At 47.0% G+C, this 139,382-nt stretch overlaps 1 protein-coding gene across 4 annotated transcripts; it reads right to left on the reverse strand.

The window, feature by feature from the left end:
* Nucleotides 1-37,927: 37,927 nt before the first annotated feature.
* Nucleotides 37,928-103,269, reverse strand: Pxylp1 (2-phosphoxylose phosphatase 1). Of its 4 annotated transcripts, none has more exon segments than NM_001007710.1 (6): nt 37,928-40,154; nt 43,525-43,664; nt 53,347-53,473; nt 54,218-54,376; nt 70,658-70,789; nt 103,227-103,269. In NM_001007710.1, coding segments are annotated over 5 exon segments (1,443 nt in total). In that variant the 5' UTR covers nt 70,737-70,789; nt 103,227-103,269; the 3' UTR covers nt 37,928-39,216.
* Between the last annotated feature and the right edge of the window lie 36,113 nt (nt 103,270-139,382).

The raw sequence follows: 139,382 nt of genomic DNA on the forward strand, positions 1-139,382 counted from the left end.
GGAATAATTGATTGGTTATTTCTTCATCTTGAAGGTATTTTTTTAGTCCCTGTCATTGAGTGGCTTGAAGATGAGGTTAAAAATCGAGACCTTTGTGTGTCTCACTGTTCTTCTGAGGACCATGTTCAGTGTGTGAAACACAATGGCTCAAGAAGGTGCAGTCCTCACCCCTCTTCACTGCTGCACTTTTAGTATTTAGAATAGTCAACTACTGAGTGCAGTGCCAGAGTTGGCTGTGATGGCAGCATTGGGAAGGTGTGCCCAGGACACTAAGGACACCTATGTCAGGTTACAAGAATATGGAGAACTGAGCAGGAGTAGATCCTGGAGGAAACAAGGAAGGGAGGGCTGGGAACAGGGCAGGATGACGAGGTAGGAATAGCACTAGATTTAGTGTGCTAGGCTAAGCACCCTCGATCCAGCCCAGGGATGACTGAAAGTCTGAGAGTTGTCACAGCGGAGTATCATGGCCAAATCTTGTTTTGGAGACATCCCTGTACATTCAGGGTTCAGCGGGGCTCACATGGCTGAAGACAGCAGATCGGTTAGGGAGCTAAGGCCAACTCTGTGATCGTGATGTGATACAGAGATTGGCAGGAAGGCCTCGATCCAGGAGACACCGAGACACACACTGCACCTTTTGATAGTTTAATGATTCTAAGGGCTACGCAAAGAGTCCAAGGTGAGTCTTTGATTAAGTAGATGTGGGGCTGATGGCATCATTCATCAGAATAGAGACGTTTTGCCGAATGGATTTTTTTTTCCTTTCTTTTTTTCGGAGCTGAGGACCGAACCCAGGGCCTTGCGCTTTCTAGGCAAGCGCTCTACCACTGAGCTAAATCCCCAACCCCGGATGGATATTTTTAAGCAGCAGTTCGATGGCCTGAGTAGAGTGACTATGCTTAGCATACCCAGCCCTGTCTGGGTTTGACCCCCAATATTCCCCACAAAAGAATGATGAGCTCAGCAAGGGTGGGGTGGGGTCGCACTGGCTAAGCACCCTAACAGACTTGACTTTCATGTGGGTTAACCCCAGAGGATGTCTTTCATCAGGTTATAGACTGGACAGTTTCTGCAGGCAAACAGGTCCTGATCATTTGCAAGGGCAGGAAGAAATCACCTTTGATGATGGATATGTACAAGGTAGTCTGTGAAGGAGATGGAGGTCACCTGGGAGAAAGGGTGTCACTGGGCTGGGATCAGGGATGTCTGAATGTCTGTATATATGAATGAATGAATGAATGAATGAATGAATGAATTGAGACTTTAGTGTGAAGAATTTCCTTATGTAGACAGTTTTCCCTACCATAAAAATTACAAACCCAATGCGTTTCTAGGCTTAAGCCTGAGTTTCCTTCTGTTTCCTTAATTTTAAGTCACCTTCCCTCTTCTGTTCTACAAAGGCTTTGTGATGGTGACATTTTCCTTCAGGCTCCTCTGGTCTTGTATGGTTTCCCTATGCCTGTGTTTTTAAATGACCTAGAACAGGGGTTTTCAACCTGTGGGTCACCAACCCTTTAGCAAACCTCTACCTCTAAAATGACATCATGGTTCATAGCTGCAGCAAAATAGGCTATGAGACAGTGACAAAAATATTCGTACGGTTGGGAACCACAGTGTAAGGAACTGTATTAAAAGGTCACCACATTAGGAAGGCTGAGAACTCCTGATCTAGCTGGATTTGAGGACTAATGGTCAGGTATTTATAGAATTTCACTCGGTTTGATAGTTTTCTCACAGTTCTTTCTGGCCTTGGGAGGGAAACCAAGAGGTGAAGTGACAAGAAAACATATCATGTGACTTATCAAGGTAGGTGTTGTCTGTCTTCTCCTCAGTAGTTACCATTCTCGCCTTGTCTGCACTGTATTCCTTGGAAGGAAGCCACTGGGCACCACCATCTTGAAGGGGCAGAGGTTATGTTCTGCCTCCTCAGGAGGGGATACTCAAGAGTTTTGAATCTCACCCTGCATTTGTTGGAAGAAAGCATCTCATCAGCTTCCTTTTAGACAGTCTTTCAAAGACACAGGCCCGTTGAGCATGGGGCCCGATTCTAAGAGAACTTTAATGGGACTTAACTTTTCTGAATTTATCTAATGGGGCTGGAGAAATGATGACTCAGTGGTTAAATGTATTTACTGGCTACTCTTCTAGAAGACCCAGGTTTAATGCCCAGCAGGCACATAGCAACTCACAGGGATCTGTGATTCCAGTTCCAGGAGACCCAAGCCCCTCTTCTGGCCTCTGTAGGCATCGGGCATTCATGGTCTATGTAGCCAGATCATGACACACAGGTGTGACTCCACTTCTGGTCCAGAGGTTCCCTTGAAGCAAGCATCCTGAGTGGATGTTTTCCAGGATCCCGCCTGGCAAAAACTCATGCTTGAATGTTTCTGCTAACGCCTCCGGGTGTGGAAGGCCTAACCACACAGTCAGGAAGTGCCTTTACCTCCCTCCAAAAGCAGGTACCAGAGGAAATATTTGAGAAGTAGTGATAGAGAGATTTTTTTTTCTAACACAAAGTCCTTCCTTGTTCCCTGAAGAGCGTTCATTTGCGCCCACCAAAAGAAGGCTCAGTGAGAGCAAGCACCACATGAGTACAGAGAGCGGCCAGAGGTCCACACCACAGCAGTGGGAAAGAGGCTTGTTCTTTTAAAAAAACTGGAACTCTGACAAGAATAACTGTCTTGCCAGTCACGAAACACACTACTTGTATTGTTGCATAATTAAATTTTATAATGTTAATTTAAAAAAGTCATTTCACCCTGATAAGATAAGAACCCCCCCCCAAACACACACACACACACTTCAGTTTCCCTCAGTGACTGTGTCTCCCCGCTGCCACAGTCCCTGCCTCTTCACAAATAAACTGTTTTTCTCCCCCACGGTCTTCTCCTTATGGCCTAGACTTTGAAGTCCAATGTCATGTAAACATTAACTTGCTTCCTAAATAAAACCGCAAGGAGCGAGCTGTAATCCAAGCACACAGCTCTCATTTCCCACGAGCTCTGAGGAGTCTGATTTCTCTCCCCGTGTGTCCCAACTTCACAGGATTTATTTGGAAACAGTCTTCCCTTATCTGTGATCCAAGTGTTTGGCAAAGAATGGTTACTAGAGATGATTTATTGTGGCACCACCCAGCATTTCCTTTTAAATGTCGTCAAGTCCCAAACGATTGTTGACTTAAAGAGAAAGCCTGGGAAATAGCCGTACAAATGGTTAAAGGAGACGAGGGGGAAAGAGAGGACAAAAAAGAAAGCACTGGCTGAAGTGTGAGATTCGTATGTGACCTACACTGAACATTAGAACCTTAGGCTTCCTTTAACTTCTGGCATAGCCTCTGCTGTCTAAGGTGGCTCATGTGTCCCTTCTGCTGGTCCTGAGCCAGAGACAACTGTATCCCTAACAGTCATTTGCTTGTTTGTGGGGATCATGAGTCCAAATTCCCCTGGCGAACTCTTCAGCTCACCCTAGCCCGTACCTCATGGGTGCAATCTATGGGAAACGGGTATCAAAGGGGAGCGCTTTCCCTCCTCTGATTTCCTACAGAGATGTTTTCAGACTCTGACATACATCATTTCGATGACCTCTCCCAACGTGGTAGTTTGAAATTATAGTGATTTTTCCTAACATGGGGCCTTTTCTTGTTCTATAAATTGTTCTCCGGGCTGCTGAGGGAGCCATCTTAGTCTTGAGATTTTGACTGTACAAGGGACACTTTTTTATTTTTATTTTTTAGCACTCCCTTCTCCATCCAATGTCCATGCTATTCAAAGAGGACTTGCTGGACCTGAATTGTGTATCTGTATGATCTAAAATACAGTAAAGACTAATATTAAAAGGATATATATACATATATATACATATATAAACACACACACACATATATATATATATATATAATTTCCTTTATCTTTTTTTTCCTCCTGAACAGAGTTATTTTTCCTCGATACATGATTAAATAGGCGGAGCACTTGCCAAATTACCCCGTGGCTAATCTCTCTCAACAGCAGGAAGCCTAGTGAATTTCCTCCATGCACCATTTCTGATGAGCTGACCTTTTCCAAATGCCAAACCTAACAGTTGGAGTCAACTCCATCGCCTCCACTGTCAGCCCCCGTGAATCCCCAAAACACCCGTTTGCTGACCCAAAGCAACTCTAGCTTAGCTAACTTCCTTTGGAAGATCGTCACAGACACAGAACAAGCAGCGGCTAAGGTTAGGAAGAAGCTCGGACTGTATCTTGAAACAGGATCGTTACTGTTTGCAAACACGCACGAGAGACTATGTTCTCTTTCTCATTCTGCCATTCATTTATCATTTTGCAAAGTGATCTTAGGTTGAGTGATTCTGGGTGTTAGCGATAACACACCTGGCTTGTTTGGGAAACAAGATGGCTAGCAACCTGTTTCTCTAAACGGTGCTGTCGCGCTTCCTAGTGGGATCTGTCCTCCGATCCTTTCCCCTTCCTCTCACAAACGCTTATTGAGCACCAGTGTGTCAGACAAGCACCGCTGGACACCCATGAAATGGATAGCGGCAGCTAAACTCTAGGACTCCGTGAAGCTTAGGTTGTTAATTTAAAACCTTTCCTTCTTGCCTGCCGAAAACCTCACTTAGAGAAAGACACTGTTGAGATTCCTGGCAAAGAAAGCCAACAGGGACAGCTTTTGCTGAGCTAGAGGCATGCCACCAACCTTTAGCTGTTGTAGCTCATCTTCTTCTGGGACTGCTGTGCCAACATTCTTCTTTTCTCCAAGGACAGGATCTGGGGGAGTTAGTCTCCCTCCTTAGCATCAATAACCTTAGATAGGAGGGTTTGAATGGACATCGATTGGATGTCCCCCGGGAAAGCCAGAAAAGCTTTCTAGAAAAGTTGAGTGCTCTCTCCCATCTGATGCAGCCGCAGGGTCCCCCCTCTACAGAGCCCCAGCAGAAACCACAAGTGTACAGGAAACTGGGGAAAATCAGATAAAGGCCGGCCATTACGTGACACATGTACAGAAGGGAAACGGTTAAGAATTAACTCAAATTAATTTAAGATTACAGGAGCAAGCGGTGCAACGGTTTAGTTAATAAGAAGCTACTCGCCAAAACTGGGACCCAAGGAGCAAGTGACTGAGCGCTCTCAGGGACATCAGGGAGCAGGTGGCTAGACAAAGAGACCTGTGACAAAGATAAATCCCTGTGGGAACCAGGAGAGCACATTGCATGACGGATGGAGAAGGATTTGTTTTTATGACCATCTACCCACGTGTACATCTGAACACACATTTGTAGATCCATTCGCCAAATACTGAGTAGCGCCGTTACAGAAGGTAGTACTGGAGATACTGAGGCGAGCGGAAATGCAGGCTCTTATGGAGCACACAACTCACCAGCACGCTGAGAGCGCGTTGAGAAGCCCAGTGGACTATAGGAAGCCATTGTGCTAAGAAGGCAGAGCTGAAACCTGGACCTGATGTCCTTGGCTAGCGTCTGCGGAATAAGGTGTCAGCCACTCCCTTACCCTTTCCTACTCTGTAAGTTTCCACCATTTAGATTCTCGGCAGTGTCTTAGCCCGGACCGTCTGCAGTTGCCTATGGATGGGCTTCGTGAATTGCTAATTTCCTCACCGTTTTGACCTCTACAAATTCGCTTCATACCCACTGGTTTCCCAACTCAACATTTACCTAATGTTTTCTGCTGGAAACCCATATATATGAGTCCAGTAAAACTCCCAACCTAACCCTGGGGGATTGGCCTCACCAGTTTAGTTAAGAGTGCTTAGAGAGGAGTCAACGAACAGGGCAAGCAAATCCAAATCGGAGACGGTTAAACACCCAGAGCCTGTGTCAGGATACAGTTAAAAATTCACACAGGAAAAGATGCTGGAGGTGCTGATCCTCTACATGGTGCCCCATTTCATTGTGCGGTATTATTTTACTTAAGACAACAAATATTTATATCTGATAGTTTCTCTGAGTTGAGACTTCGGAAATACCCAGGTGATTCTAACTTCTGCTTCCAAGATGGTGAACCTACATGGTTGCTGACACGAGGCCTTAGGTATTGACCATAGGGGCCTCCTCTCAGGCTCTGAGTAAAAGTTAGTTTTTGTGATCCAAGATAGAACCCTTGATGTGATTATGACGTTCAAGTCACACATTCTCTTCATTAGAAACAAGAAATATGCTGTTAAACATACTTGTCTTAGAACATCTCCCTCTTAGAGTCAAGCAAAACATCAACATCTACCTCCTCATTGGCCAGATCCTCTCGTCTAACCCCTCCCCCCAGTAAAAGAGTTGAATAGTCAGTTCAGCCGTTCTGCCTTCAGCCACATTCTGAATTTAAACTCGTCTTAGGAAATCATAGCGACATCTAAACCCTAACTTCCAAAGCCCATTGAGCTAAATACCAAACCCCTTAAATCCCAGCTTAAACTATGGGTCATGACCCCATTTGTAACTAAATTATTGGTCATCTGGCAATAGCTGAAGGTGTCTGAAGGCACAGCAACCATAGTTCCTGCAAAATCAAACGTGTAAGGAATGCCACATAGTTCTGGCAGGCTTGCCCTGCGTGGCTGGCTTTGGGTGACCACTGAAGCCTTGGTTCCAAACATACGATATGTGTACTTTGCTATAAGTATGCTTCCTTATTTTGTACTGCGTATTTGTGCAAAATGACATTCTCAGCTCTGACAGTGGTAAAACCAGAATTGTACCAACCAGCCCTGAAAAAAGTGACTGTGCCCCCATCCTGCAGTGGGAAATGTGCAGCCAAGATCTGACGCTTTGTGTACAAACAAAAGGACACATCTGTCTTGCTACTGTGCAAATTTACTTTTGTCTTTAATAAATTACATGAGAAAGCAAATAGTCATTTTAAGCAAACTTATGTCAGTAAATGTTTGGTAATGTTTACTTCATAAACCTGTATGCAAACTTGAGATTGACTAAAGATCAGGCATAACAGAAAATTCAAGAAGCCCCGTACAATAAAAAACAAATAAAGGGGGCCTGGGGAGAGATGCAAGTTCAGCAGTTAGGAGTATTTGCAGAGGACCCAGGTTCGACTCCTAGAACCTGTGTGACAGTTCGAAACTGTCTGGAACGCTGGTCCCAGGGGCTCTACCGCCCTCTTCTGGCCTCTGGGAACACCAGGCACACGTGCGATGCACAGATATCTATGCAAAGCACTCATATACATCAAATAGTAAAAAGAAAAAAAATAGAAAGACAATTCAAAGGGAACAGTGAGAGATAAAACTAGCCAGGCATAGGGGCTGGGGATTTAGCTCAGTGGTAGAGCGCTTACCTAGGAAGCGCAAGGCCCTGGGTTCGGTCCCCAGCTCCGAAAAAAAAGAACCAAAAAAAACCAAAAAACAACAACAACAACAACAACAACAACAAAAACTAGTCAGGCATGGTGGTGCACATCTTTAATCCTAGAACGTGGGAGGGAGAGCAGGTGAAAGGAAGGAAGGAAGAAATGGAGGGAGGGGAGGGAGGGAAAAAGTATTCTAATGAGAAAAATCGTGGTGTTAGCCTTTTCAGTGATGCAATTTCAGCCTCATTTAACTTTCCCATTTCCCCCTATTAACTTTCAGGCCCTCTACGTCCTGTAGCTTCCTCTTAGTCCATTTCATTCCCATTTTCTGAACGCTCCCATCTCAATCCTCAAGTTTTTGTTTTGTTTTAGGGTAAAGGTTAGGGGTGCGGGCCGGGGTGGAGGAAGGTATCGGGGAGTGGGGTGGGATGTGATCTGTATGGGCTGACATGCTTTGAAGGAGATTAAGAAAAACAAAAACAAAAACAAAAAAGGTCCGGGTCCCAAATAGGTTGGAGGCTGAGGAATGACACTGAATGAATAGTCTTAGAAAGGAGACTAGCAACCTCCAGAATCCAGGTATTCGCCGGATGGGCAGGGCCACGGGAAAATTATCTTCCACAGGAAAATATGATCGGAAGTCACAGTACTGTTCACACTTGTTCCTACAGCCTGCAGCCATAGCGGAAGCTGCAAGAGAACTGTGACACGTGACAACCTACAGCTCATGCCTGGAGGTTCAAGATTGTCACTTCTTTCAAGAGGGAGACTGGCTGCGGATAAGGAGGAGCTGAAACCACGGTCTGTCTCCTAGGAGACCAGCAAGGAAAATGGCACCCGCCTGAGCAGCCTCAGCCATGTCTGGCCATCCTAACAAAGCCTGGCTTTCTGTGACTCACAAACGACCCCTGGAGGCCGACACCCCGCAAAGGCCCCAGAGGACCCTCCCTTATACTTCAAGTCTTCTCATTCCACATTCAACTAGGAGGAGCGGGGTTGGGGGGTGGGGGCAAAGCTTTCTGGGAAATTCAGCCCTTGTCGAGAGGCTTCTGGGAGTTGTAGTTCCTGTAGGTCCCTGTATGCAAGCATGTTTCTGTTTTTCCAGGTTGAGGCTTCTATTGCTCCCTGGAAAATCCTGGAAAAGGTCATGGTTTCTAGTTCCTGAAGGCATCTGACCTGATGAATTCAAAGCAGAAAACGAACTTTTGATACATGTAATATAATGCTACATTTGTCTTTCAACGGATTACTGTGCCCTGCTTTGCTGTGCTGTGCCCGATTCATGTTCCCTCCTATGTATTTTTAAAATGTCTTTGTATATGATTTTCAGGAAGCCTGATATGCAACATGATGGAGGAATTTTCAGAAACGTTTTCTGTGAGATTTCGTTTTATTGCAAACACTTGTAATTTTTTTGTATGACAAAAAGTCTCTGTGTTGTCAAATCCTTTTAAGTAAAAAAAATTTGGAGAACAAATTAAGACTTTTCACGGGCTGATGATTTTTAACGGCTATACAATATTTATGTTTATTAATGACATCTATGGTTTGTACTGTAGATATGTATTTTATAAATGTTAATTAGAAAATATCAATGAGGATGTACACTAAGGTTACACATAAACTAATATTCTAAAGATTTTATAATTGTCATTATTGAAGCATAATGTCTGTATCATAAGCTCAAAACATCTAATTTTATGACCTTTCCTTATTCTAGGCCAAATTTTTAAAAAGGACAATTAGATAACTATATATATATATATATATATATATATATTTGTTTACTTTGGGTATAACATTTTGTGGCAATCTATGGATTATTTCTTAAAATCTAGGTGAGCTATGAAAATTTTATATAGGTACAAGAGGCTTTAAAAGTAAATCTTATAAGGGTTGGGGATTTAGCTCAGTGGTAGAGCACTTGCCTAGCAAGCTCAAGGCCCTGGGTTCGGTCCTCAGCTCCGAAAAATAGAAAAAAAGTAAATCTTATAAGATTCATATGTAATTAGCTATAACTTTAATAATGTTTATATGCTTTCCTGCCTATTGGTTATGTGTATATGCATGTGTCTGCATGAGTTTATGTGCACTGTGTGTAGGAACACCATAGAGCCAGAAGAGGGCGCCAGATACCGGGAGTTAAGAGCTTCTCTATCCTGGCCATGGTCACTCAGTTTTGGCTCCAGGACAAACTCTCTCTTGTTTCCTTCGATGAGACCTGTGCTCTGCATTGACAATGCAGAATGCCTTCCCAGGCTGGAGTCACATAAAATTGTTTTTGGTCCATGTGTGCTCCCACTAGAGCCTCATTTCTGGGCAGTAACATGACTCAAACACTGTATTCTAAGCAGAGCTGCTCTTTATATAAAGGGAATAAACACTGATCGTATAGAAAATCCTACGGTTATGCTGTAGACAGTGGCAATTAACTAGACCACTTTGTCTTGTCACTGGCCAAACTTCCTGCAAAGTTCTAACTCTAGAATCTGCTCTTGTTGGTTGTGTTTTGTATTTTCTGTGCAATATTTTACAGCTGTTATGTGTTGATATTCTATGGAGAAGGGGGGAGAAGAGGAGGAGGAGAGGCCTCATCACTTTCCATTATAAATTTAGTGCATTTAGCAGATACCACAAGAGACTGAACTTAAAGCTGACCTTTAAAGAGAAAGATAAGAAAAAGCTCTCAGCCTACAGAGGCACAGAAATGGCCCAGAAGCAAAGAACACCGCCAGGTGCACAAAGAACTGGGACTTGTGCCCAGGTAAACCTAGCCCAGTCACCTTTGATTCTAGAACTCCCAGGTGCTTAAATTTGGTTGGAAAAAAAAAAGAGCTTTTGACACTGGTTCCTCTACCTCTCCACCACACACACACACACACACACACACACACACACACACACACACACACACAAGCACACACACAAGCACACACACAAGTGTGATCTGACCAATCTGGCAAAAAAGCAGCTTCCTGGCGATGAGGGGCAATCAAAGCCAAACCCCAAGACGATTCATCAGATTGTCTTTAGAGAACATGGTTCAGAGATAAGGGGCGGATTGTCATAGTCAAAATAGAATTCTTTATGCCAGTCCTTTATATAAAAGTTACTGTATCGGTTATTTTTCTGTTGCTTTTATAAAACACCATGACCAAAGCAACTTGAGGAAAAGAGTTTACTGTGACCCATGGCCCCAGAAGGATTAGAGTCCATGGTGGTGGAAGGAGGCATGGTGGCAAGAGACAGAGACTTGGGGGGCCTCACATCCTGAACCACAAGCAGGAAGCAGAGGACACGAATAGGGAGTTGTAGGAGAACTAGAACTAACCCTTAAAGCCTGCTCCCAGTGACACACCTTCTCCGGTAAGACTGCACCCCAAAACCCTCCCCCAAGCAACTCCACCAACTGGGGACTACGTGCTCCAATGCCTGAGACTGTGGGAGATATTTCTCATTCAAACCACCACAGGAACTAGAGTCAGTATGCTGTAACAGGAGTAGAGATGAGTCCCGCGCACGCTTCCCTTGGCTGCTGGGTTATATCCAGGAACTGCTATGCTGGGAGGAGAAAAAGGCTGAAGCCAGCTGGAGAAGGAGTATCCACAAAATGATCTCGCCAGTTCTGAATACGTCGGAAGACCTTTCGGGAGACGCTGGGACTGAGACAGAACAGAGTAAACGATCTGAGAGACCACATCTCACTACTGTCTAACTGAGCTGTTGTTGGGGCTGCCAGAGCCCAGGCTCTGACAGAGCGGCTATTAACTGAGAGGGTACGAAAAGAAAATAAAGGAATCTTGGGGCTGGAGAGATGGCTCATCAGTTGAGAGCACTTACTGCTCAGCAGAGGACCTACGTTTGGTCTCCAGCACACATACAGTGACTCACAACCACGTGTAACTACAGATCCAGATGGTTTGGTTCACTCTCTGGCCTCCATGGGCATGCAGGTGCGTGCAACACACAGACGACAGTCACTCTCACACATATGCACATAAAATAAATCTTTTTTTATTAAGTAACCTAATGCATACTTACCGGCTTGCTCATCGTGGCTTGCTTAGCTTACTTTCTGATAGAACCCAGGACCACTGTCCCAAGGATGGAACTACCCACCATGAGCTGGGCCCTCCCACTCAATCACTAATTAATAAATGTCCCTATAGCTGGATCCTACAGAGGCATTTTCTCAATTGAGGTTCTCTCCTTTCAGATGACCCTAGCTTGTGTCAAGTTGACATAAAACTAGCCAGCACATTTAGTCCTCAGAAATCCACGCCCACCTCATCCAAACCTTCTAGAATCTAATGTTGATGTTGAAGACCAACGCCCACCACCTCAGGTCAAGACTAGGCCAACTACCAGCTTTCCACCTCGGGTCAAGGCAATGTCAAGTCCCATCCTCCACCCACAGTTCTCTGGGGAAGCAGGAACATTCTTGAAAAACAGCAAATTGTACTGGTCCCAGATAGAGCTCGAATGCATGTCAGATGCTTGCTAGCCAATAGATTCAAAGGTCAATATGCTTAGCTAATACGTTTAAGCTGTAACCTTGCTGATGTAACCTGTGCCTCTAAAAGGTATGAAAACTGCTTGTTATAGTCATTCGGGGTCACCTTCTACTCACTCGCTGCGTGGGACTGATTGAGGGTCGACCCCGACTTGCCAGAAAAATAAACCTCTTATGTTTGCATCAAACTCCATTCTCCTGGTCTCCCAGTAATTAAGACTCGCTTTGAGCCTTACATTGTCAGGATTCAGAGACACCCCCAAATGGCTTTCATGGTCTTGAACAAGGGCTTGAGGAGACACACACAGCTGCAGCAGCAGGGGCTTAAGAGCTGCTTCCATGGGAAGAGCACTCAGGAGCTCCCTACTGCACAAGAAAGGGGCTCTTACCTTATTTTTTATTATGGCAGCTTGCTATTTTTCTAACATGGTGATTTGGTTGAACACAATAAAGTACAGTAGTAACTGATCTCCCCTTCTTCCTGGATGAGTGAGGAGATGATTAAATGTTGATGTCAGCATCCTTGAGCATATTCAGATGAGCTTCTGCTTCTGTTGAAAAGGATGCTGTGTTTGATTGTGGTCCGAAGCTTTGAAGCACTACTTGGCATCTCCTTCCTTGGAGGTCTCACTGTTTAAACATAACAGATTTGATAGCTTGTTGGTAAGGTGAGGGCCAGCTTGTCTCCACTAGGTCATCTTCCTGTGAATCCGGTGGTTATACGGTTTTGTTCTAGGGATATTTCATTTTTTAAATAACGGTTTTAGCTGACATTCATGGAGAGAATGAATCCTTAGAACTGTGCCACTAGTGAAAGGAAATCCTGTCTAGAGTATGTTTCTTTACAAAGCTGTGTCACACCATCCTTTGGGCCCTCTGCTGGAAAAGTAGAATCAAGTCTCAAATAATGCCTTTTAAATTGTATCCTCTAGTATTATAGATATAGGACAGTACTGTATCATACCTCTGTGGATGTAAAATAGCTTGTACCTGCTTTATGATACGTAGTAGTGACCGTGCTTTATCAGAGCTGTTTTTAATGATGTTGCTCAGAATGTTTTCTTTCCAGATGATGATTGAGAAGCTAATTTAAAAAAAGAAAATGGTGCCAGATACCCCAAGAGTAACAGAACTGTGCTGTTTTCTCGGGTTTTGTTTTTTTACTTTTTTTTTTTAATGGAGTGTGCTGGATGTCTCTACAGTTTTGTTCAGATGACTGCAGAACCTGGAAAAGCTGTTGCTGCTGTTGATGCATTACACACTGCTATTATTGGTCTTTTTATATAAATATAAATATATATATATACAGATATATAAAAAAAAAAAGAAAGGGGCTCTTAGGTCATTAACGTATGGGCTTCTGGGATCATTTGCACAACACGGGATTTTCTGTGTGTGAATTTGATGCCATCTAGAGGTGAAGGAACAGATTGACTTTCTTTGCAGATTAATGAATAAAAGGCAGGGGTGAGGGTGGGGGGTGAGAGTGTTCCTGGAATGTCTTTCGGAAGCCACCATATGATAGCCAGGAAATTTGTGTCCCCTCTCGAGAGTCTTAGTCTCATTATCAAAAGACGTTAAGAATGAGCTTGAGAAGGCAAGGCTGATTCCACGACAGACTTCAAATTGGCAGTTAAAGAGACTAGGCCTAAGAACTGGGCAAGTCCAGGCAAGCCAGGCAAGTCAATTACCAGTAGAAAAACCCCAGGCTCCAGCCTTCATGCCCCTAGAGATAGAATAAGATAAAGCTCATCTGCCCAGAATTCTGATGTGCTTTAAACTGAGCCTGCAAGCTCACCTGTTTGTCTCTCTATCTTGGTAATGGGAAACCCCAGCATGCTGGACTTCTGCAGAATAAAATGCTCTTTGCATTTACACACTATTTGAATCTGGGGTATCATTCTTTGGGGAATCATGGACCCTTACAGACTCAAAGGAATGCTTGAGGGCAATTTATTAGAGTTTGAAAAGAAAAACTCCCAGGCAGGCAAGCTTAACCGTTGCAGCTGCCTATTGGAGGAGAATGGAGGGAGAAGGGTAAGAAGTTAGGTCTTTGCGATAAGGCATCGTGGAGATCATTCCAGGCAGGCAGTCACACGGTGGAAGCCAGCATGGAGGTCAGTCACAGGCAAGTAGGCAAACATAGCAGGGTGGAGTTGGGGGAGCTTTAGAGAAAGACCAGGGAAGTTCACAGTACCAGGGAGTTTTACAGGCTCTGGCTAGCATCCAAAAGAAAAAGAGAGAAGAAAAAGGAAAAGTTATGATCCCTGAATCAGGACCCAGATTGGCAGGCAGACCCAGGCAAACCTTAGGGTGGATGGTAGATGGCCTGTACTGGGAGGCGGGAATCCTGGGAAGGAAAAGTACTGTATGAAGGTGAACTCATTCTCTTAGGGGGTAGTCTCTCAGTCAGGACCTTAGCCTGCCCTACTGAGGTAACTTTTGTTTATTTTTAATATCTACATTTTTTCAACATAACAATTTTATTGATTCTCTGGGAGTTTCACATCATGACCTCAAACACACCCACTTCCCAGTCCTTCCACCTCTGCCCCCTGTCGGCTTAGATTTTTAAAACTCTACTTTGATTAGGATTCCTAAATGTTTCAACCTTCCTTCTAGCCCGCCGACCAGAGGTAGCAGGAGAAGATGGTTAAAGGACGAGGGGGATGTGGACCTGTTTAGAAGTAGTTCTTTGGGGCAATTTTAATCTTCATTGTCAAGATACCAGCAGTCCAATCCAAAACATCACACACACGAGTCAGTAGCGGGCAGTCCAGTCCGATCGGCAAACAACAAACACAAATCAGTAGCAGTAGCAGAAGAAACCTTGAGGTTCCGCTGAATCAGCACAAGTCCACAAGAGCAGCAAGAAGCAGCCGGAATATTGAGAGTTCTTTGGCACTTTTCTCTCTACAAAGTCATGACGAATGAAGATCATCAAAGACCAGGTGCAAGAGCATCGTTCACTGTTTGTTGGTTTATACTTATACTTTCTGAACATCACGTGTCCTCTCAAGGGTCCACTCCAGCAAAATATCCCATGCCCTTTCACAAGACAGTTTCCAAAAAAAAAAAAAAAATGTCGGTTCTAGCAAAGCATCTTCTCATAAGACGGCTTCCAGAATAATATCACATGACACAACCAAGTTTCCAAAGAAACCAGAAATGTTCAACTCAGTCCCCAACCCTTACAACCAACCCTCCAAAAAAAAGTAAAAATAAGAATAAGAATAAACAAAACAAATGGAAAAATTAAAAAACAAGTCCAATTTGTGTTATCCATATACTCAGTGAAGTGTGGTCAAACTCTTGACATCCTGCCCCTTAAAGAGAATGGAGTCTTTTCCTTCCCATACCCATGCCTGAAGTCGTTAGTTGTAGAAAGCTACCCTTCAGCGTTTCCATCACACTTTTTAAGAGTTCTCTTTGGAGGCTTCCTGTCTGGGCTGTTCATTTGGGGGGCGGGGTGCCACAGAAGCCTTCCATGTTGCTCCCTCTCTGTGCATCTGTGGTCATCTATATAATAGCAAACGAAGTCTCCTTCTTCTTTACAGTCAGTGGAAGCACAGATCATGGGCCACCATAGGTTTCCAATAACAGCACAGACCACAGACATGACCCCTGCTGCAGTAGGAGCACAGACAAGGCCCTCAGAGGCTGCCTGGACCACAGACACAGGCATGGCCTAATGTGGCAACACAGGCCTCTCAGATCAGTATCGTTCCTGGCAACAACAGGATCCACCACTATGGACATGGCTTCAGGGAGTAGTGCAGACCATGGACATCTGCATGGCTTTTGGTGGTAACATAGGCCACAAACATCAGCACAGACCCTGGCCTCAGCAGGACCACAGACCCAGACATGGCTTTTGGTGGCAGCATGGATCCAGACATCACCATGGCCTCAAATGACAATGCAGGCCACTTACACCAATATGACCTCCAGGAGCATCACAGGAGCACAGACCACAGACACCTGCATTGCCTGTGTTGGTAACATGGGTCACCACCATTAACAGGGCCCCCAGCATGGCTGGGCAGGCACAGGCATAGCTGGCTTTTCATTTCTTTTTTAAATTTTTAATCATATTCTTTCCCCTCCCTCAAATCTCCTCTTCCCTACTGACCCAACTTTATGTTCTTTCTGTCTTAGAACACACACGCACACACACACACACACACACACACACACACACACACACACACACAGAGAGAGAGAGAGAGAGAGAGAGAGAGAGAGAGAGAGAGAGAGAGAGAGAGAGGTGGGGGAGGGGGAGAAAAGTGGACATTTTGTCTTGACCAACTACTTCTGAGCATGCGGCATGTCCTGGAACATGGTTGATAAATCCAATGTCACTCCATCAGAGAAAACTAATCCCCCTCCCCACAGCAGCTATCAGTTACAAATGGCATCTCGGATACAGGTGGTACTTTGTGCACACTCCCCTTTCTCTGGCTTGGGCTTGTACAGGTCTGATGCGGGCTGCACAGTCTCTGTGTATCAGTCCCATTGTGCCTGGAAAAGGCTGTTGCCCTAGAGTTGTCTATTGCCTCTGGGTCTTATAATCGTTCAGGCTCTTTTTCCATGTAGATCCCTACTCCTTGAGTGGAGGAACGCAATGAAGACATCTCAGTCAGGCCTTGGATGAGCTCTTAAAGGAGCAGACAAGGGTATGTGTCCATCTAGGGCAGGGTTCCATTCTTTAGTAATACTTTGCTACATGTACTTCTTCCTAGAGCCTCATACATGGAATGTTGGTACACCCATCAGGTGAGAGTAAGGCCACTACCACAATTTTTGGGCCAAATGGAGGCAAGATTTATTTAAATACTCTCCAGGATGCTGGACACTGACCAGGTTCACACCCAGGATTCCCCAAGAATGGTGTTGAATTGCATTAGTCAGGAGTTTCTAAAGGTAATAGTCATAAGTCTACATCCTTCCCACCTCCTTCCAATCGGGGACAAGCGTATATCCTGATGACTTCCTTCCTATGTGCCTCCTGTCTACGTGTGATCAAGCACATCCTGTGAAGTTGGGGTGACTAACCCCGTATTTACAGAAGTGAAAACCTGGGGCTTGTTATCTCCCATGGGCAACAGCCCCCAGCGTTCCAGGAAGCTATCTGTCCTTGGGCAAGTGGGCCTTACAGGTTAGAGACATTTTTGTTTTATAGATCTTAGTCACAGTAATTAAAACTTAAAACATAACTTTGCCTTCACGGTGTCTCATCAGAATCTTAAGTCTTGACTCGGGTGTGATTCTAGTTATTAGAATGATTCATAGGCCACCTTCAGACATCAGCCTGATTCTGTATCCCTGCCAGTAGCTGGATTTAGTCAGTCTCAGCCTTTGAATTTCTAAGCTTTCCTTTTCAGCCACTGATTTCCCCCACTTGTGGTAATGCTGGGTCCATTGCTCTAAGGCCTTCTCCATCATGCTCTCTGACTTATCTCCTTCCTCAATTCCTTCATGAGCGCCGTAGTTGGGGGAACTGAAGGGTGAGGATCCATCGACCATAACTGTTTCCATGCTGTTGGGAGGCTTAGTCTCTGCCCCAGTGCTACCAAGCATCCTTTATTCTATCCGTTGGTCGGACAGAAAGATCCGGATCCTGTGTGGCAGGAATTGGCTGGAATCTCTACATCACAGTAAGTTCTCTCTGAAACTGCTGTTCCCAACAAGACACAAAAACAATTTGTCCTTGAACGTCAACCAGGTTCCCTCCCCCTTGTCTAGGGTCATCATGCCTAGTAGTACAGTAATCCTTTTAGTTCTTTAGTTTAGCAGTGAGCTCGTGGGGCTGTACAAAACAGTGATGCTTATATATTGACATTGTGCTAAAACCAGAAAAGAAACACAGTGGTGGGATAGATTACAGGGAAAGCAATGAGATGTAGACATTTTCAGTCCCGGTCAGGGGTTCCTACCCCACCTTTGACCATTCAGTTCCCAGATGAAAGACATGCATGACCTTTATAGTTTATAATAAGCGTTAATCAGCACTAGAGCTGGGCAGATATCTACCCTCTATGCTATTAAAATCTATTTCCTATCGATAACTCTGAGTTATTACTACATTTCATCTTGGCTGCTCTTAACTCCAATTGGCCAGCCCCTGGGGCCATGTTTTCTTGACTCCTAACCCATGTTGTCTTTCTTTTCCTCCTCCATGCCTTCTCTCTGTGGTTCTCCTCCAATCCCCTCAGGCCTGAGAGCCCTAAAACCCACCTATGTCTCTTCTGCCTAGCTATTGGCTGTCAGCATCTTTATTCACCAATCAGAAATAACTTCGGGGCAAGGTCACATAGCTCACTTGGGTCTATAAGCAAACTCTCCTGTCTCTGGGGCAACCAGGCCTTGGGGCCCTCTCTTAGCGTTACAAAACACAGCAACAGACTAAACCTCGGCACCGTGAGGTTGTAATCATGGGATATATATTACACCAACATGCCAAAAGGAAAAAGAAAGTAAAGAAAGGCTGCAAGTATGGATAGACTTCTACATAGGGCTCATATTGGCACATTCTTTTGACCTGTTTGAAGAGAACTGTTAAATAACTGAACTGTTTTCAAACGTAAGTTATTTTTGCCTTTAAAATGATATTTAGGGCTCTCTCTTGCTCTTGTTTTTTGCTCTCAATCTTCCCGTCTTCCCCTTTGTCCCTTCTCTCCCCACTGCCCTCCCTTCTTCCCCCCATGTGCTCATGACCGGCCTTTACTCCTCTCCTCCTCTACTCTTCTTCTCTCATTAAACCTCTCCACATTGGGGAAAATGATATTTAGGCTGGGGAGACTCCGGAGGGACAGGGACAGACTTTTAGAAGAAAACTCCTTCAGTTCTTTCAGTCTGTGTAGAGTAGGCCTCTGTCCATCCTGACAGGGCATCAGCAAACATCACAGGATATATCTTTGACAGGGCTCATGCAACCAATGCTCTTTGAGTTGCTATAGCTTATAAATGTCCTTCAGAGCCACGTGATCTGGTATATGTCTGGGGAAGCTATGGGTCTAGGGGTGGCCCCCTAATACTCAGCTGAGGATTCCCCATGCTATGCTTCATTAATAGATGTCAATTGGCTCATTCCCAATTCTTTTGCCTTTTGGACACCTCCTGCCAACACTGGTTCCTATACAAGTTCATCTAGTAAGAAGCCCTGAGTTATTGATTAGAGCACAGAGCAGGGCCCTATTGTTGAAAAACTTGATCATATTGTATCAAGAGTCACCCAAGGTGTGTGAATGATTTTCTGTAGCTGCTTAGGCAGAAACCCACTAGGAATATTTTGAGCAGCTTTGATCTTTAAGGATGGTCATCATTATGGTGATTTGTTATTGTGATTTGTTACCGGATTACAGTCATTTGTTTGTTACTGGAGTTGTTATGGTCAAAGCCTGGACTCTGGGAGCCCCAACAGACTAGGACTCTCCATTCATCCTCAAGAAGCCAATTAAACAGAAAAGTGAAAAGGCGGAAAAAGGAACAGAGTAGTGGGTACACACCTTTAATCCCAGCATCAGTGGCAGAGGCAGGTGGATCTCCGAGTTCTAGTACAGCCTGGTCTACACAGGGGTGGCAGTGGGGCAGAGGGAGGACAGTAAAAGGAGTTATTCGATACAGCCACATGGAGAAGGAAAAAAGGTCCGGTGATCCCTAAACCCATCTTTGGGTTTCCAACAAGAAATTTAGATTTCAATAGAAAGCAAGGTGTAGCCATAACTGAAGAGTCCTAGTGAGGGTGTAGTCCCCAGCTAGACAGGGTGTCAGAACTGTATGACACCTCTTTCAGGAGTCCAGTTTCTCTGGCTAGCAACAGACTTCACTCTTTTCCTATTCTCAGCATGAAACCCCCAAGGGACTTCCAATGTCCTGGGCCCAGAGTGTCAGTAGTCTGTTGGTCATTGAGAGAGGGCCACAAGCATATCTTCAGAATATTTTCATTCCTGCCAGATCTGTTGGAGGTGGCTCTTGACAGAGGGAGTGATCATTTTTCCAGAACTCCACCAAGGGAAGTTCTTTTCAGTACCTAGGATTCCCACAGCTACGGCAAGCATGACCTCATCAGGGTCCTCTTCTGCCTGAGTGCCCCTGGGGATCATTTGATTATCTGTCTGGGGAAGACACACTATTCGTGGGTCTAAGGCTATTAATTGGGCTTGTCCTTGTGTTTGTAGTCACTTCCCCTGAGCTCTTTGGAAAGATACTTAGGTCAGCATCTTTCCGCATTTAAAAGATTAACGAGGGAAGGCAATGGAGTAAACTTAATTTCATCTCTACTTTGACTCTGTTGCAACTATGTTTTAGTCAATTTGACGTAAGCTAGAGTGGTTTTAGAAGAGAAAATCTCAATGGAGAAAATGCTCTTACCATGTTGGCTTGTGAGCAAGTCCAACGTGCATTTCTTTTATCATTATTTATTGAGGCTCACTGTTGGGGGTGCTGTCCCTGAGCTGTGGGTGTTACAAGAAAGCAGGCTGAATAAGACATGAAGAGTAGGCCAGTAAGCAGCCCCCCTCTATGGGCTCTGCATCAGCTGTTGCCTTCAGGTTCCAGTGCAGCTTGAGTTCCTGTCCTGACTCCCTCCAGTGGTGGACTGTTAACTGGACATAGAACCAAAATAAACTCTTTCCTCTCCAAATTGCTTTCGGTCATAATGTTTAACACAGCGATAGAAACTATAACTAAGACACCCCAAAAGCCAAATTTAAAAGTTAACATGTAGTGTCTGAGACCCCACTGTGACCTAGATAGCACTAACTGTCAATTTGACACAGTCTAGAATCACCTGAAAAAGGGAGTCTCCACAGGGTGGTTGTCTTTATTGGGTTTGTCTATAAGGGATTATCTTGATGGTTAATTGATATAAGAGAGAGGGGGCCCAGCCCACTGTGGGTCGTATCAATCCCTAGGCAGGTAGTCTTGGGCTGTGTAAGAAAGCTATGGAAACATGAACCTACAAGTAAGCCAGCAGGGTTTCTCTATGATTCTTGCCTGGGGGTTTCTTCCTCTGACTTTCATCAGCGATGGACTGTGACTTGGAAGTGTAACCTAAATAGACCTTTTCCTCCCCCCTACATTACTTTTGGTAAGACAGTTTATCACAGAAACAGAATGGAAACTAGAACATGTTGCCTCTTTTTGCAGCTTCCTCCTAATGTCTGGAATGGGAACATCGATGAAATTGGTACCTAGCAAAACTTAGAATAGATAACCTTTAATTATAGTAACCAGATATCGCTAAGTGTCTATATTTTTTAACTTGATATTCATTCCTTTCTGTCTCAATGTAAACAATTATTTCTTTAAAAAAGTGAGTAGATTCTGATAGAAACATGGGAATTTGTATCTGAAATGTAGACAAAACACGTTAACAGTACTTAAGACATGTCTTTTTCTTCAGCCAAAGGCAGGATAAAATCTTCCCCCTGCTTCATTTTTTGTTTGTCTCCTTATGTTTCTTTTTTCCTTCTTATATGCCTGTATAAATATGCTAAGACACAGAGGTAAGTCTGTGTCCTGTATTCTGTGTCTTTTGTAAAGACTTAGGCAAGCTAAATAAGAAGCAGTTGTTTGGTTTTTAAGTGATTTTTTTTCACCATTAGTATTAAACTAACCAAAATAAAAACCTTTAAAAACCTGTCAAAAAGAGGATGGCACAGACAAAAAGACGATAAAGATTTCCCACACTCTCACAACTTACACACACACACACACACACACACACACACACACACACACACACACCTCTTAAGTTTCTAGTTAGACATGCCAAAAATAGACCTTTTAGCACACAAGACATTTTTTAAATGCAAAAATGAAGTAACTGCAGATTTTGTGACTCAATTGTTTTCAGGAAATCTAGTGCAGGTTAAGTTTTATCCCTGATGTTTCAAACAGAAAAATGACACGTAAAAAAACAATTCCATGAATACACAGGACACAACTAAACCTGGTGCAGTCGGTAGAAAGAAGAGGATGTAAGAAAGGCCCTAGTGAGACTCAGTGAAGGATCCAGTGATGAAGCTTGTTACAAACACCTGGGTCAGTATCATTCCCTATTTAAGAGATTAAGGGACAGCAGTGAGTAAAGGCCTTGGGTATCCTGTTGAGACATAAGGTAGGACCATGCCCTTCCCTCTGGTAAACACTCAGATGTTATCAGGGTTAATAGGTTTCTTAATGCATTAAAAAAAAATCACGACCCGCGGATCCCAGCCCGAAGCAGCTCTCTGCCCCCAAACCCCGTGGGAGAGAGACCTCACCGCCTGATCAGGTGGGCACTCCTGAGGCTGCAGAGCGGAGGAGACCACCAACACTGCCCACCCCTGCCCACATCCCTGGCCCAAGAGGCAACTGTATAAGGCCTCTGGGTTCCCGTAGGGGAGGGCCCAGGAGCGGTAGGACCCCTGCCTGAGACACCGCCAGAACCTGAAGGAAACAGACCGGATAAACAGTTCTCTGCACCCAAATCCCGTGGGAGGGAGAGCTAAACCTTCAGAGAGGCAGACACGCCTAGGAAACCAGAAGAGACTGCACTCTGTGCACATCCAGACACCAGAGGAAAACACCAAACATCATCTGGAACCCTGGTGCACAGAGGCTCCCGGAAAGAGCTGCACAGATCTTCCTGGTTGCTGCCGCCGCGGAGAGGACTTAGGCAGTACCCCACGAGCAAACTTGAGCCTTGGAACCACAGGTAGGACCAACTTTTCCCCTGCAAGAAACCTGCCTGGTGAACTCAAGACACAGGCCCACAGGAACAGCTGAAGACCTGTAGAGAGGAAAAACTACACGCCCGAAAGCAGAACACTCTGTCCCCATAACTGGCTGAAAGAAAACAGGAAAACAGGTCTACAGCACTCCCGACACACAGGCTTATAGGACAGTCTAGCCAGGGTCAGAAATAGCAGAACAAAGTAACACTAGAGATAATCTGATGGCCAGAGGCAAGCGCAGGAACCCAAGCAACAGAAACCAAGACTACATGGCATCATCGGAGCCCAATTCTCCCACCAAAATAAACATGGAATATCCAAACACACCAGAAAAGCAAGATCTAGTTTCAAAATCGTATTTGATCATGATGCTGGAGGACTTCAAGAAAGACGTGGAGAACTCCCTTAGAGAACAAGTAGAAGCCTACAGAGAGGAATCGCAAAAATTCCTGAAAGAATTCCAGGAAAACATAAATAAACAAGTAGAAACCCATAGAGAGGAGATACAAAAATCCCTGAAAGAATTCCAGGAAAACACAATCAAACAGTTGAAGGAATTAAAAATGGAAATAGAAGCAATCAAGAAAGAACACATGGAAACAACCCTGGACATAGAAAATCAAAAGAAAAGACAAGGAGCTGTAGATACAAGCTTCACCAACAGAATAGAAGAGATGGAAGAGAGAATCTCGGGAGCAGAAGATTCCATAGAAATCATTGACTCAACTGTCAAAGATAATGTAAAGCAGAAAAAGCTACTGGTCCAAAACATACAGGAAATCCAGGACTCAATGAGAAGATCAAACCTAAGGATAATAGGTATAGAAGAGAGTGAAGACTCCCAGCTCAAAGGACCAGTAAATATCTTCAACAAAATCATAGAAGAAAACTTCCCTAACCTAAAAAAAGAGATACCCATAGCCATACAAGAAGCCTACAGAACTCCAAATAGATTGGACCAGAAAAGAAACACCTCCCGTCACATAATAGTCAAAACACCAAACACACAAAATAAAGAAAGAATATTAAAAGCAGTAAGGGAAAAAGGTCAAGTAACATATAAAGGCAGACCTATCAGAATCACACCAGACTTCTCGCCAGAAACTATGAAGGCCAGAAGATCCTGGACAGATGTCATACAGACCCTAAGAGAACACAAATGCCAGCCCAGGTTACTGTATCCTGCAAAACTATCAATTAACATAGATGGAGAAACCAAGATATTCCATGACAAAACCAAATTTACACAATATCTTTCTACAAATCCAGCACTACAAAGGATAATAAATGGTAAAGCCCAACATAAGGAGGCAAGCTATACCCTAGAAGAAGCAAGAAACTAATCGTCCTGGCAACAAAACAAAGAGAAGAAAAGCACACAAACATAACCTCACATCCAAATATGAATATAACAGGAAGCAATAATCACTATTCCTTAATATCTCTCAACATCAATGGCCTCAACTCCCCAATAAAAAGACATAGATTAACAAACTGGATACGCAATGAGGACCCTGCATTCTGCTGCCTACAGGAAACACACCTCAGAGACAAAGACAGACACTACCTCAGAGTGAAAGGCTGGAAAACAACTTTCCAAGCAAATGGTCAGAAGAAGCAAGCTGGAGTAGCCATTCTAATATCAAATAAAATCAATTTTCAATTAAAAGTCATCAAAAAAGATAAGGAAGGACACTTCATATTCATCAAAGGAAAAATCCACCAAGATGAACTCTCAATCCTCATCTTCGATTGGTTTATATACAAGTGTGCAATTTCTAGGCTTGAAAGTAAAATGATGCTATCTGGTGCTGGATAGAGGAGCCTTATTTTTTATTATGGCAGCTTGCTATTTTTCTAACATGGTGATTTGGTTGAACACAATAAAGTACAGTAGTAACTGATCTCCCCTTCTTCCTGGATGAGTGAGGAGATGATTAAATGTTGATGTCAGCATCCTTGAGCATATTCAGATGAGCTTCTGCTTCTGTTGAAAAGGATGCTGTGTTTGATTGTGGTCCGAAGCTTTGAAGCACTACTTGGCATCTCCTTCCTTGGAGGTCTCACTGTTTAAACATAACAGATTTGATAGCTTGTTGGTAAGGTGAGGTCCAGCTTGTCTCCACTAGGTCATCTTCCTGTGAATCCGGTGGTTATACGGTTTTGTTCTAGGGATATTTCATTTTTTTAATAATGGTTTTAGCTGACATTCATGGAGAGAATGAATCCTTAGAACTGTGCCACTAGTGAAAGGAAATCCTGTCTAGAGTATGTTTCTTTACAAAGCTGTGTCACACCATCCTTGGGCCCTCTGCTGGAAAAGTAGAATGAAGTCTCAAATAATGCCTTTTAAATTGTATCCTCTAGTATTATAGATGTAAGACAGTACTGTATCATACCTCTGTGGATGTAAAATAGCTTGTACCTGCTTTATGATACGTAGTAGTGACCGTGCTTTATCAGAGCTGTTTTTAATGATGTTGCTCAGAATGTTTTCTTTCCAGATGATGATTGAGAAGCTAATTTAAAAAAAAATGGTGCCAGGTACCACAAGAGTAACAGAACTGTGCTGTTTTCTCGGGTTTTGTTTTTTTACTTTTTTTTTTAATGGAGTGTGCTGGATGTCTCTACAGTTTTGTTCAGATGACTGCAGAACCTGGAAAAGCTGTTGCTGCTGTTGATGCATTACACACTGCTATTATTGGTCTTTTTATATAAATATAAATATATATATACAAAAAAATCACTGTGACAGGTTTTTCTACCTTGTTGTTCTGGGCAACAGTCAGGTGTGTGTGTGTGTGTGTGTGTGTGTGTGTGTGTGTGTGTGTGTGTGTGTGAGAGAGAGAGAGAGAGAGAGAGAGAGAGAGAGAGAGAGAGAGAACTGAGAACTGATCTTGGGTGTGTTCCTTTGTCAATTTCTATCTTATTTTTTGAGGCAATATCACTTACTGAATGTGGAGCTTCCTGTTTTGCCTAGAGAGCTAGCCAGGGGTAAACTGCTGGGATCCTCCTATCTATGCTCTGGACCCCATTTCTGGGATAAGAGGCATCCACTGCTACATCCTGCTTTCTGTGTCTGCTGGTGACCGGAACCAGGATTGTATGCTTGTGCAGGAAACTTTCTACCCACTGAGCTATTCCCAGCCCAGTTGATGGGGTTTTGAGCAAAGAGCTCACCTCCTACCTTCCAGCTTCCTCCCAGACCCTCTGTTCCTCTTCGCACAGTAAGGACCGTGAATGTGTACTCTTATCACTGGGTCAGACCTCCTATTAACCAATCCGCATGGAGGACAGAGAATGTTGGAGTAGAATACTAACCTCTATTTCTTTAGGATCAAACTAGTTCCAATTCTTGTTTCCTTTTTAATATTTATTTTGTCTTATGTGAATTGGTGTTTTTCCTGCATGTATGTCTGTCTGTCTGAGGGTGTTGGATTCACTGGAGCTGGAGTTACAGACAATTGTGAGCTGCCATGTGGGTGCTGGGAATTGAACCTGGGTCCTCTGGAAGCACAGCCAGTGCTCTAACCCGCTGAGCCAGCCCCACAGTTCCAGTTCTTGAGGAGGCATCAGCAGGGCTGTGGAGAATACATGGGAACTACGTAAGAGGGAAAGACAGGCAGCAGAGGGCCTCCGGAGTAGGTGGAAGGCACTTCTCAGTCCATGTGCAGACTCCTCAAGACCTGAGGGGTTGGGGTGTCACCCCACTCTATTAGTGAGCCAAGAATAGCCTGCTGCATGGTTTAAACACTGGTTTGAGTTCCCAGCTCTTCTGAGCTTCATTCATTCACCTGCTGGAGTTTGAAACAGTTGCTAGTGTTGTCTCTCCATGGCCAGCGATAACCTTACCAGGGCTGGCATACAAGCCCCTACTATAGGCATCTGAGATCATTTCTTCCTACCGAGGTGGAACAAAGGCTCTTAGCTAAGAGACTTCAGAATGGCCCAAGTGTCTAGGTTCAAAGAAGAGACTTTCATGATTGGCTCAGGTCTTTTTTCTAGATTGCCACCCTAGCTAAAAGTGCAATGTGCTAGTTTTCCCTTCCTCCAGGACCTCGTATCCCTGGGAGACACAGCCACTGGCACATTCGATAGAAGAACTGGGCTCTCCCCAACACCAGCCCCCCAATTTGGTCAGAGTGTAAATGAATCTGTTTTCCTTTCCCAAGTTCTGTTTTCCAAGGTTTTGCTTGAAGTGCAGGGAACAAAGGCTCTGTATTTATGGATGTCAGTGCAGAAACAGGCTGAGTGGCTGATGAGGGGTCAGGTAAAGGAAGATGTTGAAAATTACGTTTTCTGCTGGAGGCTCCGGCATGTCTGCAGAACTCTGGCATCAGCAGTCACAGAATTAAAAGTCCGCAGCAAGTCCACGTGCACAATCCATTCACAAAACAGGTACACACTCACCTCAAAGCCATCCGTGCACAGAGTCACAATGATGTCTACACTTACACTTCGGCTCACTGCATCCCCAGAGTTCATGGGTTAGAAACTTAGTCCTTGATAGAGCAGTGTTGAGAGGAGGGGTCTAATTAGAGGCCATTAAAGTCACAAGGATGCTACCTCATGATGGCGTTCGTGCTTTGGGGAGCAGTTAGTTACCTCCAGAGTGGATTGGAGTTATGACTGTGAAGGTGGTACCCCAGTGGTTGGAGGGTAGAGGGGAGGTATGGCAGGGTCTGTCCTTGCTGGTGTCTGGGAAGAGTTCATCAAGGAGATCCAGCAGTGGCCACATGGCTAGCTCCTGATTGAGGGCCTGCTTGGGAGATCACAGACCTTGACAGCTGTTGGACTTACTTAATGATATTCACTAGCATCTCACGCAAAGCAGTCTATCTCGAGAAGGTTCTGAGGAAAATCTCCAAAATGTATTCAAGAGTAGAATGAGAAGATCATGCTTCCCAAGGCCTCCTGCTGACAGACTGCACTGAGACAGGACTTTGAGTTCCAGGAATTACCATCTATGAAGACAGAGACGGGAGCAGCAGACTCCTGTCTGTCCCCAGGCAGATGGTGGGATGGAACCCTTGGAGGAGCATTACTGTATCACTGCCACAGCCACCATGCCATTTGCCAACTCTTTAAAATGACACATGAGGGGTGACCTCTCAGCCCTCACTTTGGGTTTCCAAATGTGTATGACGCTAACCTTTTCATTCATTTCTGAGAAAACACAGTGGTACATCTGAGTTTAAAAAAAAAAATCAAAGTCGGGCTGGAGAGATGGCTCAGTGGTTAAGAGCACTGACTGCTCTTCCAGAGGTTCTGAGTTCAATTCCCAGCAACCACACGGTGGCTCACAACCACCTGTAATGGGATCTGATGCCCTCTTCTGGTGTATCTGAAGACAGCTATAGTGTACTTATCTATAATAAATAAATAAATGTTTAAAATTTAAACATCAAAGTCATCTAGAAAACACTCAGTTGGACAGCTCATTGCAAGGTTTATTTTTGACTTGCCATGGGTCTTAGTTCTCTGCATTCCTTCAAGCTGTTTCCGAGGCTAATTCCCCTCAGCAAAGAGGCCTTTGTTCCCAGGTGGGGCTCTCCTGGCTGTGCTTTCGCCACTCTATCCCCCAGATCTCAAAGAATTGATAGTTTCCTTGATTCCTTCCTTAAGATTTATTTCTGCTGTTTAGTTTTTCAAAACAAAAGTCTTTGGGGAGAAAAAAGAAAAATGTTTCTTTTTATTATCGCAAGGATACATAATTTAAGCAGCATTTAATGCAATGCACAGTTATTTTCTCTGGAGACTTGTGTTAGTATCACATGACTTTGAATGTTGGGAGATGGGGTGTGGTATGTTGGGCTTAGCCGTGTGAGCAAATAAATAAGCAAGCACAATAAAGTGTTACCCACCGCGCACAGAAATGTCCCTGCTCTGCCTGAATGCGTAATAAGCAAGTGCCATAAGCATTTTAATTATCATTTCACTGTAAATATATATAAAATATAAACATATATGAATATAAAATATATATACATATTACATACTATATAATTTATATGAATAATACTGCATGTTGTTTGTTATGTTTGTTCTTTAACAATTTTATATGTGTGTGTAATACATTTGATTAATTTCACTCCCTACTCTTTTTTAAAATCTCCAATCACATTTCTGTTCACTCTTCTTTTCTATGTGTCTTTTCCTATGGTCTGGTCTTTTTGTTTTGCTTTGTGACCACTGAGTTTACCAAGGCCATCTGTGTGACCACGAGTAACGAACTACACAGCGGAATCCGGGGGGCTCAGCAGTGGTAGCCATCTGCAAACAGTGATTCTCCCTTCCCTAGAGTCCATCAACGGACCATGGTTCAGAAGGGAAGGGAGGGACCCTACGAGGCGCTCCAGTCCGTGACTGGCGACTGAAGCCCAGTCCTGTCTGGGTCTAGTTGAGGCCTCCAGAGCTGCTGATGGCAGTGCCTGTCATACACAGAAGACGATGCTTTACCATCTTTCTCCAGAGGTTCTGGTTCTTTTGTTCTTTTCATCTCTTCTTTCGTCCATAGGCGGTGGTAACAATGCCCTCTTTAGGGCCCATCACCTCCCTCCTATGAGCTTTTTGACTGAGTTTACACTAGCAGACTTGAATACAATCAGAGAGCGGTTGGTTATACCCGTAATAGCCTTGCCAGTATTGCACCAGTGGGCACGTCTTACCTGGTGGGCTGATATTGTAGCTTGTCGGGTTCACAGCTGAAGAAGGCAGCTGACATCGTCCCGCATTATGAGAGCTAGCCGGCTCCCCATTCAGTCCCAGTTTGGTTTCTCTCTATCTTCTTCTTCTTCTTCTTTTTTTTTTCTTTTTTTTTTTCTTTGGAGCTGGGGACCAAACCCAGGGCCTTGTGCTTGCTAGGCAAGCACTCTACCACTGAGCTAAATCCCCAACCCCTCTCTCTATCTTCTAATCAGGGTGTCTGGTGTCTTCTGTAATAGGGTCTTATGTAGTTCTGCTGGGAAACTGAGAGCTATGACAAAAGCCCGTGGGTCGTTTGTGGGAAGGGCGTTGTTCGCTTGGTTTTGTTTTGTTTTGTTTTGTTTTGTTTTGTTTTGTTTTGTTTGAGATGGGATCTTTCTGTGCAACCCTGGGTGTCCTGGAACTCATTATGTAGACCAGGCTAGACTCAACTTCACAGAGGTTCTTCTCCCTCTGCCTCACACAACTGGGATTAAAGGCACGCTCTACCATGTCAGCTAAGCCTGTCTTTTGGTTGCCTCTGGAGCCTGCATACCCAACAAGGTGTAAAGAGAGATCCCACACCTAGCCCTGAGATTTTTGTTTCACAACCATGGCTTCTAGGAGCAGTGTTATCTATCCAGCTAAGCAAGACACCTCCCTTCTAACTCTTGTAGATTTCAGTATGGCTTCTTCATGTGCTTTTGTATCAATTAACCCTTCCTCTTCCCATCCTCTACCCATTTCTCCACTCCCAACTTTGCTTAAACCTCCACTTTCAGTATTCTCCTGAAGAGATTCCTTCCCCTGGGCCCTTTCTGGTCTCCAGTTTCTACAGGTCCTCCAAGTTAAACATATATATCTAAAGATTCAAAGCTAGAATCCACATACGAGAAAGAACATTCGGCATTTGTTCTGAGACTGGGTCACCACGATTGGTTTATTTTTTTCTCCAGTTTCATCCCTTTACTTGCAAATTTCATAATTTCAATTTTTTACATCCAAATAAAATTCCATTGTGTATATGTACCATACTTTGGCGATCTATTCTTCTGTTAATGGATATCTAGGCTGATTACATTTTCTAACTACTGTGAATGGAACAGCAATAAGCATTAATGAACAGTATCGTTATAGTATTATAGAGTGTTTATAGTATTATAGAGTGTTTTGGATATATGCACAGGAGTAGTAGAGCTAGATCAAACAGTAGGTTTTAGTTCTTTTGTTTTTGTTTTTTTGAGAAGCCTCATCCCTGACTTCCACAGGGGCTGCACAAATGTACACCCTCACTGAGCATAGGGGTCCCCTGTCCTCGTTTTCTTAACAGCATTGATTGTTGTTTCTTTGTCATAGTAAGTCTGACTGGTGAGACAGAATCTCAACGTGGTTTTAATTTGCACTTTCCTGGTGTCTAATGACGCTGAACACTTTAAGAATGTTGACTAGCCATTTGTCTGTCTTCTTTTGAGAACTCTGTGTTCGTTTCTGTAGCCCAGTTTTTTTATTTCATTATTTTCTTTCTTCCTTTTAATTTTTAAAATTTTGTTTGTTGGTTGAGACATCGCTCTCTCCGCATAGCCGTGGCTGTCCTGGAACTCACTGTGGAGACCAGGCTGGCCTCAGACTCACGGAGCTCTGCCTGCTGGGATCAAAGGTGTGCACCACCATGCTCAGCCGGGCTGTTTGTTTTCTTGGTGTTTGGTTCCTTGATATTAATCCTGTACTGATGTGTGACTGGCAAAGGTTTCCTCGCACTCTGCAGGCTGCCTCCTCACTGGGTTGGTTGTTTCCTTTGTTGTACAAAGTGTTTTAGTTCCACAGAGATCTCCACTCACTCCCTCTGGCATATGGCATATCCCCCCCTTTCTTCCACTAGTTTTTGCTTTTTGTTTTTGTTTTTTTGTTTTTTAAGAGTTTCAGGTCTTATATTGGAGCTGATTTGTGTGCAGGGTGAGAGGTAGGGGTCTAGTCTCATTCTGCATATGGATATCCAGTTTCCCCCACACCATTTAGGGTAAATGCTGTCTTTCTTTCAGGTGGCAATAATTGTGTGGGTTCACATCTGGCTCTTTTGTTATTTCCCAACCTAGCTATCTGGTTTTGTGCCAGTGCCTTGTTACTTTTTTCCTGGAGTGTAACTTGAGAGCCGTTATTGTGATGCCTCCATTACAACAAGAAATCCTTTTTTTGATCAGGACTGGTTTGGCTTCTTGGGCTTCCGTGTGAGTTTTAAGGTTGCTCATTCTATTTCTGTGAGGAATGTCACCCAGATTTTAGTTGAGATTGCAGTGAGCCTCTAAATTGCTTTCGGTAGGATGGTCCTTTCCCCAATATTGAGTCTTTCAATCCATGAGCCTCTTCCCATCTTCAGACGTTTCTTCAACTTCTTCCTTGTTTTAAAGTTCTCGTTGCAGAGGCCCCTTCACCCATCTGTTTATGTTTTCTCTGATTCTATTATTTTTAAGCCATTGTCAATGGGATTGTTCCCTTGACCTCTCATTTTGTGTGTTTGTCACTGGTAAATAAAATCTACTATATTCCTTTTATTTTCCTCTCTTATCTTATTCTGTCTTATTGATTAGGAGTGCAGAGAGTGGGCAGCCTTGTCTGGTTCCTGATTTTAATAGAGTTGCTTCAAGTTTTTCTCCATTTAGGATAATATTAATCACAAGTTTGTTATATGTCGTCATTATTATGTTGAAGCGTGTTTTGCCCATCTCTGTCTCTCTGGGGCTTTTATCATGAAGAGATGTTGGGTTTTATCAAAGGCTCTCTTGTGCCTCTATTCCAGTAACCATGAAGTTTCTATCTTTAAGCCCAATTATAAGAGTCGTTAACATTTATTGATTTGCAGATATAGACTCATTCCAGTACCCATGGAATAAAGGCAAGTTGGTCTTGGTGATGAGCTTTCCATGTGTTTCTGTATTTGGTTTGTGGTGGTTTGAATATGCTTGGCCCATAGGAAGTGGCACTATTAAGAGGTGTGGCATTGTTGAAGGTAGTGTGGCCTTGTTAGAGGAAGTGTGTCCCCTTGGAGGTAGGGCTTTGAGGTCTCATAAAGATGTAGAACTCTTGGCTCTTCCAGTACCAAGTCTGCTGCACATTGCCACGCTTCCCACCATGATGATAATGAACTAAACCTCTGAAACTGTAAGCCAGCCCCAATTAAATGTTTGCCTTTATGAGTTGCCTTGGTCATGGTATCTCATCATAGCAATAAAACCCTAACTAAGAAGCTTGCACGTATTTTGCATTATGTTCTTTGCATGTATTCTCTTCAGGGGTATTTGTCTATAGCTTTTCTTCTATCTTTCTTTTGTCTTTATCTTATTTTAGTATTAGCATAATACTGGCTTTAAAAAGGAAGTTCAAAGTCGGGAGTGGTGGTATATGCCTTTAATCCCGCACTCAAGGAGGCAGAAGCAGATGGATCTCTGTGAGTTCCAGGCCAGCCTGGTCTACAGCCAGGAATATAGGGAGGAACCCAGTCTCGGCCAAAAAAGGGAAGTTTGTAAGTTTTTCTTCTGTTTCTATTTTATGGACAGACTTGAGAAGCATGGTTTATGGTTCTTGCTCTAAGATCTGATAGATGTCTGCTATGAATACATCTTTACCTGAGGGGTTTTCTTGTTGTTGTGAAAATTCCTACTATTGCTTTGATCTCCTTGCAGGTTCAGGTCTGTTGAAATGATGGATCTCATCTTGGTTTAACTGGGGTCAGTCAGATGCAGTTAAAAGTTCATCCATTTCTTTTGTGTTTTCTGACTCGGTAGAATGTAAGTTTTTTAAAGTATGCATTTATAATTTCCTGGATTTTTTTGTGTCTCTGTTCATTTTTAATTTTATTAATTTGGATCTTCTCTTTCTTTTGGCTAATTAATGGATCTTTATTTTGTGAGACTGTACAGTCTATGCTAATGGAAGGCTTCTAGCCAATGGTAGGTATTCAGTAAATGCGAAAGTCTCAAGGCCTCTGCTGCCCCCCATGAGAACTCGGATTTGGACACAGATGTCTGAGTTATTCCCTGACTATTAAAGTCTTGTTCTGACCGTCGGGGTACTGGGAAAGAGGCTTGTCTTTGGTCATTGGTATTCTCTTTCAGAGCAAGTTCCTGAAAGGCTCATAGTCCAGTGTGTCTGTCAAATGGAGAGAGAAGAACTAAAGTCAGAGTCTATGTGGCATGAAGCCAACACACCCTCAGCTTTGGTGAAGGGACTGGGAGAAGGGCATTCACTGTGAGCTCTGTACCCAGTACCCACTCTTCCTTAGTGTGCTGGTTTGAACGAGATTGTCCCCCATAGGCTCGTATGTTTAAACATGCGGTCCCCAGTTGATGGAACTGTTTGGGAAGGATTAAGAGGTGTGGTCTTGTTGGAGGAGTTGAGTCTGGGTTCAGGCTTTGATGTTTCAAAAGCCAGTGTTGAGCTCATCGATTGCCCTCTCTACCTTCTGTTCTTAGTTCAAGATATGCGTTCTCAGCTGTTGTTCTAGCCACCTACTGCTGCCTGCTGCCTCTGCTCTGCCATCCTGGAGTCTTGTACCTCTGAAGCCCTAAGCCCCACAGTAAACCCTTCCTTGTGTAAATTGCCTTGATCACAGCAATAGAAAAGTAATCAGTGCACTTAGAAAGCAGCTTTGTTTGGAACAGCAATGGGCCGAATAAAGCCCCGGCTTTCTTAGAACCAAGGAGACCCCGTTCTGCCCATGTGACGTCAGTAGGCATCTGGGATCCTGATGGCAGATGGGACCCATTTGAAATGATACACGGCTTTACTTGCTTAAGCCATGGTGGCTAGGTTTGGGTTGCATGTAACCTAACAGTGACCCAAATTATTCAGAGGAGTGTTATGAGGTACCCTGCTTAAGAACATGTCCTAGCCAGCCAGTGACACACATTTTTAATCCCCGCAGAGGCAGGTGAATCTCTGAGTTCGAAGCTAGGTTGGTCTACAGAGTGAGTTGCAGGATGGCAAGGGTGATACAGAGAAACTTTTGTTTTGAAAAACAAAAACAAATAAACATGGTCCTTTAACCCAATTCTGCTTCACATCACCTAGGTATTTGAATCATGCCAACTTTTCTATAAAATGTGAACGATATAATACATTTGTTTTAATGTGTAACTCCAGAGTCACTATTTTACTTTGCCTTAGGCTTTTTCAGTTGTTAGCACTGAAAAGCTTGCCAGTGGAAACTCCACTATGACAGGCAAACAAGGACAGTTGGTCAACTTCCTAAAACACAAGCTAACCTACTTTTCTATAAGGCAGACCCAACCCTGAAGACCAAAAGCTTATTTGATACTGCCCCCTAGTGGTTGCACACACTATCGTTCACTACAAAGAAGTTACATTGTTTTCTTTAAAGAAAAATAAACCAGATGGCTGGAATAGTCCCTAACCATTTAGATTTAAATTTGTAACTGCTGTGGCCCCGTTGTTTAATTAATTTCCTGCCATCCAAACATAACCTCTGTAGGACTGCTGCAGAGGCCATAGGGAAAGCCCCTTACCATGGCATCCCAGCCCCTTCCTGGGTACATTGTGGCCAGGGCCCTTGTGTCAATCTAGGTTGGACTCAGGACAGACTATTTAGAAAAGCACATGGAAGACTCATGGAGCCCATGTAGGGAGGCAGGACTCTCGTTTGGCTGACACACCAATGATATCCTTCTGCTGAGGGTGCTGCAGCCCTGAGGAGTTCTGCTCCTCTTGGTGACCCTTTCCTCACTAACGCTCATCTGTCTCAGCTGTTAGCCAGGCCTGAGCAGCCGGCAGGGCCTGATCGAGCCTGTGCATTCAGCTCTTGCACTCTTGTTACTGAGCTAGCTCTTGGGTAGGCGTGAACACAGTCCTAAGACTCAGTTCGGAAGTCCTGAGCAATGGGGATCAGAGGTAGCCTCCCACTAGCCACTACTGAAGCCTCAGACTTTACGCTGTGTATTTGCAGTTACATCCTAACACACCAGGGTGACCCACCAGCCTGGCATGCTGAACCTGTTTTGAGGGGTTTCTGAAGATTCAGAGGCATGTATCCCCACTATTCATGCATCAGTTCTGGAAAGGGGACTTACCTAAGTCTTCTCCCAGTCTAATTCTGCGGAGCCTGTGAAGACCTTCAGTTATGTGCTTAGTAGTTTTCTTGGTAAGCCATTTATTATTGCTAATTATTACTACCAGGTCAGTATCACAGGCCTGTACTCAGGAAACTAAAGCAGGAGGACCTTAAGACTAAGGCCACCTGGGTAAGTTACTGAGACCCTCTCTTAAAGAGGAAAAGGATTATTCATGTAGCTCAGTGGGAGAGTGCTTACCTAGCATGTATGGGTTCAATTCTGGGCACTAGAACAAATTAACAAACTCTAATTCTAACAGCATACAATTAAGTTCTTTAAGTCTGTTGAAAGTGAAGCTGGACAAAGAATGCTCAGCCCAGCGTGGTAATGGCCACTTGTGGTTCCAGCATAGGAAGAAGAGGGAAGGAGCAGAGAAGGGGGGGGTCCATGGGTGTGTGGGTATGCGCATGCGTGTGTGTGCACTTGGGCATGCATGCAGGATGGGCTATGAAGTTGAAGTTGGGTGGGTAGGGAGGTAGAAATGGATCTGGTTATCTGGTTGGAGGATGGGGCTGCATATGATAAAAATATTTTATATAAAATTCTCAAAGAATAAAAATATGTTTAAAACAGCTTAAAAGGTCTGTCTTGATACTCTTGAACCTGTACTAACAAAATGTATACATGTGCATACATATACAGCACACATTCTTTAAAAAAAAAAAACCTCTAGCACTCAGGAGGCAAAGGCAGGTGAATTTTTGTGAGTTTGAGGCCAGTCTGGTGTATAGACCAAGTTCCAGGAACACAGAGAAACCCTGCCTCTAAAAAACAAAACAAGGGGTTTGGGATTTAGCTCAGTGGTAGAGCATTTGCCTAGCAACCGCAAGGCCCTGGGTTCGGTCCCCAGATCTGAAAAAAAGAAAAAAAAACCCAAAAATTATTAATCAGTTTTATTTTTGTGTTTCGCTAGTATGAAGGTATGTGGACCATTTGTGTGTCTGGTGCCCACAGAGGTCAGAAGGTGTCAGATCTGGAGAACCAGAGTTGGGAACACACACCATATGACCATGTAGGTGCTTAGAACTGAACCCAGGACCTCTGGAAGAGGACCAAGTGCTCTTAACCACTGAGTCATCTTCCCAGCCCCCTAAAAATATGCCCTTAAAACCAAGTTCTGTAACAATAGATCTAGAATGACCTTGTTCCTACTTTTAAGCTATCCATATTTGGGCAACCACATAGAAAATTTCAGAGCAATGGTTGTCCAACAGTTCACAGTACACGGAACAGTACACGGTTTCAGAGGCTGTGTATCGTGCCTTATCTGATGTTGGTCCACCTTTCTATAAACTCCTTAGGATTTCTAACATCGTTTCTCTCGCATGCTACAGTAAGTATCCTCATACAGGTGGCCTCTAGATAGCTCCGAGACCAAGATCAGAGCATGGAACATTGAGGCCCATCCCTCAACCTTCGGAGATGGGAGGGGCCGAAGCCATACTGATCACCAAGTGGCCAAAAGCATAATCAATTATGCCCATGTGATGAAGTCTTCATAAAACCCAACGGACCGGGCTTGGAGAGCTGGGCAGCTAGATACAGGAAATTAATAGACCATGGCTCAGCAAGACAGCAAGACAGCGTTGGAAGCCCTGTACCCTCCCCCACGTCATATGCATCTCTTCCTCAGCAACACCCCGTGTAATAAGCTGCTGTTTCCCTGAAGCTCTGCGATGGCTTGAGCCCAGGGGATGGAGGTGAGCGGACATAAATTCATGGCCAGTTGGTCAGAGGCACAGGCAAAACCTGCCAACTGAAGATTATTGTGTGTGACAGTTTTGGGCGCTCAACCGGTGCTCTGACACCATAGGTACATACATATCTCAGGACGGAACTGGAAGGCATCCAGCTGCAGAATCGATTGCTCCCTGTGTGGCCGGAAAGCCCGTGCACACCCGCTCCAGTGTGTGGAGAGAGCAGAGTGGGAGAAACTGAGGCTCAACTGAACCCGAGATTGCTTCTTCCCTATAAGGCCGAGCTTCACTTTGGAAGTTGTTACTCAGGATTATTTTCCAGAGCATATTCATTTTAATATAAAAACATGACGCTAGCTACATACGTGTGCGCTCCCAGACCAGTCATGAGTGATGCCATTAGATCAATTCCAAGATTCCAAGGTCTGGGAGTGCACGTGCATACGAGTCAGCCTCACATTTTGCATTAAAATTAATCCGCTGTGGAATGAAGGTTTTTAGAACTCTGCCCTTTGAGCTGCCAGTGTCTCAGGAGGTAAAACCGTCTTCTATGAACTTTGATGTTGGCTCTTATCCAAAATACTCACTGTTACAACAGAGTAAGAGTATCATGAGTTGGTGTTTTTAAAATTCCCTCTTTTTACTTTTATTTTTAAATCTTCAAGCTGTGTTTAGCAGTTCTAAATCAGACAGCTTGTGAGTAGGAGAAAGAAACCCGAATAGGCTTTATATATGAGAGAGAGAGAGAGAGACGGGGTGGGGTGGGGTGTACAGTTTTCAGGGCTATGTCAAGCAGTTAAAGTGAAATTTTAAAACACTGCTTCTCCCTTGTAAAGAACCTGGGGGGTGAACAGATACACACCATGAGTTGTACAGGCTAAGAATTCAAAATTTTTTATTTCTAAAAACAAAACGTGTTCCAATGCAACACCAGACACAGAGGAAGAGGAAGGCTGGCGTGCCGATGCTGCAGAACCAATGCCGCCCACATGGCCCTGTCTTCAGAACGAGCTAGCACCATTGACCGAGGAACCACGCAGTCAGTTGTGATCACGCCGATATATAAAACATTTTAGAAAGATTATTTAACTATGGAATAACAATTTTTTTCTAGAAACCTCTTTAAAAATCGATTGGAATTTGGCATTTGAAATAGACGAAAATGGTTTAAAAATGGACCTAATTCTACAGCTTGTCAAAAGGAATGAGTCATTAGTTATTTATTTTCGGAGGGGGAAAAAAGAGAGAGTGTCCGAATTGAGCTTTTGGCCTCCTTCCAACCACCAAGCAGGTGCAGTAAATTGAATATTTCTATAGGAATCTGAACACATCTAAAACTGGTCTCAGAAAATATTTTCCTAGACTATAAAAATACTAAATGGGATACAAAAGCCCAGCAGTTTGCAGCCAGTAGACTACAGCAGACAAACACCTAAGACACACGTAAAGCTATTTTGTGCCATGATCCTCATGAGCATCAAGTGCTGTAATAGTTATTCCTACGCGCTTTCTCACCCAGGGCCATTGACCCAACCCTGTGCTTCTAGCAGACGCTCCCAAAGGACCTGCCGCACTGCGGCCCCGCTGGCTCCCAAGGAGCGGGAGTCCAACGGCACAGGCTGCTCTTCAAGGTGAGTCAGCAAACAGCCAGCGGCCAGAGCTGGCTGCCGCCTATTCTGCCCACTTACATATGGCCAACCAGCGCACAGCCGAGAAGATCTGACAGGGAGAGATTCTCCGTGACCTTTAGGGCTACCAAGTCTAAGACAGTGATCTTCTGGTCCCTCCAGACAAAGGCTGCCGGGCACACTTTGAACTCGTCCCTCTGGGAAAATTTCCACACAAGGTGAAGGTGAATGTCCGAGATTAAGAGGACTTTGGCAGAGGTTTGCTGGTTCATGGCAGGCCAAAAGTTATATAAGGTTGGCTTGGCAACTGTGAGTGCTGAGCCGAATGCTGGCATTCTAAGCTGCGCACGGCTGTGAGAACGTGCCTTCCTTCCTCTGTGAACCGGCTATTTTGTACCAAGTAGTATACGGTATGTGTTCCCGTTTGTCTCGCCCATGAGCATGATCACCCCACCTAATCTGCACCGTTAGAACTCCATACCTTGACATCTTAGCAACAGACAGAACCAGCAAGCAGACGCGGCTGTGCTGAGTACCTCTTAGGCCCCTTCCCCGTGGCATGCATCGTAATAGTTAGTACTGCTGCCATCCAGGGCTACAAACATATCCCTTTTGACAAAGCGGACCAAGTTCTCCAGAGGACACATGGGCTTGGGAGAGTGCTTGTGGAAGTCATGGCAGAAGGAGGTGTGGAAGGTGACGTCAGCCCCATTATAAAGAATCCGGACGGAATGCTCGCTGGGCTTTTGACGGTCTTGCCAGAGCTCAAAAACCAGCCTGGCAGCAAACCTTGGGAACCTGGCTTCCAAAAGACCCAAGGCACTGAGGATGGGTGACAGGGTGACGTCGTGAGCAGAGTAGAGGGTGAACAGCTCGTCCCTCCAGCCCAAGGCAGCGCGCTGCATCCGGTTAACCGTCTGATTCAGGATGGGGTGGGCCCCGAGGAGGGAGTACCCAAAGTACAGGAGCTTCTCGTGCCTCTCTCGCTCATCCTCTATCTGGTGCGTCTTGATCACCTTAAAGTGCTCCATGCCAAGGCAGCCACTTCTGCTGCAGGGGAAGCTGACATTGTGGCAGAAGTGGCAGAGCATGGAGTCGATGGGGTTGGCCGCCCGGAGCTGCTTGGTGGGGATGTCCACGATCTTGGCCATCTCCCCGTAGGTCCTCTCTAGGTCGCTGTTCTTCAGACGGAGCAGGTACTGGCGTCGCTGTTCCTTCTCCAGATACTGGTTTCTTAGCGGGCAGTAGCAGCTTCCAGAGCAGAACAGAGCACTTGGTTGGTGCTTGAAGTAGACCTTCTTCCAGTCGAACTCTGGGAGGAAGCCATAGAGCAAGGCTAGCCCACTCTGCAGGGTGCGGCTCTTCCCCGTGGTCTCTAGGTAAAGCTGGTCTGAGGACCAGTTGTTCGGCAGAAGCTTGTGTTTCCTCAGATAGATGTCCCTCAGCAGCTGGCCATTCTGCAGATGCTGCACGACTCCTGCAACACCAGGGGACACAGAGACTTTCTTACTGCACATTTAGCCAAAGGGCCACAAAGGACCAGCGCCCATGTCTGGCATGTTCAATACCAGTTAAAGTTAATGGGATGAGGTCTGTTTCCCCAAAGGGAAGTAGAGGTCGTGAGAAAAGCTTTGTGTCAGCTAGTGTGAGGATGGGTAGAGGTTTGTGACAAGGACAGCCCTTGTCACAAACCTCTACCCACTGGACTCCCCATTTCCCTAGGGCCAGCAGAGACTAGGAATCCTGCATCTAGACTGTAATTAGCAAGTACCTGAGGAAAGGTGTCTGTGTCCATGAGGAACACAGCATCCTCAGGAAGGGATGGCTATGTGAAGTCTGCCTTACCTGCCAACACCTGCTTTCTGCCTAGTTTACTTACACCTGGGTTGGTCCCTCCTGGCCCTGTTTCCACTGTAACTGACTGAAGGCCCTGTTAACCTCTGGGGCCTGTTGTCCTGTTAACCTCTGGGGCCTGCAGGGGCTTTCCAAGCTCAGCCAATTAGTTCACACTCTGCAAGTTCAGACATCCAGACAGAGTGTTTTAAGAACCATAAAGGGGTCAGTGTGTTTATCATGCCCCCTTTAAGTGAAAAAGAAGCAAAAGCAAGAAAGTGTGTTCACAGCTGCTTTGGAATGGAGGGTGCAGAAGTGAGGTGGGTGGAAAGTGGGAATAAGACTTTTTTACCTTCCCTTTAACGCTGTCTGAGCTTTGTACAACAGTGAATGAACAGTTTACAGAAATGAGAAAGCTTTATCCATAAGCAGGAAAGGGCAACCCAAAAGAAAGAAAAAGGCAGGCTTGCCCTCCAGCCTGCAGAATGTGAGGGACTGCCATCTCAGTAATGGGTGGGAATCCTCTGAGGATGCGAACTGCACACAGTGTGACCAGCTACGTCATTTATGTTCAGGTGTCTGAATGGTTTGGACAGTTCCACCCCCAAATGAGGTGGGCACCTTTACCTGCTGGGCCATCTTGTCTACCTCCAGATATATTCTCGAGTAGTGAAACTGAATACAGAAGTGAGGGGTCAGTAGGATACCAGGGCATGTTCACGGGAAGAAAAGTTAGCACCAAGAGTCTGTTTCTTTTTTATTTTTTTTTCTTTTCTTTTTTTCGGAGCTGGGGACTGAACCCAGGGCCTTGCGCTTGCTAGGCAAGCGCTCTACCACTGAGCTAAATCCCCAACCCCCTTTTTTATTTTTTTAAATTATTATTTTATGGTATATATTTGCCTGCATGAATGTATGTGTACCTGCTGTGTGCCTGATGTCCGAGGAAGTCAGAAGAGGGTGTCAGATCCCCTGAACTGGAGTTATGGATGGTTGTGAGTCTACTTGTGGGTGCTGGGAACTAAACTGAACCCGGATCCTCTGCAAGGGCAGCCAGTGCGCTTAACCACTGAGCCAGGTCCACAGTCCGTCTATGTCTCAGTGGAACTGTGGTACTCTCTTCTGGTTTACTGTCTTTTGCAACTTATACTCATGAGCACCAGTGCGTCTGTAACAAGAAAGGTTATTTAATTTGCTTTTTACATATTTTGTGTGCACACGAGTGCACATGTGCATCGCAGTGTGCACACAGAGGTCAGAGGTCAGCTTGCAGGAGCTGGTTCCTCCCATCTACCATGTGAGACCCAGGGATTGAACTGGAGTCACCAGGTTTGGTAGCCGACCCAGTTTACTCATGACAGCCATCTTGTCGATAAAGTTATCTTTAATTTTAAGAAAGCAAATGTTTAGATAGAGATCTTGGGGTCTCCAAGTTGCTTGAGGCCCCAGTCCACATGAGAGAGATTAGATCAACCTCTCTCCCTAGGGCACTGACATAGGCGTTTAAACACTATTATATGTTGTTAAGAACCGATAAATGCTATTAAGGCTGCTAGTTCTGTGTTGAGGTTTTGTTGTCTTTATTATGAAGTCAATTCTAAACATTATTTTAATGTTCTCTGATAATGACTAAAAACCAGGAGCAGACTGTTTGACAGGCTCTCCTCTGCCTGGCAGCCAAGAGTCCCTTCCCTACTGACTGGTCAGATGGCCTTCCTGGCAGCCTGGCTGCTTTGGACACTTTGTTGTTGCCCGGAGGATACTTCCTCAGGTTCAGGAGACCAACACAGCTGAGGACAGACAGTCTGCTGCAGCCTCAGAGAGCAGCACTGTAATGTAAGCAGGACAAGCCTGGCAAACTCTAGCCAGTCCTGCAGCCATTTTCTCAGGCCAGAGGGCTTTTCCTGGAGGCCCAGAAGGCCTGTGACTGATGCAGGAAGCCCTTTATTTGTGAGAAAACAGCTATAATTAGTGCAAACATGCCTGCCACACCCGCTGTGATGTTCTGTATATGCTCCACCCAGGGAGTGGCGCTATTAAGACGTGTGGCCCTGTTGGAGTAGGTGCATCACTGTGGGGGTGGGCTTTAAGATCCTCACCCTAGCTGCCTGGAAGCCAGTCTTCTCCTAGGTGCCTTCAGATAAAGATGTAGAACTCTCAGCTCTGCCTACACCATGCCTGCCTGGATGCTGCCATGCTCCTGCCTTGATGGTACTGGACTGAACCTCTGAACCTGTAGGCCAGCCCCTATTAAATGCTGTCCTTATAAGACCTGCCTTGGTCATGGTGTCACCATAAAACCCTAAGACACCCCCTTTCCTGGCTATTCAGTTTGCTTGTCTAGTTAGTCCTCCTTCACTGCGCCCTCATATTGCAAGGCCCAAGGAAAGGACTCTGAGCCGCCTTCCCTTGTCTCCTGACTCTTTATCCCTGCAGATAGAGCAGTGGCAGTGGCCAAGATGGCAGCCCAACCACCCAGGCAACTGCAATGGGCACAATGGCTGAGGAAACAGAGAGCAGATAAGAGAGGGTGAAGAGCTGAAGAGAGGGCTTCAGAGCCACAGGACAGAAACTGTGGGCCTAGGTTGCTGGAAAGTGTAACACTGTCACTATCCTCGCCCCCTAAGGAGTGTGCGAGTTTTAACACTAGAAGGCATTACTCGCAGCTGCCTTACCTTGTCATTTTGCTCTGTCTGCTGTTGCCACTTACTGCCGATAGAAGCCAAGGACTGCAGTGCCCTCCCAAGTGCTGGGATGGTTGGCAATTAAGCCCAGAGCAGTAAATTCTTAGTCTTTAAGGTTTCGAGATTAAAAACCTGTGTTTGGCATACCAGTCCCTGGGCTCTGGGCACTCAAGGCCCAGGACTACCAGTCCTGAAAGAGCCCACCAATTCATGATTTCTGTCTGGGAATAGCCAGGCCCCACACAACTAACTGATAACACATATGCCTGCATCCCAGATGACTTTACCATGTCCTAATGTATGCAAGAGGGGCGAGCGGGTTGTTGTACGTACCTGTCTGCGTGAGCTCCCCCATCTCACACAGAGGATGGTTAGGATAGAGAGGCAGGGAACCTAAGGGGCTTTCAAAAGAGGCTCCGGAACCTTTCAGCATGTGACCAACGAAAGCTTCCAGTTTAGGGTGATATGGCTTCCTACAGGGACAAGAGAAGCAGCAGTCAGAATGTTCCAGAACAGTCACATATCAGCACACACAGCCGTGTATGTCACGGCCTCCACTGCCTCAAAAGCAGGTTCTGGGGATCAGAAATTCTAAGGTTCCAGTTTCAGGGCCAGGCTGATGGCTCAGTAGTTACAAGTACTGGCAGCTCTTCTGGAGGATCTGGGTTTGATTCCCAGCACCCCACGGTAGCTCACAATCATCTGTGACTCTAGCCTCAGGAGATTCAATGCCCTCTTCTAGTCTCCATAGTATATCAACATGCAGGGCTAGAGAGGTGGCTCAGTGGTTGGGAGTGCTGACTGGTCTTCCAGAGGTCCTGAGTTCAAGTCCCGGCAACCACATGGTGGCTCACAACCATCTGTGATGGGATCTGATGCCCTCTTCTGGTGTGTCTGAAGACAGCTACAGTGTACTTACATATAAATAAGTAAATAAATAAATAAATATTAAAAAAAACATGCATGAAGGCACAATACCCATACGCATGAAAATAAAGGGAAGACATTTTGAGGTTACAATTTCATTCTGACTTGACCACAGATGGATACACACAGTGGGGGTCAGCCCGAGTCTCCAACCTCTGTTAAATACAATACACAGGGAGTTGGCTTTGCCCCACACCAGCGCGTCCTACATCCTGCTGCCTCTGGGTCCTGTGGTAGGCAGGAAGCTGCTCTGGTTTCTTCCTTTCCTACCCTGACACTTGTCACCTGCCAGGCTTGTCGATTCGCCGACCTCCTGTCTCTTAATCTCTTCTTCATCATCGTCAGGGCCACTCCCTGGGTTCTGACTTATGCAGCCCCGCCTGGATGGCTGTGCGGCCCTTACAGTCCTTCCTCAGCTTAACCCTGCCCTTCTCGCCTTGCTCCGCAGCCAGAAGGACCAACATCAACCTCATCTGCTCTCACATATTCACAGCGCCACTTTCTGGAGAGGGTTGCACAGCGTCACTTTGCTTTAGGTCCTCTCCAGAGACCCGCCCCCTCTTCTGATGTGATGTTCTGGTCACATAGAGCCAGCCACCTTCCTTTCTCCCAGTGTATAACACACTCTGTTCCTTCCCATCTCCATCCCTTTTTACACATCCTTATAGAAGACCTCTCTCATCCTTACTGTTCCGATGCTGGAACAAACTCTCTTTGGAAAACCACTGACGGAATAAGATAACCGATGCCCCAATGCCTATCTTTCCAGCCCTGTGCAGGTGTTGTCCAGTTTGCAAATAAAATATCTCACTGAATGCTAGGCAGTAGTGAATGCCTAGAAAAGCTGTGAGGGCTGCGATCACAGAGCAGACACGGCAAAGACAAGCGCACTTTATCCCATCACTCTGACGATTTCCCAGATGATGACCACCTATGAGTAATACACCTTTTCTCTGTGTAACTAAATGACCTGTGGATACACACACCTTTTCTCTGAGTAGTAACAAGGCCCACGTGTGTGTCTACAGTTTCCAACTGAACAGAAGTGGACAGAGGGAGCCACTGGCAAGAAAACTGCATGCAAATTGGCACGAGAACAGCAGATAAATTGTTCTAACGGCAACCCCTGCTGTCTGAAAGCCTAATTAACTTCGGAAATACTTTAAAAACTGATGCCAAGATGGATTTACATCTCTCAAAAACAGAAAGCTGAAAAATCCATCTTAAAAAATGTTTTAAAATTAGAGTTTGCTAATCTAGACATGCAAAGAGTCTAATAAAGCCCCCAGGATGGCTGCCGGAAATTATGTCTCTTGGAAAAGAAACAGAACACATTTTATTCTGCCTGAGGCTGAGTACATAAATGTTTATAAACCAAGAAATAAAACGTCCAGACCCACAACACGGCTGTCAACGTGAATTCACATCAACACTGGCTATCCATCAACACAACTCAAATCTTCTGTTCTGGGGCATTATTTCAGTTGGCGACTTCTGAGGCTCTGAAAACGCTTGGCTGCCAATTTTAGAAATGGAATTTCACTACTGTGCTTTGCTGAGATGTTCCAGGTTCTCAGGGCATCTGACTGTTTAACAATGCTGCGCTATCTAATGGCATTCAGTACAACTCTCTTCCCTTCCTTTTCTGTTTTGCAGCAGTAAGACAGAAACCCAAGCCCTGGATAATGCTAAGTCAGTCCCACATGCTCTCCCACCAAAAATCACACCCAGGTCCTTCATGAAAGCTTTTGTCAAGGGACACGAATATGAAGACTCACACAAGAAACACATTTACAGGATAGATAACTTTTTCACAGTAGGAGGACGGTAGCTGAGTCCTTGGGGCCCGACATGGCCCCACTGCTCAGGTCTCATCCCTACCTCCGTCCCCAGAGCCCAGAGCATGTCTGGTAGATGCTCCAAAAACACGTGAGAATGAATTCAACACTGACATGCCTCATTCTTAGAAAACATCACGTCTGTGTCTTCCTTAACCCAGAATAATGAAAATTATGTCACCATAGCGGTTATTATAATACTTTGACTTTGATGGGAATATTAAGAATATTTGATGGGAATATTAAGGCTGTGGGAGCTCAGGGGATAGCTGTATGCCAGATTCCGTTATTTCTCCTCGGCAATGTGGTCAGCGCCCACTGATGAAGCATGCATTCCTCTCCGAGGTTCTGGCACCTTCCTGCTCTGCTCCTTTCTCTGGCAGCCTTGTGGGCAAAGCAGCACCTGGGTCAGCTGTGGAAACGGTGCTGGAGAGCGAGTGGCTAGATCGGCCGAGTGTCGTGAATCTACCCTTACACAGGAAGAGGCAAACTTCCTTGTTTAGGGCAAGGTGCCTTTGAGTCTCTCTGTTACAGAACCTGAACTCGCCCTGACTACTGAGTATGTATTTCTCCTCAGCATAACTCATGACTGTGGCCTCCGTGGGAATCTGCTTCGTGTTGACAACTGAGACAATAAAAATCATTACCTCAAGTTGTTTCCTTGGGACTTATACACATTTTTATATGTACAGTTCCAATGTACTTATCCCACAACACTCAAGGCAGAATCCCAAGGCCGACTATGTACACGAGGAAACAGACCGTTCAGCTGAGATCTGGGTTCTGCAGGGCTGGCTTCCTGGAGCTGGGACAGCAGTGCTGTTACCAGAAAGTGTAATCTTAAAAGCTCACCTGGCTGGAAACCAAAAGGAATTTATACCTCATCTAAAAATCTTAAACCAACCAAAGAACAGACTGTTTCCAATTTCAACAAAACAATCTTACAAAAAGGCAATCCCACAGGACTTTCCTGGGCCTGCTTGTGTAACTTGATATGGCCAACTGTCTGCTTTCCTCATTCTGCCTGAGACCATTTTAGCCTTATCTGCCGCCCACATGATAAAGATGCTCAAACAAACCAGCATGACGATGTCCCAAGCCCTAACTGCACAGCCCTCTGCCCGGCAGACACGCAAGGGACAGTGTCTGAAGATAGCTCACAAGCCATGCTGGAGCTGGAGCCAGAGTTCCTCTCCAACGCCTATGGCTCCTGAAGGGACAGCATCAGCAGCAACATGGTCCTGCTTCTGCTTTTTCATCCCTCCCAACCGGTCATGCAGCCCACCCATCCTACCTGACCTCCAAGGCCATCCCTCCATCTCTGATGCCATTGTTAAGTTTCAGCCTCTGTGGATCTCTCATTTAACAACAAACATTTGTCCTGGGTACTTGGGTGGCAATAGCAATGGACACAGATCAGGGAAATCTCTGACTCAGGGAGGGAGCATACATTCCAGCCTGGGGAAACACAGCCCACAAGAAACACTAACCGTGCATGTATATGACAGACAGACAGACACAGAGAGACAGACACACAGACAGCCAGATAGACACAGAGAAACAGCCAGACAGATAAGGCACAGAGAAAGAGAGACAGAGAAAGACAGAGAGAACAGACAGAGAATGAGTAACATACTATGGCAAGAGAAGGCAGGAGAGGAGGGTGGAGTGGGGGAGGAGCACCTGCCATTTTAAGTGAAGTGTTCTAAGCAGATCTCAGGCGCTGGCTGAGACAGGAGACAGGAGGAAGCCCTAGCACTGCCTGTGTATCTCCTGGAGAGAGGAGAGTCCGCGGCAGTGTGCTCAAGTGTGGAAAGTGCGTTGGAAGTAGTACACCAAGGGAGAGGAGGGTGGTTGACTGGCTGACAGGGCCAGAAGGAGGGAGGCAGCTTTCAGGATATGGGCTGCGCCTCTGAATAAGGCTTTGCTTTGAGATCACTTCCACATAACAGCCTGAATATCACACCAGCTTGTTCTCTTTTTTTTTTTTTTTCTTTTTTCCGGAGCTGGGGACCGAACCCAGGGCCTTGCGTTTGCTAGGCAAGCGCTCTACCACTGAGCTAAATCCCCAACCCTCTTGTTCTCATATACTCTGTGGCTGCCAGGAGTCTCTACCTTCTCACTCCTCCTCCATTATGCTGGAACTCAGGCTCCCCAGTAGGGCTGCAGTCTGGAGGACCCATTTTAGTGCTACACTCATGCCACTGAGGTGAGATTTAAAACTCCCAAGTTTCTGAGCACCCCAGGCAGCCTGGGTGGGTCTTACTGCTGACAAGCAGTTTCTCATCGGCTGCTCCCTGACTGCACAACCTGTGGTCTCTTTCTTAGAGTGGCTTCCCTCCTTATCCCCTCACTACCTGTGAGGGTTTGAATGAAAGTGGCCCCTATAGCCCACAGGGAGTGGTACAATTGGGAGGTGTGGCCTTGTTGGAGTGGGTGTGGCTTGCTGGAGGAAACATGTCACTGGGAAGTGGGCTTTGAGATTTCAGAAGCTCAAGCCAGGCCTAGTGACCCACTCTTTCTTCCTGTTGCCTGGGTCTTCTCCAGCATCAAGTCTGCTTGCACACTGCCATGCTTCCGGCCATGATGACAATGGACTAAACCTCTGAATAGTAAGCCAGGCCTAATTAAATGTTTGCCTTATTCAGAGTTGCTGTGGGTCATGGTGTCTCTTCACAGCAATAAAGCCCTAAGACAGTCTCAAAAGCTGAGTTGTGGGTTGCTGGTCAGGCTCCAGTGCACTACCAAAGCCTCTCCCACTCCAGTTCTGCTCCTCTTCTTTCTCTGCTGAAGTAGGCACCTGTGCTGGCTTCCACTTGCGTGACTGACCCAGCACCAGCATGAGACCTGAATCTCCGGATGTAAGCAGCTCCCAGCGTAGGGTAGCCCACCTGCAGTGATGCCTTAGATGCCTGCTTACCCTGCTACCTTTCCAGCTAGACTGGTCCCAGTGTTACTCATATATGCTGAGCTCTGCAAGCTGCAGACCCACTGCACTTTCTGGCCCTTCCATCTAGAACGTTCTCCCCCTCGGTCTTCATAGGACTTCTCCCCTGATGGCTGGTGTGCTACCATGCATCCTGGCACAGGAGAGGGGCACAGCTCTAAGATTTGTTATGTTGATGTTTGAAAGGACTGTTTTTCTTCTTGCATATAGAAAAGCATGCTCATCCTTATGAATGTAAAAAGGACATTTAAAGACACAGCACTTTTTTCATGGAGAGATGGCTCCGTGGTTAAGAGCACTGACTGGGGGTTGGGGATTTAGCTCAGTGGTAGAGCACTTGCCTAGGAAGCGCAAGGCCCTGGGTTCGGTCCCCAGCTCCAAAAAAAAAAAAAAAAAAAAAAAAAGAAAGAAAAAAGAAAAAAAAGAAAAAGAAAAAAAGAGCACTGACTGCTCTTCTAGAGGTCCTGAGTTCAATACCCAGCAACCACATGGTGACTCACAACCATCTGTAATGGGATCCGATGCCCTCTTCTGGTGTGTCTGAATTGAGCAACAGTGTACTCACATACATAAAAAAAATAAGTAATTAAAAAAAAAACAAAACATGGCACTCACATAGTCAACACTTCAATGCTAACTGACTGCAATACTAGGAGAGTGAAATAGAACCTTTCCTAACACAGCACAGAGTGATCACGGAGCATCATCTTCCACTAGGAAGACAGTGGGGCCCAGCACTGTGCCCAGCACCCTAAGGCAACAGAGAGATATGGACACACCAGCTCCACCAGTGAATCAGATACCCCAACCACAGACCAAAGTAATGGGTACCTTCCAGGCCTTACTGCCTTTAGCAGGAACCACAAAATTACTAATTTGTGAGCCAAAATCAGCAGCTGGGAAGGCAGCGGGCACTGCCAGGGTGGGCGCCCAGAGCAGGTCTACACACTACATGCCTGCTCACTCCTTCCCTAAGTACATGTTTGCAGTGATAGGCCAAGCCGTACTGTGTTTAAGGATGGACATAATTAAACAAGGTTAGGTAGAGTAGTGACTCCTTTCATCTGACGGGCAGTGCTGGAAGCCAGAGATAATAGATAGCCTGAGACCCTGCATCTGCCCTGCTCTTTCTTGTGCAAACAATACCCACAATAAGGTCTAATTTCTAAGGCACGGTGAGAGACTGTAACAACTAATGATAAGATACAACGGGTTCCAGAACACACTGCAACCACGTGACTGGAGTTTTCCATTTGCTGGCTAGACTGCTGTACCAGAGGCAACTGAAAAGGAGGAAAACTCAAACGGAGGAAGAGAGTGCTCTACATGCGCACTGTGTTCTTTGCATAAAGGATTTAGGACAGCTCCTGCCAACGCAAAATGCACAGGAAGAGAAGCAGGGAGCAAGGCTGCTAGAGCAGCAGCTCCTAGGACTGAACTGGCCGCAGTGACCCACCACAGGGAAAGAGCCTAGGGCAATGCCCTTGCTAGGGTTTCATTGCTGTAAGGAGTCACCATGACCACAGCAACTCTTATAAAGGACAGCATTTAACTGCAGCTGGCTTACAGCTTCTAAGGTTCAGTAGATTATCATGGTGGGAAACACAGCAACGTCCAGGAGGGTATGGTGCTGCAGGAGCTGAGAGTTCTACAACTTGTTCTGAAGACAAACAGGAAGACACTGGCTTCCGGGCAGCTAGGAGGAGGGGTTCAAAGCTTACCCCCTCAGTGACACACTCCTTCCAACAAGGCCACCTAACAGTGCCACTCCCTGGGCCAAGCATATTTAAACCACCACAGGCACAGCGACCTCTAGGCTGCAGTGGGTGATGCCACGTCACCGTGGATGAAGCTTCTGTGTGAACCAGGCCACATACTTGTTCCCTCCTTTATTTAGACACGTAAGGTTGATGTAAGGAAGGCAGATGGAGTATGGTGTCTCTGAGAGGAGAAGGGATCTGCCCAGTGTCAAACAGGCTGTAAAGGCTTCAGGGATACAATGGCCAAGGCTTGCCCTTCCAGCAGGAGCATGGTGACAGGGACTTACAACAGGCACTGTGTCTGTAATTCCCTCAGAGGTCACAAATTCACTCTGCACCTATCAAGTCCAAAAGCTGTTGTTGGACGAGCTCTAGGGTAGGCTAGGTGATTTGGGAGCAGTCACGTCTGCAGATGGCAGAGCCGAGTCCCCTGGGCAAGATAAGCTGCAGGGTGCCCAGGTGGCCCAGGCGAATAGGCCCCTTCTCCGGGAACAGCCAGAGTGATTATGTCATCAGGGCCTGTTCTGAGCTGCACCAGTTGGATTCCCCTGGTGGAATTGCAGGCAAGAGGAAGGAGTCAACAGCTAAGGAACTGAAACATGTGACAGTTCACAAAGCCTCACGACCATTCTGCCCCAACCTAGCACAGAAGCCCAGTGGCCCGCATGTCCTTGGACTGTTAAAAGGACGGCTAGTAGGCAAGAGTAGAGCAGTACCTGTTGTTGATATAACACCTGGCTGTACCTGGTGGAGGACCATGGCTCCTCTGAGCTGCCCTTCCTACTATCCATCCACAGGGTTAAAGTGTGGTGTAACCAGCAGCCTCTGTCCTTGCCTGGCTCTATGCCAGCTGGGATGGCCTTATAGACTTCCTTTGCCTGTTCTGACATCCTTCCTGTATGTCCCCGCACCTCAAAGAGTGAGAGATGGCTACTGTCAGTTCCCTAGACAACCACAGAGCCATCCCAGTGTTTCATATGTGGGATGGGGGTGAGGGTAACTGCTGTCCGGAAGAGGGAACTTCTAAAGAGGTCTCAAAGATACTGTGGAAGTGGGGTGAGCAGGGAGAAGGACAGTAGGTGGGAGACACAGCTGGCACAAAGCACGAGTGGGTGCTACAGGAAGTGCGGTACTGGGGAGCAGAGAATCACAGGGGAAAGTCTGAATACCAGGCTGGAGAGTGAGGGTTCAGTCATGACGGGGAGAGCCAGGGTGCTCATGGTCCCCTAACAGGAGACACTAGGGTACACACACACCTTGTTAAATCAATGCAGCAAGGAAAGCACATGCCCTAGGCTGGCAGCAATGTAGTCTCAGGCACAGGAGAGAACGTGCAAAACCTCAGTCTTTCTACCTAAAATGGTTCACTTACTACTCCCCAGACACCAGGGCGTCTGGGATATCAAGAGTTATGTGAAACCCCCAGCTTCGTGTCCTCAGAGAGTGGCCCTGGCTGCAGGCAAGTCATCCATGGTGCCACTACTGGTCTGGTCCTGTGTAGGCAGGCTGGCACCGGAGGAGCACTCCATCAAAACAAACGTCTCCTCCACTGGGCACTTCCCTGTGCCTCATGGTCTCATTCACTAAACTCGGCACAGGATGGATGCTATGTGCCCCCAGACACCCTGGCTATGGCCAAGGCATCATTTATTGCTAACCACTTTAATTTCCATGCACGCAATTTCCATTCTCTGTTCAATTATTTTTCATCCTAAGGGCTTTCAACTATGACAGTGCTGCCTGCAATGTGTGAAAAATTAAATGGCTGAACACTATCTTACGCTCACAGGCCTTGACAGCTGCGAGCACTCCCTCCTGTGCATCATCCCCTCCCTCACCCCCACCCTCCCGGCCTGGTGAGCTCTGATTTCCATTTCAGAGGTGGGCGGCTGAGCTCTGCTAGACCAAGGGATCAGACCGGGGATCAGACCAAGAGCCTCCATGGAACACCTCTACAGGGGAATGGCTCTCATCCAGGGCTCACACTATCTCTTCTTTCTCACACGGAGCATCAGAATGAGAGGCTGGGTCTCAGACTGAATGGGGCCAGGGCCTCAGTGTACTTTCTGAGTTGCCTGAAATCGATGCCCTCCCTGCTCTGGGTCTATCTTTGGCTCTTCTCCCAATTCAGACATTCTCTCCTGGAGGGAGAAGGGAGACTCATAGGAGTCAGGAAGCCAAATGAAATTTAAAAGACATACAAAATTCAAGGCTCGGAAGCTCAGGAAGTTACAAGACCCACAAGGCCCCATCCAAGGTTTTAACACCAGGAAATAACTACAAGGGGCAGAAGAAAGGGTGCCGGAGCCCAGTCTCCCACAAGCTGTACAGGAGGCTCTGCGATGAAGCCTTCTGAGCGATCACCCACGCTGGGGTGGGCTTTTCAGTGAGGCAGTGGACTCTGAGTTACCCATGCTCCTCTGGGTAACTCCAATAAAATCTCTGGCTTACACAGTTGGATTTGGGTGGAGTCTTTTCTCTGATCATCACCAGTGCCCGATCTGGGTTGAATAGATGTCTGCGTCTCCCAAGGGAGTCACACAACAGCATGAATGCGACACGGTGAACACTTTGAACAGTTCATGCCCACCCAAAGCACAGTGCGCTCCTCCCTCCCATAATGCTCTGCTGCACAGCACACAGCGGACTTCATGAAGATGACTCATTAAAAAGTGCAATTCACCTGCTGGCCACTAGAGTGCAGTCGATTTCTGGCCGCTTCGTTTTGGGAATGGCATACAGTGGGTACCTGTCCCCATGGCGGATGAACACGTGAACGGAGACCAGCTTATAATGATGCGGGGCATGACCTGTAAGAGAGACACATATTCCAGTCACCATACGATAAGCAAATGTTTTAGCAAGAGTGGCACATGCCCAGGCTGGGGGACTGAGGAGGAGAACGCAGGACAACCCAGAAATGGCAGAGGGGCTACCCAGGGGCTTGAACTGTAGGGAAGGCCACTGTGCTGGGTGGGTGATGCTGAAGAATCCCACGAGGTGGGACAGGTTCATGGGAGGGACTGACATGTCCTAGAGCCCCCAAAGCAATCAGCTGATGGCCAGTGAGGTGTACACATGGCGACTAATGTCTCACACGCAGAGACTCGGGGAGGCGCCCCAAAATCCTAGCCACAGATTTCTGCTCTAAGTCCTTCGGAAACACAGCAGGACACAAAGGCGTGCTTCCACACCACCCTGTGATACACTCTGAGGAAAGGGAAACTTGATAGGAATATAGTTTAACACTCCGTTCTAGCAAGAATGTAGGCCCTGTGGACATGCTAAGCATATGGTGGATTTGCTCTGAGAAGCTGAGGTAGCCGAGGGGATGGGTCAGCCTCAAGCCCCTTGTCTGCCTTACTCACATCTCACCAGAGACCGGCTACCTCAGTACAGTGTGCTAAGACCCAGTGGTTGCTGCAGGATTTGAGGCCAAGCCACCCGGCTTCTTATCAGTGTTCGATGCTGCTTGGAGAACTTAGTCCAGGACGTCTACTTGGGCACTGAGGCCAAGGCTGTCAAGACAGTGACAGGTCATACACTGGGCCTACCTTCCATGCTGTGCTCGGCTACACTCGGAATGTTGCAGTACAGAAGAGCTTCATAGACCGGGTCTACCGTGGGGGGCTCTGTCACTGGGTCAGGCATGATCCTCTTCCGGCTCTTGCTGCTTCCGCCATTCTTTGTGGTGGACACTGGGATCAGATGAACTGCAAAGAAAGCACAGTGGGTAGAGAAGATGCTAGGTCAGCTGCCATGGCCACAGCCGGCTAAACATCACAGGGGTATTCTCTCCTTCAGTTAGGGTGGACCTTAGTGGAACAGGAAGTCAGCCTGGCTCTAACTGAGTGACAGACCTCCCTCGGTGTGAGCGAGGAGAACTTGCTCCTCACTCTCGAGTTACGGGAACTAACAGTGCATAAGGACGCACCCCTCTTCTCAATAAGCTTTTAGCTCTCATAACTCTGTGGGGGGAGGAGGATCCACTGGCGCCTGTTAAGTGCTAAATGGAGTGTGTGTCACACCTCAATTAATACCATCCGACCACACTTCATGGTCTCCAGAGCCCTATATCGGGAATCTGCTCACTAGTCCTCATGAGGCCGCTTCACAGAATAGAGAGTCTGAGTCCACAATCCACATGTGTGGAATGACCCTTAACTGGTTCCTACCCATCTGCCTGGGCTGGCTCTCCCCAGTCGCCTATAGGTGTCGAGTGTCATGCAGTGTGTAATGGCTTGTCTACTTGGCATCCATCTTTCTATCAATGAGCCCCAGGCGCCATGGGAGACTGGCTAAGCTATCAATGACAGCATTCACCTTGGCAGGGTGGACACGTGAGCAGAATCAGTGAAGGCAGCGACGGGGAAACCATAATGCTTTTTCTTTGTGACTGGGAGGGTCTCTCCTTGTTCAGGCTGGGGCTGTGCAGGCATCTGTCTGTCTGTCCACAGACAGCCTCTTTTCCAGTCCTTCCATGATTGGGAAGTGGTTTTGCTGTTTCACAGAGTTTCTAGCATGGTAGTATAGGACATGCTTGCAAACAATGGAGCCCGCAAATCTAGTTAACTTCTAAAGGTTTACCAACCACATAATAATATATATATATATATATATATATATATATATATATGTGTGTGTGTGTGTGTGTGTGTGTGTGTGTGTGTGTGTGTATACTTATGTATACACACACACACCCAAACAATAGCTGAAACAGAAACTAATCACTAGTCTACATCAGCGTAAGTTCCCTAATTTCTTCTACATAAGCATCTGAAAGATCCTTTTGACAAACAGATGCTATTTTAAAAAAAAAAAGGGACAAAAGACAATGTTTACACTAAGAGAAACACATTTGCAACACACATTACAGATATGTGACTGATGCTCCCAGTACAGAACACGGAAACTGAAGATTCAGTACAGGATACAAACAGGCTATGCGCAAATACCAACAGCCAACAAAACACGAACGGATGTGCAAGTTAGTGACAGAAAGGCAAAAGGAAATTACCAATGAGATATATGTCCCCAGGTTGAAAAGCACACTTGAACAGTAACACCACAGGCCCATAATGAAGTGGCACTACTTGGAAGTGTGGCCTTGTGGGTGTAAGTGTGTCACTGGGGGTGGGCTTTGAAGTTTCAGATGCTCAAGCCAGGCCCAGTGTCACTCTCTCTTCCTGCTGCCGAATCCAGATGTAGAACCCTCAGCTCCCTCTCCAGTACCACGTCTGCCTGCATGCAGCCATGTCCACTACGATGATAACGGACTAAACCTTGGAAACTGTAAGCCAGCCCCGATTGAATGCTTTCCTTTACAAGAGTTGCCGTGGTCATGGTGTCTCCTCACAGCAGTAGAAACTCTACCTAAGACGTGTTTTGGCTCACAGTTTGAGGGATCAGCCCATCATGGCAGCAGGAGAGAGCCTGTCACATTCCGTCTGGTGACATAAGGCAGAGAGTGTCACGTGCCCTTAACTTCCTCCTTTTACTTGATGCAGGACCTCGGCCCACAGAGTGCTACTACTCACATTCAGGGTGGAGTTTCCCACCTCAATTAAGCTAATCTAGATAGTCACAAACATTCCCAAAAGTTTGTTTCCATGGTGATTCTAAATTCCACCATACTGATAGCGAAGATTAACCCTTCCAGCTCTACTGGTTGTCAGCTTGCCACCCAAACACATCAGCTGTAAGCCCACGCCTCTCTCTCCTGATCCCCACAGACTCACTGCCATCTCATAATGCAAACGACATCCAGTCCACTTCAATTCAGTCCCCATAATCTTTAATAGTCCCAACACTGTTTGAAAATCCAAAGTCCAAGTACCACTTGGGACTCAGAGCAACCTCTTAACTGAGCTCCTATAAAACAAGTAAGTTACATAGTACAATATACAATAGCACAGAATAAAATTCCAAAAGGGAAGAATGGGAGCACAGCAGGCCAAAGCGAGACTGAACTCCAGCAAGACAACTATAAATCCCACACCTCTATAACCTGCACCTGGAGCTCTGGATGGAATCATCTGGGCTCTAAGTTTCCTGAGAGGCCGCGCCCCCCAGCTCCACACACCAAGCATTCCTCAGTTGACGCCCTACGGCCCTTACACCTCCAACACCCTGGGACTCCACTGCAAGGTCAGCCTTACGTTCACGCTTCATACAGTGGCTTTTCCAGGCTTCCCTCAGGGGATTCCAAACAGCACCACATACTTGGTGCAAGAGAGTCCATGCCCACCTCAATCCTACATCTTTTGTGGCCCCCCAAACCAGCTCTACACTGGTGATACTGCCAAGTTCCACTGCCAGCTCAGGATGGATGGAGCCTGACCCCCTAGAACCATAGTTACATCAGCTTCTGTCCACCCTGGGGAAACATTTCCCTAGGCAGCTGCTTTGAGAAACAGGATAAAAACAATGAGAGGTAATCCTGACATAGCTTGAGTGCTACCCCATCTTGGAATTTCCTCTGTCAAACTAGCCCATTATTTTCAAATTCAACTCCACCACAGTTCTCAGGACACAGGCAGAATACGGCCAGATTCTCTGCCAGAACAGAACAGGAATATAACTCTAACCCAGTTTCTCATGGGACCTTTGTTTCCTTCTGAAGCCTCATGAGCCCGGCCACTACCCTCAGTATGTCAGCATTCGGTATCCAAGCTCTCACCAGAATGGCACAGTGAGCTCTCTTACAGTAGTCAAGGCTTTCCTAACCGAAACTCTTGCCCAAAGCAGTTCCAAAGGCCACAGGGTCAGATTTGTCCCAGCATTGGCCCTTCTCAGTACCAGTTTTCTGTATTAGTTACACGTACCATGACTAGGACACAATATCCGACAGAAGCAATTGTGGAAGGCATAACCTATTGTTTACTGTCAAAGGAGAGAGAGTCTATCATGGCAGAGGAGACATGGTGGCAAGAGCAGGAGGCCAGCAGGTGACACTGCACCCACAGTCAGGAAGCAGAGAGCCATACATTCTCGTACTTATCACCCTCTCTCCTTTCTACTCAGTCAGGATCCAGACCGTGGTGCCACCTACGTTTACAGTGGGTCTTTGTACCTTTATAATCTAGGTAGCAGCCCCTCACACGCTTGCCCTGAGATTTGATCCCATGGTGATTTTAAATCCTATCAAGCTGAGAAGATTAGCCATCACATGGAGTATTCAGACATTTGTTCCTCGGTGAGAGCCCAGCAACACGGCACATGTCCCACAATGCCACAGTGCGTTCCATCTGGGGAACAGAAGGAACGCACGCCTGTGAGCAGGTGTTTGGTTTGGTTTCCTACAGACATCCGAATGAGTTTAACATGAATGTATTCATAGTAGTCACATGTTACATGCATTCTATATGCGAAAAACCACACATTTATTACTAGGCCTCAATAGACACGGACACATTTACAGACTTTACTAAGTAAAACAATACAAAGGCCTTTGGAGTGATCGTTCCCCAGTTCTGGATCTGGCTGCAGCTGGAGCCTCGTTTTCCCCACAGCTGGGAGATGTTAACGGCCAATGCACAGCTCGGTGCCTGGAGCTATTTACTGTGGGAGATGAGGCGCACAGCAGATGTCCCACAGTGGCATTCCGATGGCTAGCCCTCCTGGCTGGGCAGCACCTTCAATTCTTTACTGTGCTTTATAAGGAGTCTACCAAATTCTGGTTCCCTGGCCAGGTTATGGCTCACTTCCTCCAGGCCAAGGCAGGGTGCAGTTAAGCAGACATTTGTGGTGTAAGAGAACAGTGTGTGTGGAATCCTGGATTATCAAAAGCACAAGCTGGGAGGCCTGGGAGGCCAGTGGGAACCCTGGTGGTTAGCTCCAAGAGCCCCGCCGATGACTCAAAGAAGCGGCACAATCACAAGGAGACCTTACATCTGGAAAGATCTTTGCTGCGTCCTCTGTCACTGGGCTCCTTCGTTTTGTCCATTATTGAGTTTACTGAGGGGACTCTGTGCGGCTGCAACTCCCGAGTCATCCAGACAGGGTTTCCACCCTCAGGGGTTCTCTGGGGAGTCTTTTAGATCCCAGGCACTCACAGCGGATCGCAGGCAGGTGTGTGTGAAGTCTCAGCTCCTCTTCATCCCTGTGGCATCCCCTGGTGGCATCTGTCCCCCAGCCTGTCTCCCTCATGGTCCTGTTTGCTGGTAATTCTGCTCACCCAGTTCCTGTTGCTTGAATCTACCAGGAGCTGCCTCTTCCAGGAAGCCCACTCCTAGTTTACAAGTGGGTTCTACACCCCCTTTCCCATAAGTCTATCTAACTTCAGCTATTAGGTTCATACCAGAGCACAAGTAAGCAGGGGTGACCCTGTTTGTTATCCCGTCACCCCAAACGTCTAGAAGGCCAAGATCATGTTTCGTGTTCATGTACCCTGGTGGCTGGCAGAGGACAGCTCTCCCAAAAATGCTTGCTGAGCTGAAGGTCTGCTCTGAGTCATACGCCGCAGCCTGTGCCTCGACTTTACTTCATGAGTCCTCTGGAGAGTTTTGGTTACCCAGGCAGCCTGGAGAGGGGATGGCTGAAGACAGCTTTCCAGGTTCCGAGAGGCTGGTGCGTAGCTCCCTGCTATGGACGGCACAGCAACCTAGCTCAGGCCTTGCCTCAGATCTCCAGGAGACCTGGCCCAAGTGACCCATAAGGCATGACACACAGGGAGCCCTATGAGGGGGCTGACAGAGCAGGGGACCTGGAGGAGCGGATCTTGCAGCTGGAGGATGCTTTTATCCTGGCATTGTGCCACTTGCCACGTGAGATCTTAGGGACTGACTCTTCTGGAGTAGGGACAGTGAGTGCAGGACAGGCTCAGAGGCTTGGAAATATCTGGAGCCTGTGTTTGAGACACGCTTATCCCATCAGCCGTTGCCCATGTCTCCTGTAATTTGGCTGCGGCGCCACCGCTCCCTTCCCCAGGTCAATTGGAAACACTGCTGTTCCAAATCAGATGATGGCGGTTTCGATGAAAAGAAGAAACGGACCGTGGGGGGTGGCATGTGGAGTGAGTGGGCAGACGGAAGGATCACGAGTTCCACTGTGTAGGTGGAAAACTCCTGGGGCTACAGAGCCACTGTGAGTAACGTGTGCTACAGTAAGCTCTCCCTGGTAACTGGCTACCCACAGGCATGCACTTCTCTGTTCTGTGATCACTAAGCAGAAAGGAAGATCTCCATCACCTCCCTAATGTCTCATCCTGTCCACACCCCCGTGATGCTTGGATGAAGTTACTGACAGAGTCCTGAAGAAGTGACAGAGAGCATCTCCTTTAAGGCTTCCCTTCATGTCCCTGTGGTGGGTCTGAATAGGAATGGCCCCCACAGGATCATACATGTGAAGGCTTGGTCACTAGGGAGTGGCTCTACTTGGCAGGGATGAGGAGGTGTGGCCTTGTGGGAGGAAGTGTGTCATGGGGGATGGGCTTTGGATTTTCAAAAGCTCAAGCCAGGCCCAGTGTCTTCTCTCTTCCTGCTGCCTGCTGATCCAGATGTAGAACTCTCAGCACCTTCTCCAGCACTGTCTGCCCGTGTGCCACCATGTTTCCCACCTTGGTGACAACGCACTTAACCTCTGAAACTGTTAAGCCAGCCCCAATTAAATGTTTTCATTTTTAAGAATTGCCTTGGTCATGGTGTCTCCTCACAGCCACCGAACACTGCTCTCAGAAGCAGCAAACTTGTTGAAAGCAAGGGGATGACAAAATGTTCCCTTCCCCAGTTCCCTCTCTCCACCTGGTCTCCAGGTTTTGCTGGCAGGCGGTGCTGACTAGGCTCAACTGGCCCTAATCCGAGCCATCAACCAGAAAGTGCACCAAAGTGCTAGTGGAGAGGGAGTCAAGGGGCTTCCTGAGGGCTATGAGCCCTGGCCCTACCTCCTCAGGCAGAAGCCTATGCATCTGTCCAGCAGCGACTAACAAATAAGGAGAGAGTGGAAACCATTTAAACCTTGAGGGAAAGGGGGGGGGGGTTGGTCACAACACCTCCTGCACCCTCTGGTCACTGGTTTCGGGGTACAGGAAAGGCACCATGGAGACTGTGCTATGAAGGAAATGTACCGTGAACGGTCACTGCCATCTTCAGGCAAATGCTAGTTAACGAGAGCCTGGCCCAGCTGCCAGAGCTCTGAACTTCTCTGAGGCAAAACGGGCACCTGATGATTCTGTTCTGACTTTTGTTGCTTCTATCCCAGGTCCCACAGGATGGACAGAATGGCCCAGAGTCAGAGCCAGAATATCTTCCCAGCACAGTCAGTCTTGTGGCTGGCCCTCAGGCCTCAGTGTCAGTCATTCCTACAACCGCAGTGATGAATGGGTCAGCGGGGATGTTGCAGCCAAGTGTCTGAGGCCAGCTCAATATCTGGGAATCTCTGACTTGCACAGACACAGCCAGTGTCCTTCTTCCAGAGGGTCACACCAGTGTCTGTAGTGTCAGCTCGCCTCTCCATCTCAAGGCCCTGACTCAGAGCAGAAGGCGGAGTCTACTGACTCCTAGCTATTACGGTTTGTATCCGAAATGTCCCCACATGCTCATGTCATGAGTGTTTGTTCCCTGGCTGGTGGGGGCTGTGGACCTTTCAAAGGTAGGATCCGGCTGGAGGAGAGAGAGCTCCAGGGGCAGTGCTTTGAGATTACAGTCAACCTTGATTTCTATCTCGCTCTCTGCTTCCTAATCTGTCACCATGTAGACAGGGTCCCACAGCACTGCCATCTGAGCTACAATCTCCACCTGCCATGCTTTCTCCTTTATGGTGACCCTGAATCTCTCCAAAACCAAGAGCTAAAGTGAAACTTGCCCGTGGGTTGTTTCTGCCTGGCACGGTGAGCACAGTGATGCAGAAGTGACTCAGACCCTGGGCCTCCTCCTCCTGTTGCAGCCTTAGCCTCCTGTGTGAGCTCCTCGAGGGTACCTCAGGCTGATTTGATGGAGCACTGCAAAGGCAGACTCTATGGCATCCATGACAACAATCCCTTTCCTCCTGTAGGGAAGCCTAGTTCCTGCTGACAGCAATGTGCTGGCCGGTGTTTTGTCAACTTGAAACAAGTGAGAGTCATCTGAGGGAACGCCTCCATCAGACTGGCCTGCAGGCACACCTGTGGGGCATTTCTTGATTAATGACATGAGAGGGCCCTGCCCATTGGGGATGGTGCCACCCCTGGGCTGATGGGCCTGGGGTATACAAGAGAACAGGCTGAGCAAGTGATGAGGAGAAAGCCAGGATTCCTCCATGGCTTCTGCCTGAGTTCCTGCCTCAGGTTCCTACCATGACTTCCCTTCCTGCTGGACTACAGCTGTAAGTTAAAATAAACCGTTTCCTGCCGAAGTTGCTTCTGGTCATGGTGTTTTATCACAGCAACAGAAACCCTAAGTTAGGCAGCTTCACGAAACAACACTATGGTCCCGCAAGGTCTCCATGCTATTCCTCCATGCCCTGTTCTTGCCTGCTAACTAACCCAAGGAAAGGACCTGACCATGCAGGCTAACAAGGTTCCTTTCCAGAAAAGACAGGCTGCTCCCAAAGGAAGACAGTTTTGCAGTGGGGGAGGGGTGTCTTTCAAGGCTCACTCTCCCACCAGTCCCTCAGCATGTGTGGTCTGTTTGCTTCTCTTCCTCTGTACAGACACCTTGCAGACTGAAGTCCCACATTGGAAACTACAGGAGTCCATCCCAGGACTGTAAACATGGTCGGGATAAAGTGTCACTCCAACTCTGGACTCAGCTGCCCCACGAGTTACTCTAATACAGTGGCTCTCAACCTTCTCCTACAGAAACCTTCCACCCAGTGCCTCGTATTGTGGCGACCCCAACCATAGAATTATTTTCACTGCTACTTCACAACTAGTTTCACTGTTGTTAATATTAAAATAAATTGGTCATTAATCCTAACGTAAATATCTGATATGCAGGATATCTGATATTGACCTCCCAAGGAAGGGTCACTTGACACACGTCCCCCAAAAGAGGTAATGACCCACAGGTTGAGAGCCGCTGCTTATCGACATTACCAGCCGAGTTTCCGTGGAGGCCAATATCTGGTCTGCCATCTGCATCTTACCTTCCTAGCTCCAGGGCCTGCTCTGCCCTCACTGGGACCTCAGCCTGGGCTGCTCGCCTCCTCAGGGACTACACTGTGACTGGTGTTCCACTTACGTCTCTCTGGTTCTGACTGCTGAAGGGTCAAGACGTGGCACTTCATGCCTGCCCTCCAAGTGTTTACTCCTGTTCCTTATAAGTTCTTTAAAATGCTTATTTATGCATAAGCACATGAACCTGCATGAGTAAATGTACTCCACCAGCATGCAGGTGCCATGGAGGACAGGAGGTGTCGGATCCCCTGGAACTGGGACTTCCGGGAAGTTGCCAGCCCACTGGATGTGGGTGAGCTTGGGCCTCTGCAAGAACAGAGAGTGCTCTCTTCATTACGGAGCCATCCCTCCAGACACACCCTACCCCTGCCTGATAATTTCTTAAGAGGCATTCCTGTCAACATGTGACGGGGAGGGGACACTGAGTGCTGCTGTGCACATAAACCAGTCTCCCTGCCCCTCAGCCCCTCAACAGAGGCAGCTTTTCCAACCCTCACAGACATTCGGTTCACCCGAGTCAGCATCTTTCCTGAGCATGGGGCACCACCTCCATCCTGCCTCCACATTTCTCCAGGTTCTGTCCATCATCTCAAGGACTCTGGAGTTCTCTCTCTCTCATCCATCTGCCAAGAAATAAGTGATTTCCTCTAACAGCCAGTTCCCACAATTCCCTCAGCTCTCTTCAGACCATGAAATTACCTTAAATGCCCACCCCCTGTCTCCAAGCTATACTGGATCCAAAAAAAATAAATGTCTGTTGTAATTGCCCATGAAAGCCAGAACCACAAGAAAAAGCCTGCAGTTCTATTATCTGCCTTTGGTCACTTGTGTTAATGGCTGGGCTGGGTCTCGTTTTATAGGAGAGGTGGGGAACAGCAAAACCACACCTGGAGACTCAGTGGCTATGTTTTACACAGAGAAGACTGATCAAACAGTTGAACCTCAAGTCTCTCTGTGAACTTAGCGAGCCACGATATACTGTCTTTCAGTCCCCCCTCCCCCCATTAATGTCACCTCATCTCGAGCCACCTGATGTATCGAGTCAGTAAGGATCTCCACTGAGCTGGATGACTGCAGGGACCAGTGGATCATGGCAGAGTATGGCTGGAACGGCTGGGGACTCAGCAGGTCCTATTAGACTGGAAGCCATTACAAGCTATGTATCTATTTATCTATTCACATCCCAAATGCTGCCCCTCAGTCCCCCTCATGCAGTTCCCCCTTCCCCAGCAGCCCCCCTCATCCAACTAACCTAGTACATCAAGTCTCCAGAGGATTAGGTGTATCCTGTCCCACTGAGGCCAGACATGGCAGCCCTCTGGTACCTGGGTGGGGGCCTCAGACCAGCTCTTTGGTTGGTGGTTCAGTACATTTGAAAGACAAATGAACGTCACCTTTCGATTTGGGGCCAATTCTCAAGACACTCATTCCATTATGTATATTCAAATATCCCCCAGCCCAAAATGGGAAACACTCTGGTCCTTAGCATTCAATCGAGAATGGTAACTGTGTAGAGTACAGTAGACCCTTGGCCTGCTTTTAAATTCTGTGTATGTGTGTGTGTGTGTGTGTGTGTGTGTGTGTGTGTGTGTGTGTGTGTCTGTGTGTCTGTGTGTGTGGTGTGTGTGTGTGTGTGTCTGTCTGTCTGTGTGTGTGGTGTGTGTGTGTGTGTCTGTGTCTGTGTGTGTGTGTGTGTGTCTGTGTCTGTGTGTGTGTGTCTGTGTCTGTGTGTGTGTGTGTGTCTGTGTCTGTGTGTGTGTCTGTGTCTGTGTCTGTGTGTCTGTGTGTGTGTTGTGTGTGTCTGTGTGTGTGTGTGTGTGTGTGGTGTGTGTGGTGTGTGTGTGTGTCTGTCTGTCTGTGTGGTGTGTGTGTCTGTGTGTCTGTGTGTGTGTGTCTGTGTCTGTGTGTGTGTGTCTGTGTGTGTCTGTGTGTGTGTTGTGTGTGTGTGTTGTGTGTGTGTGTGTGTGTTGTGTGTGTGTGTGTGTGTCTGTGTGTGTGTGGCCATGCCCAGGTATATATGTAGAAGTGAAATGATAACCTGTGAGAGTCAGCTGTCTCCTTCAGTCATGTGGGTTCTGAGAATCAAACTCAGGCTGTCTTTGTGGCACCTCTAACTGCTGAGTCACTCTGGCAGCCCTAACTCCTTGTTCTTCAAAGGTTTCCATCTCTAAACCCTGGCCATGGGAACACATGAAGGTTTTCCAAACACACCAGTTCACACACACTGGCTTCATGACTTCAAACTAAAAGGAACACCAGATAAGGAGCAGAGGACAGTCCGGTCCCCTACCCGGGTACAGGCTCCAGACCGTTCTGCAGCCAAGGGGCTTACACTCAGCTACCTTTATCCAAACATGTGCTCCGCAAGGCCATGCATGTCATGCACAACAGGCTTGCGGGGCTGCCATGGCACTGACGCTGCACATGCTAACAGCTAACCGGAAAGAGCTCACGAGGCTCAGGAAGTCTAAACAACCAAGGGCAACGTCACTGCTGCGTTCATGGCCGCTCTGCAGAGGCAGCTTCATTCACAGGCTGCTGCCAAATGCTGTCGTCCTCCTTCCCAGGACACAGGGGATCTCTACAGGACAGGCACGGAGTATGGCGTCCAGAGACTACAGAAAGGATGCTGGTTCTGCTCATAAAAAGGTACCACAGAAGCACAGCATACACACACACCACATTCACAGAGCTGATTAAGCTGCCCAAGTCTGCCCTGCTGAGACTGGAAGGTTACCTCTCTCCTGGGCTTCTGCACAGCTCCTGTCTGAATCCTCCCCCTCCATCTCCCCAGCATCTCAACTTTGCCTCCTTTCTTTCCCCAGGGAAAACACTTCTGCAGCCGAGACTGAGCAGAATGGGACGAGAGTCTCCCGTGCCAGGGTGAATGACTTTTCAAACAAGAGCTCAAAGTTTATTTGTGTGAAACTGGTAAATAATTTTTAAAACCTGAAAACACTGCTGGGGCCAAACCAAACAAGTTCACGGTGTCTACATGATCCAAGTCCTTCCCAGCCCAGACTGCACGGTGGTGAGCACAAAGCCACAAACGGTGGCTGCAGACCTGGTCTTTCCTGGGCCTTCAACCAAGGTCCACTCTGGGCAGGGCTGCAGCCAGCCAGCCCTCAGATGCCTTCAGCCACCCTGTGCACCTTGCTGTCTCCCCAGTCCACCTCTCCTTCCTGAGCTCTGTCCACTACTTGTCTTGTCCTGAGCCCTCTTCCTCTCCTCACCTATGATCTAGACATTCACTTCCCTCAGTTTGTGTCTTCCTCCCAAGTGGAGCACTGCAGGCGACCTCTGTATAAATACACAGATGAACACAGCACCTAGTGACTCCCCTGGCCAGACTCCCGGCTTTGAGGTAGAGTCGCTCTACCACAGTATCCCTCCAAGGAATCATAAAGGCCACGCAGACCACGCCCTTCAGGGTTTGCCTTTTCCTTCCTGGGCCAAGGCCTGCATCTGGGCCACCCCAGTCTTTGCTGAGTTTCAGCGCCCAGAATCACCTCCCACCAGTTCACACTACGTGAGCCGCACCCGGGCGCTGCCTCTGAGTGCAGATTTCTGGGTTCTGCTCCCACCAAGAGTCAGATTCCGCAGGCAGGACCATGAGCGTTTTTGCTCGATTGATTAGGAATGTGCATGTTAAACAAGGCCCGAGGCAACGCAGATCTAAGCACTCAGATGTCCACACTCTGGAAAACAGAACTGGGCTGACCACTCTCCAATATGGTGGTGTCTCTTCGGCTCGGCTCCCTTTTGCTCGCCTCCTTCTGCCAGGGAAACTCTTCTCCAGTGCCCTCCCCAACAATTCCCACTCGCTCTCAAGCAAGATGTCCCCTGCCCTACTCTCGATAAAGTTTGGCCTCAAATGATCCCTGACTCCCTAGACTGGGCAGGATTCTTGTCCTCTATCCTGACACACCATCCCACCACACAGACAGGATCTGAATTCACTTAACACATGTCGGGATTACTAAGTGTCAGGCACTGCACCACACGTTACAGAATCCTTCACCAACTCCATCAGCCAAGGGTCCCCCTTTTCTGAGAGGAAACTGAGGCACAGAGAAGGCAAACCGCTTGTCTAAGCTCGGAAATCTGGTTAGCAGGGACCACGCTCTGTTCTCTCTGCCATGCCCCACCCTTTGCCTGCCCAGCCCTACACAGTTCCTGCTGTGCCTCCACTGGTCAGTGAGCTGCCTGTGGCTCCAGGGAATCTGAACCCCCAGCCCTGCAACAGCTCAAGAGTGTTAGCTAACTACATCAATAAGGAGAGATAAAATCAATAACCTTTAGAGATTAGAGTGTAAAGACACAAGATGTGATTGGGCCCAATGACTGTCCTGACACTATACTCCCTAGAGAGTGACTTCAGGGTGTGCTGACTCCTGTGGGGAGAATGCACTACCCAAGTCACCTTGACATAGCACCAAGTTCTCAGAAGCTCCACGTCATGACCAGTGCACATCTGTCTCCTTGTCCATTCAGGTTACACAGAACAGGCCAACACCTCTTGCAGAGAAGACACTGCAGACGCCACAGATGCCTAAGACAATATTGGCTTTCACTACTGTAGGTAGAGGATGCCTCCCAGGTATGAGTGCTGTAAGCGCCATAGAGATTAACTGTCAGCTAATGTACTCTGATTAAAAGGGCTAGGGTAGGGTTAGGGTTAATCGGGGTTACAGTAAGGATTAAGGTTTCTTTCACCAAACAGCTGAAGTAGCATAAGCCCTGACCACCTTCTGGGATGAGAGTATCATGGTCGTGTGCTCTGGCGCGACTCTGGTTAGCTTACAGACTTACGATCAGTATGCTTCTGTGGGCCAAGGGTTTTCCCAAAAGTCTAAGTTCTCACACCAATTTTGCAAACAAACAGTAGGTAACCAAGAGGCTTCCACGAGCCAAGGCTTTCCCTGAAGTGTCTACTCTCATGCCTGCCTTGCAAAATTATGATGATTAACTGTCTTACAGAAGAAGACGCAGAGGACCCAGCTGCTCCATGAGGAAGCTAACATTCAAATTGAGGCCACAACTTCAGGGCCTGTGTGTGCCTGTTACACAGCCATTTGGGGCCATTGTGAGAACAGGGGAAAACCGAACACAAAATTTACAGCAAAGGAACACAGCTGAGGAAAAACCGGCAATGATAAATGGGCAGAAAAAGTAGGAACGAATGAATCAGAGGTCTTCATAGCCTAATTATCTTTCAGTGTCGTAACAAAGGAACCTTGAATTTGAGAAGTTATTTTCCTACTGTACTCATTAAGGAACTGGAAATATTTTTCTAAAAAACAAACAAACAAACAAAGAAAGAAAAACAAGAAAGAAAGAAAAAAGGAAAAAAGAAAGCAAGAAACCCAAGTAACTTTAATAAGGATTTCTGACATATGGAGGCCATTAGCAAAATGGAAGTTAGACATGTTCCAGGAAGCTGCAGACAGCACGTTATGCTGCCTGGGCCCCTTCGCCACTGCCTCTGCCTCCATAGCGCTGAGCACACCACATACTTAACAGTGCATGTGGCCTGTCGACTCAGGCTCTCTGCCCACAGGAAGAGGAGCTTAATAATCCCATTTCTCAATCCTGACCCCCATCACAGCATTCCCACCTCCAAAACATCAACAAGAAAATTTACCAACAAGACAGCGTAAGACACACAATCGCTTTGAAAAACGAAACCCGGCTTTTTACATAAACCCCACACAAAAAGTTATAGTCGATAACTTCAACTGTGTCGTTTCAAAGAATAATATCGCCAACGGGTATTCAAAAAAAATTGTCCAAAGGAGCAATAAAGAAAAAGCCTGCTTATTTTAGGGTAAGGACAAAAGCATGAGTCAACCTTCGTTAGGTGAATCCATGACCTTTCTTACACAATCATCATCATCATCATCATCATCATCATCATCATCATCAGCAGCAGCAGCAGCAGCAGCAGCAGCAATCAATAAAGCAACCAAATAAATAAAGAAATAAATGCCATCTCTACAGAAACAGGCAGGTGCCAACGCTGCAGTTTACCGAGAAGGAGAAAGGCAGCACGGACGTCCATTTCTTAAGCTTTCTGAACTGCAAGGTACTCCAGAGTGAAGGGCTCGGGTCCAGCCAGGCCAATTTATTCTGCAAAATTTTCCTTAAAAAAGTGTGGCTGAAAAGCGGCCCTCTTAACACAGACGAACATTCAGAAGCGTTCCACAAGCAAGACACACAGGGCCATTCAGTGCCACACAGGCCAGCTCATGCGAGCTGCCTGGGGAACACAAGTCAGCCACATTCACCCCTCGAACCCGCCCAGGGCTCAGGACAAAACCCAGGCTGACTGCAGGTCCCACCTCCTTCACCGAAGGATGGAAAATTTCCAATGAAAAAACGACAAACAATGAAACCACTGAAAGCCAAAAGCCACTTTTTTGAAAGGATTTCTATTTTTGCAGGGCATTAGGCATCTGGAGTATTTTTGCACGTCTATGGTCACCTTCTCTTGACCACCTCCAATATTGGAAAGATGAAATAAGTATTTTTAAACCTCTTCATGGTTAGAATAGATTGTTACGTGCACAGAGGTGATCCTAACTGTATACCACCCTGGAGGTAAATCGGGCGAGCCTGCTTAAAAAGCTTTCTTTCTTACCACCCACTCCTGAGGCCAATTCGCCCCACATTCCTGTGCGTGCACCACATCCCACTGACTGAGCCACCTGCTCTTCTTTCTGCCCCTCTGAGTGGAACAGAAATGGCACCTCCCCACAGAGCTCCTGGAGGTGACAAACACTTGTCTCCCACCCACCACGGTGAGATGGTAAAACAGAGAAGCCAGGAGACAGCAAACACAGTTCTCAGTATTTTATCAGCACCTCCTCAGTTTCCAGTACATGGAATCCAAGGGAAAGGAAGATGCTTTTAGAGTGGACATTCATTCATTCATTCAGAGATGTCCACTCTGTACTGGGCATGTGGGGTCCCGAAATACACAGGACACAGTACAGGGAGGCTCCATGACCAGCAAAAGGGAGCTGGCTCAGGAAATCCTGATGTTCACCTCAGAAGCATCAACTCTTGGGAGCAATGGAAGGCATCCAGAGAAGGCAAGGCAGGGGCTAAACAGATGGAAAGAAGACGGGAACAGCTGGCCGGGGAAGGGTCGTAGGGATGAGGAGCACAGGGCAAGACTGATTCTTTGGAGAAGGCCAAGCAGAGGGTGGGACACAGCGGACAGTGGGCCACCACTGAAGGATGGCAATCAATGAGATACTGGAGCAGGATTTGAGCTCCAGGATAGCCCCTCTCATGGCAAGTGTTGGCAGCACAGATTTGGGGTACAGTGTGAGCATAAGAACCCAGTGAAAAACTGGGGGGTGGTAAGGCTCACAGACAAGCTTCACCTGAGAGTCCTTACTGTGCTACCTGGGACCTCCCAGGTGCGGCTTCTGACCCAATTTCACCACCCTATCCTGAACTACTCCAGCCCCATCAGTGACTGAATATAAAATGGCCACCCAGTCCTCCAGGAACCAAATGCCCCTGCTCAGCGTAGAAAATCAAAGGGACCCTCTGCACCTTGCAATGGATGGCAAAGAAAATTTCAGGAATAAGCAAGCGGTTTAGAAATACATGTAAGAATTCAAAGAATGTATCCCGAGGCTGGTGTGAGTGTGGCACATGCCCAGGAGGCTGAGGAAGGCCTCATTAGCTTGAGACTAGTCTGGGCTACAGAGTGAGACCTGGACTCAAGGAAAGAACAGACACCAGTTTAGGACCCCTGCTTGCACCCATTCACTGTGGGCACCAACAACGAGAAAGCTCCAGGGTCTCCTCACGGCCCTCACACCTAGGCCCTCAGTTTACAGTGAAGCCGCCTGCCCTCCTGTGAGTCTCAAGCCCCCTCCATACTTACAGAACTGCAGGCTGAGGCTCAGGAAAGCCAGCAGCCCAGCCAGGGCCAGCAGCACCAAGAAGCGATTGCGGTAAAGCATTATTGCGTGTTCTACGTTCTCTTCATGGTTTCACCTCTAATCCGGAGCCTGTCCTGCAGAGAAAACACACGCAAGGAACAAATGCTCAAGGAGAAAGTCAAGTGTGTCACCTGAAAGCGATCCAGTTGGCCCATCCCCTGCAGGGAGGCTAGCATCCCAGCGGGAGGACAAGCACCGGCTCTCTAAGTCTTTGCCCTGAGATAAGCCCAAATGAGAACACTCTTTCAAGTGAAAAGGGTTTGCTAGCCCTTCCCTCACCTGCCATCCACAGGTGGAGAGACTGTTTCCAGACACGGCATTCCAGAGAGAAGAGCAACGTGCAACATCACAGACGACAAATCCTGCACACGGACCAGCTCACCCCATTATAACCTCAAACGCTGAAGTCTTCAATCTCTGGATGAACTGTTTGCCAACATGGCCGTGGGCATGCATCATAATCTGGATATCGATCATTGCAATGTGTCCCATAATAACTGCATTCAGAGACGCTGGGTGTGCTCCTGTACTAACAGTCACATCGGCTACTCAGAGGCATCAGCCATTCCAGACCATTGAGAGTCTCGGTTGCAGTCTGGGGTCTTCCTGCAGAGACCCCTTCCCCATTCTAATTTCTTCCAACTATATTAGGAATATGTAACGGAACCTTTACTTTTTATACTAAGATCCTTAATTTTCCATTCATGAAAACAAAGGGGCACTGTAGTTTTATTCTACCAGCCTTACAGGGGAGGTTCTGTTTATTATTTGTTTGGGGGACTGCATGTGGCACAGCGCGTTTGCGCAGCTCAGAGGACAACCGTGTGATGTCAGTTTTCTTTCTTTCCCTTTTGACTGAACTCAGGCCACCAGCACGTCTCTGCCTGCTGAGTCGTCTCACAGGCGGTGTACTAGGCTTACTTTCTGGTTCTCACTGGGGTTTAAATAGAACCTGGAAACTGTAGTTTCCTTAGAAAACATCCTTAAGATCTAACAATAGGTTTATGACAGCGACTACAAACCTGAGTCTTTACTTCAATCTCCCAGAGCTGGGATAGACAGAATCAGACAGAAGCTTCCCTGCTGGGGTGAAGACCGCATGACTGACTGTGCCAGGGGCCACTGACCTGCTTCCTGGGTGGCACAGCACATGTGGGCGGCTCAATAAATTCCTTTATGAAACAGTAGATCTGTTGGGACTGAAGCAGGAGCCAGAGTCCTGCAGCCCTCAATTCCCACACTCATCCCTCAGACATGCACCCCTCAATTCCCACCCTCATCCCTCAGACCTGCACCATTCCTTTAGGAGGGAATTCATCAGAATTTTATTTACCAAGGGGAGACCTTTTGCTACAAGACAGATTAAAATACTCCGACCCCTCACAGAAGGCCACCAGCACCCCTCGTCTGTAGGAAGCACCTTGGTGGCCCCTTGCCAGGCAGCAGCCAACCTTCCTTTCATTCTTCCAGGAACCAGGGACTTCTAACTGCTCACAACCATCCATTTCCAGAGGTTTCTATTCACTAAGCAGGTGCCGTGTGCGCCCCGATTGTCATCTTGTTCACACTTTGTGATGTTGGCGAGTGCGTTTCTAATGCACAGACAGGAAGCTGAAACTTGTGGGTGAGAAATTACTAAATGGTGCCAGGGTGTGAGGTGGTGTTTCTGTAGCTCTAGGGTTCATTCTTGTGGGTTACAGTGTGTCCTTCAACATCTACACTGATTCTCCTCAAAGCCTGTTGACAGCACAGGCCAAGTTCACTCTCAGTCAGAACTTCTGTGCCTTCCTTCCTTGGATGGCCATGGGTCTTAGAGCCCCTTGGCTCCTAGTCTTTCCAGACTATCAATGACCTAATACAATGATTCTGATATGGGGATTTGTTTGTTTGTTTGTTTTTTACAGGGTATCACCATGTAGCCCAGGCTAGCCTAAAACTTACAATCCACTTGCTTCCTTCTCCTGGATAGAATGTTACCACTCAAGCCTTCCTGATCCTTTTAACTGTGGGAGCAAAGGGGCAAATCAAGACTGTGGATGGGAAGGAAGGCTTAGAGTGTCTTTTGTACCATCCAGTGAACTGGGGCTTCTCTTCATGGTTTCCCCGGACATCTTGGTGGCTGACCCATCTTTAAACATTCTCCTCCTCTATACCCCTGCCTTTCAGAGCTCCTGCCCTGGAGGCAGCACTGGGGTCTTCCCAAGTTCTGCTATCACAAGGATCCCACAGGCCTGGCTGCCTAAAGATGCTATGTCTTCCGCATCAGCAGCAGCCTCTGCAGAAAAGGGGCTGGGTGCTCTGGGGTCAGACACATTACAAGCTTGGTGACTGATGCCAGCTACTTAACCTCCCCGAGGCAGTTTCTCATCTGGAAGTTTGGACTAATTGCCTCAGGGTGTTGTGGGGACCGGATTCCAGGCTAAGTACAATCCTTGACAAGCAGGAGACAATCCAGAGAAAATGGCTCTTAGTGGCCATTTCACCTATGCACTCTAGGGAAATAGTTTAGGATGGAGTTTTTCACCCATTTTTGGGGTCCTTGTTGGATGAGTGACTACTTAGCACTCTTGTGTCCTTATCCACATCTCTCCCTCTGCTGCTCTACCTCACATCTGGTCCTCAGGACTCTCACTCTGGGCTGGAATTTCACTGTGCTGGCCCAGGAAAAGTGTCCTTTCTGATTCTTGGGTCCAGATGGCATCTCTCGCTCTAGAACCGTCTGTGCTAGACCTGCTGTTTGCACACAGGAGACAGTGACTTCCTTTGGTTCTGGGCTCCATCTGGCCCTCTGCCCCCAGACCCTTGGGGGAGTGCCAACCTCACTGGCAGAACAGGCTGCTAGAACTGCTGTATGTATCCCACAGTTTTCCTTGACCCTGACTTGTCCTAAGGAATTCACCACAGCGTGGCTCAGAGCTGTCTTCAGGTGGGGTCAAGTAGCAACAACTGCCACTTGCTGAGCTAAATCCAGGTTTTCAGCACGATGCATTTCTTAGAGCCGGGGCTTCCACTTCATGCTTTTTCTGGTGGGGCTGACGAAAGTGACTCCCAGTTTAGCCAAGAGATTTGTTTCAAATAATGGGAAAATAGCAGAGGACTTGTGTGTAGGCCTTGACCTGATTGGATCTGGGCTCGGAGAGGATTTCTAGGCTTATCTGCAGGAGGAACCAACACAACGGCACCTGTTGAGGCTTCCGCCAACCGACCAGCCTGTCAATCATTGAACATGAAGGAGGGAACTCTAGACTACTCAGTTCAGCCAAGCCAGCAGACATCAGTCATTAGTGGGACTCTTCCAGGTCCAGTCTGGAGGTTTTGGGAACTTGATACAAAGAAAAAGCTAACTGACAGAAAATCTTTCCCAGAACACACACCAGGATTTGCACCTTCTGTGTCCACAGTCCTCAATGTTCTGAGCGCTTCTGGAGAAAGGGACTGCGTTTAGGCTCAGAACTAAAACACAGAGGGTACGCTGGGTTAGTCAGATGGCTGGGCTCCTGTAACTACCCTGCAGCTTCTAATCTCTGGCTTGCTGTCATTCCTGCTTACCCTGACTTCTCTGTAGGAACATGCCCCCTGTTTCTCTTCTAGCCCCCTGCCCAGGTTGCTGTGGCGCCTGCCCCGATGGGTATCTGACCTATCTGACTGTCCAGCAAGATCAGAGTCTTGTTGGTTCCACTTATGCTGGGTCACATCTTTGAACTCAGCACACAGCCCAGCTGGAGGGTGCTTAAACACTGAGACAGACACATGACATCTTCTGGGGTCCGTTTCTTTCTCTGGAGTCCACTTCAGTAGATGTGGGGACAGAGATCATGCTTTGTTCCTAGTTTTAAAAATGGCTAAATAATGTTGACAGAACCTAAACTCTGCAGGGACTTGAAGACAGTGGTTTACAGCCCTATCTAGATGCCAAGGGGTCAGTGTGAGCTTGTCAATGGGAAACAGTGGTGTTATGGCTCTGCCGACAGTGTTACCCCTGAAAGTATTCCCTGCTGGGGACCCTCCTTCAGTGGAAGGAAAGCCTAATGGAGTGGAAGGGTTAGGCTGCAGGGGGCCAATGTTGGCATTCTGTCTAAGCTCCACCCCTACAGCTACCTGGCAACAGCCAGGTGTGCTCTGCCTCAGTTGCCTGGCAACCTCCAGTTGTGCCTGACTATAAAGGGGGCTGCTTGCCCCCTCCTCTCCCTCTTACTCCTCTCTTTGCTCTTCTCTTCCCCTCTGTCCCTGTCCCTTCTTTCCTCATCTTCCCCCCTTTCCCTCCACGTGCCCATGGCCAGCCTTTCCTCTCTTCTTCTATTCTTCTTCTTTCATTAAACTTTTCCACGTGGAACCATGTTGGCTTGGTGTGCTCTGTCTGGGAAGTGAGGCAAGATTTAAACCCCAACAGCCATAGATCTACGCTCCATTCCCAGCTCTGTGTATTTCCCACACACTCTCAAGACGAGAGACTCACTTTGTTTATCTGAGCTGTGAAATCATGACTTCAGCAAACCTGGGGATAACAACATGAGCAAGCAGAGACATTGAGGAGTAAACACTGCGGAAGACAGAGCAGCTGTCTTCTTAGTGCTGTACTTTCTTCTCAAACTCCTGGCCACGGGGCACTTCCCTGTTCACATCCCTAGCCATCGGGGCAGGCGCCCAAATCTGTAGCCACATTCATGGCTCTTCTTCCGTGGAGAGACTTCAGCTTCACTGCTGCGTCCAGCCTTGCCCAAGGGTTTCCATCCTGGAACATATGCCTCAGGTTGTGAGTTCCCACCACAAAAGAAAAAAAAAAATCCAACGATTACCAAGTGTAGCCTCTGTTCAGCTCTGTAAGTCCGGGATGAAGCCTGGGTTTTCCAGCACTCTCTTCCCCTGTTGCTATGCCAGCCAGGAGGCTAAGGGAGGCACTTGTTAAGTCATGTGGCTCCTGTGCCTACCCCCGGGGGCTACTGCAGGCAGCTCCTCAGACACCTCACACACACAGATCACAATGGTCCGAGCCTTGAGGGAAGCCCCATGGCCTGCTACTCACAGCACAGAAAATCAAATCCATAGGATGACTCACTGCCCTGTTGGCTGGGTGAAGTGTTTCTGAGGGACTGTGGCTCTCTCATTTCCTCTTCCCCAACATCTCTCAGGTCCCGTTACCGTCCATGCAAAAGACATTCTCGATCCAACATGCAGTCATAACCAAACCCAATTCTCCAAAACGCTCCTGTGGACACAGCCACATGTTCCAGCACATGACTCCATATGATGGTGTTACCTGTTATGTGGCGGCTGCTTGGCATGGCTCTAGTCCCTGGCTAAAAATACCTCAAACCTAGAATTATTATATTGAATTTCTGCTTAAACAAACAGAAAATCCGGCCAACTCCCTTTGACTTTACCATAAATCTGAGCAGCAAAAGCAAAAGCACCGAGTTGAGACAGCACAAGATAATGAGCAGATCCCCTTACACTCTGGTAAATACCACTTCTGAATTAAAAGGGGAAAGAAACACACCAAAGGCTTTTCCCTAAGCTACAACTCCACCACAGAGGCTTCCAGAGCTGAACCCTGAACTATTTTTTTTTTTTTTTAATTTATAAGAACCAAGACTGCCACATCAGGCAACTGGCTCTGGTTTCCTCTTCAAAGGATAGAAAATTTAGGATTTGAAATGAAAGAAAATATGCATTCAATTATCTTCCATATGTTCAGCTGAAGTGCTCCTCCCAGGAATAGAAGGGTAGAATTAAATAAAGAAAATGCTTTGGTAGATGCTCTGATTCATCTTGATCATGATCATTTGGGCCTAAGTAAAGAGCATTATAATTTAAAAAAAGAATCATGTAATTGTAAAGTAAGCGTGAGCCAAGCAAGGCAAAGGCTGCATCTGAAGGGGACTCCAAGGTCACGGCAGAATGGAGCTTAATTGCAAAATCAAAGCTGCTTGGCTAAGAATAAACCAACCCTGGAGACTGATGAAGATGGATGAAGTCGAGAGTTGCCCGTGAGGCACAGAGTACAGAGTGGAATGGGGTGTTCTCAGCTCACAACAGTCAGCCTGGGTCCAGAGCTCTTCAGCTGATTGGGAAGCCAACCCATGCATCCATGCATACGTCCACGCATGCATCCACACATGCACCCACACATGCATCCACTCACTCACTCACTCACACACGCATGTACAGTTCATTCTAGAACATAGTATCTCCTGACATCAGCAGGTGCCATTCTAAACAATAAAGATCTCAGGCACCAGACTTTGGGGGTGCAGTGGGGCAGTAAAAGGAGGCACCTTGAAACTCAAAGCTAAAATGCATTACAGACTTCTAGAAGGAAGGATATGAGACCCAAGATTTGCTGTAAAAAGATACACAGGAGGGCAGGGCTGGAGAGGGCTCAGCAGTTGAGAGCACTGGCTGCTCTCTCAGAGGACCTGAGTTCAGTTCCCAGTACCCACGTGGCAGCCTACACCATCCGTAAGTCCAGTTCCAGCGGGTCTAATACCCTCTTCTGGCCTCTAGTGCACAGGTCAAAACACCCATACAGACCAAATAATAAGTAAATCTAAAAGGGGGGAAGCCCCTGGGGTTCAAGGGAGGATAACAAGGAGGCGAAAGGATGCTGCGGCTGAAGCTTGGTGGTGGGGCCTCGAGGATCATCATGTGATTCTCTGCTTCCACAGCGTCCAACAGTCAAGGTGGAAAAACAAGCAAAACCAGTTTCTTTAAAAAAAAAAAGTTTTACTTCAAAAAGTAGATGGACTGCGGGCAGGCGGGCGTGTGAGTCATGAGAGAAGGGTTTTAATCTCCATTCTGCCGTGGCTTTGCTCTGTGCGGATAAGTGCCTAAGACATGTAACTGACAATCAACGTTTAATGCACTAAGCGAAGGTCTAAGACTTTAGAAGGGCTGTTCTAGCTGCACAGAGGATCGGTGAGACGTACTGAGTTTGGGACTGGGTAAGGGCTTGTTAGACCAGCTACTTTAATCTGGTTCCGGGACGTTTTTATTTGTGAGTTCGGCACAATAAAGTGAGTTTATTTAATATAATCTTAAAAGTAAGCTTCCTTGTCCAATGGTAAGGAGTAAGCGGAACGTTGGGCCACAGGAAACTATAGTCTCAGGGGAAAGACAGGGCACAGAGGTCATACCCAGACTAGGAGCCGTCATGGGGCTCCCTGGAAGAAGCGATTAAACTGCCCTGAGGGGTGGACTGGGGCTGGAGCATCTGTGGCTGTAATTTACAAGAACACACCACTAGGCAGTGTTCACAGGCTCACCCTGTGGAGTGCCCCTTGTTTACTAGGCTAACATTCAGTCTCTTTCCAGCAGGTGTTCTCCTCCAGGAGAAAGCCCAGAGCGGCCGACCCTGCCCTCCACACCACAGAGACTTCTCACAGGACACCCAGGAGCCCTGGGATGTGACTACTCTGAAAGTCTGTCCTCTGCCCTATACCTGGTTTCCCCAAACGCTTTTCTCACCTAGGCTACCTGGAAAGGTAACGGAGCCCACGACAGTACCATGCCCAGATGTGGTGCAGCCCGCAGCGGTGCAGAGGAAGGAAACAGATCAGTACAGGAGACCAGGCCCCAGGCACGGCTCTGGATAAAAGGTTGCACCAGGCCCAGTGCTCCTCCCCACACTTTAGGACCTGCAGAGATCTGGCAGTACTCCACACAGGAGGGAGTCAGGGTCAGGGACCTAAGACTAGAGCTCTGTTTTAACCCTCAGTGAGCTATGGTTTTCCCCATGAGGAAATGGAGCCCTGGGTTGTGAAGAATGTAACAGACAGCACTGTTGCCTGAAGGGCCAGCCCCGTGACTCTCACCAGCTCACCCAAGGCACCAATTCTGCTTCTTCTGCCTTGCCTCTGCTCACTCTCTCCCCATCCCTAGCAAGAGCTGGCTTCCTGAGAATAGCAAAGAAAAAGAGAATCTGAGGGTTCTAAATGGCATCGTTCAAGGTCAGAGCAGAGCAAAGCAAAACTGGCCCCCAGCACTACAGTGTTTGGAGAACCCGCCCTGTAAGTCTCCCATCCTGCTTCACGTTCAGGGCGGCCCAACACTCTATTCTTGTGTCCTTCTTGTACCCAGCAGACACACTGTATGACCAGGCACCCCTAACTGTACTCCTTCCCATCAGACTTCCCTAGGCTTAATGGGACACATTATTATTACTAGAGAGAGTATTTTCCAAAACAGTTCTGGCCACAGACCAGCGAGTGAGCAGAATCTGGTAACTCCGAGTCAAAAGGAGGTCGTGTGCCACCCCGCCCCCCGCCATCTTTCTTGGACATTTTCCCCAACACCTTCCCTTCCCAAATGGCAAACCCCAGGGTGATGGTGAGCAACTTCAGATGAGGATAAGAAACACCATCCTAGTGGATGAAGAGGACCCTTGGTGACCCCAAGGTGCAAAACTTTCCCCTTGATTTCTTTGGCCGATTCTCAGCTCAAATCGTTTTTAAAAGACTTTCAGTCTCTTCCCAACCCCCATCCCACTCAGTTTCACAACCTCTTAAGGCCATCATTCTTTTGCTTCTGATAAGGTAGATAAACAAATATCTTACCATTGGCACAAGACACTGAGCAAGGGACCCCCTCTGGGGACTATAACGACTGTAGACATTCACCAAGTGTGAGGCGAAAACCTTGTTACCGTTACTCTTGGACACTAAAGGAGACCTCTCTCTCTCTCTCTCTCTCTCTCTCTCTCTCTCTCTCTCTCTGATTTTATGCTCTTAGCAACCGCCTGTGTTTGTACTCTCCCAAGGGTGTCAGAAACTGAAGGCACACCCCCAAGTTATCACTGTCACAGCTGGTAGTGGGCAGGGACAATCCTCTGCCTCTCTACGTCACCAGAGCAATTGAGCATCTCCTAGAAGCCCCTCCGACAGACCTTCCCTCCTCTCCTCGATAGAGGAGAGTCACGTGTCAAAGCCCAAACCAATGATGTGGGAATGGACTCTGACAGCTGGGTGAACCAATCAGGATTCACTTTTTGGCAAAGGCCCAGGCAGGAAGGACAGGGTACAGACCTGAAGAGGAGGGAGCCAGGAGGTTCTGTAACAGCTCACACTGGCGAAGGTTTGACAACACACACAATTATCCCAAGGAGTGACTTCTGAGCTCAGCAGCTGATGACAGCACCTGCACTTTTCAGATCTAGCCATCAAAGCACATCCCGTCATAATTACAGGCTTTCAAAACCTCAGCGCTGGCTTGCTCAGGTATAACCCAGCAGCGACAAACCAGGAGCACCATTTCCCACAGCCTGCATGTCCTACCAACAAGACCTTTTATTCCAAAATTTGCGTTTCTAAAATATGCAGCATGAATTATTTATCTGTGATTTCTTTCCAAGAAGGTTCTAACGCTTGTGATTTACAGAGTTGGGTGTTTTTTAAAAGCATGAACTATTTTTAATTTTTTCTTTTCTTAAAAAGATTTATTGTATTTGTGTGTGGTGTGTGTGTGTGTGTGTGTGTGTGTGTGTGTGTGTGTGTGTGTATGCACAGGTGAGCAAACGCACTCCCATCCCACACACATGTTGTGAGCTAATTGATGTGGGTACCAGAAACCATAATTGGGTCTCTGGAAGAGCAAGAGGTGCCTGCCCTTAACTGCTGAGACATCTCTCCAAACCCCATAATTTTTTCCCTAAATTTATCAACTATAAGGGCCAAGGCCTCTCTCTTGGAAACCCACCCACTGGCTCCCCAGTTAAACTGTCCAGGCGGCTGGTCATCTCTCAAGACCGAAACAAGGAATTCAGCAAGCCAGGAGCTCCCTTTCTACGTACACTTCAGCTATCTCTCTCTGACATTCTGGGAGAAGTCTGCTTCACCCAACTGTATCACTCCGCTCTTCTTGAAGTTCTTGGAGCAGCTGCACTGAGACCTTGCTCTTAATTTAGAATGTCAGCCACACCTGGAGAGAGGAGACACGTACGTTTGGCACAGCTAATTCTCCAAAGCCTCTTCAGAAACAGAGCTGCCTTTTCTTAAAAATTGTATTTTGCAAGCAAACTGAGTCAATTAAAAGTCTAAAATGTCAAGGAAAGCCAAGCGGGGCTGGTGTACATCTTTAATCCCAGCATTCAGGAGGCAGAGGCCAGCCTGCTCTACAGAATGAGTTTCAGGACAGCCACGGCTACACAGAGGAACCCGGTCTTAAGACAACAACAACAACAACAACAACAACATCAACGACAACAACAGATTGTGGCTGCAATTGCAAGTGGTGAACAGCAAAGGTTAGAATGAGAAAAGCCACATTTTCAAGTAATAACTAAATCAGCCAATAAATAAAACAAAAAATCCTTCACAAATCTTGACTCAGATGTGCAAAGTGAACCTGGCACAAGGGAAAGTGGGCTCCCATGCTTGCTGTGTTTCTTGCTACTTGCATTTCCAGGGCTTTGCTTTCACTGGATGCCTGGACCACAGCATGCAAGTTGGCCACCGTAAGGTGTTTTTGTCTCATGAGGCCTTTTTCGGGCGGAAAGCACATTCAAGAGTTCTGGCAAACTCTCTGCTCACTGACAGACCATCTGTACCCTGATCAAGAAAGGACTAGACACCAGATCTCCCTCGGGTCACTATTAGTGCTTGAGGGTAGTTACTCAATGGCCTTAGACTGTGCTCAGAAAGCTGCACCCTCACCTCAACCAACGCTGGCAGTGACTGCGGCTGTGGAAGTACGGAAGGAGCCTTCTAGTCCACAGATCTAGCCAATGGTGGAGAGCCACTCTTAGGTGTCCTCTATGTATCAGGACCCATAGATTCTTGATTCAGAGCTCCAAAAAGGTTCTCAAAAAACAGTGTCCTTTGCACTTTAAGTGGCACTAAAGCATTGTGACACAGACTCGAGGATGTCAAGTTCGGGAAGGGACACAAACTGTTATGTGGTCTCAGCCCTAGTCAAGAAAGAAGGGACTTGCACTGTGCACACCCCGATACGTCTATCGGTGTCTTAGTTTTCTGCTGCTGTGATAAAATGCGAGGACCATAAACAGCTTAAGAAGAAGGTGTTTACTTTAGCTGACGGTTCCAGAGGGATGGAGTCCATCTTGGCAGGGAAGGGAGCAGAAAGCTGGCAGATCACAGTATGCTTCACACACAGGACGCAGGAAGAGGAGGGGCAAGGAGAGAAAGAAAGAGGGCGAAGAGGAAGAGGGAGGAGAGGGAGAGACTAAGAAGTGCATGCAGCAAGACTAGAAATCCTCGAAGCCCTCCACAAATCACACGTCCTCTAGCAAGGCTCCATCTCCTTAAGTTCCATAACCTCTAAAGCAGTGCCACCAACTGGGGACTGAGTGTTCAAGTACACGAGACTATGGGAGACATTTTTTATTCAAATGGCCACAATCAGCCTAATTCAGTGGTACAAGGCAACAGAAGGCTTTGGGTCAATGGTGCTACACGAAGTCTTGGGGGAAGGGCTGTTGGCACAGGTTGTCCTGAGAATGTAAAGAAACGGAGTTGGTGGACACCTTTTTTAAACTCATCTTCTACAAAGTTGAGCCAAAATAAGGAACTAGTAGTCTGTACCGTGACTGGAAGTTTAGCTTCTAGAAATGCATATAATTTGGGCAAAGAAGGCTCCTGCAATAGCTGGAGGCTTGTTTTAGAAACCATGCTTCCGAGCTCTGTTGAGTTCCAGCCTGGGCACCGCTGTGCATGGTGAACCAAGAAGAGAGTTTGCTGGCGTGCCTGTTTAGTAACTCACTGTTCTGAACATGTCTCGTCACAGAAAGCTGACTTTGCTCGATGATATCGCAGTGAAAACTAACCACAGAAGGCCCTGTCACCGACCTTGGTTTAAGTGATTCAGTCAGAATAAAGATCTATGCTGTTTCTCTGACCTCAGTATAAACTAAAGTCTCCTTTTGTAAGACAAATCACTTAAACACATTGATTTAAAACTCAACAGAAAATCTTATTCTTCCTGCTGGGCAGGGATGGAACACGCATTTAATCCCAGCACTAGGGAGGCAGAAGCAGGTGGATATCTGAGTTTGAGGCCAGCCTGGTCTACAAAGCAAGTTCCGGAACAGCCAGAGCCACACAGAGAAACCGTTTTGAAAAACAAAACAAACAAACAAAAAAACAAGAAAGAATGAATGAAAGAAAGGAAGAAAGAAAGAGCGAAAGAAAAAGAGAGAAAGAGAAGGAAAGAAAGAAATCTTATTCTTCCAAGAACTATCTCCCTTGGACTTCTATTTCCCATGATGCTCTAGGCCTACTGGCTAACACTGCTCATGAATTACAAGGTCTGACCCAGCCCATAATGCCTCCCATTCACCGCATCTTTTAATACACAGAAATGTCCTGCTCCCTGGGGATTTGGGAGACTCTGTCCACGTATACTTAGTTAGGGCAACAAGGAGGTACCAGGGTGCCAAACCTGGAGGGAAGGATATCCTCCCTACCTCAGAAGAAAGCAGGAGATGGAAGCCCTGGCTCTCTGGAGATGCCGAAGGAGAGAGGTGTAAGTCTCAAATCACATTCTGTGATCGCTCTGGAAGGTTCTGGAAAGCTGAGGCAGGGAGTGTATCTGTCACTTTGTCTTTGCTGTGCCTGAGTAACAGAAAAACTTGCTTTGGCTCATGGTGGAAGAGAGCTTGCTCTGTGGCTTGGCCTCATGCACACACAGAGGCAGAAGAGCTCAGACTTGGGACCGTATGGTAGTGGACAGGAGGGAGGGGGACTGAGAGGAAGGACGGAAGGTACTAGAGAGGGGCCCAGGATAAGATGTAGTCCACAAGGACACACTCCAGTGAGCTTAGTATTTTGAGCTAAGCTCTCCCTACTGTCTTAAGTTTTCAAAACCCTGGTCCCAAACAGAGCCACTACCTGACACCAAGCAAGTATTTGCTCCTTGAGCCTGTGGAGACATTTGCTATTCAAACCATAGCAAGCAGGGAACTCTGAAGCCAAGGCTGAAACAGAGAACAAGAGAGCAAGAGGGAGAGTATGAAAGTGTGGTGGTTTCAAACCTTAACCTGCCATGTCTCCCATTAGAAGTGTTCTACATCCTCTGAGCAGGCCACAGGGCTCTCTTTTTTAACAAAATGTGACAGGAAGATACTACATAAGTCTCTGTAGGCTAAGTCACAAAAGTCTACGCAGATTCTGCCTAGCTGATCACATGCTTCAGAGCTCTGAGGACGACACACCAAGCTGGAGAACCACAGCCGAGGTCAGAATCCTACAAAAAACACCGCTCTCCCATGCAAACAAGGCTTTCTTTAGAAGTTACTATGAGAATCTGGAAACAATCATGCCGTTTGTCTATGACAGAACGGGTAAAAAGACGACAAACAGTTCTAGCACACACTGGAACAGGACTCTGCTGTTAAAAAGAAAGGGCTGGGCTCAAGTGGGGAAATGGAGTGCCCAAGAAATACTGCCAAGCCCGGAGTGGGAGGGGTGTGGGTGGGGGGCGGGGATGACACAGACGACGACACAAGAGGGGGTGGGGCCTCACGAGGCCACACCCACAGCTACGGAGCTAGTGGCTGGTGGGGAAGAGTCAGTTTTCTTCAGGGGCACAACCCCTGATAGGTTATCTGTGTTCCAGTGGTTGCCCCTGTGCATGTGCATATGAACAGCAGTATTTGGACTCGATGTTTGTTTTTTAAAGGACATAAAGTTAGGAGAGAGACATAGTGGTGGGGGCTGGGAGGAGTTGGAAGTTTGTGGAAGTGGATATAATCAAAATACATTGTGTGTATAATGAAATTCTCAAAGGATAAATCTTTAAAAAAAAAGAACGGAATTAAAAGAGAGCGTTAAAGAGAGAACCATAATTATACAGCACTACCTCATGTGAGAATTCCCAAGTGAATGTGTGCTGTAGACATTAGCACAGCCAGGTCAGTGTTTTAGTCAGAACCCCGTTTCAGTCAACTAAGAACTGTCCACATTCCAGAACTAGGTTCCTCTGCCTTCAATGGCTCAGCGCCAAGGCCCCCATCATCACTAAAAAGCGATTTGACACATTTCCATTCTCCAGCACTGTCTCCACCAGCACCATCTCTGGAGATGCCGCACCCTCGCATATTTTCCTTGTGCGCATGCTCCATGCCCCTTACAAAGCTCATGCTAACGTGGCTTTGCGTCTCTGTGTCTGTTTCTGTCTGTCTCTGTTTTCCATCTCTGCTCGGAGAAGCCCTTTTGTGTCTCTATCCCTCCCTAATATTTTATAGTGTCTGTTTCATGGTGTGATTTATTTTTATTTTTATTTATTTATTTTTTTTTTTTGTGGTATTCCTTGGTCCCGATTGCCAAAGTACTCTTACTCTGTAAAATCTTTTCACCGTGGGCATTGGCAAAGCCTTTCCCAGGTGAGGCTGAGACTTGGGAAAGCCTACCTCTGGTCCTTGTGCGGATGCTGACAGTACAGCAAAATTATTAAGCAGCTTCCTCCTCTCGGATGACTGGACGCGAGGCTGCTCCCCTATTTTATGAGACCCCCTAGCTGGACTGTGCTAAGTTTCTGGTTGCTGGTGGGCCTCCTCCGTTAGAGGGAGCTCAGCCCATCCACTCAGCTTTTCTGGATGCGTGTCTGTATGCATTCCCTCATTGCTCCAATCAGGTCTCCAGGACCAGGCCATATAGGACACTGGAATTTCACTTTTCACTTAGGTAAACCTTGACGTTTGCACACCTTGACATAAATATTCGAATTTCCAGAAGATGTGTGAAATTACAGAAAAAAAGCCCGGAAGGAGACAGCCTCTAGGTGAGCTGTTATTTCTGCTGTAGAGGAGGAAAGACTTCTCAGAATTACACATATTATGCCTTCTATAAAAACTGTGAATAATTAACAAAACCAGCCATAGCAGGAAAATGTTACTGTGAAGTCAGACTACATGTTAAAGACTATAAGGCAGGTTATAGTGAGACCTGGTCAGTGTGATCTCAATAACATCATAAAGATAGAGACTATATTACAAAGGCTGGGCAGAATGGGTCTTGCTTGTTTTAAGGCAAAGATGAGAGACTTTATTTGTAGAGTCTTGGAACCTAGTGCCACTTGAAAAAAATGAACTTAAGGGCTAGAGAGATGGATCAGTGGTTAAGAGCACTGTCAGCTCTTCCAGAAGACCTGGGTTTGAATCCCAGCATCCACATGGCAGCTCACAACATCTATAACTCAAGTTCCGGAGGATCCAATGGTCTTCTGGCCTTCCCAGGCACCAGGCACCAGTGTGGTACACAGATGTGCATGCAGACAAAACACCCACACAAATTAAATAAATAAGTGTGTGTGTGTGTGTGTGTGTGTGTGTGTGTGTGTGTGTGTGTGTGTTTAAGGGTGAATGTTATTATAATTGCTATAATTGCTCCTGAGAGAAATGGAAGGTAACCTGATAGAGCTTCTGTGCCCTGAACCTCCTTCTTCCCCCTCACCTGTCAGCCCACAATCTGGTTATGAACTCAAACTCGGACCAATGGGATGAGACCCAGTCGCCGTCTGCTTTAGGGATAAATGACAAGATCATCTCCACCCTCCGTGCTCACTAGCCCAGCTTGGGTTCTGGTGCACCCTTTTTTTTTTTTTTTTTTTTTTTTTGCAAAAAAACAAACAAAAAACAAACAACAACAACAAAAAAAACCATAGGCTAGAGAGAAGGGTGGGTGATTATGAGCACTTGCTCCTGCAGAGGACCCAGGTTCGATTCCTAGCATCCACATGGCAACTAAGCGTTATCTGTAGCTCCAGTTCCAAAGGATCTAACGCCCTCTTCTGGCTCCCTTAAGTACTGCATGCATGAAGGGCACAGGCAATAAATACAAGCAAAACATCCGTGTGCATAAAATAAGAATAAACTTTTTATAAATTGCTTTGCTGAGTTACTTTTGCTTTATGTGTTCCTTCATGCAACACCAAGATTATTTTTTCCAACAATTTGAGGTCTCACTTTGGATTTCAATCCATCTGGCGGAGTGTGGGGATGCCTCTCTTGGGAGAAATGTCCCCCATACCATGTTTTCAGTAGCTTCCACAAGGTCTTGGGTGAACTTTTGAATGGGTTACTGGTCCCAGAATGTAAAGTTTCTCACAATGCAACGATGACCCAGGAAAATATCTAAGTGGCCAGGTAACCCGTGTACACAAGACAGAGGTAAGAAACGCAGAGAATTACAAAACACTCCTTGGTGGTTGGGTCATCCTGGAGTTCAGATAAGAGTGAACGATATGTGCTCCCTGCATGAAGTGAATGCAGAGCCCTCATCCACACTTCGTAGGTGTCCTTGGTGACTTTTGGTAAGCCTGTTGCTAACAAGCAGCTATCACAGGACACTACCCTACGAAGGAAGCTGCCAGAAACCAAGGAAACACTAGAAACTTCCATTCGGGTGAGGTTAACTCTCACAAAACCAGGATAGAAAACCGTTGAGGTAAAAAGAGCTCTAGGAAAACAGACTCCCCAAGACAGGAGCGAACCAATTCCACTGCTGGAACAGGAGACTCCCCAATCCTATTCAACATACCCTAACCTGACTACGGAGGTCCTGCGCACCGCGTGGGACCACCATGCGGCTACCTACGGATTAAATCAGGATTAGCTATTTTTAACAAGTTGGGTCTTAAATTCCAGCCAACACAGAGGATTACAGATCCATTTAGCTCAGCCCACTTCATGCTTGGGTGGGGGGGAACCCCCCAAAAAACTAACAAAACAAACAAACAAACAAAAAACAGCACTAAGATAATTTTCTACTTCCTAGTTCCGCCATGTGCTTTCCAGAGCAACAGCGCCACCTATGGGGCCGGACACACCTTCCATTCGGTTCTCTTTCATGGGGTTCCCGTCTGAGAACAGCTTGTCTCTAGGAACTCAGAGGAAGTCAAATGGAATCTAGCAGGCATTGTCTGGCATTCACGGTTACAGTCTGTGGCAAGCCCTAAGGACAACCTTGGCTTGGGTTGTGAGGTGGTTTGAATGTCCCCTAGGCTCAGGTATTTGAACACCTGGTCCCAGTTGTTGGTGCTGTTTAGGGAGGTCTAGGAGGTGCAGGCTTGCTGGAGGAAGTGTGTGACTGAGAGAGGGCTCTGAGAGTACATAGCCTCTCACTACTTTAAGTGAATTCTCTGCTTGACACTTGTGGCTGAGGATGTGACCTCTCTCAGCTGTCTGGTGGCATGCACCCCTGCTATGACGGACTCTTACACTCTGGAACCATAAGCCCAAATAAACCCTCTTTTGAATACCTTGCTTTCGGTCTTGGTACTTTTTGTCACAGCAGCAGACAAGAAACTGATACAAGTTAAGACCATGAAGTTTCTTCCTGTTTCTTTGTTTTGCCCTTTGGGAAAGCATATATACTTAGGCTGTATACATGTGCTATCTCCTCCTTATATCCAGGCTACTGTAAGTCATTTGTGAGTGTGTGTGTGTGTGTGTGTGTGTGTGTGTGTGTGTGTGTGTGTGTGTAGTCTAAATAAAAGAGGTGACTATCCACTTATCCTGTGTATGCATGTAACCCACTAAGACTTGTACCAGGATGGGGGATGTGCTTCTTTTAACATGGATCTGAGCTCTCTACAAACACAAAGTAACCATGTTGCATTGTTGTCCTCTTGGCCAGCCAGGTCTTCATAAGACCGTCTGTACCTGTTTAGGAAACACAGCGGGCCTTGTTGATTATTGATAAAGATTATGATGCCTGAGTGTTTTTTTTTTCAGAATGGAACAAAAAACTTGAAAGTGTGAAGCAAGCTACAAAAGTCTGAACAAGTAACATGAAGGTATGCAAAAGATGGGTTTATCTATGATATTAAAATATCTAAGGTCAAAAAAGTCTAAGATTAAAGTTCAACATGTGGCTGTCGAAGTTCTGCCAAAATACATGCTTAATCAATGTTTATTTAAAAATGTTTGTTTCCACCCCAGCTTTACCTAAGGATCACACAGTAGTTAAAAGTACCAGGTTGGTATCATCAGGGAGTGACAATACTTGAGAAGGATTGGGTGTGGCTCTGTTGAAGAAAGTGTGTCACTGATGTGGGGCGGGGACTTTGAGGTTTTAAAAGCCCAAGCCAGGCCCTGTGTTTCTCTCTCTTCCTGCTGCCTATGGATCGGGATGTAGAACTCTCAGCTGTTTCTCTAGCACCACGTCTGCCTGCATCCTGCCATGCTTCCACCATGAGGATGATGGACTAAAGCTCTAAACCCTGTAAGCAAACCACAGTTAAATGCTTTCTTTGAAAGAGTTGCTATGGTCATGGTGTCTCTTCCCAGCAACAGAACACTGACCAAGATATTGTACTTGGAGGCCTATAGTGATGTGGTCAGAGGGATTGGAAGGAGAGGATATTTTCCCCCGTCCTAGGGAACTGTGGTACATCTCTAAAATGTCCTGTATGCTGTGAGTAGTCATCTGTTCTCTTGTTCAAGAAGGCCTACCTGGCAAACTCTTAACTGTGTCTAGTCTACAAAGAATTTCCTCTGTGCCTTCCAGTGAATCTGTGATCAAGTAAGGCCTTTAACTCCTCCTCACATTGATGCAACAACTGGTTAAAGGAAGGGTGGAGAGCCCAAGGTTCCTCTCAAGCCCAAGGCAAGTCCTCAGGACCAGGTCCTTATCTGACAGTTAAAGAAGGGGAAGTGATTAGTGTTGGCCGCCTCTGTGGTGACAACATCCAGCAGGAAAGACTAAGCAGCCACTACAATGATGGGTGCGTTTTCTCCACACCCTGAGGGATGGCACTGCTCGCACACTAGGCTCAGGTCCATAGGGGACGTTATCTAAACAACTATTTCTCACTAAGGATTTTCTTCTTGATAAGAAAAATGCTGCCTGGTGTGAGTCCAGACCTCAGCTCCTTGCAGCCAGGGGAGATGGCCCACTGCTGCTTGACCTAAGAAGTAGGGAAAAGCTCAGGTTTCTTTCTCTGTCTCTCTGGAAGCCATTTGGAAGGAACTCATGCTGATCCAGCCTCTCCAAAGCTACTGAAGGGCCTCAGTGCAGACCCTAGGCCCATCACTCTGGAGAGCAGAAGGGAGGTGAATGCAGAGAAACCAGTCAGAGACGGACGCTCCTGTAACCCCACCTAGAGACTTTGATTTGAACTTAAAAAAAAAAAAAATTCTGGTGCTGTGGCTTCTCCTGGTTCCTCCTGCCTAACTTGTAATGCTAATAACCCTTGGCTTCACCTCTCTCGCATCCACTTCCAGGCTCCAGTCAAGGACTCGCTGTTAGAAAAATGAAAGCACCCAATGTACTTTGGGGCCTTTTAGATAGGCCGTGGGGTGGGGGTGGGGAGTATCCTGCCTGCTCAGGTGGAAGAGGACAGCTCCATCAGCACTTCGTCAGGGTTACCGTGTGTGTGTGTGTGTGTGTGTGTGTGTGTGTGTGTGTGTGTGTGTGTGTGTGTGCGTGTGCGTGTGCGTGTGTGTGAGTGCATGTGTGTGCGTGTGCGTGTGCGTGTGCGTGTGTGTGTGTGTGTGTGTGTGTGTGGAGAGGGGTGCTGGTCAGTTTAGGGTAAAGACTCATAAGAAATTTTCTCTCATGCCTTAAAGCTAAAAACTGTTCCTAGGGCCTCCTGGCAGCTTCCTCATCGTAGGTCAAAGATGCCAAAAGTGTTTTGTGAGCCCTGACCTCTCCAATCTGCCTCCTAAGCCATTCCTTGGTCACCTTTGCAGAGGGAAGGCAAGGAAAACAGCAGTAAGGAACTGCTCAGAGGAGATGCCTCTCAGAAGAGCAGACTCTCCGGCCAGGTCAATCACTCAGTCAAAAGCAGTTCCCCTAGGAAGACAGGAACTTCCTGAACCATGCTTAGAGACCTCACGACGACAGCATACGCTGACTAAGTTTAAGGAAAAAAAATATGGCAGGTATACATATATACATGTATATTTATACATATATACACATACATATATACACACATTACACACATATGTTGAGATATATACATATATTTATACATATATACACATATGCATATACATATATATACATCACATACACATATATTGAGATATATACATATATATACACACATACATGCGCACACACACACACACACATAAAGAAATTGTGAAAATCATTTTCTTTCTGAGTAAAAGTGGTGAGCCAGATCAGGGCCCATATTTTTTGGACTTCCGGCCTATTAGCCAGTCATGTCAGATGATTACAGGTAAATGCAACACATTGCAAATGGAAGCCCGGCTTCATGTGCTCCTGAAGAAGATGGCAGCAATCTTAGAAATGTGCTTCTCTTACTTGTTCCACGTTCTCTCTTCCTCTCTCTCTCATTTGTAATCCACCTGCCTCAGCCTCCCGAGGGCTGGGATCACAGACATATGTATGCCTAGCTTCCAACCAAATTAATAATCATGAAATAAAAATAAAAATGTACTGGTTTTAAAACTCAAGGAGGAAGTGCTCTGAAATTTACTTAAATTATTCTTCTATTTTTTTTTAACAATGTAGTTGAGAAAGATCTCAAAGGCGGGTCCCTCATAAATTATAAAAAGGCCAGAGGTCTGGAAATAGTATCCCCTTCCTTTCAACACTGCAGGCAGCAAAGCCTAAGTGTGATTCAGACAACAACAGGGCCGCTGAGTTCACACCAAGCACCACCACATTGGCAGAAGCCAAGGAGCATGAGGTAAAGTGAAAAATACAAAACGAAAAGTACTGTGCAGAGGAAGACTACAGAGGCTGCAAGGCAGGGAGAGGAGCACTGTGAGCTACAGAGGCATAGAGGTGGGCCTGGGGTAAACTGACCCACAGAGATGGGCATGGGGTAAACTGACCCTCAGAGGTGGGGCGTGGGGAATCACTGTGGACTACAGGGGCTCAGAGGCATGGAGAAGGGAGCACTATGAGCCCCAGGGGCCAAGGGGCAGGGAATGGGGTGGGGGGGAACACTGTGCGAAACTCAACGTAGGGGCAGGACAAGAGGGCCTCCCATGGGGCGTTGACAGGCAGCGTGGTACAGAGGGGTCTGAAGCTCACTCCTTTGCCTTGATGACAAACTTTAAACAGAGGCCATCAGGGGACAGAGAAGAGGACAAATGGGCCCAGACTACACTCACTCCCACAAGAGTAGGGAGCCACTGACCATCTAAGCACTGCCTGAAGTACAGAAGTGACACTACAGGAAGATCACACTGAAGCTGCCAGGGGCCACACTGGAAGGCAGTAGCAGCCAGGAGACATCCTCCAGCCTTCTGGGGGCTCTGTCTTCCAAGACGCAGGGACAGAGGGCTTCGGTCACAAGCCACAGCTCCAGGCTTGTATTCCACCACTCCCCAGCTGCGTGTCTCTGTGCTGCAGTCTTCTGCTGACTGAGGACTTCCCACATCCAGACAATACCTACTTACTGGGCGGTTGTGCCATGCCCATTATGGAGAAATGGGGATTAGAGAGCCAAGTCAGCTCAAACTTGCCTCGGTGGGGCTCCTGTTCTCTGGAATGAGCATTACCTGCCTCCTGGGATTGTGGTGGAGTCAGGACAATGTGCCCTGCAGAGCCCTGAGACAGGATGGTGACTACCCCTTCCTTGTTATTGTCGCATCCACTGAAGCGCAAGGACCACTGGCCAGAGACTCCATCTATGGATTCACACCAACCCCCCTTGAGGCAAAGGGAAAGAGCTGTTCATCAGCTTCGTGAAGGTCGGTTCTCTCTGCCCCACCCCCATCCAGCCCACTGCAATAAACAAGGCTTGGGAGGGAGGATGAAGGAAATTACCCTTGGGGCCATTCATCACAATGAGGGCAGCTGACAGCTTTCAGCTCAGCCCTCAGTTCCCTGAGGAGAAGCATGCTCAGCCCTCAGTTCCCTGAGGAGAAGCATTGCAAAGCTATTATGCTGTACCCATGAGGGCCAATTCTCCAGATAGGCTGACTACACCTACCTGACTGACCAGGTCCTCTCCTGGTGATGGAGGTCCCTGAGAGAATGCTGGGTAGCGGCTGATGACCTCACAGGAGACCTGACTTCTCAAGCCAAGCCCACTTGGTGGGTTTTAGAGTTAGTGTGTGGTATGAGCCTGAGGTCGGGGTAGGCACTAACCTGAGTCAGTGGCCCAGAGAAATCCAAAGCTAAAGAAAGTGTAAAGAGCTTTAGACCTCACCCCCAGCCCCTAAGAAAGCCCTGCATCAAACTCTCCCTGGCTAAGTGTCTCCAGAGGTGGTAACAGCCCCAGCTCTCCTCACCAACTTCTCGCTGGTGCCCTGGTGCCAGACTCTATTTTTACAGCCTGAGTAATGCCTGGGCACAGGACCAGCCGAGGATTGGTGACAGAGGACTAGGGCATGAGAGGTGACGCACAAGCAATGAAGCCCGTATCCTCCTCAGCTTCCAACACAAACCCTCTGAGCAGAGTTCAGAACTGTAAGTAGCCAAGCCCTGTTCCAGCTCTGACCTGAACTCTCAGCCTCACCACATCACAGCCAGGCCCTGAGTGCCACTGGACCTCATCTGTCACATGCACTGGCTCCTGCCACCTCAGGTGCCCAACCAGTGAATGGCCCACCCCAGCTTTGGCACATGGACTACAAGAATTATACAACTCTTTTCATAAAGTAGTGTCTGGGCCCATGTCACGATCTTGGCCAACGCATTCTCTTGACTTGGTTTATTCCTGATCATCCTTAAACTTGGCATAGCGGTCACCTTCCTCTGATGGCTGTCCTGAAGCCAAGGTTGGGTGATATCCTTCAACACTGGACAGCTCTGTGCCCAGGGCTGACCAGCCCTCTGGTGCCAGTTTCCTCTCTGGCCTCTTCTGGTGTTGGATGGCGGGGATGTCTCAGAGCTAAGCAAGCTGCAGTACTCAGCAGGTGTGGAGGAGGAAATAGAGGAAGGGAGAAGGGGAGGGTACCAGAAAGCACTGTGGCTAGAAAACCACCTGTCACGGTGACGTGAGACAAACTGAAGAAAGCACCACACCCAGGACATGGGCGGCTTCTCACCCATGCTCTTTCCTGACAAACACGGGCACACAATAAGAAACGTCTCTCAATAAAGAGTAGGAATCAAGGTTTGCTGTATCCAGGTGTGGGCTGAGTGGGCTTTAGATGGAAACTTTGGTGCTGGGTACGTTCAAGGGCAAGGAGCACTCCCAGGCTCCTATGGGCTTGGCGAACTGAAGGTCACTTTCCCCGGGATAACCTCCAACTACCGAGATGAACCAACCAGGAGCTATTCCACCAGGGCCAAGGAATGAAGACCTTCCATTCTCCTCCTGAGTCATCTGGTGATTCCTAATGGAGGCAAAGAAGCAGTGATATAAAATAGACATCTTGGGGCTGGAGAGATGGCTCAATGGTTAGGAGCACTGGCCGCTCTTCCAGAGGACCCAGGTTTGATTCCCAGCATCCACATGGCAGCTCACAACCGTCTATAACTCCTGTTCCAGGGGTCTGACTCTGTCACACTTGCAGGTAAAGCGCCAATGTACATAAAATATAAATAAATTATTAGAAGAGTCAGAGTCTTTCTAGCACCTTCCCTCCTGTGGGAAAGAAACCCCAACTTTCCCATAATATCCATTTCTTCTTCCTTGCAAATGGAGTCCCAACTTCTTTGGAGGAGACCGTATAGCAAAGACTGTGACTAGCCATCATCAGTTCATCTCCCCGTTAGGTATGCCACAGGCGACATTTACCAGCCTTCCCTAAAGAGTGTCCAAGCTCTGGGGCAATTCCTGACCAAGGGAACGCTAGCAGCAGTAGCTCACCCCAAACCAAGCCTATAAAATACTGCCACACTTCCCCCCACCCCTACCCGGTGTTCCTACCTCTCCCACTGATTGGTATGGATGAGTATGGCTAGCAATTTCTATAGAGCATGTGTCCCCAAGTCATCTCTTTGAAAAGAGTCTCCCACACTATCAGGAGCAGCTGGCGTTAGACTCGTGTGGGGAAAAGTATATTGCTGTCACACTGTAGTCATGAAAGCTCTCTGATCTGTGTTTGCATGACCCTTCTTCCGTGTACCCTGATAAATATCCACAGGGCCCCTTTAACTGGGGTGCAAACATGTGATACATTTCTGGCTACCAAGAGTCAAAGGAACTCTGCTGGGGTCGTTATGAGGACACCTGCTTCCCTGATAAAAGTTACTGAACGTGGCTAGTACTTCTGCCTTTCTGAAGCGGACAGTGTGCCCGAGGATGGGTGGTTTCCTCCAATCCTGAGAAACCTCAGTACCCAGGGCTTAGCCTTCCACAGTAGCCATCAACACTCCAGGCCCACGTCGGATTCCTTGCCAGCCATTCCCCAAGCTTGAGGGGACTGGATCTGAGTAAGAGCAGTGCTCAGCAGACTTGCAAGAAAGAAGGGCAGAGGGAGGAAGGATGCTGCAGATGAAGATGCGCCTGTACCTGTAACCTATATTGAACTCAAGAAGGGAGGAACCTGAGACTTTCATAACGGCTGCTGGAGACAACAGCCTCCTACCTTCAGACACTTTGCTACTCAGCACCATTTGCTAAGGCCACTGAGGCACGATTCCCTACTACCCGCAGCCAAGGTTGCTCACTCATCTACAGGAGAGCTTTGTACGCTCATCACCGATTCGCCCAGTCTGTACCGAGTCCTATTTCATACCCGATAGTGGTAGCAGCGAAAGCTTCTGAGATGTGTTAGGTGCAGCCTCTGCCCTCCACAGGCCCCTGAGCAGTCAATGTGCCTATACTGAGAGGACACAAAATATCCAGTGTGGCTGTGAGCATGGGGTAGTGGACCGGGACCAGGTAAGGCGGTCTTCACTCCTTTCTTGGCATTGCACATGCAAAGTTCACACTTCTCGAGCTGAGAGAGCACTGTCCTTAGCTGAGCCGGCTGCCTTTACCCACCGTAAGCAGAGTCGTTAAAGACCACCAATTAATGCGGCCGCACTGAGATAATCATCGGTCATTAGATCAAGAATACTCAGGAGGAGAAGATCAAAACTCAGATGCTGTGAACCCTGAAAGGCTGCAGACCGCGAGCTGGGCTCCCTCCGCCTGTGGATTATTCGTCAGCCTCTAAAATGCACTTTCCCTAGAACCAGTGATTCTTCACCTTGGAGACAGAGCCAAAAAAATGAACCATCCAGGCCGTGACCTTCGATCATTAATGTCCAGGCTTGGGTTTTTTGGATTTTTTTTCCCCAGGTCTGAGTCTCCATTAAGAACTGGGATAGAGACAGACAGATTGGCGGCAAAACAGGGCTGGGCCGGAAGATCAAGAGGAAGAAGTCAGAGCTCCCAGCCAGAGACGCTGCCCCCTTTTAACTCGATTCTTTGGACATGAATGAAATCATTTGTCATTTCTGCTGCCCAAGTAGGAGGCGAGATTTTTCTTTTAAAGACAAAACCTCATTCATTTCAAATTTAGGCAGTTTAAAAAATGGACAGATACGAGCAGGCTACTGAGTAAGAGACGCGGCCACCAGGCTCCCAGCACAGAAGGTGAGCTACTTACACTCAGAACAATCCAGGAAGGGCTGAGGTTCCTGGGAGCCCATCACAGAGGTTTCCCAGTGCACAGCCTACTGTCAGCTCTGCCAAGGCGCAGGGTAAACAGACCATCTGCAGGATGGTCCAGTAAAGCCAAGCCTACCAACACAGTCTGCCCCATGCAGAAGACTTGGCTATGGCCAATAAGAGAGACCTGGAGGTCTGACTCCTTACCTCTGGTTAGTCCATTACCTGTCTCCAGCTGCCCCAGAAGCTACTCATGCTAAATGAGCACTGGCTTTCCAGCAAGGTTTGGAGGCTTCTGGGGCAGCTGAAGACCCAACCAATCTGAAGCAGGAGTGGGGACAGTGTTCCGTCAACTGGGAGCGAGAAGAGGGAAGGCAATACTGGCAGTTGAGCAAACATTGGGCTTACGGTCTCTCGTCTCCCACTTCTCACTCGTGACATGCATCCAAGAATGAGTTAAAATGTTAATCACAAGCCTGGGTCTGACAGAGCAAGGAAAATGAGTTTCTAGTTTATTTAAACAGCTGGCAAAGCAATTGCATGACTCCAGCGAGCACCAGCTGGCGTTCCCTCCCTCTCCTATCCTAATCTCTCGGGCACTCATAGCCATTGCAGCTGGCCACAGCCAGGGGAGCCTGAGCTAGTCCCTCGCTTACTGCACTAGCTCTCTACTGTGAACACAGGCTTAAAACCCTTTGTGCCATCGGGACAGACGGATGGACAGACAGACAGGCATAGATATAGATATAGATGTGTGTGTGTGTGTGTGTGTGTGTGTGTGTGTGTGTGTGTGTGTGTGTGTGTGTGTTGTCTATTATCCTATATCTATCCTCCTGGGCAAGAGGTATAGCTCAGTGGACGAATGCTTGCCTGGCATGCATGAGGCAAGTTCAATCCCCAGCACCCACCTAAATATTTTAAGAGCCATTTTCAAATCCAGCATCTCAACACAGACAGCTCGCATCTAAGGCAATGAGTGAAGAGCAATAATAATTAATATTCATTAAGCATGTCCTGGGTACCGGTTCTAAAGCCTTGGGACATACATTATTAGAGCTCCATGATACCACAAAGCAGGCACCAGCATCACCTCGATCTTATGAATAAGGAAATTGAAGTGTAGACGTTGAGTAACTTGCCCAAGGATGCAAAGTTAGTGAGGACACAACCAGGATTCCGAGCCACTCTGGGCTCAGAGTCTCCGCTCCTACCCACTGCACTGGGCTGAACTGCACAACCAAAATCAGGTCCTCAAGGAGAAGGAAACCATCAACGGAGAATCTGACAGTCACATACCCAGGAAATCTTCCCAGGGAGTTAACGGAACAGGCTGTTTTGTTTGATTTGCAGGATGCTCGGAGGGAAAACCAATGCCCACTTATCCTGACATAAGAGGCCACCTGCAATCTCCGAATGGCTGTGTAATCACATCTGATTATCCTGCAACTGTGGCAGGATTATCCAAATCAATTCTCTGCTGAAGAGAGCTGAATTCTAAGGGAAGACTTTTTTTTTAAAGGTAAGGTCTGTGTAGCTTAGGGTGGACTCCCCACACCTGCATCTCTCCAACTTCAGCCCCACAAGTACCGGTGTCGCAGGTGTTTGCCACAAAGTTCAGTTCTAAGGGAAGGTTTTCAGCCACCCTGGAGTCCCATCCTTCCTATATTTATTACTTTCCTTAACAAGACCAAATACGGGACAAGAAGCAGTTTATGGGAAGAGGGGTTTACTGGGGTTTACTGGGCCCCAGTCCATTGTGGTAGGTGGTACCACAAGGGCCTGCAGTCCATTGTGGTAGGTGGTAGCTGCTCATACTGTACCCACAGGGGAAGTGAGGAGTGAACGTTAGTACTCAGCTAGCTTTCTGCTCTTCATTCTGTCTAGGACCCCGTCCACACAACCCTACTGCCCAGAGTTAGAGTGGGGCTTCCCCTATCAATCAAGATAATCCCACACTGACATGCCTACAGGCTCGACTCTTAGGTGCTTCTAGATCCTGTCGCCTTGACAATCAAAACCATCACATGCTATTTCAATATAGATCACAGACTTCCCAGAGGGTTCTAATAAGATCATAGACCTGCAAATAAAGGCCTAAAACTACTGTATTGCCCAAATGTCTAAATTTCTGTCTGTATCTTTTAAGATTTATTTTTATTATATATGTATGGATGTCTTGTCTGCATGCATAGTCTGTGTACGTGTGTGCAGCGCCTACAGAGGCCTGAGGGGGCAACAAATTCTCTAGATCTGTAATTACAGATGGTTGTGACCAGACATGTGGGTGCTGGGAATTGAACTCAGGTCCTCAGGAAGAGCAGTCAGTGCTCTTAACCACAGAGCCATCGCTCTAGCCACTGTCTATATTTTTAAGGAAGTTGAAATGTATGTCTCCCTACATTTTAGTAGTAACTTTTTTTTTCTTTTTTTCGGAGCTGGGGACCGAACCCAGGGCCTTGTGCTTGCTAGGCAAGCGCTCTACCACTGAGCTAAATCCCCAACCCCAGTAGTAACTTTTAAAATATACAAATTTGCTTTTAAACAATTCTGCTACAACTTTAATAACGTAATGCAACCCAACTTTGTGATTTTAGATTATTATTACACTTAACGATATTTTTCCTCATATTCTTCTATATTAGCAAATAGTAAAGTTGGCAAGATATTCACTTTACATTACAGTTAAAGTGCTCAAAATAATATTATCCTATCTCTAAAAGTCAGTGTTGGATCCGAGAGTGGGGCCAGCTTAGGGAAGCAAGCTGCAGTCTGCTAATTGGAAAGACAGATCTCTAAGAAAGCAAATTGGGTAAGATAAACGGTATCAAACTATCTGTAAAGTTGGTATAAATGATGTCTTTCCCCACAAGCAGAAGTGAAAAGGAAGGGGAGGACAGGCGGGTGCAAAACAAGTACAATAACTCGGATCTTGGTCTGTCTTTTAAACGTCTGGTTTCCATGCCATTGGCTACAGCTCTCCGTTAGGAAGTTGGTCACACACAGTGACAGAGAGGGTGGCAAGGAGATGACAAAAAGGTGCTTTGAAAACAGAACCGTAGATGTGCATGTTGAGAGAGCGACTGCCAGTATTAAATGAATTTGTACGTTTCTATGGAGGGAACCAAAGAAAGAATGGAAGAATAGTCCAAGTCCTAAAATCCAGAAGGGAGAAACTCACCCCAGGAACCGAAGACTGTCTGTGTTCTACTATAGGGGTACCCATAATTGCCATTAAATATTAGATATCTGAGATCCCCAAACTCTCCTCCAACTCAGAGCTCTCAACACAGTGTAGGCGTCACCAATGTACAGTGGGTAAAGGGATGGAGGGATGCAGTCATGGGTGAAGGCTTGTGTGGAGGGTGTCCCAGCCAAAAGGAAGCACTGGAGGCTGCCTCTTTGCTTCAGGAATGACTGCACTAGGCTCAGTCAAGCTTTTTTGTTTTGTTTTGTTGACTTTTAATCATTAAATTCTTCCATACTCCTGGGTTTGTCCTTCCCCTCACAAGAAACTGGTCTCTCACAAAAGACAGTGGCTTCCCCATCTGAGATGGGCTAGGGAACCCTGCAGACTCTAAGGCTGAAGGGGCCTGGGGTCACATTATGGTTTGGTGAGAGGGTGGGGGTGGGGTTTGGGGGTTGGGGTTCTCCTGTCTTCTGGACCCAGAGTAAATCCTGCGGTGCATCCTGGGCTCACAGGTGCCCCCTAGAGGCTGACTTGGTAGTTCTAAGCGGGTCTGTACCACTGGACCCAGTTCTGACTGGCTGCCTCTCTCCCACTGAAGGCTAGTCTCTTGCTCACTCCCTAAGTGCCCAGTCCTCTACTAGACAGTTCCCACAGCATCTCCAGAGTGAAGTGGCTCCCCAGGCTAAACCCCTGACCAATTTGGCTCAGTGGATCAGATCCCCGGAGCATACTCCTGACACAAGCTTACAACAATCAAGTGTTTCCCCATCTGGTCATGTCCATTTTGTAGATGGCTTCCCGGGTCTTTTAAGAACCAGAATGGTGAGCCCAGAAAACTTTTCTCGAGATCACTGTGAGCTCATTTTCCTCTAGCTCAGTGATTTTGCCACTAAACAGTAACTCCCCCTACACCAGCGTGTGGGCGTATTTCTTACCTACCAACCAGAGTCCTGTTGGGGACAAGACCTGGAGCTGAACTCTCTCCTAGATTCTCAGGCCTCCACTATTCTCTTCTCTTCTTCCCCCCATCCCCCGCATACAGTAGCATCTCTCTTTCTCCCCCTCCCCTTCCTTTCTCACTCTCAAACTGCAGGCGTTAATTAAACCCCTTCTAGAAAAACAGATCTTTGCCAGCTGCAGGAATTCTGGGTAACAGCCAAGCCTGAACAGAAACAGTCTGGGTGAGGGAGATAAGCTAATGGCAACCAGGGCAGCACAGGTTCCCACAACCAAGTCCTACTCTGACTCCCCACCCAAGTGGGGACTCTGGGTATGCTTTTCCTCAGATTAGCCTTTCACATGATGAAGAGCCGGACTTTGCTTCCTCTGCCTAGGGCAAAGCTACTCCTGACTGACCAAAGCAATTCTCCCCAACACTGGAGTCCCTGCCCCAGCAGGACTGTAAAACACACTCCCAGAAATGTGCATGCAAGGGCACTCCGGGGTTGCCACAAGAACCAGTTCTGGAGCGGGCAGCACCCACCAGAGTGAGAGCAGCACAGCCTGAAGTGGTGGGGGCGGTTCTGCAAGGGACCCCATCTCCTCAGCAGCTTCCTCCATCAACAGCAGGGGTGGAGGATGACCAAGAAGCCAGGGTTACCAGGTGTGGCGTGCAAGCCTTTAACCCCAGTACTTGGGACCCAGAGGCAGGTAGATCTCTGAGTTTGAGGTCAGCCTAGTCTACACAGAGTTCCAGGCCAGCCAGAATAATGAATGAATGAATGAATGAATGAATGAGAATAGTATGCAGAAGCTAGGGCCTCAGCCCAGGGCCTGCAGGATAAGTCTTGGTGGACTTTTCACCTCTCAGTAGGCAGCCTTCCCCGCCCCCACCCCTCAGAATGCCCATTACCTTCCCATTCCTATTTCTAGGATGAAGAAAACTCTTTCCTACTTAAAAGTCTGGAGTCTTCATTGAGGGACAGGCCCAGCTGTCAGAGCCTGACCTAGAAATTAAACTTTCTATTCGCCCCTTCACTCCCCATCTTACCAGACAGTAAATCTGTCTCCAGCAAGAGAAACTTTAACATTTATATACATGTATATTCAAATCTGTTGAATTAAGGGACATTTTGAAAACACTGCAGCCCAGTGGAGGGCATGGGTTGTAGGCTCAAGACTGATGCACAAAAATTTAAAAAACAAACAAACAAACAAAAAACACAAAACAAAAACATTGAATACCAGGCAGGGGCACCTGGTCAGGTCCTAAGGTCCACCGGAGTCCCGCAGGTATTCCTAGCCAGAAGGACTCCTGAGAGCTGCCTATCACTGTGAGGACAAGAAGATTCATACAGGAATCTGTGAACACTCAGAAGGGCCCTGCTGAACCCCCCTCTGTTCTTGGCTAATTACCTATCTATTCAATAGTAAAGGAATATTGAACTAATCACCAGAGCCATCAAAGAAAAACCACAGATTCAGAGGGGGCGATTCCACAGCCCAGAGTGCTGTACTCCAGGTGGTCCACAATGCCACTGGTACACATTTGCAGTCTCTCAAAGGTATCTGTGAGGGTGGACTGGCCCAGAGCCAATCCTAAAAGAGAAATACCCTTTATATGTTCTTTCTCTGAATAGGCAATTAATTTAATCTAAAACTTAATGAAAGACCCCAGAAGGGAAGGGGTGAATGCACACACTGGCTGTCACCATGCCATCTCCACTTCTCTCCGGGGACCAGGAGGCTTTCCAAGCCATCTGCTTTAAATCCTCTTCCCACAGATGTCACCACAGGGCACCAACACCTCTGAGGAGGGGGCTGGTGCCAAGCCCGACCGACAGTTCCAGAGGGTAGGCTGGGCTCAGCACTGTCTATTCCATAGTCAGGGTCCAGCCCCGGGGCCTGTCGCAAAGAGCAACAAATGTCCCTAAGCAGTGGAACTCTCCCAGGGCCCCTCCTTGGTCACTCACCCCACATTTCCCTATCCACACCAGATCTGATCCAAATTCTTAACTGGTTTTACCTGTTGAATGTTTAGAAAGCATCCTTGCCTTCCCACAAAGACACTGGCCCACCCAAGAGGGTACAGTTACATTCCCTTGTGCTTTCCAGAGCCGTGGTGAGTGAGAGTGGAGATATGGCTCCATTCCCCCAACATCACCAAACCTTCCCCATACACAGGTACTACTTGAAAGCCAGTCGCAGCCGCAAAGAAAACCTGCTCCATATTTGTGTGTGGCAAAGCCGGCTTCTTTTTTTAGAAATCGAAACCTATTCAAGTTCACCAAGCAAAAGCAACGAAGTAAGCACACTGTCCTAAGCAGATCATTAGAGCAAGCTTAACCTGCATGTGTGAAGTGGCCCTCGGCTGGGCCCTGGGCTCTGACGCCGCGGACCACAGGTAGCTGAAGAAGCACCAGCCCCACCCCCGGGGGCAGGCCGTGAAGTTGCAGCTGCCTTTTACCTGGACACCGCTGCTTTGGGACAGTCGGGAGAAGGGGGACCCCGGAGCTCAGATTCCCGTTGCGTCGCTCAGCAGGGGCGCGGGGGCATAGTGGGACCCTGTTGGGGTGGCGGCGGGGACCGTAAGAGCAGAGCGGGGAGGGAAGAGGCGAGCGTCAGGCAACCGGAGGAGGTAGGCGTGGGAGGGCTTGCGGGAGAAAAGGGGGTGTGTGGGCAGGCTTCTAGGGTGCAGGGCTGAGAAAGGGGAGACGGATCGGAGGGACTGGGACCCTCGACGCGGGGAGGGGCGTGGGGAGAGGTGGAAACTGGGGAGCGCGTAGATAAGGGAAAGAGCTTGTTGGTGGGGATCACACCCGCGGCTTGGAAGCCCGCCCCTGCCTCCCGATCCCCGCATCACGGAGACCTCTTTGGGGTCGCCACCCCGAGACCCCAGACACAAGCCCGCCCTGCGAGGAGCCTCACAACCGCTGGGGCCCGGCGCGCGACGCACTCACCGCCTACGGTCCCGGCCTCCGTTGCTCTGCGTAGGGTTCTCCGCCGGCAGCCAGCTCCTCCTGGCGGGAGTGCAGGCGGCGGTGGCGCGCACAGGCCGCCGGACTCAGGGTTCCGCAGCGCCCCCTGCCGGGCCCGCCGGGTCCCTGCCCGGCCCGACGCGCTCAGGGCGCCCTGGAGCTCCGCCCCGCAAGCGGCGGTGCGGGACCTGCGGGCTGCGGCGACCGGCACTCCGGGCCTTGGAAGCGGACACGGTCTCGGAGTGTCCAAACTGCCATCCGGACAGGCTCCGGGCGTGCCGTCCGGGTCGTGGAAAGCACGCGCACTCGGAGCGCACAAGGCCTGTGCTTCTCCCTACGCCGGACTTAGGACCTGGGAGGGTACCATGGCCCGGGACACGGCCCTAGACCCGTCCCAGCCTTGGCGTGGGTGCTGTGGGACTGCGTGCTTGACTCCGCGCCGCGGATCTAATCGCTGAAGTGCGTGCTCCGGTGCCGCGCGGACTCAAAACTGTCAAGATCCTAGCCACCGTGCCACCTCCACCCAAGCGCCTGTCCCGCGCTTCTCTTCCGGCGCGGGCCACATCCGGCCTGTGTGTACTCTAGACCTCGCTGTAGTTTCGTCCCTAAAGGCCTGTAGGCACCCTTGAGAGGCGCGGCTGAGTCTGGGGGCGTTCCTGCATGGCCCTAGGGCTGGCCGCCACCGAGGACCCGCGCAGGACTCATTCTGCAATGCTATGTTGTTTTATGTTTTATGGGTTTTTTTTGTTTTTGTTTTTTCAAATGCCATCAGAGAAGGATCTCACCAACCGCAATTGTGAGATTGTCTTTGTTGTCAGTTCCAGGACTACAGTGCTACCCTTGTGCTTCTCTCGACTGAACCTGAGCAAAATAGGTGCAATTAGCCACTATTTCCAATATGTGGACAGTCCTAGATTCAATGCTATCACAAGGGTGAAAGGTTCCGGGGCAGCACATCACTTGATGTTCCCCTAACTCGTTCGATAATAACTAAATCAAAACACCTAATAACTTACACATATTTATATTTACCTCCAACTTTCCCCCCCCCCCTCAAATCAGCTAGATTCTACTTCCTTGGTCTGAATTCCATTTACACCCCGTGGTACAGCCATCTGGGTGGGATGCCTTCTCTGTCCAATGCCTTGATGGCCAGCTGGCACTTACCTGAGGACACTAGCTACTAGCCAATTCTATCCCTCTCACCGTGCTACCCAGACTCAACATTGCCTTCAGCCTGCTTCTGCCTTGAGTGCTATTGACACCTTTTCTCCAAGACATGAGTACAACATCTCACTCCCCCTTAAATTCCTACTTGGGCTGGCCCTCAAGGACCTCCACAGTCCAGGCATCCTACCCAACATGATCTCCTCCTTCCCTCCACAGATTCTGATAGTTCTAATTCCAAATTCCACTCCTTCACAAGTCACACAGGCCACAGATGCCAGACAACTCTATCCACACTAGCCCAAAGCAAAAAGTAAATAAATAAATAAATAAAAATAAAAATAAATCAGAAAAAAAAGTGTAGGCCATGTCAGCTTCAGGCCTGGAACTTTGACCCCAGACACTTTTTGCTTTCTCTCAAGTCTACCACCCTTTCAGGACCACAGGAGTCTCCAGCAGACCCAGGCTCACAACTCTTCCTCCAACACAAAACCAGCCTCTCTCTCTCTGCAAACTACCCAGGCCTGGTTTTGTTCTTCTGGATTGAGCCCATGTTAGTTCTGTGTCATGACTTCTGTAACCCATAGGGGTCCGTTCCCTTTCTTGGCTATGTACTCATCCTTCACGTGGGATATGTGGACAGTCTTAGATTCAATACGATCACAAGAGAATGAAAGGTAACTCAGGCACCATTTCTCTACAAAGATCTGCCACGCTTCCTGTTGACTGGGGCATTCTCCTGGAAGTGCACACACTGGATGTGGGAACAGGCCTCTCTGATTATGTCTTCCTCCACAGAGCTCTTAGGGGTTCTATCTTTGCACCCTCCTGCAATCTAGGTTAACACTTGATACCACGATCATCCTGGCATCACTTCCAGCATCTCCAGCCTCTTTCCCTCCTCCTCTATTCCCTGAAGACTTCGACATCCTTTCCACTCTGGAGAAAGCACCCTACCTCCTTTCCTGATGACCTTTAAGGGGAAGAGTTTCCAGGGGAGGGAAAAGGAGAGGTCCCTACAGAGAAGCACGTCAAGCCTTCCTCTGCAGTGATGAAATGGGCGTCTGCCTGAGGCGGCTGGAGCCACTTGGCTAACAGCTGGGGAGGTAGTGCCAAAGAGTGTAGCTCCCAGACATCCTCAAGCAGGAAGGACGAGCGAGCAGATTCCTCTCATGCCGGACACCAGCGTTAATACTGGTTATCCAAATACATGCTCCAAATATCCCTTACTATCCTCCAAGTGAAATAAAAATTCTGTTTCTCTGGCCCTGGCAACCAAGAGAGTCCTGACCAGGACAAGCCCCAACCCAGCACAGTGTCACGCACTTCTGCAAAACAGCGCCTGTCACCATCATTACTCATCTGCTAGAGCAACAAACTATGCCCCTGGGTGGCCATAAACCAGAGAACTAGCAAGGTACCAGCGACTCCCACCCTCCCTCCGCAGCTCCTTCTTGCCTGCTCCTTTGTCCTTCCTACACTCAGATTCCAGCCTCCAGAAAAACACCCAACATCAACTGAAAGCTTCTAAAAACACTGGGTGGGTGGCTCCAAGTCATAAATACTCTGCTAGGTAGCACACTTTGCCACTTTGCGCCAGCATCCCTACTTGGATTGGAGCAGCCATCAGCGAATGAACATCTCTTTGAGTCAATCTCCACTCTGGAGCAAAAGGCCTGCGAATATTTGCACAGCCTCCTTTGTCTGTGGACTTACAAAAACTGCTCTCCGGCCCTCCCTTCTTACAGGGGCACTGCCACAGCGTGCCTAGTCTGAGTTAACAAACGGCCATGCCAGCGTGTCTTCCTAGGGAGAAGACCAGGTTGTTTTATTTGAACCAGTTTCTACATTGCAAAGACCTGGATTGCCCACAGTTCTGCCTTATAGCCAAATCTATTAACCCCACAAAACATTTCTGCGCTGCCCACCAAAACGTTCAGACGGGCAATATTATTTCAAAAGTCCTCTTCCCTGTGGGTTTGGTTTCTCCCGTTATAACTAGAATGTTCATTCGCTACGGGAATGTGGAGAAATACTAAGTACTCAAAAATTTAAAAATTAAGATAAAAAAATATTCAGGATAGATTCATATGTCGATTCATATGGCGGAGAACAGCAGACTGACTGATGTGTTTATAGCAAATGGAAATTGTCCTGTCTACCCCAACATCTGTAACCCCAGCACCTTGGAGGGATATCAAAAGGTTAAAGGTCTGTCCTTAGGTGGCTGCACAACTGCCCTTCCTAATACAGGCTCATGTTTTAGAAAGGCAGAAGCCTGCCCAGCTCCAGGGTGGTCTGTACTCATTTGCGCATGCATGATTCCTTCTCCTTACTACCAGCTGTGGCCCCTCCCCCACCCCCAACAGGCTTATTATAAAAGCCCCTTCCCACTCCTGGGAGCAACGAGGGAGGGCGAACTCATTTCCCCCATCTATCTGGGGGAAATTTAATTATAAAGTCAAATCTGGAAGAACAGAACACAAAATAACCACATTAAATAAAAAAACAGAAGAGGGCTCTGAACCTGACTGTAAGCCAGAAGAAGAAGAAAAAAATCACAAAAATATTAGAGTAATTCAATGAATCATAGCTCTGAATATTCTCTTTTTGTCCTCTAAACTCTCAGCCCAACTGAAAGACGTTGCTGAGGACAAATGAAGCAAGCATTAGATGAACTCACACAGATTACATTTAGAAATCACAGAAAGACAAGCGCTGTGGCAAGCCGAGTATCTAAAACCATGCCTAGAGCGTAGCAAGCCCTTTAGAAAAGCCAGATCAATGGGCGGATGAACCGAGTCCGACCTTCTCATGTTGCAGTAAGAAGCAGTGCGGAAAGGAGACAGGGAGATTAAGGGCCCAGCAGAGATTTCTGAAGTTCACACTGATATGAGTTAAAGCAACTGGGGTTCAGGGTCCATGAGAAGACAGACCACAGACCTCCCAGACAGACCACAGACCTCCCTTAGGGCCCAAAGTAGCAAGATGGAAGATAAAAGAGTTAAAGATTGAGAGTCATTGCCAATTCATGCACAAGTCTATGGCCAAAGGAGAGCTGGGGCCAAGAATTATCAACTTGTCCCAAAGTCACCCACAAAGTAAGACAGTGAGGGCTAGAATCCAGGTCCTCCGGACACTTCAGGGCCCTTTCACTGAACCCAGGCTTGTAGAGTGAAAAAAAACAAGACAAGACATCCCAGCAGCTCTACATAGGAACTGAACAGATTTGATTTGAAACTGTTCAAAAAACTGCATACAAAGCCACTGTGTGTCCAGGTCATTATATGCTTGGGCACTGGCCGAGTCAGGCTCCGAGATCCTTTGACTCCAGCCTTCTCTGTTGATGAATAGACCAGAAGGTGCAATTGTTTCAGTGATTCAGCTGGAGGCACAGAACACCACAGCCTCTCATGTCCAGAGCTGCAGCAGTGCTCCCAGTCTGAGGGACAGCACCCTTATTACCTTCCTTGGTCTGTATGCTAGAAACATGCTATGAAGTATTGTCACAAAGGAACCATGTGCTGAGGTTTGGTCCCCAGTTAGTAGTGGTATTGGTGATTAGATTATGAGGGTCTAACCGTATCAATGAATAACTCACTAAAGAGCCCATAATCGAATGGGCTATAAGGAGATTGGACCTAGATAAATGACATGTGTCCTTGAAGTGTGACTCTGAAAGATAGATCTTTTTCTTCAGACTGTTCATGCTCTCTTTGCTTCCTGGCCTCCATGAGTTGACCAACTTGGTTCTGCCACATGTCCTTCTTGGCTTCTGTTTCTTCATGGCCCAGAAACAATGACCAGCCAACCATGGGCTGAAGCCTCTGAACCTGTGAGCGTAAATCACTTTACCCTTTGAGGTTTTTTTTTTTCCTTTTAATTACATTTCCCCAGGAAGAGTGTTGTACAAAAAGAGCTTAATGAATGATTCTGGTAGCATCAATGTCATTAGAAAAGTAATGTCCCTTTATGTCCCCCTACCAAAGGTAATTAACCCAACAAGGGTCCATATTTTCTAAGCCCCTCCCCTTTTTGTGACTGGACTCTTTGTCCAACCCCTAGAGATTCCTTAGTACTACTGGCCAATCATGTGCCTTGGTAAGCTGTGCTCTCGCAAATGGCAGTCACCATCAGCGCTAGGATTAAAGAATAGAGGCCATCTAGGCCATGGGTGCTTGCTAACTCACTTTGGGCTCTAGTGTACCCTTTTCGCAAAAGAAATTGCCATGCTTGAGGTACTTTTACCTGTGTGTTCTTTTGTGCCACACCAAAATTATTTTTCCAATATTCTTTCAATATGAGGGCTTGTCCTGGATTTCAAATTCCTCTTTGGAAAGTGTTCGTCGGATCCCTTCCTTTGGTGACTTGTCCCATGCCATGCTGTAGTGGTTCTTAGGTGAAATATATTTTTTTTGTTTACATCAGTAACAACCCCAGGATTTAAAGTTTCTTTACAACAAGTGACCCAAGAAAATACCAAGGAGACCAGGTAACTCTTGTGCACAAGGCCAAGAGCAGCAAGGTCCTCTTTGGTTGTCTAGGTATTCTGGAGGTTGGATGAGAGTTCATGAGACATGACATTCATACAAAGCAGATGTAGAGTCCTGATCCATAGCTCGGTCAGTGTCTCTGGTGATTTCTGATGATAAGCCTGCTGATAAGAAGCACTTAACACAAACACCACCCTACAAAGGAATCAATGAGAGATTGACTGAGCATTGGAAGTCAGAGTGAGAAAACCTTTCATCATGGGGAATGAGGCTCTCTGGTTGGTTAGTGTTCATGAAACCCAGATGAGAAACAATTTATCAAAAAGGCAAAGCAGATTTTTTTTCCGAAGGGGAAAATCAATTCCTCTGGCTGGCCCAGAGGTTCCCCCGCCCTGTTGACTATACCTCTCCTGTTATTTTTTTTTTTTTTGGTTCTTTTTTTTTTTTTTCGGAGCTGGGGACCGAACCCAGGACCTTGCGCTTCCTAGGCAAGCGCTCTACCACTGAGCTAAATCCCCAACCCCTCTCCTGTTATTAAGGAGAGATTGAAAGATGTGGAAGAGACCTCCAAGACCCAAGTTCACAACCTAACTACGTCAACGCCACTCTCTGGACATGGATTCTGTCTTCCTGCCCTCTCCCGACTGATCCCTTAGAGAACCTGGGACACTTTGAATCAGGTTTAGAGGAAGAGAGAACAAACACATTTTTTGGTATGGTTAAGTCCTATACTTTGGTAGACATTATGGTGCCCAGGCAGATGCCTTTCTAATTACACAAAAGCATTACACAAGATGTGGTTTGAATATACTTGGCCCGTGAGAAGTGGCACTATTAGGAGGTGTGGCCTTGTTGAAGGAAGTCTCACTGTGTAGGTGGGCTTTGAGGGCTACCAGTGCTCAAGCTCCACGCAGTACAGAAGAGAGTCACCTGGCTACCTCAGTTCAGGATGTAGAACTCTCATCTCCTTCTCTGGAACCATGTCTGTCTGCGGGCTACCATGCTCCTGCCATGATGATAATGGACTGAACCTCTGAAACTGTAAGCCAGCCCCAATTAAATGTTTACCTTTATAAGAGTTGCTATCATCATGGTGTCTCTTCATAGCAACGAACACCCTAACTAAGACACAAGGCTACCAATGTTTTAAGTCAGGGTTAACTATTTTTAACAGGTGGTTGTCTAAGGGTCTTAAGTCCCAGCCAGCATAGAAGACCAGAGATTTGTCTGATTTCAGCTCATGCCCTGTTTGGGTGGGACAAAATGACATCAAGGTCACTTCTCCGTTGTCTCAATATGTTCCCAGAGCAACAGCATCACCCACGGGTGCTGGGCACACCTTCATTCCTTTTGCTTCTTTCCTGCCTGTATGTATGAACAGAGGAGAAATTGGAACAGGGTCCAGATTACATTACTAGGCATTTACTATTTACAATTGGTGGTAAGACATATAGACTCCCTTTTTTGAGGTTGAAACCATGGAATTCCTTCCTCTGTTTATTTGCTTTGTTCTTTTTCAGGCCAAAATACCCAAGCCACGTGGACAATCTCCCCCTGTAACTATGCTAACCCAACTCAGGTGATTGTTTTAAAGAAAAGGGAGGGCTGGAGTGATGGCTCAGCGGTTAAGAGCACTGACTGCTCTTCCCAAGGTCCTAAGTTCAATTCCCAGCAACCACATGGTGGCTCACAACCATCTGTAATGGGATCTGATGACCTCTTCTGGTGTGTCTGAAGACAGCTACAGTGTACTCATACATGAAATAAATGAATAAATATTTAAAAAAAAAAAGAAAAGGGAGTAAGCGTCCATATTTAATCTGTGAGCTGGGTGGATCCCACAGGGACTGGTTCCCTGGTAGGGGGTGGGCTCGTTTTACCATGGACCCACCCTGGCCACAATCAAAAAGTAACTATGTCACCATCTTGACTAGTGACCTCAGCAAGGTGGAGACAGCCGCCCTGTGACTTGGCTGCCATCCTGAGCGACGTCATCAAGATGGCATAAACTATACCATCTGACCTTGGCTAGTAACATCATCCAGATGAGGAAGACCAAATGACTTCACCATCCATAAAGCTTTCTGCCACGGCTGAGCCCTCAGACTCCGTCCCTAGAATTTCCTGTGCCATGTCCCTGCCCTCTTCTCCATTTTTTTTTCCTCTTTGGTTTTTACCTTCTTGGATGCCTAACGGAATCCTGGAAATGGGAGAAGAGAAGATTCCATCATGGACACTCACTGCCAAGGTCAGTGCGTTTTTACATCCGACTCAGACTAGGGAGGCAGTACTAGATCTCCATAGTGGGTTGTTAGGGTTGGGTTTTGACGCATTTTTTTTTTTTTTGCATGATACATTTGCTAGTTTTCAGAGGGGACTTAAAGGTTTCCCCAGCTGTGTGCCATCTCAGCACTAAGCAGCTTCAATACGGAGCAGACTAGGAGGGCTAGACTTGGGAAGCACCTATAAATTTGCAGCAGCCCAGGGAGAACCATGGGAAAGCACAGATCCCAACTGGCACCAAAGGATGATGGTCAGACACTACAAGCTGCAGCCAGAGGGCGGCTCCCACAGCTGGAGGCAAAGAGGATTCAGCCTGCTGCATGGGGGTCTGGAGAGAGGACGGACTGTGGTGGGTATTAACGCCTTCTCTCTCTGCCTGCCAGCTCCATGCTATGCTTTCTCTGACAGAGATAGAGTCTTTTCCTTCGTGGGACTCCTTTGCTCCACGTTTATCATCCACTTCTCCACATCCAGCCCTGGGCCCCTCGCTTCTGTTTCAACTTTCCACTTACAGTGACAGGTGACAGAGGAAGAACAAGTGGATGCCACCCCTTTCCAAGAACTTCGGCATCACAGTTTTATCGGAGCCTCCTTAGCCAAGTCAGTGGGAGACTGCAAACAGCAACTTGATGTTTAATTGTGTGTTTCTGCTTTTCTCAGTCTGCTACTTGCCAAAAGCACTTCGTTCCCCGGATTGTGCAAAGCACAAATAAAGAGTTTTGACTGCCCTATGTTTTAAGGTGGCATTGCACTCTCTGAGCCTCTAAGCCAGTGGTTCTCAGCTGTCCTAATGCTGCAACCCTTTAATACAGTTCCTCATGTTGTGGTGACCCCCGACCGTAAATGATATTAACACATCTAAGGTCAAATTTCAACACATTGCTGTCCAAACCCTGCTTAACTGTCTGCCAAAGCAGTGCTCATTTCAAAGTGGTTGGATTTTGCCCCGGCTCTAAGTATCTTACAATTAATTAAAAGTACCAGGCTAGTGTAGTAAACCTTCTGGGGGGTCAGCAGCAATGTTTGGAGGCCTACACTGATGTGGTTGGAGGGATAGAAAGGGGAGAATATGTTGCCTTGTCTTCTGAGGTCAACTAGGCCCCTGGGGAGGGTGGAGCATCGTTAAAATGTCCTGTAGGTGTTCAAGAAGCCCACAAAGACCCCAGCTCAAACCAAGTCTTTAAAGAGGAGGGTCAACACAGAGGAAATCTTTCTCCTGTGCCTTCAAGTGAAGCCACAGCCATGCAAAGACTTTAACTCCTCCTCACACTGATACAGGGACTGATTAAAAGAAGGGTGGAAGGGTTGGGGATTTAGGCCTAGCAAACGCAAGGCCCTGGGTTCGGTCCCCAGCTTCGGAAAAAAGAAAAAAAAAAGAAGAAGAAGAAGAAGAAGAAGAAGAAGAAGAAGAAGAAGAAGAAGAAGAAGAAGAAGAAGAAGAAGGGTGGAGGGCCCAAGGTTCCTCTCAAGCCCAGGGCGAGTTCTCAGTACCAGGTCCTTATCTGACAGTTAAAGAAGGGGAAGTGATTAATGTTGGCCACCTCTGTGGTGACAACACCCAGCAGGAAAGACTAAACAGCCACTACAATGATGAGTGCATTTCCTCCACACCCTGAAAGATGGCACTCACACACTAGGTTTAGGTCTATAGGGGACGTTGTCTAAACAACTATTTCTCACTAAGGATTTTCTTCTTGATAGGAAAAATGCTGCCCTGGTGTGAGTCCAGACCTCAGCTCCCTGCAGCCAGGAGAGATGGCTCACTGCTGCTTGACCTAAGAAGTAGGTGAGAGCTCAGGTTCCTTTCTCTGTCTCTCTGGAAGCCATTTGGGAGGAACTCATGCTGATCCAGCCTCTCCAAAGCTACTGAAGGGCCTCAGTGCAGACCCTGGGCCCATCACTCTGGAGAGCAGCCCTGGAGGCCAAAGGGGAGTGAACAGGGATGGATTAAAAGCTGGATGCTTTTGTGAGCCCAATAAGAGATTCTAATGGACTTGGCAATTTCCCTAATATTACCGGATAATAAAGGAATAAACCTAGAAATGGATAGTAAAAGAACTCATAGAACTATATAAATATACGGACCAAAGGGGACTATCAATGCATTTAAAAGTTGTAATTATTACTATCGTTGTTATTATTATTGTTGTTATTAGTGTATGTGTGTGTGTGTGTGTGTGTGTGTGTGTGTGTGTGTGTGTGTGTGTGTAGGTCAGAGGACAACTGTGTGAAGTTAATTCTTTCTGTCCACATTTTTGTGGGTTTAGAGGGTTTGAACTTGGGTCATAAGAACTGCTCTGCAAGCATTTTACCAACTGAGCTATCTTGGTGGCCTGATATTGTTTTTTTTTTTTTTCCTTTTTCTTTTTTTTGGAGCTGGGGACCGAACCCAGGGCCTTGCGCTTCCTAGGCAAGCGCTCTACCACTGAGCTAAATCCCCAACCCCCTGATATTGTTTTAAACGTTCAATGGGTTATTGAAGAAATGGATAGCAATTTTTTTAATGCTAGAATAAAAGGAAAAGAAAAATGAACATAGCAAAAAATCTGGGAAATTCAGCAAAGAAAAGAAGAAAGTTTAGAGCTATGAGGGGTTTGAGTTGAAAAAAAATCAAAGTGTGGGAGTCAGTGGGTAAAAGCACTTATTATAAGTCTGGATGACCTGAATTTGATCCCTTGAACCCATGTGAAGATGGAAAGAGAGAATCAACTCACACACATTATCATCTTCTGGTTCCAAGTGTGGTGACCAGCCTGCATGTCTGTGTGCATACACACACTTAATAAATAGATGTAAAAACACTTATATGCCAAGAAATCTGAAGATCTGGACCAAAGGGATATTCTTATAGACACATAGGACCTATCAAAATTAAACCAAGAAATATAAAACCTCAACTAGATAGTAATTTAAAAAAGAATAAAAAATAAAGCAATTGTCATATATGTGCAAAATCTGCAACAAATACTTGCATTAAAGACCATAGAAGAGTGGACCTGGAATTAATCCAACTATCTGCAACCCTCTGTTCTGGACAGAGTTGAAAAAAAGAAAGTCAAGAAAAAATCGATCTGAACCTGAAACTACTACAGGAAAATAAACGTAGGGCAAACATCTCAGGCTATAGCTATAGGCAACGGCTTGCCCAACAGAATGCTGTTGGCTCAAGAAATTGTAAGGATTGACAAAAGGGCTACACCAAACTCAGATGCTCCCACACAGCGAAGGGAGCCAGGAACAACCGGAAAGACACCTACGGAATGGAACATCTGCGAGCCAGTCGTCTGACCAACAAGCAATATCTCAAACATACGCAACTCAAAACAAACACGGAAGGACAGACAATACAGTCGGAGGACGGACAAGTGAATTGTATAGATGGGCCTCAAGAAGAAAAATACAAATAGACAATGGGTAAGTGAAGGCTGCCCATCGGGTTTAGCCATTAGGGGAATGCAAATCCAAGCCACTGAGGTTTCTTCTCATGCCAGTCAGAATGGTGGTCAAGAAAGCAAGGATCCCCCAGAGCCTCCGCTTTGCTGTGGGTTTTGAGAGCCTTGCCTTCCTCTCTGTCATTATACACAGAAGAAGGGGTGGTCAGAAAAGGATATATATGATGTGGCCACTTCCCCCGCCCTCCATCTCTGGGCCCTGTCAGAGCTTCCAACAGTGTCATATTGGGGCAGAGTGGCTGGCAGCTCATAATCTCTAAGTTCCTTAGACCTGTGTGAAGGGAACCCAAGGAAGAATTCGCCATCTTGGTGTAAACAAGCGGGGCTCACTGGTGGTGCTGACTTCCTCCACTACATGTTTCTCTGCAGTAAGACACTAACTGCGTAAGGAATTAAGATGAACCGGGTGTTGGTGGCACAGGTCTTTAGTCCCAGTGCTCTGGAGACAGAGGCAGGCAGATCTCTGAGTCCGAGCCTGGTCTATGGAGTTCCAGGACAACCTGGGCCACATAGAGAAACTCTGTCTAACAAACAAGCAAACAAATACAACAATAAAAAAGGTCCTTTGATTCAGCTATTTAGCAGGTAAAAAGAGTGTTTTAAGTGACCGCCCTTGTATACTTCCTAGATTTGTTGACAGTTTGAGTTACTCGGGACCCTGACTCAAAAATAGCAACAAGAAATCATTAATAAGAGTACCCTTAGTAGTGCATTTGTCAAAGAAACCTGTGTAAAACCTACACAACGAAAATCATAAAGCGTGGGAAGAGCTGACACAACAGATGAGTGACTCCACAGGCCAGAGGACCAACACGGTGAGAGCGTGTAGGCTCGAAAAATGCCCATGAAGTCTGTGAGACCTCAACCACATTCATTCTTAGGAAGAAAATTTTAGGAATTTAGAAGCCAATTCTAAAAATTCATATGGAAATGAAAACAAAAAACCAAGGCCTAGAACAATTGAAATCACTGTAAATAAAGATGAAATTGGAATATTTGTGCTGACCAATCAAGATAGCTGGCCTTGGTCAAGGTAGTACATACCTATAATCCCAGCAGGAGGCTGAGGCAGAAGGATTACCAGTTTAAGTCCAGCCCTGGCAACATGAGAGACTGTTTCTTTTGAAAGAAGGGGGCGAGGTAATTACTTTTTTTTTTTTAAACAAAGGAGAACCATCAAGGTGCTCAGCGTCTGGGAAAGGCACTAGTAACCAAAGCAATAACCTTACTTGATCCCTGGAGCCCGCATGGCAGGAGAGGCTGCAACAAGCTGTCCCCCATCTCTACTTATGCTTCCTCCCTCCCCCAATAAATAAATCTAATATCAAATTTTATTTTTTCTACAAAGTTTTAAAGGGAAACTAATGTACAGCAAACAATGTTTACCTATAATCGATTCTGTGACAATTGAAAATAAAATACAAAAGTGACTCTCCACCCTAACTCAAACATAAATTAACTTGAAGTGGGCCACATACCTAGGCGGTCCATGAGTAATGGGTTGGGAGTAGCCAATATCATACAAGTGGAAAAGGTTAGGACAAGATTTTAGTGGCACCTGGCTCAGTAAACATTTCTTCAGTGAGCAAAACGTCAAGGACCATAAATGCAAAGAATAATGACTCTCCGTCCAAACTTGAATTTTTTCCTTTCAAACACATTAGTATAAATTAAGCTAGAAGCCTCGAGCTTGAAGAGTATATTTTATATCTGACAGACACAGATGATGGAGAAGAACCAAGAGCCACTCACAGCTCATTAGCATAGCAAATAGCCCAACGACATGGAAGGCACACTCGACCAGATTCCTCATCAAGGAAGATAAACAGATGGCGGAGAACACATGAAAAGACGCTGCTCTTATTAAGCACTGATGAAATGCAAATTAAAACAATAACGAGCTTTTGCTACCTACCTACCAGGAAGGCTAAAATTAAAAATGCCAATCATACCATTGCCAGCGAGGATATAAGTAAAAGGAACTTCCAGCCATTGATAATGGGATCACAGAGCGGGAGAAGCATCGGGAAAGAGTCAGTTTCTTAAAAAGATAAGCAATGTGCCTGTTAGTCTGCATTGTCAACTCGACTCAGCCTGGGAGATGCCAATAATGTCTTCTACATATGTGCCTCGTCACACTCCTTCTGGGACCCAGGAATGGACCTTACTGGGCATCAAGGGAATTAAGAAACATAAATAGACCGAGACGCTGAAAAACTGGGATCAGGTGGTCTGGGCTCTCGGATGGGGCAAGCTCCGCACTCTGGAAGTTCTGTGTGTTTATTGTATCGGTTGGTTAGCAGAGAGGTGAGACTATCGCATACAGCGGAACAGGGAGTAGAGCTATCACAGAGCGATGAACAAGGAAGCAGGGTTTATGATGTACAGTTGGATCAGGACACAGGCTTAGCTAATCTCCATTGGTGCCATCTCTTGGGGGAGACAGGACGTCTTCAGGCTGTAAACATTCTGCCTTGCTTTACCCTTGTCCTAGTCTTTTCATCCCTGTGACAAATATCCACAGGATGTATTATTATTATTATTATTATTAATTTACTTATTGGTTTTATGAGATAGGGCATCACTAGGTGGACTCAGTGAGTTTAAATAAATCTATAAAATCATAAAAGGAGGCTCTGAGGCTGGGAAGCAGCCGTGATGAGTAGTGGCTATGATCAAGATTCATTGTATACACGTGTGAAATTTTCAAAGAATAGAGGAATTTAAAAAATAGAAACTCCATTGAGATTTCCAATCTTACCCCAGTTGGAATCCCTTCTCAAGAAAACAAACAGCAGATGTTAGAGAGGACATGAAGACAGGAGAACCCTTCTCCCCCTGTGGGAATGTAAATCAGTCCAGCCATGATGGCAATCTGTATGGACGCTTCCCAAAACTGTAAAAACAGAACTACCATACGGTCCAGCTGTGCTCTATATACCCGAAGGGTTCTAAACTATCATATCACAGAGACCCTCGCGTATCTCGTTTGTTATGGCGATATCCTAATTTGTTCTCTGTTGCTGTGATTTAAAAAAAAATGACTAAAAACAATTTGGGCAGGAGAGGGTTTACTTCAGTTACAGTCATGAAGGTAAGTCCGGGCAGGAACTCAAGGCATGACCAGAGGCAGAAACCATCAAAGAAAATGGCGTACGGGTAGCTTTTCAAGGTTTGCTCAGCTTCCACAACTCAGGACTACCCAACGAGAGTTATCATTGCCCACAGTGGGGTGAACCCTCTCATATCAGTCATCAATCAAAACATGCTCACACTCACAGGCTAATCTGAATCACATTCACAATTGGGGTTTCCTCTTCCCATAGGATTTTAGCATGCACACACACACACACACCACACACACACACACACACACACCATACACACACACACCACACACACACACACACAAAAAAAAACAAAACACAAACAAAAAAACAAAAAAGCCCAACCCAAAACCAAACAATCTAACAAAAACCTAAATGGCACAGGTAGTAGTCAGTCACAATAGTTAAGTTATGGAATCAGCCTAGGTGTCCATTAGTAGATGAAAGACAAAGACAGATACATGCAGAGTTTTATTTACCCACAAAGAAGAGTGAAATTATGTCATTTTCAGGAATGGAACAGGAGATCATCAGATTAAATGGGATAAGCTAGACTCGGAAAGACAAATATCATGTGTGTTCTCAAATACGCAGAGTCCAGATTTAAAAGATAAAAGTAAAAAATGGAACCATCTGGGAAGCAGGGTCCAGCAGGCAGGGGTGGGGCAGCGAGGGGGCGGGGGCAGAGAGAGGGGTGGGGCAGCGAGGGGGCAGGGCAGAGAGAGGGGTGGGGCAGTGAGGGGGCAGGGCAGAGAGAGGGGTGGGGCAGCGAGGGGGCGGGGCAGAGAGAGGGGTGAGGCAGCAAATGGGATGGAGCAGAAAGATGGGGTAGTGGGGATTTGAATATGGACAAAACACATAACGCTAAAGTATACACTAATAAATAAAAGAGAAAACCAAGCAAATATAAAAACGACCTCATAGAGTTCCTTTGTTCCTTCTGTTATGGAAGAACGGGGAGAGGATACATGTGAGCCAAGACTTTCATTGAATAAAAAAATTAAACACAAATGAAAACTATATTGAGATTACCGACATCACCGCAGTTGCAGTGAGGATGACTACCTTCAAGGAAATAATAGATGCTAGCGAGGACCTGGGGACAAGGGAACCCGTTGACCTCAGTGGGAATGTAAATTAGTCCAGCCACCTTGGTATCTGCTAGTTCCTTGATCTTGGACTTCCTCCCCACAAAACTGTGGAATAAATTGAGTAGAAGCCAACCAAGACATATATTTGCTATTTCTAGTGTTCTCTATCCCCTTATGCAGATCTGCAATTCCATCTCATATCATTTCTTCTGCCTAAAGGACTCTATTGAACTAAAGGACCACTATTGATTGGTTAAAAACATGATAGCAGGTCCCTCAATACTGAACCTTTCCTAGCCCCTGATTCTCCTCTCTCCTGCTTAGATCCCATAAGCACAGGACAGTGAGCTATAAGTTCTGCTTGTGCACCAACCAGGCTAGTTCCCACCCCAGAGCCCTGGCTGAAATACACATTTCATAACTACACAGAGATGTGCTTTCCGGAACTAGGCTGGGACACAGGTAGGGCAAGGGGGAAGTTTTGGGGATGCTATTTAAGTAACTTTACTTTCTCAGACACAGACTGAGACTGGGTGACTCCTTGTTTGGGGGTGCATGTACCTTGGTCATATCAATCTGGTGAGTGGTTGACCCTGTTGAAGGGGGATTAGGATGGTTCCAATAGTGATGGAGGTTTAAAAACCAATGCTCCCCACATAGCGAATGCTCAATACCACGGGCATGTAGTAGATAACAGCAGAAGCGACTTTGTTCTCAATATGGCAGAAGGAGATGCTGGGTCATTTGACAGGGTGGGAAGCTGTAGGAAGCTGGGGTAGAAATGGAGGTGGAATAGGGATCTGAGGCAAGAAGGAGAGGTGGGAGGGTGACAGAAGAGAGAGAAGAAGAGGAAACCATGGGCCTGTCCCTGTCAGTATCTCTCAATTCCCCATCCTACTTCAAGCAATGCTTCTTTGCTCTAAGGTGTAACCAGGAGGTTCAGGACAATGGCGTGCACACATGATTGACAGGCTGATGGATGGCTCGTGGAACAGCTGCAGTGAATTTGTGCAAGATAACGGGGCACTGGAGCACTGTGGGAAACTGCTCCCTGCTCGGCTGGCTTCTCTCCTAAATTCCTTTGCATTCTGGTCCCTGTGTTCCTCCAGGCTGGGAAAGCCCCTCAACTTTGTCCTGCCCACTCTGGGGGCTTCCTTGGCATTGGGAAAAGAGCCCTGTCCTCCCCCCAACTCTTCTGGTTGGTGTTTACTAACACCACCAGTGGTGTTCTGCAGCAGTTACCTCCAGTTTGAAACGTCCCATCCTGCAGGGAACTCCTTAAGGAGGAAGTTAAAAGACTCAAAACTGCTTCAGGAAGTCCCTGAAACTGAACACGTTCACTGGGCACCACCCTTCCAAGAGTAAACAATAAAGACTGCCGAGTGTCACGCTCTCTGACAGGATATGCAGCATCCTGGGAACCCAGCTACCTGGGAAAAGAAACAGGGACCAGCAGGGCCTCCTGGAAGAGGTTCAGACCGACTGACCTGCCTGGAAAGGACACTGCTTGCAGACCGTGCAGTGAGCTCCAGGTCTCCAGATTTTCTGAGCTGTCACCTATGCTGGGGTAGGCTCTGCTGATGTAGCTCTCTTTGAGTCATTTCTGTTCCTATAAGTAACCCCTCACTCCTATTCCTGCAAGTAACCCCAATAAAACTCATTGCTTCACCAAGCTGGATTTGTTGTTACCTGTACTTTGGTCTGTCCTACACTCTATCTGGGGCGAGTAGACCTGTGTGCTGCTTCCACCCAGGGAAAATCTTGTCACACAACAAGGGGAAACCTTCAAGCCACTTCACATAGGGAGAAGAGTAAAGGCTAAAGAAGTTAAGTGACATGCCCAAGGTGACCCAGCAATCTGTTGAATGTATGTAAAATGGAGACCAACTTTGGTTTCCCAGTCCTGTCTGAGATGGCTTGTTAGTACAGCGGTCAGAAAGCAGAGCCATGAAGCCTATGTACTATGTGTCATGATTCTTCACCTGAGACCTCCCTGCAGGTCCCGGGTCCTCTGTGCAGGCTGACTACGTGACTCTTTTGGCTCCAAATGGCTATGACTTGCAGTAGAGGCTTGTCAGCTTCCCAGACTGTGGTGCCCAAGTGCCCAGAGTGCCCAGAGTGCCTTGTACATGCAGGATCAGCGCATGTCTGCAAATCGAGTTTCTGTTAATGAATGGGGACATCATCATCATGAATATTGATGGATTGAGACTCCAGCTCAGTCTGGACATGAAGCCAGGACTTTTGCCAAGGAAGGCAAAGAAAAATAAATTGAACCCCTATGTAGACAAATCTGTGATTGACTCAGGGCATGGGGTACCTCTCTGTTGTCATGGTGACTCTTAGGGGCAGGGAGAAAAGACGGCTCTCTAACAGCATCCCAGACATCAGGGCTCTGAAGTAGCAGCCCTTTTAAAATTGAATCATATTAATAAGCTCTAGCCAAATGCACAAGCCTCTTTTTTCTTTAGATGCATTATTAACTTGGCTAGCAATAAGACCTCATAAATGCAAGCGTCCATCCAGTAAGAATACCACTCCCAGTGTGGGGTAATAAAGATACACGGCACTCAGCAACCTGGCAGCCCTGGTGCACAAAGAAAGACCAAGGAAAGTAGATATACATTAATCCTTTCCTCCTCCTCTTCCTTCTCTTCTTCCTCCTCCTCTTCCTCCTCCTCTTCTCCCTCCCCCTACACCTCTCCTTCCTTTTCTTCCTCCTCTTCCTCCTATCGCTCCCCACTCTTCTATGGGCATCTTGTGAGGTTTTGGAGAGGTCTCACCTCTCCCTGAGATGTGGGATAATCATCAGTGAGCACTGCTCAGACATGGGTTGAAGCCAATTGGAAGTCGTTATTACAGCCTGAACGGCACCTCCATCACCGAGTCAGTTGTGCTAAGGTCTGGGGCCCTGGTACTGAGTGACTATCAGCAGCTAATGGTCCCCTGAGGGAAGGGTTATCATTTTTTTTGGTAGTGCAGCCACTGATAAGTTGCCTGTGCTCTAGTCAATAACTTCCCAGCATGCTGATACAAGCAGGCCTAGCTAAACTCTCTCTCTCTCTCTCTCTCTCTCTCTCTCTCTCTCTCTCTCTCTCTCTCTCTCACACACACACACACACACACACTCACACACACGTGAGAGAATGGGAGAAGACTTAGGAGAAAGAAGTTTCATTAAAAAAAAGGAAGAGGGAATGAGAGGGTAATGGGATTTGACAGGATGATGACTAAAATTCATTATATATGTAAAAACAATATCAAACAAAACATTATAAAAAAAAGAAACTCCCTCCATCTCCTCATCTACTCATTCAGTTATTCATCAAACAATCCATGTTTGCTGGCATCAAGCAGGGTCAAATACAGCCTCTGTCTTTATATAGTCTAGCCTTTGTTCGTCACAAAGTTTGGTTCCTGTATTAGTCAGGGTTCTCTGGAGAAACAGAACTCATAGAATGAATATACACACGTATATACGCATGCATAGACGCATGTATATGCACAGACACATATATCTGTGTGTTTTTTTAGAATGGCTTCTAGTCCAACAAAGGCTGTCTATCAATGGAAGGTCCAAGAGTCCAGTAGTTACTCAGTCCACAAGGCTGATATGTCGGCTGGTCTTTAGTATACATCACAATCCAAAAGAAGTTGGTTCTAAAGCCAGTGAAAGAATAAACTTGCCAGCGAGAGCAAGTGCGAGCAAAGACAGCCAGCTTCCTTCCACACCCTTCACGGGCTGCCAGTGGAAGGTGTGGCCAAGATTAAAGGTGGATCGTCTCACTTCAAAAGGTCCAGACTAAAAATCTGGTTTTCCTCTTTCAAATGATTTAATTAAGAAAAATTAATCCTTCACAGGTGTACCCAGCTGCTTGGGTTTCAGTTGATTCCAGATGTGGTCAAGTTGACAACCAAGAACAGCCATCACAGTCTCTTTGTTTCAAGAACCATCTCCCTCACTTCTCATGAGCCTGATTACGACAGTTGCACACATGCAGGATGCTTGCTCTGTCTTCTTAAGCAGAATCCCAAAGACTTCCTCAGAGCTCAAAGCTCCCCCTTTTACATGGCTGGCCTTTGCATCTCTGAGATGGACAGCAAATTGGAGCTATTAGCCGAAATCTCCATATCTGATCTGAAGTCTCCCTACAGCTGAACAAAGTCTTTCTACCACATCTACCACAGGAAACTCTTGGAGGTACAGTGATCATAATCCATAGGTCAAATCTCAAATGTGCTGGATAAAGACTCCATCCATGCTAGAGGGATTCATGAGTGTGATTTTCAGAACTACGTGGTTGGGTCTGGGGAGATGGATCAATTGGCAAAGTACTTAATAGGAGGGGCCGAGTTCGATCCTAGAGCCCATGTAAAAAGGTGGGTATGATGTCATGTGCTTGAAATCTGAGCGCTGGGGAGGCAGAGGTGAGCAAATCCCTGGAACTCATTGGCCGGTTAGTCTAACCTACTTGGTGAGCTCCAGGCCAGCGAGAAACAATGGTTCAAATTTAAAAAGAAAAAGAAAGAAATATGGATGGCACCTGAGGACCAAGGTTGTCTGCTGGCCTCACATACATGCATGTGCATGCTCATGCATGCATACATGCACAGGCACACTCTTTCTAGACCTTGTTCCTCTACTTCTGCCCCCAAATTGGGATGTTGCCCAAGGATGACTCTGTACCCCCAGAGTGCATCTATTCTGCCACCAGATTGGAATCCCGATCCAACCGGATCTCCACAGGACATCATCTTTGCTTTTGTTTCCCTGATGGACTTTAATGTCACAAAGGGGGTTTGGGTGGACTGAACATTTATATGCCCCTAAATACATATGTGGAAACCTGCCCTTGAGACCTGAACAGCCAAAGAGGATAGAGTTTACGTGAATGGATTAGAGCTCTTACTAGAGCTAAAGAGATCAGGTGAAGACACAAAAGAGAAGGTTGGCCGAGAAGCAGGCTTTCACCTGATATCCCATAGACTGAAGCGCTTTGTCTCTGGACTTCCCTACTCCAGAGCTGTGAGAAACAGACTTGGTCCTTGTTGTCTGTAAGCCAGAGAGCATACAGAAATGTGTCACAGCAGCTCCAGGGACTGAGATTGTGAAAAGAAACTCAGTTTTATCTGAAGTCAAACTCTTATGTCAACAACAAGAGCAAGGTCCCCAAAGCTCCATGTTCTGATGGATGAGCCTCACAGAGGATGGCTCCTGATATGACTGGAGCTATGTGAAGGTGGTACAAATTCGGGGACTTGAACCCAGACCAAGAAGCACGCAGAGGAAGAAATGTGGACTTCAGAACTACAGACAGATGCTATAGATTGAGGAAGAATGGCCCTGGTCTGAAGGAGGTCTTTGCACTGAAGAGGCATTTCTGCTATGGGTGGGAAGTCATTTTAGGACTGTCTGGTTCTAGGTCAGGCTTCCTGTGGGGCTGAAGTCTTCACCTTCCTTGTGTATTGTCACTCCAGTAGGGGCTATTGGAGAAGGTCAAGAAGGCTTTCTGGTTGTGACTGATGTGAATGAATCTCCTGTGAGCCAACTACTAAAAGCATCATTCTGAGGAAGCAGAGCTGCCTGACCCTGCTTAGACACTGGTGACTCTGGAAGGCATTGTCCGTTTACAAAAAAGATGAATGTTATTTATACGTATGTAAGCCTGTATGAGCCTGTACCACATGAGTGTGGTTGTTTAAGAAGACCGGACAAGTGAGCTGGATCCCCTAGGGTTAGAGTTACAGGCTGCTGTAATGTTCCCAACACTGGTGCTGGGAACTGAGTTCAGGTCCTCTGCAAGGGCAGCAGGTGCTCTTAACTCCTGAGCCATCTCTCCAACCCCCGGGTGCTGTCCATTTTAGGTGGCTTTAATGATACCCACTTGGTCCATATTAATTCTAAGCTGGCCAAATTACTTTCCCTCTGCCATTCCCTCATGCATTAGTCAATACAAGAGAGTTCACCTCTAAGAGATGTCACTCCTGCAGTCTAGCTAAGGTTCTTATGCCACTAAGTACCATTTACAAATTGAGTAAAATTGGAATAATGTTTTTAAATGGTCAGTATTTACGGAAGACAAGCTGTGTAATTCGGAGATTCCACTTGTAGGTATATAATCAAGAGAAACAAGTATACACATCTGGTAAAAGACCGGCTTGTGATTTCATCAAAATCTTTTCTACTGTAGCCCCAAACTGACAATGTCCACTAGTAGAAAGCAGATTTTTAAAAAGGAAAAACGATGGAGTAATATGATGTGGAGCATGGGATGATCTTACACATATATGATCATCAGAAGAAATCAGACCCAAACGTGTAAACATATATGTGTATGTGTTTGTATATATGGAAACATTGGCAGTATGTTTATGTGTATATGATATATACATATAATATTTACATATGTGTATATATGTAATATATGTAAACACATATACACATCATCCCACCCGAATGACGAACAGGCAAAAAGAATACGGGCAAAGGTCAGAGTCCAAGTGACTTAAAAGTGAATGTGAACTGGGAAGGGACATTCAAGAAACATCCTGCGACTGGAGGCAGCCTGTGCCATACTCTGGACAGCCACTACATAAAGACGGTCATGTGACCAGTAGCTTGTCTATCCAGAGGCTTGTACATGGTGGAAAGTGTCTGTCTGTGAGCTGAGGCCTCAGTCCAAAGGTTCACATTTAAGACGAGTGCACTTTTATTTGTTACGAGTTACTCATTTACAAGTTATTTACTGCAAGTCACACTCTTTCAGCACTGAAAAAGAAATTAGATTGGGAAAGAATTTAAAAATGCACCTAAGCCTGACCAGGAAATTACTCTAATCCAGGAGATCAAGCATATTTAATTTTTCATACAGTCTCACACAGATGGGTGGAATATGAGAGAACATGCCCCGTGGAGCCTGCTGAGGAGCACGGATGCCAGGAGACGCTGTGCTCGCCTGCTCAGCACTGAGTTCCCAGGCCACAGCCTGGGCTTCTTTGTGCACCTGACCAACCAGAGTTGGTTTCTGGCCCATCTGACTGTGCATGGAAGCCATATTAGCATCTGCACAGAGTGTCTACTCCACACCAGCCTCTGCTCAGGAGCTTCCACGGGCTCCTTCCCTTGTAGGCAAGGACCCTGATCCCACCTTTGTTCTAGATCAGCAGTTCTCAACCGGTGCACTGTGATCCCTAGGGGACTTGAACGACCCTTTCGCAGGGGTTACGTATAAAATGTCCTTCACATCAGATATTTACATTCCGGTTCCAAACAGGAGCAAAATTACAGTTATGAAGTAGCAAGAAAAATAATTTTATGGTTAGGGGTCACCACAACATGGGGAACTCTATTAAAGGGTCACAGCATTAGGGAGGTTGAGAACCGCTACTCTAGCTGGTCTCCAACAAATCCCTCCTTCATTCTCTAGATCCAAGCCCACGGTAATCACTCCTTCTGTGGTGTTCGGATCAGAATGTCCAACCCACAGTCCTTTCTGGTACTGCTGGAACATTTGCCACTATCTATCTACCCATCCACACACCCATTCACCCACCTGCTCATCGATTTTTCCAAACATCCACCCACTTGTTCATTCACCAGTTCACTCTTTACCCATCCGTCTACCCAACCATCCGCCCGCCCATCTGCCCGCCCACCCGCCCATTCACCTGCTCATTTAGCCCCTCATCCACCCACTCGGTCATCCATCCGCTCATCCACTCTCCTGTTCATTCATCGCCTTCCCACAGTGGTCCACCATCCTTTACCCACCCACTTCTCTGCATATCCATCTCCAGTCTGCTGAGTCCTAACCACAGAGGCAGAGGTCACCCTTGAAGGTCAAGGTCTGTTCTGGAATGCTGTCTTAACTCTTCACTGCACTGGAAATAGTTTAGCAATTCCGTCGACCATTCTCCGTGCCTAGTGCCCTACTCTACCAAGATCTTTCATTTTCTCTGAAACTTCGAAATCCAGTTTTGATAACTTAATCGTGTTCTGTTTAATTTTTATTCTGCGAGGAGAGCATCTACTGTTCGAAGTGTTTTAGCTCCACTGTCTTATTCATCATAAAACTTCTTTGAGATAGATATGGATATATACCTATTAGCCCATGAAAAAAACTAGCATTTGAAGACATAATGTGCCCACGGTCACGGAACTAGTGAATACTGGACTGAGGAGTAAGGTCCAGCCATGCTCTGCAAAATGCTTCCCAGAAGTCACTAGATGGCATCCTGAGGTAGCCATGAGCCTAGCTTCCTTGTAGGGATGCTAGTGGAATACTGAGCTGCAATTCCCAGATTCATCACCAGGGGGCAGGCAGGGGAAACGAATGGCTCGGTGCCATCACAGACTGAGAAAGAGCCTCACACACCTAGAGCTCAGGAAGAATGTGGACACTCTTGGTTCTGAACACTACAGATACCAGAACGGTTGCTGAACTCTTCGTTGCATTTATTAAAACACTGAACCCCAACCATAACTTTGGATCTTCCCTGTGACTTTAATTAAAAATATCAGTATGGTTGGTAGAAAACACAGAATTCAGTTTCTGTAACTTCCTAGCTTGGGCAACAAAGAACGCTATTATCAACCACCTCCCATTTCCCAGGTGTTTTAGGCATTGTCTGATTTTACCCTTAGGTTCTTAAGAGATTCAAACTGTGAAGTAACTCATGCACATTTACGGGTAGAGCTAGGAATCTGGTCCAATTGGCCTGCCTCTACTGTCAAATGGGCTTAGTAAAGGCAAATTGTCCCAGGGTTGGCCATGGACACGGTTGGGAGAGTGGAGTGCTCATGGTGAAGGAAAGGATGCTAGCTCTCTGAGGTCTGTCACAGTGAAATGCGATGTGGACCCCTGAACAGTGTCCCTTTCACAGCACTGACAGCATCCTCAGTTACGGTGGCATGGGTTTTCATGTCTATTTCCGAAAGGGAAACGTTAACAATTCATAAAGGGAGAAAGGATTGGGTTGAGCCTAAAATCTGCCTAATTCATGAACTAAACCTGTGACCATGCAGTCCTGAGCTAGGCACTGTAACACAGATGACTAGTATGGTCACTCACCACCTTTAGGTGTGTGCCAATTAGGCAAAGGATGGTGCCTTCACTTACCAGTGCCATCCCACACACTCATTAAGTCACCCATGAATCCATCCATCCATCCATCCACCCACCCATATTTGTTCATCTACCTATCTATCCAATCTTCTTCCCATGTACCTTCATATCCGTCACGAGTTGTTCAGGCTCTTCTTCCTGCAGGGAGGTCCTTTCTTAGGGTTTCCCTTGTTGTCACTGCCATTGCACATTGCTATGTCACATGCTCAATCACTCTTGTCATAGTGATCAGTCCTTCTTTCTATATCCTCCTCAACAGAGAGCTCCTGTCATGTGACAAGACCTTTCCTGGGGAGATGCAACATACATGTATGTATACTCACCCCAGACAAGGAACCCATGACAGATCAAAGTATTGATACCACCAAAGTCCAACTTGATGAACCAATGAGTTTTATTGGGGTTACTTATAGAAATATGGGTGAAGGATTACTTAAAGGAGCAGAAATGACTCAAAGACTTTATCACTAAGGCCCACCCCAGCATAGGTGACAACTCACAAAACCTGAAGACCTGGAGCTCACTGCCCAGCCTGTAGGCAGCCCAAAAGTTTGGGGAGAGAGAGTATCCTTTCCAAGTGACTCAGTTGGTCTAAACCTCTTCCAGGCAGCTGTGCTGGTTTCTGCTTCCTCAAGGCAGGTGGTCTGGTCTGAGTCTTCTCTGCAGCTTTTCTCCTCTATGACTCTTCTTTGTAGCTCAGCTTCCTTCCATCTCAAGGGAACTTCCAGATTTTCTTCCTTACTCTGGCAGGGAGGAGCCTAGTGAATCTGGTCAGTTTCAGGAACTTCCTGAAGCTATTTTGAGTTGTTTACCTTCTTGCTTTAAGGAGCTTCCATGCAGGTTGGCATGTTTAAATCTCTAAGGAAGATGTTAACAACAGGTCCCAGAGAAGGAGACCAGTGCATAGGACACACTTAGTAAATGCTTGCTCGATGAAAAAGAAACGTCAGTCCTCACAGTGGGTGCTGGGTGCTTCATCGTTCTGTAAACATGTCACCAGGATGCTGGAGAACAATTTCAGAGCTCTCCTTGCACTTAATTTTTAATTACATAACAAGTACACAATTATCCTCTCCTGCTATTTAATATCCAGAATGATAATGATAGCTTATTATAAATCCTGCATTAGCCCAGCCCCCAAGGGATCTTGAGTAAAGGGCAGAGCTCTAGACTGTAGATGGACTAACTTGGCCCCTGTTCTTGTCAGTTGACTTCCGACTTCAACTGCAGAATGTCACTCATGTTAATTTTACAAAAATAAGATTTTTCAAACATCAGTGTCTTTGTGTAACTTTGTTATCGGATGCCCAGTGATGAAAGTTGTTACTTAATTGGTGGTGACATATGTTTGATAATATCGTGCTCTGAAATGAATATCACATGGCACAACCAAGAGTGCTATTTAGCAAAACAAGAATGGCAAAACATAGAGGAAGGCAAGGGACTTTAGATATGGGGTGCCTGGCTGCCTTACAGGCCAGGAGGCTGCTGGGCATTAGGCCCAGAGGTAGCAATATCAAATGGACTGATGGAGAAAGGGCTGGGGGAGGGGTGAGGAATGACTTGTCAGTAGGCCTGACATTAGTCAGAATGTATTAGTTAAAGAACTTCAGAATTGGTTTGGTGATTTTAACGACTCCAAAGGTTCTGCTATTTAATACTTGGTATTAATACTTGGGGAGAGTATCCTTTCTAAGAGACTCAGTTGGTCTAAACCTCTTCTAGGCAACTGTACAAAATTTCTGCTTCCTCAAAGCAGCTGGTCTGGTCTGAGTCTTCTCTGCAGCTTTTCTCCTCTGTCTTCTTGAGAGCTCAGCTTCCTTCAGTCTGAGGGGGACTCTCCGATTTTATTTTTTACTCTGGCAGGGAGGGGCTTAGTGAATCTGGTCAGTTTCGGGGACTCCCTGAAACTGCTTGAATTATTGAATTCAATAGCTTGCATACTTGACCCCCAGTTGGTGGAACTGTTTGGGAAGGATTAGGGGGTGTGGCCTCATTGGAGAAAGTGTGTCACTGGGGGAGGGTTTTGAGGTTCCAAAAGTCCATGCTCTCTTTCAGTTAGCTCTCTTCCTCTGCCTTGTACTTCTGGATCAGGATGTAAGATCTCAGCTACTGCTCCAGTCCCATGACTGCCTACCTGTCTGCCTGTTGTCATGCTCCTTGACATGATAGTCATGAACTTACCTTCCGAAATGATAAGCCCCCAATAACTCTTTCTCCTACAACTTGCCTTAGTCATGGTGTCTCAGGCACAGCTATAGAAAAGTAATTGAGGCAGCTGTTAAATAGCAGCTAACATGGATCACCCTTTTCTTGAACCTTGCTCTGATCCAGATTTTGACAAGTCAATGGTTAATGCAATAGGAGACTTGGCAGTGCTTTGCTGAAGCTGACTGTCATCTGCTGTAAATCAGCTTCATATACTGACTCAAGTTAGTTTGATTAGTGCGTGGTTTTAGTCTTATTGTCTGCTGTTGAATAGCTATTTCTTCCAGATAGAAGCATTTCCTCCTGCAGGAAGGTAAGATGCTCACAAGACTCAGGAAGTTCACAAAATTTACAAGACTTATGAGTCCCTCCCTGAAGTTAGACAATCAGCAAACAACCGCTGGAGGAGACTCTTGGGTGGAACTGCCTGTGAGCTGAGCAGACAACTCCAGTTATGCAGCACTCATGAGTTGTCAGTCACCCATGCTAAGGCAAGCTTTTCACTAATGCTGCCTAAGTTACCCACACTCCTGTGAGTTACCCACTGGTCACCAAGCTGGGCTTCGGGTAGGATAATTCCTTTAGCTGGCTGTCATCAGTTCACTGTCTGATGTGTATCTGTTCACATTGTCGCTGGCAAAGTAAGGAACACCTGTTTGGTTCGACCATCTGATATTATAGAGAGTTAGAAAATGAAAAGATGGTGTGACGTAAGTAAATACAGTGTGAGGGGTGTCAAACAGAAACTTCAGAACAAACAAGAAGCTTGCAAGAGAGGCAGTTTTATTGTACCCACAGCACAATAAAGTAGCTGGCTAAGCCGCCATTAACATCTACCCAGCCAGAACCACAGCACACTGCTTCTTGACTATTAATTTTTAAATTTAGTCTATATATTAATTAATTAATTATGTATCAGTGCTCTGTCTGCATATATGCTTACACACCAGAAGAGGACACTGGATCTCATTATAGAGGATTGTGGGGTTCCTAGGAATTGAACTCAGGACCTCTGGAAGAACAGCCAGTGCTCTTTACCGCTGGGCCATCTCTCCAGCCTGACTCTTAGGGTTTTTTTTTATTTATTTATTATTATGTTTATATGAATACACTGTAGCTGTCTTCAGACACACCGGAAGAGGGCAACAGATCCCATTACAGATGGTTGTGAGCCACCATGTGATTGCTGGGAATTGAACTCAGAACCTCTGGAAGAACAGTCAGTGCTCTTAACCGCTGAGCCATCTCTCCAGCCCCCTGACTCTTAGTTTTTATATTCAGCCTATAAACAAGAAGCAGAAACTAATGGTGTGGTTCAGTCATTATTTTGAAAACGTAAAGAAAAGCTTGCTAGCATTTGGAAGAAGGGAGAGATACAGTATATTTTGACTAAGGGAGTCAAGAGATACCATGGAAGGAGGGTAAGCCTGGGAGTAGAAGTGAAAAGGTCACATCTTTATTTCTGAAAATACTCACATCATCAATAATATATATGATTGTCTGAATTCAGGCTTAGGAGAAAACTGACAGGTAAAAATCATTAAGTCTAAGATGTGTTAAACACTTGTCATCTGGAGCAATGACCAGAGGAACAGAGGGAATGGATCCAGGGTGGTCCTACTGTGGGGAGGGCGTAGTCAGGCCTCTCTCTCATCAGCAGTTCTTTGTCCCCCCTCCCCCGACTTTCTAGTCAGTCTCAGGCATGTGTTAAAATCCCCAGAACAAGCATGGCCTACTTGTGATTACAGTGGAGGAGGTGAAGAGAGAGGACAGCATTTCACCTGCAGGCCACTCCAGGAATCTGGTTTAAGACTCAGAGCTTTCTAGACGCTCAGAACCCAAAGGGCAGGGACAGAGACAGGATGAACCACATGTAGTGTGCTCCTGCAGGGCAGGGCCAGAAGACCAGGGCAGAGAGGGATGGATTAGTCTGTGGGGGAGAATGCTTTTCTAGAGAATTCTGAAGAGGTCAGGCTGGAAAGGAAGGCTGTCCACAGTAAAGCGAACAGCATGCAGTGGAGGAGGGACAGAAGGAAGGGAGTCTGCACAGCATCATGAAAAACAGAGGCTGCAGGAGTAAGGAGAGGCCAGGAAAGGGCAGAGCATTGGCTGGAGGGTGAATGGACTGTTTTCCTGTTCCCACTGGGCAACCTCCTCTTGGCTGTGCCCCAGAATCTCTTGTCTCTTAGGGCTTTCGGGCGTTCTGACTTCTGCTCTTCGTAGATGCCCCATCCCTCCCTCTTTTTTATTTTGGTTCTTTTTTTCGGAGCTGGGGACCGAACCCAGGGCCTTGCGCTTCCTAGGTAAGCACTCTACCACTGAGCTAAATCCCCAGCCCCCCCCTTTTTTTTTTTGCCCCATCCCTCCCTACTGCTGGATTCAGAGACCCAGTATGGATGTTGATGTGTCAGGCCGCCATGGTTCTACTTACTAGCTTCCTTTCCATATCTGCCTCTCAGCTTGGGAACAGGGATGACCTTGAGCCCATGATCTGGTTCTGTGCTTTCTCTCTGGGCAGAGAGCAACTGCTGGAATTCAGATAAGTAAGTGTTGGCTGGTCTCGTCGTTTGTGGCCTTTGGGCAGCGCTCAGTCTGCATGATCAGCCATGGTGTCCCTGACGATTCACTCAGAATGGAGGGTCCTTCAGAGCAAGGAGGCCACCATACTCCTCTCCATAACAGGATCAGGCTCTCAGTGAGATGAATGGATCCTTCACACTCATGACATTCATTCCAACCGACAAAGAGGAGCCAGGAGTTACAAACTTAGCTTGCCCTGCAGTGCCAGGGACATAGGCTGTTTCAAACCTGTGTATTCCCCAACACTGGCTCAGGCCATACTGATCACTCTATCTCTCCCCTCAGGTGAGACACAGCATGGTCAAGCCTCTGAGGATGTAGAGGGAGTAGGGCTGTCAGATCCTTCTAGTGAAAAGAGGATTGAGTTGTGTGTGTGTGTGTGTGTGTGTGTGTGTGTGTGTGTGTGTGTGTGTGTGTTGGGAGGAGCTAATTGGGATTAGACTTACGAAAGGAACAAATAATGAATAATTAAAATGTCAGGGCCACAGTTGGGCTTCCCAAATCCACCATGACTATGCCCACCAAGCTTCTACTGAGACCCCTGGGAGTCTCGAGGAGTCCCAGATGCCTTCTACAAGCTTGAGGGCTCTTTGAAATTACCTACTTCAACTTAAAAATTCATGAGGCCTCTGCACTGTACTTCTGGACTCATTTCAATCTAGCATTGATGTGTTAAATTACTTTCTGCTGAGATGTCCGGGTTTGCCCGGCTTCTGCATCCTGCTGGAGGGGGCAAAGGGAGGAGAATGCTACTCTATTCTTTTTCCCTGCCCTACCTCCATACCTTTTCTGGTTCCTGGCCTCGGTTTCCCCTGGGGGAACCAACTTTCTCCACCCTGTCCTCATCGACACTTTAGATTCCTTTCCTCTGAGCACAGCGACACCTCCAAGAATGAGCACGTAGTCCAGGCAGAGACCGTGAGCAGCAACTGGGATGAAACAGAAAGGCCTGTTCAGCTCAGATGCAGGGAACTCCAAGGCCTTCCGGGAGGGAAGAGCTGCCTGATAATGAACCGACCAGAGAAAGCTGGGCTGAGAGACAGAAAGAGGCAAAACCTCTGGGAACACGGGCCCCAGCTTAGAGCACAACTTAGTGGGAGGGGTTGGGGGTTTGCCCTGGGAGTTGCCAGACTAGATTGGGGCGTCGGGTTGCTCCCCTAGATGCGCCACACCTCACTGTGTGGTTTTAGGGGTTGGATTAGGTGATCTTCAGGGTCTCTTTCAGCTTTAAGACTCTCCACCTGGAACTTTAACAGAGATGTGAGGAAGGTTAAGCTTCCTGTTGTTGTAGATCGAGATTCTGAGCTGCCAGTCTGAAGGGCCCCTGTAGGGCAGGGGTGGGAATCTGTATTTTGAGCACAGCAGCTTGAGGACCTTGGTCTTCAGCCAGGCTTGGGTGTGGATACTCTTCAGTTGTCCTTCAGCCACTCGAGGAGTCGTAACGAGAACTTACTGAACACCTACTATGAGTCAGTGGCACCTCTGACAAAGACCTCCTTGTAGGGTAGAGAGAGAATGACCTCCAGCCCATGCCAGACTTCCTGTCAAGTCCCAACTGCCAGCTCTGAGGAAAAACACACATTCCTGCAACTTCCTCTCACCATTCGATGGCCCCATAAGCGGCATTTCAAACTTTTATTGATGAATAAGCTATTCAGCGTCCAGTCGGTTCCCTTATAAACAGCACGTAGATGAACGCCAGCCTTTATGTGGCGGCTGCTGTTGATGGCTCATTTAAAACCTTAACAAGGCCATGCCATGGCAACCGTAACTCACACATTGCTTGAATCCAAATGGCTTATTATCAAGATAAACATTTATGATATTAAGGTATGCAATATTAGTGTCATATTTTATACGTGCTTACTTGTAGCATAGTTCAGCTCGAGGCCAACACCATATTGAATTATTTAAAGCCATCTCTCCCAGGCTTATTAAAAAGTTCAGTAAAATATATATTAGTATATAAAAGTTTAATACAGAGTTCACATTGCAGTGTTTGCAAGCTCTTGGCCTTTGGAAGAGAAAGCCAGGGCTGCAGAGCTCCAAACGGACAATGTCTTGAAGAAGTGCAGTGGGTGGGGGAAGATACCAAACACCCTTTCCCTGGGCCTCAGCAGTGACTTGACCCATTCTAGTTGTTAAAATATAAGAAGACTTGCGGGTCCCTCAGCCCGGTAATGAGACTCCCAAGAACGGGGATGGTGTGGGACAATTGCCTTTGCTCTCTAGAACCCCATGTGGCTTACTGTATCAGTTACTGTTCTCATCCCCTCGACAGAAATACTAACAGGAACAACGTGAGGGAGAAAAGGCTTCTTTTAGTTTAGGATTTCAGAAACTACAGTCTGTCATGGAGGGGCACTCTTCCACCATTAAAGACTAAGAGTGCGGGCTGGAGAGATGGCTCAGTGGTTAGAGCACTGACTGCTCTTCCAGAGGGTCCTGAGTTCAAATCCCAGCAACCACATGGTGGCTCACAACCATCTGTAAAGAGATCTGATGCCCTCTTCTGGTGTGTCTGAAGACAGCTACAGTGTACTTATATATAATAAATGAATAAATCTTAAAAAAAAAAAAAAGACTAAGAGTGTCCGAAGCCCTGTGAAACTCAGTGAGAAGGCAGCAAGAACGTGTTGAGGAGGCTCCTCAATCATGGCGGGCCAGGGGTCAGAGATTTCCAGATAGAATCAAGAGGGAAATAACCTTCCAAGTCCAGAGCCTAGCACTGACTTCCGCAAGCCAGACCCCGCCTCTTAAGAGATCCACAGCCATGCCTCCCTTGCACCAATAACTTGGGTGACCTCCTTAGACATGTCGGTCCACCCAGATGTGGGCCTGCTATAGCCAAGTATCCTCCCTGAGCCCAGAGCTCTCACAATAGGGCAGTAGATCTTGCTGGCTGGTGATGGCTCACACGGAGGTCGGACTGTGGGACCGTGCGGAACAAGTTGCTCTATTCCTATTTCCCCACCAAGTACCTGAGGCTATGAATGAGATGTGTTCAAGTAGATTTCCCAGGAACTCATTCCTACACCCTGGACACTGATTTTATCTCCTAAGACCTGGGTCAGCAGCAGCCCCACCTCACCCCATCCCATTCCCTCTTCAGCCCTTCAAAGGTCGGGATCAGGCTGGATTTAGAAAAGTAGAGGTGCAACGATGTCTCATGTTGCTCGTTTCTCTTCTCCTTGTGAGGAGACTCCGGGAAGGAGAAAAGGTCATGTTTTTTTCTGGGTCTGGATTCCTTGGCCCCTGGAGATAGTGATAGTTTGGGGGTCTCAGCTCTGGGGCATGGATGCCTCTAGGAATCCTGCTTCGTAGTCCTCAGAGCAAGTTAAAAGCTGAGCATTTGGGTCCTCTGAGGTGTCACTCAGAAGGCTCAGGTAGGAGAGAGAAATTAAATCAGGAGAGCAGAATTTCAAATGCATGATATGGACAATGAAAGTCTCAGCGAGGAACTGAAGACCAGCGATGCTCTCCCAAGTTCTCAAGGCTGCAGGACTCAGTGGCTGTCCAGAGGACCCTAGGGAAACAAGAGCATCTTTAACTATTTAGTTAAACTGGGCATTGCCTTGGTAAGCCAGACTGAACTTGCTTTGGGGAGAAAGCGAGCAAGCTTCTTGTGCGTCAGTGTTGCGGAGTAAATGCTAACCCGTTTCTGTAGGCGGAGATCATAGAATAATTCTGAGCCATGCACAAGGGGAGCCTGAAGTGTAGGTACAACCCTGAAAATGAGCTGCACTCTGGAAGTCCCAAGTGGTCAGTTCAGGCATTGGAAAAATAAGAGTCATCTTTGCAAGAGGAGAAAGGAACAGGGGCGGGAGGGGAGAGGAACGGGGTGCATCAGAAGGTGTCTTGATTTGCTTTGGTTTGGTTTGGTTTTGGTTTATTTTGTCTTTTCAAGACAGGATTTCTCTGTGTAGCTCTGGCTGTCCTGAAACTTGCTCTGTAGACCAGGCTGGCCTTGAACTCAAGAGATCCAAATGCCTCTGCCTCCTGAGTGTTAGAATTAAATGTATAGGCTACTATCACCTAGCCAGAGGGAGGTTTTAAAAGTCACATTGAAAGTAAAAGGTATCTCTTCCCCCTCTTAAAGACAAGGAGTATGTGAAATCATGGAGAAGAGGGAAAACCAGACTGGGATCTTGTGGCAGGGTCAAGACACATACAGCAATTCTCAAACACAGAGCCAGAGATCCCCTTCCCTCCAGGGCACCTGTAACTTAGAGAACACGGGCTGGGGACAGGGGCCAGAACCAGGCAGTCTAGGAGGTCTTCATAGTCAGAAAAAAGCAAGGGCAGCTGTTACCCGGGGACCACAGGTTTGAGGAGTCTATCTTTGATTGAGGAACACCCTTGTCTTCATAGAAGCACCACAGCCGGTGAGACTCTGTGAAAGGGAAGACCTCTGGATCCTGGGTGTCCAGAGCTAAGTACCACTGAATGGGCAGGAGGCGCTATGGAAAACATAACCACAGTTACCTCAGGCATCTGCCCTGTGTCTCACACCTGCGGCATGCCTGAAGCCCTTTCTGCCGAGATATACAGCCCACTGGGACAAATGAAGGTATTCATTTACCAGGTAAGGTATTAGCAGGTAATTTTCCAGGTAAGATATTACCTGCTAAAGACAAATTTGACAGGCTCTCGGGGGCTCTGCTTTAATTAGCTTCTCAGATACCTGTGAGTGTCTCAGCCAGCCCTGAACTCCCATGGTAACTTTTGTACGACAGAGATGGTCTGACGCATCTTTATGGATGCTTTAGGCTAAGACAAAGCATCACGCGCTTGCCTGGGCACATTGTCCTGTCATCTGGTTCACCTATACACCATGGGTTACAAGTATGTGTTTTGGTTTCGATGTGAAATGTCCCTCACAAGTACCTGTATTTGAACACTTGGTCTCCAGCTGGTCGTGCTGTTGGGAAGACTGTGGAACTTTGGGAATGCAGGGCCTGACTATAGGAAGTGGGTCACTGGGGGGAGGACCTTGAAGGTTATACTTGTCTCTGGTCCATGCTTCATCCTGATCAGCCATAACATAAGAACAGAAGTCTCCAGTTCCTACACCATGGATGGAGCCATTCCACTTTGCCTTCACAGCCCTCATGGACTGTGGTCCTCTGAACTGTGAGTCAAAAGAAATCTTTCCTAAGTTGCTTCTGCCATGTATTTCTGTCACAGTGTGAGAAAAAGCAACCAACACTGGGCAATCCATTTCTTATAGAGGAAGCAATGAAGGCCAAGTGCCCCTGAACAGAGTTAACCCTATGTGCTTGGGTCCTACTTCTAGATGGCTCTGAGTTTCACCGAGCTTCCAAGCCTCCATTTTACTACATGGTAAGACTCAACGTATCTGACTTTAGAGGTCATGAAAAATAGACGAGGCAACTGGATTTAGTGCCCAGCTCCTTTTAGATGCCCAGCACATGGAAGCAGCTCTCACTAGAGCAGTGGGAGAATAGTAAGTTCGTGGGGAGGTGGGGGGAGGGGAAGGAATAGACCTAAGCCTTCCTTCCTGCGGGTCTCCTTGGTCACACCATCTGGAGGTTCCCTCCTGCCCATTTCTCCTTGGTTTCCACGGCTGAGAAAGGCTTGTGGACACCTTAATCCGGGCGCCTGCATGCAGTGAGGTTATTTCAGAAGCTCGGGCTACAGTGGCTCTTGGTTCATTATTAAAACATGAAGTGACGGCTGGCTCCGACCACTTCTTCAAAGGGCTCCAGACGAGCAGGAATTATTAGAAACAAACCCGACTGCCAAGTTTTAGGGAGAGCTGCTATCTGTTTGCGCCCGTCTACTCACCTGCCTGTAAGGAAACTGGCTTCTAACCTGTGGTAAAAAGGGAGAGTTAAGAAGCCAGAGAGTGTGGGATCAAGAAACCACTGGAGCAGCTGTCTACACAAAGGCTGAGAACCTCACCTCCTTCCATGGTGAGGAGGCTGGACCATCTTCAGGGGAGTAGAGTCTCCCTAAAGTGCAAACTCGAGAAGCACATGGATATCCATCCCACAGAAACCTTGGCTCAGGCCCCTTCCTGCATGCTCCAGGCTTTGATTCATATTGCTACCGCTCTCAAGGGCAAAGTGGCATGCTGGCCAAGGATAAGTCTCAGCTCCCTGCTCACTCACCTCAGGCAAGCTCTCTAAGCTCTCAAGACTTCTACTTCCCCATCGTCAAGGTGAGGGTGGATAAGGTGTCATGTCATAGAAGTTTTTGTGGGTCAAATAGAAGCGAGAGGCATTTAGAGTCACTCTGGGAGTACAGCAAGTGTCCATCAAATATCAGCCATCACCACCATCACCACCATCATCAATGCTGCCACCGCCACCGCCACCGCCACCGCCACCACCACCAGCGCCAGCACCTTCCCCTGAATCGCTCATCCTGACAACACAGTTGAGTTAGTGACTCACTGATGGTGATCCCAGAGTAGTTTCCAAAGAAGGTTGAGAAGGCCCATGGCTTCTGATGCCATAGAGAAAACTACAGCACCAATGTCTGTTGTTCCTGATTGACAGAGGTAGGACATTCATTCTATCATTCATCCATTCATTCTTCGGTGTCTTTGTAGACCTGGGCCTCCTGCGTCTCTGTTTGAGCTGATGTATGCCAAGAACTTCCTAATG

This window comes from Rattus norvegicus, chromosome 8 (genome assembly GCF_021556685.1).
Source record: "Rattus norvegicus strain SHRSP/BbbUtx chromosome 8, alternate assembly SHRSP_T2T, whole genome shotgun sequence".
In the NCBI taxonomy this organism is placed as follows: domain Eukaryota; kingdom Metazoa; phylum Chordata; class Mammalia; order Rodentia; family Muridae; genus Rattus; species Rattus norvegicus.

Coding starts and splice junctions, on each gene's coding strand:
- Pxylp1 (XM_087562291.1), bottom strand. CDS start 70,736: ATGCTTTACCGCAATCGCTTCTTGGTGCTGCTGGCCCTGGCTGGGCTG. Junction 54,377..70,657: donor GAGCCTCAGCCTGCAGTTCT/GTAAGTATGGAG, acceptor CTTTCTTTGCAG/TTCATCTGATCCCAGTGTCC. Junction 43,665..53,346: donor TGCACTCTAGTGGCCAGCAG/GTGAATTGCACT, acceptor TTGTCCCTGTAG/GAAGCCATATCACCCTAAAC.